This window comes from Sus scrofa, chromosome 16, assembly GCF_000003025.6.
Source record: "Sus scrofa isolate TJ Tabasco breed Duroc chromosome 16, Sscrofa11.1, whole genome shotgun sequence".
In the NCBI taxonomy this organism is placed as follows: Eukaryota; Metazoa; Chordata; class Mammalia; order Artiodactyla; family Suidae; genus Sus; species Sus scrofa.
This window is the reverse complement of record NC_010458.4, coordinates 6,471,764-6,615,942: the sequence shown is the minus strand read 5'-3', so window position 1 is coordinate 6,615,942 and position 144,179 is coordinate 6,471,764. Positions and strand designations below refer to the sequence as shown.

Below are 144,179 nucleotides of genomic sequence, written 5' to 3'. Positions count from 1 at the left end.
AACTTTGATATGCTGAGGGTATGGCCATAAAGAAAAATATATATATATACCATCTGGAGTTCAAAGGACCATATAATTAGCAAAAATAGCTAGGTCTACACTTGGCAAGAAATAGAATAGAAAAATCAAAGTATACAATCATAGAAAATATGGACTGGAGTTTCCACCCTGGCTCAGTGGGTTAAAAATCCAACTGCAGAAGCTTGGGTTTCTACAGAGGTTTGTGTTCCATCCCTTGCCCCGTGCAGAGGGTTAAAGGATCCATCACTGACACAGCTGCGGCACAGTTTGCAGCTGTGGCTCAGGTTCAGTCCCTGGCTCAGGAATTTCCATATGCCATAAGTGCAGCCATCAGATTTAAAAAGAAAGGAAGGAAAGAAAGAAGGAAGGAAGGGAAGAAAGGGAAGGACTGGTATAGGCCAAACAGCTGAATGATTTAAATGAGTTGTTGGGTTTTTTTTAATCAGTCAATTAAGCATTTCTTAATTCAGTCATTTTGGCAAGATTCAAACAAATTCTTTGACACTACAACAGACCAACAGATGGAAGAAACAAAATACCACCATTGTTCTCTTGGCAAGGAAGGTTACAAATCTCCTCATGTCCCAGGCATAAAGAAATGTTCTAACAAGATCCGCTTGTATAAAAGCAAATCGCTGGACACAGGCATCTGATTTCTTACTGTTTACTCAGAGCAACAAGCGAGAGGAAGACAGGGCTTTGGATTTATTTATAAAAGGTTCAGCCACAGGTAGGCTAAAGAGGAAAGAATACAATGTAATTTTATGGTGGATGGATTTGCAGGCAATGCAGTCTAAAAAAGAAAAGTTATGCTCACCCCAGTCTCGCAGTTTACTTTTTAAAGTTGTGTGGAAAAGAAATGACAACGCCTTCTGTTTTGGTAAACTTTTGTTCTAAAATATCAAATTAAAACTAACAATAGCCAATCATCTCTAAATTGCTTCCACTAAAAATACTACAAAATGACTTATAATGTTTTTTAAAAGACTTTATTCTGATAATGTCTTCCTTGGCCCCAAAAATAATGGTTTAAAATAACTTGATTTGCATTTTATTCCTTTACTGCCTTTCTGTACATACAGTTTGAAATACTTCCTTATGAGGAAGGCATCACAGGCTCATCTTTCATCATTTATGAACTCTGTCTACTTCCTTCACCTCAAACCAGCATGTGCCCTGTTTCCAGCAACATGGAAGGCTTTGCAGTCAAGAACATCCCTTGCTAGAAAACAGATTTAAAACATAACTAAATGAAGTTCCCATTGTGGCACAGTGAAAATGAATCCAACTAGTATCCATGAGGATTCGGGTTCAATCCCTGGCCTGACTCAGTGGGTTAAAAGATCTGATATTGCCCTGAACTGTGGTGTAAGTCGCAGAGGCAGCTCAGATAACACATTGCTGTCACTGTGGTGTAGGCTGGCAGCTACAGCTCTGATTCCGCCCCTAGCCTGGGAACTTCCATATGCTACAGGTGCAGCCCTAAGAAGCAAAAACAAACAAACAAATCTAAATGTATTTGAACATACATAACTGTGCTCCCAAGAAATAAAAGGAACTCGGATGCCAGAAACAAGGAAAAGATTGAAAATCCAGGGTGGAAAAATGTGAGCTGGTCCAGTGGAAGCTCTCAGTATGGCTTTAAGTGGTATTTAAGTTCCCAATGCAACACCCCTAATGACATCTGCATTTGTAGCTACAGCACCCAGGGTAATCTTCATAGAGGTGCAAGCATTTGGCTAATATATTACATCTTCAAGTGAGGATGAAGCCAGGACTAAGGATTTACTTGTGGAAACATTCAATATATTAGGAATTTTTAAACTACATTTGTATATAGCTTACATTGGCAAAGATTACTGTTTCAGAAAAGAAGAGCCTTTATAAAATATTGAATCAAGTCATATAACATTGCCAACATACTATCTTTTTTGTTTGTTTGTTTTTGCTTTTTAGGGCTGCAGGTGCAGCACATGGGAGTTCCCAAGCTGGGGGTCAAATCAAAGCTACAGCTCCATGCCTACATCACAGACACAGCAATGCCAGATCAAGCCACACCTGCAACCTACATTGCAGATTGAAGCAACGCTGGAACCTTAACCCACTTAGCAAGGCCAGGGACATAACCTACATTCTCATGGATACTAGTTGGGTTCTTAACTTGCTGAGCCACAATTGGAACTTCTACTATATCATTGTGTAAGCTACAAAATTACCAAGTGAGAGCTTTGGGTCCAATGAGTTTGCTTTGCCTACTAGAGCTGATTCTCTTTCTCTGAGAGCTTTAATGTCCTTCATTCACTTCTCAATTCCACCACATAATTGTCTCTCTTCCAGTTTATCAGAGAACCTCCCCTAGGAATTTCCATGCATTCACGTCCCTCTTCTTCTGCCCTCAGCCTAGACATCCTGACACTCAGTTCTGTCCAGATTCCTCTACTTGGACCAATGGGGGAAGAAAGGTTATCCCATTCATGAGTGAATTTGAAATTGAAGAGGCAGAAAGGAACTTGCACCTCACTAGTGCAGTTCAAGGTCAAGCCACCACCAAGACCCAGACCAAGGATGGTCACCTCATGCTCTACAACGCTGTGAGTCTATAAGTTTCTCTGCTTTGAGGTGAGTTATGTAAGTTCCTTTTCTGTTATCTAAGCTTGGATAGTGCCAGGCCCCAGAAAGGGAGCTATGGAAGAGAGTAAAAATTCCTTTCATATTTATTTGTGCAGAATCTTCACTTTTCAACCATATACCAGATGTAAAGAATTGTTTTGCTCTAGTACCATCTGTCATCTCAGAACTGGGATCAATTCACATGACATAGAAGAATTAAGGAGGTAAAATGACCTGGTTTTAAGTCTTGTCACTGCTGCTACTGATTGTGTTTAAACTTCTCAACCTATGGTTTGCTTATCTTTAAAGGAGAACACAGTCCAGTCCTAGCCACATAAGTTCATTGTAAGAATTAAATAAAACAAAGTCTGGTAAGTGTCTTAAAATGCCAAAGTACAACCATGTGGTTGGGGGAATTTACATGGAAATCAGAGATGGAATATCATGGTGGTAGAGAAACGAGAGAGAAAACTAAAAGGGGCCAAAGTGAAGGATTCCAGAAGTTTGATTCCAAAAGGAGTATTTATTTGGGATCCATGAAAGGTTCTACTGAAGTCACAAACATAGGCACCGTATTTAAGGACAATGATAGCCACATCCTTAGACACTGGTCCACTGACTCAGTGCTGCTCCCTAAATCCAGCACCTTTCCAGGTTCACATGTAGATGGACATCCCTCTTACACTGAAGCTTGCAGGCCAGGCTCTGTGGGCAAGCACATATCTCTCAGCACCCCCGTGCTCTCTCTATTCAACACAGAGGAAAAAAGGAGAGTCAAGCCTTTCAAGTGGGTGGGCCCTATGCCAAGACCTTTAAGGTCCCACTGCAATATATAACCTGCAAGGAGTTCTCATTGTGGATCAGTGGTAACAAACAAAACTAGTATCCATGAGGACTCAGGTTCGATCTCTGGCCTCATTCAGTGGGTTAAGGATCCAGCGTTGCCCCGTAGGTCACAGATGCGGCTCAGATTGAACTTTGCTGTGGCTGTGGTGCAGGCCAGCAGTTACAGCTCTGACTGGACCCTATCCTGGGAACTTTCATATGCCTCGGGTACAGCCCTAAAAAAAAAAAAAAAAAAAAAAAAAAAAAAAAAAAAAAATTATATATATATACATATACATATATGCCTGAAAGATTCGAATAGTAGAATATTGCCTCATACAGGATTCACCTTAACAAATACTTCCCATATTGAAAAAATATGAGTGATTGGAATTACCTTCATGGCTCAGTGGACACAAATCTGACTAGTATCCATGAGGATGTAGGTTCGATCCCAGCCTCGCTCAGTGGGTTAAGGATCCAGCGTTGCCATGAGCTGTGGTGTAGGTTGCAGACAAAGCTTGGATCCCGCATTGCTGTGGCTCTGGTATAGGCCAGCTGCAAGAGCTCCGATTAGACCCATAGCCTGGGAACCTCCATATGCCACTGGTGCAGCCCTAAAAAGACAAAAAAGAAAAAAGAAAAAATATGAATGATTGATTTGGCTTTTGGAGTATAATCTTTATTATTGTACAGGACAGGAGTAGAAAATTGCTAGAGAATAGAATTCTCTTTGAATTTTTGGCATACAAATTTAATTTTTAAACTCTATTTTTCATATACATCCACTTTTTTGTTGTTGTTATAGCCTCACCTGAAACTCCTGGAAAAATAGGTGAAGATCTCCTTATAAGCTATTAGGTTGGAAGGATATAGCTGCCCCAAATTATTAAATGTTTACCCCAAGGGAAATTACCATTTCAGGTAGCATGCAGTGGGTTTCCGATAAACACATTCTTGCTCTCTTGACTAAAAAATATAATCGGCTTCAAAAATCACATTTGAAGAGATCAGAGAATTGTGGAAACAAACATAATTAGGCAAACAAAAAATCCAATAGAACAGAGAACTTTACCAAGGTGAGCTGTCTTTCCCAGGCTGCTTTCTTCCCTGAAACATATGCCAATTCTGACCACAGTCCAAAAATCAGATCTGGGCCATACAGAAGGACTGTAGGATGGCAAAGAGAGACCAGCAAAGATTTTGGCATTCACATTAGGGACCACAATGATTTGGAAACTAAAATACCCATAAATGCTTGGTCAGTCTTGCCCATAGCACCTCTGCTAAATTCTAGGGCTGAGCATAAGGTTAGAAAAAGCTTCTGTAAGGTAGATCCACATCTCTGGTATTCCCATAATAAATAGAAGAAGCCCCACTTGAGAAAAGGGGCCTGGCTCAGAACCATGACTGGTCTCCTCAAGACCTCCATCAAATTTGGAAGTGAGTGTGTCAAGACAATAAAGGATAGACCTCATCATCCAGAGTCTCTCAGAGCTCACAATCTCCAGAACAGGAGAGGGAGTTCCCATTGTAGCTCAGCGGGTTAGTATCCATGAGGATGTGGGTTCGATCCCTGCTCCGTTCAGTGGGTTAAGGATCTGGTGATGCTGTGAGTTGCAGAGATCGCAGAAGAGGCTTGACTCTGGCATTTTGCTGTGGCTCTGGCATAGGCCAGCAGGTGCAGCTCCAATGAACTTCCATATGCCACAGGTACAGCAAAAAGAAAAGAGAAAAAACAAGTGCAGGAGAGCCAGGCCTAAGGGGAAAAGGCAGAACCGGAGGTGAAAGGGAAGGAGTCTTACAACAACTCCCGTCCCTAACCCAGCTCAGTCCCTGCAGATTGAGGTGATCAGATCTTGACCTTCCCTAAGAAGTAGCACCGTACAGAGCTTCGACACTCATTTTGTATATAGGATCTGTAATACAATCCTTTTACTAACATGAACAGAGGCAGGAAAATGTGACCAGTAACCAAATGGAACAGACAACATGAGCAAATGCAAACGAAAAAAATGGATCTTGTAACTAGCATCCAAAAACTTTGATACAATAATTACTATATTAAGGAAATTGGAAGAAAATATGGACAAAAGTGATGAAAACGTACAATTTCATCAAAGAATTGGAATCCATTTTTAAAAATGATTCTAAGATTAAGTTCACTACCTGAAATTAAGACCACATTGGATGAGTTAAGCACAACAGAAGGCTTATTAAAGACCCCAAAGGCAGTTCAGTCTAAAGTATTTGACTAAAGCTCAGAGAGAAGAAAAGAATATACATATGAGTTATATGCAGATCATAGAGCAAAACTCTACATCCTTATTATTAGAGTTAACTGAAGAAAAATTTTAAAGAGAATAGGACCGGACAGGAGTTCCTTTTATGGCTCAGTGGATTAAAAACCCGACATAGCGTCCGTGAGGAGGCAGGTTTGATCTCTGGCCTCGCTCGGTGGGTAAGGATCCAGAGTCGCCTCAAGCTGCAGTGGCGGTCACAGATGCAGCTCAGATTCGGTGTTGCTGTGGCTGTGGCGTAGGCTTCCACTGCATGTCTGATTCAGCTTCTAGCTTGGGAACTTCCTTATACTGCAGGTGCAGCAGAAGGAAAGAAGTGAGAGAGAAAGGAAGGAAGATGAAGTAAACATGATCAAGAAATTTCCAAAGTTCTTGGAGTTCCCCTGTGGTGCAACAGGATAAGCAGCATCTCTGGAGCCCTGGGACACAGTTTCGATCCCTGGCCCAGCACAGTGGGCTAAGGATCCAGCATTGCCGCAGCTGTGGCTTAAGTTGAAACTGTGGCTCAGATCTGATCTTTGGTTCAGGAACTCCATGTGCCGTGGGACAGCCAAAAAATTAAAAAAAAAAAAAAGAAGAATTTTCCAAAGATTGAGATCCTTGTATTCCAGAATCTCGGCTAACCTCAGAATAAAATGTAAAGAAAAAAAAATGTAAAGAAAACCATAATTTGGCACATCACAATCAAACTACTAAACACAATAGATTCTCCCTGATTCCAATAGGTTGAATGGTCACTGTGCCACAGACCTTATTTTAAATGCAAATGGAATGTACTACAAATTATTTTTTAATCCTGCTCATTATATTTATTTATTTATTTATTTATTTATTTTTAGGGCCTTACCTGTGGCATATGGAAGTTCCCAGACGGGTAGAATCAGAGCTTCAGCTGCAGGCCTATACCACAGCCACAGCAACACCAGATCCAATCTGCACCTGCAAACCGTTCTGCAGCTTGCAGCAATGCAGGATCCTTAACCCACTGAGTGAGGCCAGGAACCAGTCTTGTATCCTTAAAGACACTATGTTGGGTTCTTAACCTGCTAAGCCACAGTGGGAACTCCTAATCATGTTAATTTTAAAAGGGAAATCCGGGAGTTCCTGTTGTGGCTCAGCAGGTTAAGAACCTGATTGCCATCCATGAGGACGCAAGTTCTATCCCTGACTTTGCTCAGTGGGTTAAGGATTCAGTGTTGCCCTGAGTTATGATGTAGGTCACAGATGCAGCTCGGATCTGGTGTTGCTGTGGCTGTGGTGTAGGTCAGCAGCTACAGCTCTGACTCGACCCCTAGCCTGGGAATTTCCACATGCCACAGGTGCTGCCCTTAAAAAAAAACAAGTAAATAAATAATAAGAAAGAAATTAACTTCTATAATGCCAAAATAAGAGCAAGTGAGAGATGCATAAACTGTTTTTACTAAGTTTGAAGATTTTATCTGCTTTTCTAAAATAATAGAAACCATTTATATAAAATTTCCCCATAATGGGGATAAATAAAACCATTTTCAAGAAGAATCTCCATGCCTGATTAACACAAGTATACTGGAGTACTGGGAAAGTAACTCCAAAGATGTGGAGTTAAGAATACAAAGTCTTGGAGTTCCTGCTGTGACAAAGAGTGTTATGAATCCAACTGCAGTGGCAGAGGTATGGCTTCAATCCCTGGTGCAGGGGGTTAAAGGATCCAGCATTTCTTGTAGATGTGGCGTAGCTCATAGCTGTGTCTCAGACTCAATCCTTGGCCCAGGAACTTCCATATGCCTCCACTGTGACCATTAAAAAAAGTCTTAACTCTGACTTCATTTATTCACTTTAGAAGCACAGGTTTATACTTTGGAAAGAGTGGTTAAAGGTTGTCACAATACTAGGATGACAGAGAATCAGGCACAAAGTGTGGGTGGAATCAGAGGTAAAGAATCAACATTCGCTGAGCCCTGAATAGGTGCCAGGCAATATCCTAAAGTCTTTACAGAGATTGTCATGGATGTGAAATGAGCTTTACATGGATGATAATGATCTATGTAAAATGTAGGTGAAAATGAATTTATTCACAGCCTAAACCTGCATTATGTAAATCATTTCTGGCAGTTCAGTATCAAATCCACTTCAACTCCTTTTTTTCTTCTATTTAGGGATAACCATTTATTCTAGCTGTCAACTCCTGGATTCTGTCTGCAATGTTGTAGATTCCAGTAGGATCAGCCTGGGTTCCCTCTGGGTCCTTTTTTCATGGAAAAACCAGTTGTCTTCTCCTTCCTTCTCCTCTCAGAAACTGTCAGCCCCTCTCCCGTCCTTCAATTACCCCAACCCCAACCCCTCCTCAACCACAAGCTTGACTATGAAATAAGATATAATCTCCCAAATTTTCTCTTCCCTTCTGGCACACAATCTATTTCCTCCTAAATTGTTTCTACTGATCACTTTGGGAAACAGGGATAATTAAAACCATAAATATGAAAGAATTTAAAAACTAATAATATCCTTGGAGCAGTGCTTTCTGGAGCACTCTTTTCTCTGCATCTGAAAGAATAACTAAGCTCAGTTGGGATTTTATGTCCCACTATAAGTCACTGAATTTCTTTCTGGGCCCTATCCCTTGATTAGAGTATATCCTGCTAAGGTCATGAAAACATCTGGTCTACCAGCTCCAAGTACTTCATTCACAACTTGAAGAACCCTCAGGAGAGGTCTCTGCTCTGACTCTACAAGTTATTTCCCCCATAACATTGGAATCTCCAAGGAAACTATCAGTCATCATCCAGTACCACTCATTCCCTTGCCCCCTTGGAGGAAAAAAAAAAAAAAAGATAAAATTTGGAAGAAAAAGACTCTCAAAATTTAAAAAATTGACACTTTATCCTAGCCCCTTTGGGTGGGCTTATCTATCATCTATTGTAAGTAAAACTACACAACAAAATATTGCCAACTATTAAAAAATTCCTAACATTTAAACCAAGTATGCTTATCCTCCCTTATCACTCAACTGAGTCATTATCTTTCCAAACTAAACACATAGGAGTTATCACTCCCCTTTTTAAAAAATTTTTTATTGAAGTATAGTTGATTTACAGTATTGTGCCAGTTTCTGCTGTATAGCATAGGGTCCAATCGTACATATACATAAATATTTTTTTTCATGCTATCTTCCATCATGGTCTATCCCAAGAGATTGACTATAGTTCCCTGTGCTGTATAGTAGGACCTCATTGCTTATCCATTCTAAGTATAATAGTTTGCATCTACTAACTCCAAACTCCCAGTCCATCCCACTCCTCCCCTCTCCTCCTTGACAACCACAAGTCTGTTCTCCATGTCCATGAGTCCGTGTCTGTTTTGTAGATAGATTCATTTGTGCCATGTTTTACTATAATTCAAAAAGATACTTGCATTCAACTTTTTTATTCTGTTCATTTAATCCAAAGCTATTACTTATTCCCCTTATATCCATAGAATCACCCCTTAATCAGCTCTCTTTCTCCTTTCTGCTGAATGCATTTGCTAGTTGTGTGTAGTCACTCTTGAAATAGCTTGGAAGAAACTGACTCCAGTTGGTGTTTAAAAGATTTACTTTCTATACGCTCTCTAATTTCATTTTAATGATTGTTCAGTCTATTGTTTTAGGGGAATACTTAGCTTTTTTCTTAAATAACTTTACTTCCTATAAGATAGCGTCTTATTAGCCTTTCTTGATTAGATCTTTATAAACACATTAAAAAATGGCAAGGGAGGATTATTTTACATGTACCTTCCACTATTCTAGCTTTGATTCTTGGCATTCAGCATCAAAAGCAAGCAAACCGAGCAGTGTAGCAGTTAGCTGCTTTCATCACTTCCTATCCTTTCCTCTCTACTATTGAATCCGCCTAAAAACACATCCCTCTGACTACTGGTAGATGTCAGTACTGAGAAAGGAAGTTTAAAGTTATGTAAGAAGTGAACCCAATGACCTCTACTTCCTTGCCTATTTGGTAAATAATTTGTGGTTTTCAGAAACTGGAAGCATATTTTAGAGTTCAAGCAAGCTTGGCTGTACATTGTCCCAAGGCTCATAAAAACGTGCACGATTTTTCAGACACCAAATCAAATAACTAAAGTAAAATGAAACTAACATAGCACTGATGCATGGATGCACATGGCATACCCCGCCTCATAACTGCCAATACAGTGGTCTGTCTTCTACGGTGTACCACAATTTCTATAATATTAAATAGTTCATTGAAAAGGTAGGTTATTCAAATTGACTTTTTTTAACTTTTAAAATATTTCTAACTTAGTTTTGACCGCTTTAATGAAAAAGACATGGGTTATGGGTTGTAACCTACAACTTGGGGCCTAGCAAGGTCATTATCCGTTACCTCTCATGTTCCAAATATGCTGAGGAAGTTCAGGAAGGGAAGTTAAGAGCTGGCAGTAAAGAAACTATGAGGATAGAGGTGGCATAGGCACACACTCTGGCATTAGAAAATGAAAAGAAAACCAAGCTTGGGGATCCTAGCAGACTACAAGTCATAGGGAGTAAGAGGAAATTGGCTCAAACAGATACTCAATATTCAGTTTTATTTCCATTGCTGGTGAAACAGTAAGTGATTGTCCCACAATCTTCCAACAGTTAGTGGAAGGAAGAGTCTCAGCTGGAATATAGAACCTGAGACTTAAATCCACTGATCATTGGACATGTGCCCAGTTTACAAAACCCTTACAGCTAGGATTCCCTGTACCCGCTCATGCCCTCCTACTGTTCTTCCTCAAGGCATCTACCAGAATGACCTTTCTTAAAATAAGCCAGGTGTTAGAGTGTATTGATTCCTCTGTTCTGATCATCCAATGGACCTCAATATCACCCAGAGAAGAGTGAAAGTCCTTACAGTAGCCTCGAGAGCCACCATCTCCTGGGGAGCCCCCACCTTCACCCAACCCCTCCCACCCAATCCCTGACATCTCTGATCTTGCCTTCTAAAGAAACTCTTTTTCATTCTGTTCCAACCACATGCGGCTCCTTCTGCCTCAGTGCCTTTGCACAGTTCATTCCTCCTACTATTCCTCCAAACACCACTGCGACTTGTTCTCCACCTCCTTTAAACTTCTTCCCAAGTATCTCCTTCCCAGTGAGACTTCTATGATCATCTTACTTAAACTGATAAACTCTGACTACTCAAGACCCCTTATCCCCCACCCCACCCTGCTTCTTCCAACACCTGCCTTATCACTGTTTTATAGTCTATGTAATGTGGTTTCTTTTTTTTGTCTCCCTTAGCAAAATATAAGCTCTACAAAGCCAAGAGGTTTTCTCTCTTTTGCTCACTGCTAACTTGCAACATCAAAAAGAATGCCTTGTAAACAGAAGGATTCAACAAGTATTTGTAGAACAAATAAATAAAACAGAAAGACCATTTTCATCATATTTCAATGTCATCGTTAAATAGCTTTCTAATCTTAGATAACTGATATCTGAGCTACCTAAATAGATTTATGACCTTATACAATAACTGATCTCAGACACTATTTTCTCATATGAAGATAATCATTCTTACCTGTAAGGATCATATAAAACCTGTATTACAAAAGCATAATAAAAAGTATCAAATGCTATGTAATTTTAAATCATGGCTAGGAAAGTTGTTGGTTTAATAGCAAATGCTCATAGATGAACAATACAGCTCATCCACAAGAAATAATATATATCTACATACATAGAAAGAAATAGATATATAAATACAGATAACATCTATCTATAGATACAAATATAGATCTAAAGATTAATTTATAAAAATAAAGATATAGAGAGAAAAGGAGGGGGGAGAGAAAGAAAAGGAGAAATAAAATATCCATCACCAAATCTGAGAATAGATTTGTGTAATAACCATTTTTCTCCAATAAAGATGTTAAACAGAAACTAAAGAAACAGAAACTGACAAAAACAAACACTAAGCACAGTATTATACCTGTTTTTCTCTCTTTTAATTTAATGACTAAAAATTATTATTGCATCCTCTTATGAAATAAATTATGTGGCAGAATGCAAGTTCCTCAGGGCCCAGGAATTTTAAAACATTCATCAGTATATCCTCTGGGTCTAATAGAAAATCATTTGCCCAAGTTTCGAATGAATCAGTAACCAGCAAAAGCAGTGAACAACTGTCATAGAAAAAACAGGGCCAAAAAAGAAAAGAAAAGAAAAACAGGGACAATTCAAATTAAAGGTTGGCCAGAGTCACAAATTGAATTGCTTATCTAGAAGCCAATCCCTTCCTTGATGTGTGACTCCAAGGATGAGTGGACATTTTTGAAAAGGTACATGGTGGTCCCTTTTCAGTTCAGCCCAAGCCGTTGAAGACTCAGCGTGTCTTAGACACAGGGAACTTTGAGTGGGTGGCAGAGGAGTTTGGAGCAGAGCAGTAATAGCCACCAGGGTGCTTCATAATTACAATTTGATCCGGAAGATACTTCTTCAGAATCATAAAAAGTTGGTATTTCATTGCTTAATTAATCATTTAAATCCTTAGGTGCATTTGACCTATTCAACCTAAACTTTCAATCACAAAAGAGAAAAAAGGAAGGGAAAGTTTAGTGAATGAGAGTCTTTTCATACAGCTGCCTTGAAAAATAAAAAAAAAAAAAGTGAGAATAAAACAAATTAAAGACTAATGAAAAGTAACCTACTAATATTGACATGTCTCCAAAAAAAGAAAATCAACTTTAAAAAGACTGAATGGGGTGTGGAGCGGAGAGACCAAGTGTTCCTTTATTATTTTCTTTTCATCTTTCCACTGCTCCAACTTTATTTTTATAATGTGTCCAAAGACTGATTCAACCTCTCTCCCACTTTAATAAAGGTTCGTTAGTGGATTAGGAGAAATTTGAAACTGAGCCCAGTGGAGTCAGCAGAGACAAATTCCAAAAGGCTACTCAGCGCATTTTTGAAAAGCACCAAGCTAGCAACCTGGAAAAGATCCACCAATAAAATCCGATTGTACTTGTGTGTGTGGAGCCCCACTGGACAGACAAACCATCTCCACTTCTAGATGGACAAGAGTGGCAACATTTCCCATTGAAATTGACAAGGCAAAATTGTTGGGTTCAATTTGAGCCCATCCGAACAAAATAAACAACAGCCCATCAGCATGGAAAATGAAAAGGGGAAAACTGACCAACCAGCATATATGATTGTGGTAAAAATAAGCAAATAAGTGCTGCCACCTGACCTGTGCTATTCTGGGGTTCTATTGTTCCCTTTGAAATCTGCAAAGTCCATCTCAATAGCAGCATGGCCCACATTCCACCTGACCAACAAAGAGATGGATCAGAGAGGGACTGGGGATGGGATTGTTGACGTTTTCCTTTTCCCGATATTTCCCCAGGCTGGGCCAAAAGTTTTTCAAAATTGATGAGATCCTATAATATATGGGTAGATAGCTATATCTCCCACAAATATTACCAAAAATGAGAATAGTAATAGCTAGTATTTAAACACATATTATATTTAAAAAAAAAAAAAAACTTATAGGAGTTCCCGCTGTGGTGCAGGGGGTTAATGATCAGGCTTGTCTCTGTGGAGGTGCCAGTTCGATTCCCCAGACTGCCACAGTGGGTTAAGGATCCGGCATTGCTGCAGTCACAGCTGCAGCTCAGATTTGATCCCTGGACAGGGAACTTCCACAAACTGAGGAGAAAAAAAAAAATTATAAATAGAGAAATATTTTGTAAAGAGATGAGGAATCTGAGAAACATAAAAGTTAAGCCATTTGTCCAGGATCAACCAGGTGGTAACTGGAGAAGTTTGGGTTTAAACTCAGGCTTTCTTTTCCCAGAGCCCACATTACTAACATCTATCACATGCTGGTGATGCTCCTGACAAAACTTAGTTGAGAAATATAGGCGTTTTGTAATCAATATAAAGCAGGGATTTCCCTGCATTTTTTTTTTCTTAAAATATAGCCACTATCCTGATAATTTTTCTCAAGCTCTGGATACAATTTTATCATCAGCTACAGATACCCAAAGGATCGCTTCACCTCACCTTGCATCTCCACTGCCATTTCTCCCAGGCAAAGCACCTATCCTGGATCTAGCCAACATTTTCCTTTAATTGTTCGATCTAAAATTATTTTGGTCTATAGGGCATGCCGGTAAGCCAAAAGTTCCCAAACTGTATTCATCTCTGATGTGGGAGGAAGAACAGGAAGGAGGGAGTCAGGGAAGGGGAAAAAGAGAAGCAGAAAGAGACAGAGGCACAGAGAGAATAAAGAGGAGGGAGTGAAAAAGTGGGGGTGGGGGAGAAAGAGGAAAGAGAAGGGAAACACTATAATATTTAACTTTACCAGAATTGATATATGATGTTGTGTTTACTTTTTTAATTTTCTATTTGAAAATAATGTCACAGTTACAAAAAACTGCAAGAAATATAAATCGTACAAAAATCACTTATTTAATCTTCACAGATTCTGCAGGTGTTAAAAGTTTATCCCACTTGCTATAGATGATAATCAAAGATGATAGATAGATAGATAGAGCAATGAATGAATGCTTGTGTCTCCCCAAAATCTATATATTATTTCCAATGTGATAGTATTTGGATGTGAGATCTTTGGGAAGTAATTGGCTTATGAGGTCATGAGAGTGGAGTCTTCATGAATGGGATTAGTGCCCTAGTAAGAAAAGGCCAGGAAACTAGCTGGCTCTCTTCCTGCCATGTAAAGACACAGTAAGAATAAGGGAGTCTGCAATCCAGGGAGAGAGATCTCACCAAGAACCCAACCATGCTGGCACCCTCATCTCAAATTCAGCTCCCAGAACTGAGAAATAAATCTTTGTTATTTAAGCTACCTAGTCTATGGTAATTTGTTGTAGCAACCTATGGAACTAGATAGATAGATAGACAGATAGATAGATAGATAGATAGATAGATAGATAGATAGATAGATAGATAGATAGATAGATTTTTTTCTGAACATGGTTCTTTACTTCAATATACTTTCAGATCCTAAGTAAATGTATACTCCTTTACATAACCACTGTACATTTACCAACTTTATACAGTTACAATGACACAATAATCTACTAGCAGTATTCTAATTTGGTCAGTTGACTCCATAATGTCCTTTACAGCATTTTCTCCCCCAGTGCAGAATTGTTGACGCTTTGTTGTAAGAGCTCTTTTTTTTTTTTAGGGCCACACCCGTGGCATATGGAGGTTCCCAGGCTAGGGGAAGAATAGGACCTGCAGCTGCTGGTCTACACCATAGCCACAGCAACGCAGGATCCTACCTGCATCTGTGACCTACACTACAGCTCACAGCAACACCGGATCCTTAACCCTCTGAGTGAGGCCGATCGAACCCACGTCCTCATGGATACTAGCCGGGCTCCTTTCCTCGGAGCCACAATAGGAACTCCTGTAAGAGCTCTTTTTGTTATCATTGTTATTATTGTTTATCAATTACATTCCTTGGTGAAATACTTTTCAATCCCTTGAATAAAAGTCAACCCATCCGGGAATTCCCATCGTGGCACAGGGGAAACGAATCCAACTAGGAATCATGAGGTTTCGGGCCATCCCTGGCCTCACTCAGTGGGTTAGGGACCTGGCATTGCCATGAACTGTGGTGTAGGTCACAGACATGGCTCACATCAGGCATTGCTGTGGCTGTGGTGTAGGCCAACAGCTGTAGCTCCAATTAGACTCCTTGCCTGGGAACCTCCATATGCCACAGGAAAGTCAACCCATCCTTTATCAGGACTCAGACTCACAAGAATGGTTCACACTTTACCTTATCGCTTCCATATCTATCCCCTTGTTTTCCTTCTATTCACTCCTTTTTTTTCATAGGAAGCAAACAGATGGTAATACCAACTTTAGACCCAGATGAGCTGGGCTGCTGCCTGGGTGTCTCCAGGCTTCAGGGCCCCACACTCTCCTGTACCTGCCGTGAAAAGTTGTAAGACTCCCTACCCCCACCGCTCTGGTGCCAGAGCCTGGCTAGAGCTGGTAGTGTTGTCTGGGTTGGCTCCTTAAGCCTTGGCAAATTTGGCAGGGTTCTTTTTAACTCTCCATCTTGTGCATGCGGTGGACTCGTGCCCCCACTTGCCTCAAAACTTGTGCCTGGGAGGTCATCCTGGGGTGCTGGAGTGGGGCTGCAGTTCCAGGAAACAGACTGGTTGAGCACTGCTCACAAAGTGCTGACAGGCACAGAATTGCATTCATGGGGTGGTATGAGATGGGGCTACCAGAATGATGCTGACATTCGGATTTTGAGTGATTCCCACTCATTTGAATACAGGGTGAGTTCGGGACTCTATGTTCCCAAGAGCCTACAGCCCATCCTTGAGTTTGAACTGCACATCTGGTCTCCTGCATCCTCAATCACCTGTCATGTTTCCACCCTTCATGGTTTTCAGCATCCAAAATGGCAGGCATCTTACCCTGTGCACTTCTCTGCTTCTGGCACTCAGTGCGGTCACTTCAACTCTCCACAGGTTCTGCACCACATGTAATGCAATCCACAGGGGTGTCCCCACCCATCTTCCCCAAGGGCCTTTGAGACTTGTTGTACAATATCAATGGGCTCTTCTCATCCATGCCCTCTGTTGCCTCCAATCAATGTGGTGACTTTGTGCTCTCCCAGGTTTAAGCTGAGCCAGATGAGAGTCAGGGGTTACTTACGTGAATTAGATGACTCTTCTTGCTCTACAGGTCCCTCCCCTATCTGCCCCACTGGTAATGATGGGCACAAACCAAGGGTGCCATCAAAATGAAAAGAGATCACATTTTAGGAATGCTGTGATTATAGCCTAAAGCATTTACGAGGAGACACAGTTGGAAAGTGTATTGTTCTATAGAAAGGCCATAATATTCCAAATGATAAGTTTAAAACAACCATAAAATAATCACTGTTCACATTTTCCTGTATACTCTGTGCATTTGTGGTCATCTTCAAAGAAGCACAGGAACAACCTTTGAAAGAGCCATCGGAAGCCAGTATTCACGGGGAGCAGGATGGATGGGGCAGCATCATAAATAATGGTGTAACCAACATGAAACAAATGGCATCAGGGCACTTAGAGTCAAGAAGACCTATAAAGTTCTGATGCAGACAGGTTCCAAGAGCTATAGGACTTGAGTAATAACTGCATTGTTTCCTCTTTCTTATAGAGGGAGATGTGAAGTTAAATAGAAACAGCATATTTGACAATTTTAAAAAAATGAAGAAATGATTCCTGGGTCTAAACCGAGATGATATCTGGACACTATGGAGAATCAAACGCCCTGACTGAACAGTAGACAAACACCTCAATACCTGTTTTCTACACACCATCCTAATGGTATATCGCTATGCATCATATGTTCATGAATTTTGCAAATTATTTTAAAATGAAGATGATTATATAAACAAGGGACCAACACACACACAAATATTCCCCAGGGATCTCACACATCCTAGGAGTGGCCTTGAAATAAGAAGTAGGGTGTGAATACCCGCCATGTCTCAGTTCTAAAAAGTGCATCACAAAGGATGAGAGCATCACAAAAATGACTGGGTTTTTTCTGACATCTTGATTGATTCTCATTTCTTTTTAAGAATCATGGGAAGTAGAAAAATTACAATTGGAGAAATGGTCTTGGGCGTTCCCATCATGGTGCAGCTGAAATGAATCCAACTAGAAGCCATGAGATTTGGGGTTCAATCCCTGGCCTTGTTCAGTGAGTTAAGGATTTGGCATTGCCATGAGCTGTGGTGGAGGTTGCAGATGCGGCTCTGATCCCGCATTGCTGCATCTGTGGTGTAGGCCAGCAGCTACAGCTCTTATTCAACCCCTAGCCTGGGAACTTCCATATGCCATGGGTGCAGCCCTAAAAATTAAAAAAAAAAAAAAAGAGAGAGAGAGAGAAATGATCTTAAGTTGTATAACCAGCACAAATGCTGGTTGAAGCCTGAGGAGAGACTCTGACTTCAGCCCTAAAGGGTGGGAACTGGAGACTGGCACTTGCCATCTGCCTCTACAAGGATTGAACCATCAGCCACTGTAGCTGCTGACCCTTAACACCGCATGAAGGAGCTCCAGGTGGAAATCAGGAGTAAGAGACTCCACGCTTAGGGAAAACTGGCAGAACAAGTCTTCACATAGTTAGGTATTTTTAGGAGATTTTATGAGCCCAATTCTTGTGTCTCCTCATATCTAGAAAAGCACTAAAATCCTTCCTGGTGACATCTGTCCCTTTTGACTAGCAGTAGCCTTCACGTGACTAGCAGCAGCCTTCACGTGACTAGCAGCAGCCTTCACGAGACTAGCAGCAGCTTTCTGTAAAAAAAAATGGATGCATGATTGCATGTACCTCCCCCTTCACCAAAATCGCATACATACTGATCTTCCCCACTGCCTCCTTAGAGCAGTGTTCTAGTATTATCTGAAATGTTGCCTCCTGGTCTATGGTCCTCATTTTGCCCCAAGTAAAACTTAACTCACAACTCTTAGGTTATGCATATTTTTAAGTTGATAAGGGTGAGGTCACCAAGGCCACATAAACACTATTTGACCAAGGAAAGAATTAGGACAATATGACTTTGCTGCTGTACACCTTAAAGAAATGGCATATGAAACACAGGTTGCCAGTTCAACAAGAGAATAAAGTTTATGGTAACATTACTGCATGCTAAGGAGAGGGACAATTCATTGTAACTAACAAGAAGTTTCCATGACAATGGTGGTTCGAGTCACCATTTAAACAAAACTTGGGAGGGAAGTTGAGCTGTTTTCAAGAACAATTGAGCCCTGTCCTTTGGCAGCTGTCCCTTATATTTCCCCTCCTTTTGTTCCTCCATATATAACATATTCCTTGTCCACTGGGTCCACAGCTCTGTATTGTGAGAGCTCAGGCAAACATAGCATGTTCTCTTCCTCACTCACAGCAACACCTGTACACTTCCAAGTGCTAACATATATTCTTCTATCACAAGCTTCATTGCTTTGAAGCATAGCCATTCCCTCCTTGGCTTTGCTCTGATTATCTCCATGGGTTTTGTTGCCTAAACTCAGCCTCTGTCCACTGGTGCTGAATAGAAACATGGAGGCAGAGTTTTGGGTGTAGGAGAAAAGACAGCTTTTTTTGCTTTGCGAGGCAAATGAGGCCACAGCAGGCTAATACCTTAAAAACTGTGCCCTCCACTAGGAAGAATTGCTTGGAGTTTTATAGTGAAAAGGAGAAAAACAGGCTTTCATAGAGGAATCAGAATGGGAGCAAACATCTTCCCCAAATATTTCTTTGGGGAAATCTTAGTCATTAAAGCCATTATCAGATCTCGGCATGATCATGATGGCAGTCTTCTGGGTTATGGCCTAGAATTACAGCACTTGTGAAAAGGGCATATTGATCAGAGATTGCAACAAACTAGGAAAGCTCCTGACAAACATCATGTGCTAATATTCTTTAACCCACAGGCAATCCACCCCAATTGCTCAGGGTGCCTAATCTTTAACTTACAGGAGATTGTGTTTAGGGTGCAATTAAGCCAGAGAGACAGAAAAGGAATGACCCTAAGCTGTTCAATTTTTAAAGTATTCCTTTCTAAAAGAAGCATAAGAAATATAGGAGTTCCCGTCGTGGCGCAGTGGTTAACGAATCCGACTAGGAACCATGAGGTTGCGGGTTCGATCCCTGCCCTTGCTCAGTGGGTTAACGATCCGGCGTTGCCGTGAGCTGTGGTGTAGGTTGCAGACGCGGCTCGGATCCCGCGTTGCTGTGGCTCTGGCGTAGGCCGGTGGCTACAGCTCCGATTCAACCCCTAGCCTGGGAACCTCCATATGCCGAGGGAGCGGCCCAAGAAATAGCAACAATAACAACAACAACAACAACAAAAAAGACAAAAGACAAAAAAAAAAAAAAAAAAAGAAATATAACTTTTCTCTTAGGTGTATAAGATGCCTATGTTATTATGCGTATCCTTTGATAGGGAGCTAGGATCCTGCCTGAAGGCTGTACTGTTGTTGCTTGACTGTTCCTCCCTTGTATTTGCATCCCCTTCCTTTCCTGATCAACAACTGTCTGAGCCTGCCTCTAGAAACTCAGGGAAGGCTATGGAGGCTGAATGAGGCCCATTTCCTAAAAATAAAAAATGGGGGACACAGGAAGGCTTTTGTGATTAGGAACCCCAAAGGGCCCTGCTCAGTTTCAGTATCTCTACTCATTGTCCCACGGAGCAGTGAGAAATGTATAACTCTATAGCAACTGACATATAATCCACTCCTACTTCCTTTCTTTGGAATCCCTTGCTTAAGTTGGGGATAACATTTGCTCTATCCACATTCTGTCAGGAAAAATTGCAAAACTAAATAAGTTCTATTTGCAATAGAACTCTAATATCAGCCATTACTGGAAACCACAAGTCATTCAAGCAAAAGACATGTGCAGTGGCTCTAACACTTAGAGAAGCCAAGTTATGCCTTCTTCCCTTTATTTAGTAACGGATGCTCTTCTAAGGGGTTAGTAACTAATCTTTATTTCTGTCACTACATTGGCAGTGGAAACTTGACAGGGGCTGCAGCTTCTTTTGGAAAACTTCAGACAAGACAAGGAGTAGGGAAAAAGTTAAAGAAAATAAAGAGTACGGTACAAGGAGACTCTGAGCAAGACAGAGTGTTGGAACTTCAAGGCCGCGTCAAGGAGACAGAACTCAAAGCCTCTGGCCAAGGTGGGGGAGGGGGCATCTGCAGCAAATGTATCTTAAGGCTTCTTCTTTCTCCCTGGATTATAAAAACAGATATGACCACGTGTTCATCATCAGCTCTCCCTAATTAACCTCCCACTGCACTAGCAGCATTTCCGTTCTCAATAAACTCTTCTTTCTTTTCACTCTTCTATGCAGGCAAATTCTTTTTTCCAACCCACTTGCACAGACTAGGACCGAGAGGAAAAAGGAAATAAAAGAAAGAGGTGCATCTGATAGGCGGGATTGGGTACCACCAGCAATCACCCATCAATCAAATAGAGGCCCTTGGGCCATAATTACCCACTAACACTTAGTGTATGGAACAGGAGAGCAATAGCAGAGGCTGCGTCTTGAAAATGAATTGGCTAAGGAGGATCACCTACATTGCCTAACACGAACGTAAGATTTCAAGGCTAGCAGTTGCCAATGAGTACTTTTTCATTGTTGCGTTTAATCATCCCTCTTTAAATAAAAGTGAAGGCTGTGATGCAATGAAAATAAAGCCTGGGTTCACCTAGCAAGATACCCTTTGTTCCAACCATTCTATTAACATAACAAAAATTGTGCCAAATCCCACAATACAAATGCCAAACAGAAGACGTTTTTTCATTCAGGCTTTACAAGGATTTCAAGGATGATTCCCTTGCTTTAATTATTTTTCTGAAGTTTATAAATAGTAACTCCCAGTTAGTGAGTGTTTATAGTACTTTAAGTTATTTAAATATAATAATTGACAGAAAACTTGTAACAAAACACTGCTCTCTTTGGAGATGAGGAAGTTGAGGTCAGAAAGACTAAGTGTCACAGTAAGAGAACTTGGAACTTTATGGCAGTTTATTCAGAAATGTTTTGAACTCTCAGCTATTCCAAAGCATTAAGTAAATTAGCATCAGTTACAGAAAAAAAAAATCATTTGTTGATTTGATTCTACTTACTGCATCTAAAATTAATGCCATCCATCTACAAAATAAATATGCTTTTTCACTGTCCTGATTTTCAGAGTGCTATATTGCCCTGGATCTGGCAAAAGCTGAGTATTTGTTCAGGAAGCAAACAGCTGATGGAATCTATTGGCACACTCTTGTGTAGTTCAGTAACTGTTAAGAATCCGCAAGACCCTCAAACCTGGAGAGCATATGAAAGAACATTGTTCCTGCCCTATCCTCTAAAATAAATCAGAGTATCCCAAAGCAAAATCAGCAGAACTTTCCATTGCCTGTGACATGTGGCATGTTGTATGCTGTTACGTATGTTCATCTGGACATGTGCTTCGTTTTTTATTTCATTCCCCCAAAATGAAAGCCAGCAGAAAATTTCCTTAAACCAATTGCCCTACTATTTTACTACTGGGGCTGGTAAGGGGTGGCTGCTGTTGTTATTTAATTCTGAGGACTAACACACAAAATAGAAACCCAATCCTACAAAACTGTACTTCTGGGACATCATCTTTCAGTCTCACAACTTTTAACTACCTATACAATTCACACTTTTATAGTGTAATTATGGGCTAATGTCACATTTGCTCACAATCTTCATATGGGCAGTAAGATTGGCATAAATCAATTATAGCAGCCTAAACAATTACAGACACACAAGTATCTACTTATCCACATGCCTTCATAAAAAATTTTCCCTTTTTTCCATTTGTCTCCAGGGGCTAAGAGCCTGAGTCCAAAAAAATAAAGCGGTGGGGGGGGGAAGAGTATATAAATTTAACAAGATTTTCTCAAAAAAGATTCTCTTAACGGTATATTAAAAAGCAGAGAAATATTGGAGTTCCCATCATGATGCAGTGGTTAACAAATCCAACTAGGAACCACAAGGTTGCGGGTTAGCTCCCTGGCCTTGCTCAGTGGGTTAAGGATCCGGCGTTGCCGTGAGCTGTGGTGTAGGTTGCAGACACGGCTCGGATCCTGCGTTGCTGTGGCTCTGGCGTAGGCCGGTGGCTACAGCTCCGATTAGACCCCTAGCCTGGGAACCTCCATATGCCATGGGAGCGGCCCTAGAAAAGGCAAAAAGACCAAAAAAAAAAAAAAAAAAAAAAAGCAGAGAAATATTTTAATATCAATAAGTAACTTTTGGTGGGCTTTTTTAGTTTGCAAAGCAAACTCATGTGTAATTTTTACAACACTCCAAACAATGGGCATTCCCTGGTGACCCAGTGGTTAAGGATTTAGAGTTGCCGCTGCTGTGACGCAGATTGGATCCCTGGCCCAAGAATTTCCACATAGCATAGGTACAAACAAAATGGCTATTATTGATAAGACTACAAATAAAAAGTCCTAGAGAGGGTGTGGAGAAAAGGGAACCCTCCCACACTTCTGGAGGGAACGTAAATTGGTACAACCACTGTGGAAAACAGTATGGAGCGTCCTCAGAAAACTAAATGTAGAACTACCATACGACCCGGCAATCCCATTCCTGGGCATATATCCAGACAAAACTTTCATTCTAAAAGATACATGCATACCTATATTCACTGTAGCACTAGTTATAATAGCCAAGACATGGAAATAACCTAAATGTCCATCAACAGATGAATGGATTGAGAAGATGTGGGACATATATACAATGGAGTACTGCTCAGCCATTAAAAAGAACAAAACAATGCCATTTGCAGCAACACGGATGGAACTAGAGACTGTCATACTAAGTGAAGGAAGTCAGAAAGAGAAAGACAAATACCATATGATATCACTTATATCTGGAATCTAATATATGGCACAAATGAACCTATCCGCAGAAAAGAAACAAACTCATGGACATGGAGAACAGATCTGTGGTTGTGGGGGGAAGAGGGGGGAGTGGGATGGACTGGGAGTTTGGAGTTAATAGATGCAAACTATTACATGTAGAATGGATAAGCAATGAGGTCCTGCTGTATAGCACAGGGAACTATATTCAAACACTTGTGATGGAACATGATGAAAGATAATATGAGAAAAAGAATGTGTGTATATATGTATGACTGGTCACTTTGCTGTACAGCAGAAATTGATAAAACAATATAAATCAACTATAATTTTAAATTTTTAAATAAAATAAAATAAAAAAGACTGTAACACTCCAAATGTATGGCATGAATACTGGTCACGTGCCCAGGAAATGCAGTTAAAATTCAAACCCAGACTTTCTGAGGCTAAAATATTCAGCCAAAGTCCACTTTAATATAAATCAGTCCATATTCACACACATTTTATTCAACAGAAATCAAGAAAATATTCCAAGGATAGACTGTGTTTCCCTGAGTTATTTTCTATAAAATCAAGCCTAGTACAGCTTACTACCACATAAAAGACAAAGAAGCAAAACCAAACTCGAAATGAAAACCAACAGAGTTATTTTTATTGCCCTACTGTCTAAAAGGAAAGAGAAAGAAAAAACTCAAAGATCAAATAACAAAGAATTTTCTAAATCTGTCACTTGGTGACCTATTGCCAAATTCTTGGGTTTTTACCCCTAGGAAGTTTAAAGTCTGCATCCTACTATCAATGGGTTCATACTTCATTCATTCATTCTCTCTTTCTTCTCCTCCTCTTCCTCCTCCCTCCCCTCCCCCCTCCTCCTCCTTCTCTTCCCTCTCCTCCTCCCCCTTCTCCTCCATCTTCTCCTCCACCTTCCCTCTCTAAACCACTTCTGGAGCAGGAGACATAAGTGACAGCCTTACTGGTTAATGCATGCATAATTCAGAGAAGTAAGGAAAACTGTGTTCCAATCTCTGACATTTTCTGTTTTCCTCCCATTTTTATTAATTTTCCAGGGATGACATTGTCTAATGAAGACAGGTGTACTGCAGAGCCAGACAAAGCAAAAAAGACACAATGTTTGCCTGGGAAGATTCATCCCTGCACACAGAAACCCACCCTTGAGCTTCTTCCTTCTCTGTGTCTCCATTTCAGACCACCTATAAAACATTTGTGGGCAGGTGGATGATTCTTTTCAAATCCATATTTAACCTTCTGAAGTCACATTAGCTGACAGGACTTTGGCATTTGTTGCCTCAAAAATAGATCAACGTACCCTATATTTTGAAGGGCATCAAATTCTCCCTGTCAGGAACAGAGAGGCTGTGGGCTAAGGAGAGCCAGCAGCAAGCATATCAGCCCTCTCTGAGCTGCTCCCCACCCCACCGGATAGAATAGAACTTTTCTGAAGCTTGTGTGGCTTTACGCTTCTGGCAGAGGCTCAGGTGGTACACTTACACTGGATACTCAGAAATACATCAACCTGGGCCAACAAATCACAGCCAAAGCCCAAACTAATCATAGCCTATGGGTGGCTGAAGAAAACAACACAATTCCCCCCTTGATGAAATCTCAGGGAGGTTCTGAAATGTTTGCAGGTAGAAACATTTCAGCCATGGCATCTTCCTTTTAGCATCTAGGGGAACTCAACACAGTCAGGCAAGACGACAGAAAATTCTCTCTTTCCATATTTATATTTATATATTTCTGTAACAACTGAGTCTTAAAATAATAAGTCAAGGATGAGATTAAGATGGCGGAGTAGAAGGGCTAGAGCTCAGCTTCTCTCATAAAAGCAACAAAATTACAACCAACTGCTGAACAACCTTCAACCAGATAGACTGCAAACTATCAAAAAAATATCCTACTCCAGAAGACAAAGAGGAGGCCATATCAAGATGGCAGAGGGGCAAATTACTCAATATAAGCAAACCCATACCTGCCAGGTGGGCGGCCCACAGACCTGAAAGTAACTATATCACAAAGACTCACCTACAGGAGTGAGAGTTTTGAGCCCCGTGGCAGGTCCCTACTCCTGGGGATCTGGCATTGGGAGGAGGAGCCCCCGAAGCATTTGGAATAAAATAAGAAGTCGGGAGTTCCTGTCGTGGCGCAGTGGAAACGAAACCGACGACGAACCATGAGGTTGCAGGTTTGATCCCTGGCCTCGCTGAGTTGGTTAAGGATCCGTCATTGGTGTGAACTGTGGTGTAGTTCGAAGAGGCAGTTCCAGTCTGGCATTGCTGTGGCTCTGGCGTAGGCGGGCAGTGACAGCTCCCATTAGACCCCTAGCCTGGGAACATCCATATGCCACAGGTGTGGCCCTAAAAAGACAAAAAGACAAAAAAAAATTAAAATAAAATAAAATAGTCAATACCCTTCTTATCAGAGAAATAAAAGGTGCTTAAAAATTACCTCTAACAATATTCTTTCTAATAATTGTTATACTTTAAATACCCTATACAAATGAAAAGTATCTTGCCTATGTTTAAATTGGGTCACGGCAATTCAGAGCTGAGTTGCTTTCAAGAACTGCCAGGATTGACTTCCAGTTCATTTTAAACAATTATCTCCTTTTATATTTATATAAATATAAATCATATTTATAATTATCTTATAGTGCAAAATAGTATGTTTTGTTAGGGTCTTTGGATCTGTTTCTAGGCTACACATCACAAAGGCCATTCGCAACCATAAGTAAAATGATAACCTTTTATCATTGTGAGTAAAATGCATAAACGCACATTGTTATCAGCTGAACTGTTTCCTAAAACACAGTTGTAACCCCTGGCATCTCAGAATGTGACTGTTCAAGGAGAGACAGCATTTAAAGAAGTGATTGAGGTAAAAGGAGGACATATGAGTGGGCCTTAATGTAATCTGATCGGTGTCCTCTTTCAAGAAGGCAATTAAGACACAGACACACACATGGAGGATTGACCCTGCAAAAACAGAGAGAAAAATGACCAACCACAAGCCAAGGAAAGAGGCCTCAGAAAAAACAACCCTGCCAACACCTCCATCTGGGGCTTCCAGCCTCTGGAACTGTGAGAAAATCCATTTCTGTTGTTTAAACAACTCAGTTTATGGTATTTGTTATGGCAGCCCTAGCAAACTGACAGATACACACTGCATCTTTGACCCAATCCGTTAGAAAAGCTGAAAATTCTGAGTTTATTCTGAAAATTTCTGCAACAGAGTGAGGTGGAAAGTTCCACCAAATTAACATTGTAAGTAAAAACTGGCCAAATTTCATCTGTCAGAAATGCTCTTGGGTTTTTGGACCATCTAGCTGTTCTCCAAGACAGGGCTGACCCCTGATGCCCTTGTTGCTAGTGAAACCTATCTTTCTCTCTAATTTTGCAGATAAAGTGTCTAAAGAACTTGCAAAGACTCATATATTCCTCTTTACAGCCTCCCTACCAGCTCCAGGTCATATATTCAAATAAGATCCATGGAACAAACTGATTGGGGTAACCCAGAATCCCCCAAGATAAATACGCAAATCAAATTCTAATAATTTCCAGAGTAGATGTTAATTAAAATGGTCAAAAGGGTGAAAAAAATGCTCCTGGGTCTAACTTAGGACTTTACTGCTCCCCACTTCCATTTCCATCACACTAGCCAAAGCCATTCTCCCTCACCTGGATTATAGACACTTTATGGATCCGATATTGCTCCCTAAAGTCTATTCAAAACACATGACCCTCTGAAAACATGTAACATCATGTTATTCCTCTGTCCAATGGCTTACAGTGGCTCCCCAGTTCCCTCAAAGTAAAAGCTCAAGCCCCTGTAAATGGCTACCATGCCCTACCTGAGTTGATTCCAATTAGAGCCCCCCTCCCCCCGTTGTGAATGGTGGAGGGCCTCCATCACACCTTTGCTCTAGCTCCTCCCCTTTTCTGCAAGCCTGTCCTCCACATATCTGCGTAGCTAAATCCCTCACTTACAACTCTTTGCTCAAATGACCCAGATTTAGTAACACTTTCTGAGACCACCCTATTTAAAATTGTAACTACTTCCCTCTTCCCTCCCTCGTTATCTTACTCTACAGTTTCTTTTTTCTACACATTTTGTCTTTTTCTGGGATAGCATATAAATTACTAATATATTATTTACAGTTTATCCTATGCTTTTATTTGCTTCACCCCTATGTCTCAAATCACCTAGAAACATGCCTGACCCAGAGTAGAGGGTCAAATAATTGCTAAATAAATGTTGAATGAAAGATTAGTTGGCTATGGAAGCTAGAACTTTCTCTTGAAGCGCTATGACTTTTCAAGCATTCCCCAACTTAGAAATGGTTACCAATACAATCATTTGCAAATGTTAGGAATTTCCTTTTTTTTACTTGCAGTTCTTAATATTGATTCACTTCTCCAAGAAAATCCCCAAAGGAAGGAAAGAAATGTCCGTCCTTCTCTTCTACTCCAACCAAAAGTCATACTTTTGAGGAATATAAAATGAAAACTAGCCCCTACCTATATCCAGAGAAAACTCTAATTCAAAAAGATGTGTGTACCCCAAGTTTCATAGCAGCACGTTTACAATAGCCAAGACATGGAAGCCACCTAAATGACCATCGACGATGAATGGAAATGTGGTATATATAGACAAATATATATATATATAACTGAATCACTTTGTTATACACTTGAAATTAACACAATATTATAAATTATACTTCAACAGAAAATTGTTTTAAAAATTAGACAGAATGTGGGGGGGGGGGAGTAAGCCCTAAAGCATTTGAACTTGAGTTTCTTTTTTTTTTTTTTTTGGCCTTCCCGAGGCATGTAGAAGTTCCTGGGCCAGGGACCAAACTCAAGCCACAGCAGTGACAAAGCCAAATGTTTAACTGCTAGGCCACCAGGGAACTCCAGCATGAAAACTTGAAAATTTCCAATTGTGCATGAATGCTATCGTATGTGTATGTGTTGTTGGAATGGTCTCATAAATTGTGGCAAGTCAGGGGAAGTAAGTGAAATATCCAAAATTCAGCTGGTTATCATTTAAATATTAATCCAAGTCATAAGGTTTTAATACTATGAAAGGATGCAGAATTGATTCAAGATTTTTTAAAAAGTATCACTTAATGGAAAATATGTTTTTAGATATCCTGAGATTCTATCAAATACGGTGGTGTAAAGAAACCTAGGGAATGTGTATTCACAGATCTTATGGCCCAAAGAAATGTAAACATCCATCCATTGATCAACCTGGATGGAATCTGAAGATTCTGTGAATAAGGGAACATGTATATAACTTGGAGCCAGAGATATGGGCTCCAGGACTGAAGGGACCTACTGCTTGAAGTTTATTTTTTTTCAAGTTATTTTTTTGTAGTTGATTTACAATGTTGTGTTCCTTTTTGTTATGCAGCCAAGTGATTCAGTTATGCACATATACACTCTTTGTCACATTCTTTTCCATTATGGTTTATCACAGGATATTGACTATAGCGCCCTGTGCTATACAGTAGAATCTTGTCGTTTATCCATCTTATATATACTAGTTGCCTCTGCTAATCCCAAATTCCTAAATCATCCTTCCCCCACCTCTTCTTATCTCTCCCCCACTCCCTCTCCCTTGGCAACCACAAGTCTGTTGTCTTTGTCTGTGAATTTGGTTGGGTTTTTTTTTGGGAGGTGGTTGTTGTTGTTGTTGTTGTTGTTGTTTTGGCCACACCTATGGCATGTGAAAGTTCCTGGGCCAAGGATAGAACCCGAGCCACAGCAGTGACCACACTAAATCCCTAACCTCTAACCCACCAGGGAACGCCCATGAATCTGTTTTTGTCTGTTTGAAGTTTTAAAGTCCGTGACATAACAAATATAAGATAGGGTTCCTCTGAGCCACTTGTAAGATGGGACATATTGCAGATATGAAATTGAAAAGATGAATTTTGGTAATATGGATTTGAACATATCAATATTATTATAGAAACATGAACAAAAGGAATAAAATAGTCATCTTCAGATTGACCGTGCATCAGAATCACCTGCAGGGCTTGCTAAAATACCGGTTTCTGCCGTCCCCACCCCATCCAATCCCTAGCCTCCCATTCAGTGGGTCCTGGGTGCAACCAGAGAATCTGCATTTCTAACAAGCACCTGGGTAATGATGATGCCACTGGTCCACAGGCCACACTTCCAGAACTATAGCAATAAGCAGTTCTGCATTCAATCAATTTGTAAAACAGAAATAATACATTGTTTCGAAGTATGAAGGAAAAGGTACCTTGCTGTTGGTACCTATTTCTAAGGGCAGGTATCTTCATTTACTGAAGATATCCTTCCAGAGAGGATGTTAACACTTTATGATTTTTTTTTATTATTTTTTAGAGTGGCACCTGCGGCATATGAAAGTTCCCAGGCTAGGGGTTGAATCAGAGCTGCAGCTGTCCGTCTATGCCACAGCCACAAGGCAGCACCCTCCCCCTCGCCTGTTGCTGAGGTGGCCTCAGCCTGGAGCGGCCACTGAACAGAGCACACGTTAGAAGGAAACAATGGTAAAAAGGTTCTTAGCCAACAGCAGACAATCAGCTTCTATTAACATTCCCGTTTTGAGACCAACCATTCAGGTCCTCGCTGGTGGGTGTGCATGATGCAGGCCCAGGCAGAGCCACGCTGGGGGTGATCAGAGGCAGAAGAAGCTGGCTTAGAGTCCCAGCATCCCCAGCTGCTTTGTGTGCGGTCCCTCGGGCCCTCAGTCCTATGTGGCTGCAGCTGGCCTTCCATCTGTTTGATCGCAGAGCAATTTGCAGACAAGGTAATAGGGTAACATGAAGGCCAAATCTAAATTGTTCTTTGGCTTTTTTCTTTCTTCCTTTTTTTTTTTTTTTCACCAGCTACTTGGCCAAGAGATTAAAAGTGGAAAATATTAGACCTCCCTTTTCAATCCTCAAAGCAATGAATACACTGAAAGGGTGTTTTATGGGAACTACAAATGCTATCAGATAATTACACACATTTAACTTGAACTGCATTTACTACACACCCCAAGTAGTTTTTCTTCCTATGCTTGTCCTTCAGGTGTCCTGAGTTTCTTTTAATAAAGTTTAATGTTCGGAATTCAAGAAAGAAGTAAAGATGAGATATTTCGGATTTGTATTATTTTTCTCTAAATAACTTTTTAATTAAAAAATTTAATAATCTGTTTGGTAGCTAATGTTTTGAGGAAGTTAAAGAAAAGAATATGTTAAGAACCTACTGTATAGCACAGGATAATCTACTCATACCATGTACTAACCTATATTGCAGAAGAATCTGAAAAGGAACGTGTGTATGTATAACTGATTTGCTGTACACCTGAAGCAAACACAGCTTTCTGAGGCAACCATGCTCCAATACAATTTATTTTTTATTATTTTATTTATTTATTTATTTATATTTTTTATTATTTTATTTTTTTTAATTATTTTATTTATTTATTTACTTACTTACTTATTTATTTATTTTTGCTTTTTAGGGCCAGGACATATAGAAGTTCCCAGGCTAGGGGTCAAATCAGAGCTCCAGCTGCCAACCTACGACACAGCTCACGGCAATGTCGAATTCTTAACCCACTGAGTGAGGCCTGGGTCCTCATGGTTACCAGTCAGATTCGTTTCTGCTGAGCCACGACAGGAACTCCCAATGTATTTAATTTTTTTAAGAAAAGAATATGTTTACCATAATCCTGAAAAAATTAGGAAGCACATTATAGTTTATTTCTCTTACATGTGGTCTATCTTCTTGGTAAAGTTCAAGTAACATATTTCTTCGATGAACTTGCCTGGTAACCAAACTTCAAATTAAGCAGAGAATAATGTACTTCCACGTCTATAAAAGATGCTCTATTAAGTCTTCAAGATAAGCAAGGATTTCCAAAGGAAATATTTTTGAGAATAATTTTCCTTTGAAAGAACCAGTAAGAACAACTAACCAGACTGAGAGAAGCTGCAACTTCAATTATGCTGTCTTCTCATCACATTTTGTGTGTCTGTTTTTTCTTTGGACAATAAAGCCTTCTGGCAACCACAGAGGACAACACACTGCAGCAGAGAGCCATCTAGCCGACGGCCCAGGACACTGAGGGCGAGACAGGGTTCAGAGCCACACAGTGGGTCTGTGTCATAACCAGAGCTTCTAAATCCTAACTAGGTGTGCCTCCCTAAATTTGAAAGTACGTACCCATTTCCAAAGAAAGATAACTCATAAATATATGCATCTGTGGAACCTATGTATCGCCTACCTGTCAGCTCTTTTCTCAGTGACAGAAAAGAGGACTGACCTGGGGACAAGGTAGGACTTCCACTGGAGTCTGTCCGTGGTGGCTCAGGCAGAAAGGCCAGTATTTTCTGAGTTCCAGCCGACAGGTTAGTAAGCCTGCTCATGTTGCTGTGACTTCCACTGACTCGCCCTGGGGCCATGACCGTGATCTCTCCGCCTCTGCCACCTCTGCTCTTCCAACTGAGACTCTTCCAGCTACAAACCCAAGGAGATGTCTGGAGTTCTGATGTCCCCATGTGAGCGGTGGGACACCGGCACATCTCCTAGCATTTCCACCTGGGGGGTGCTGCCCTACGGAGCCCTCAGAGCAGCCTTGAGGGAAAGAAGAGGCCCCAGAAATCCACCTGGAATCCCAAGTGGGAAGTGGGAAGGGAACTCTGCTTGGAACTGGGCAGAGAACCTCTGTCCTGTGCCACTACACTGGCTTCTCACATTGCTCTCAGGTGAGAAGCTTGGGGCTGGCTAGGGATTTTGTGAATCTCAACTGATTCCTTCTCACCCATATTAGCTAATATTCTTTTTTTTTTTTTTTTTTTTTTTTTTTTTTTGTCTTTTTAGGGCTGCACCTACAGCACATGGAGGTTCCCAGGCTAAGGGTCGAATTGGAGCCACAGCCACAGCAACACCAGATCCAAGCCACCTCTGCGACCTACACTACAGCTCACTGGCAATGCCAGATGCTTTAACCCACTGAGTGAGGCTGGGGATCGAACTTGGGTCCTCACGGATACAAGTCAGAAAGACCTCTGCTGAGCCACAACAGGAACTCCTAGCCAATATTCTAACATGGAGCCATGATCCTTGGCTTGATCACATCAAGGGGGATCCAACTGTCCTTCCTGGCACTGCCCAAGAAGGAAGGCCAGTCTCTGGCACCTCTTATTTGACAGACCTAACAGCGTCATCAGGCCCTCAGTCAAAGACAGCACCTGGAGATGAGAGTCAGAAACAGACAGGCCATCCTCTTCTTCCCTCCTTGGGTCTTTTTACTTAGAAAATTCTTTTTTATTTTATTTTTTTTAAGTGTGTAAGTCCATTATCTCCAAGAAGCAGACATGAAGATGAAGTTCAATGTTGGAGAGATTTTGGTGAGGATGGAGGGAAAATTTCAGTGAAGGACAGAGGGGAGGAGAGGGAGCAGGGATATTTTGGAGACAGTCTTCAGCCTGAGCTGCAGTTCTGAGAGCTGAGAAGGCAGAAAAGAAGCCTCAGCCTGCAGCAGACTCAGAGTCTCTGGTCCAGGCTGACAGTGAGCCACGGATCAGAGCTTACCCACCAAAGGACCCCTGCCTTCTGCAGCAAGAACTTGGTGTTGGTACTGCTCACCAGCTTCCCACCTCACAGCAGATTTTCTTGAAGGGATTGCTGGACACTGTACCTCATGACATCACCTCACATGTGCATCTGTTACCTTGCTGTTTAGGTAGCTCTGGAATAAAGCTTTCCCACATGACAGCTTTATGCTTTTTTAAGCTTTTTTTTTTTTTTTTCCCCTGCCTCTCAAGAGGAAATAGCATGAACAGTGTATGGTATAGCCATACTGGTAATACGTTCTAAATTTTTGGCTGAGAAAATGATTCTTGTTATGAAATGAGAAGATCACATTTCATCCACACAATGATTGTATTTTAGGGATAAGAAGGGGCTTTAGAAACAGTTGAGTCAGTTTATACATGAGATCCAATTTAATTTAAACTGACTTTCTCCCTTACCTCTCAGCCCTCATGTATTCCAAGGCAGGATTCCTGATTCTTTTTTCCAGAACTTTCGCCCAGAAACTAGGCATCCAGGTGAAATGGTTTGACAGTCCAAACAGATTGCCCAGAGGAATTCCAGGACTACGCTTATTTTGGCACAATTCTAGCAGAGACTCATGTATGGTTTTGACATCCAGTGAATTATTCTGGGCCTCACCTAAATTCCAAGAAGTGATCCTATTGCATAGAACTTCCCCAAATCATGCATTTTTATTGAAGTAAACTGAACTTGCCCTTGTCCCATGTTACAAACCTTCATGACACTGTCCCTTCTCAGCCCCTTCTTTCCATTAAAATCCACCCTCATACTATTCAGTCTCTATTGCTCTGAGTACAGCTCATTTTAGCTTCAGTGCCGCATTTTGCAATTGACTAGATTGTGTACATGTTGAGTTCTTTGGCCTTCTAAACTCAGCTGTAGAATTTTTTTCAAAGCTCAGCAACCTGATTCAAAGCCTAGAAAGCTTTGAATAGAGGCTCATTTCCAAGCCACACTAACACCAGATAGGTTCAATATTCTGTAATGAACACTGGAGAGCCCATTTTTTTTTCTGTTTTTGGCACAGGATAACTGGAACAATCAGATCGTATATTTAGTTGGCATTGCATCCGAACAGATTTGCTTTCTTAACCTAGAAAAGAAATAGGAATATCACACTAACTGTCTTGAAAGCTAGAGTATGTGTTCATTTCCTATACTAAATAAGTTTCTTGATGTTTATGTAGAGACTTGGACATCTATCCACAGGATGTTAAGTTTCAGGACAAGGACAAGTCATCATAAAAATCTCTTACCCAGGACTCATTTGTTTACTCATCTGTTTTCATCTAATATATTGGCTTCAGTTTGAACTTGGCTCTTCTTTCATCTTATTCTCACTTTTTCCTTACGATGTTTAGGTAGTTTACAAAACACTGAGTACTTTCTAGATATGAGGTGCTGTATTCGAGATGTGTAGACAGTGGTAAACTGAGATACTTTGACTTAGAAACAGCAAAATTCCATGAAAGGAAGAGCTTGCTTTGTTTATTACTGTGCTCTCTGCACCAATGAGAAGAACTACATAGTCAAAGGCTCATTGTAACTTTGCCCTGGGAGTTCCCGTTGTGGCTCAGTGGTTAACGAATCCAACTAGGAACCATGAGGTTGCAGGTTCGATCCCTGGCCTTGCTCAGTGGGTTAACGATCCGGCATTGCCATGAGCTGTGGTGTAGGTCGCAGACGCGGCTTGGATCCCACATTGCTGTGGCTCTGGTGTAGGCCGGCGGCTACGGCTCTGATTCGACCCCTAGCCTGGGAACCTCCATATGCCACGGGAACGGCCCTAGAAATGGCAAGAAGACAAAAAAAAAAAAAAAAAAAAAAAAAAAAAAACTTTGCCCTGGAGTGATTGTGGGTTGGGGGCAGTCTAGTCAGATTCCTAGATTACGAGCGATAACACACTTATTGAGAGATTTTATATATATTTATATATATATATTACATATATATTAATTTTTTTTTCTTATTTGGCCACCCCAGGGCATATAGAGTTCCTGGCCCAGGGATTGGATCCCACCCACAGTTGCCACCTGTGCAGCAGCCACGGCAATGCCAGATTCTCAACTCGATGTGCCGGGCAGGAGATCAAACCTGCATCCTCGAGCTCCAGAGGCACCCTCCAGATTGAAATGCTGGATCCACCATTGTGCTACAGTGGGAAATCTGAGGGATTATATATTGATAGATGCTGTTCTCATGTCTTTATATATTTATATGTATAGACAGATGGACAATACATCGAGAGCTAAGTGTATCTATATAGATATATGCATAATCTATGTAGATCTGTAGATATCTATCTATCTATATATATATATATATATATATATATATATACATCTATATAGTTGCTTCTCATTATTTGTAGTCCTTATATTTTATAAAGTCACCACAAACACTAAATTAGCAAATAATGAACCATTGCTTTTAGGGAAAATACAGACTAAGGTGCCTGCAAGCCTCTATTTTCATTATCCGATCAATATATAAAGTTGTTTCTATTTAAAGACACCTTAGGAAATACATGTTGGTGATTCATTAATATTAACCTCACAGCCTATAACACTCTAACTAAAGGAAGCTTATCTACACACCCGTTTTCTCCCTAAGGCACACTGCCACCTCCTCGCACTTGGGAACCCCAGACTGGAAGGACTTCAGCACTGTGCTCTGGGCCATTTTAAAAAGTGAAATCACCAACAAGCACACAAATGTGAACAACGTGGCATTAAGTATATTGAAAAATGCCACTTCTTTACATTATGAAAGCTGAAACAAGAAGACAAGCATAGTCTCATTCAAGTTCACTGGGAGCAGGTCATCAGGGGATGCAAGCATGTCACCACCTTGTGTGTCCGCTAATGACCCCAGAGTGCCCCAAGTGTTGGTTTGGGCCTTGCAAGTAAAGCTTAACAAGTAGGAAATTTTGCAAACAAAGAAGCCACAAACAAAGAAGCCACAAATAATGTATACACATACATACACATATATATAGATAGTACATGTGTATGTGTGTGTGTATGTATATATATGCAGACAGATTGCCGTTGTGAGCATGTCAATCTATAGCAGATGACAATCCTGTCTTTATTTTTAAAATGAAGAAAACTGAGAGAAAACTTAAGTTGCTAGCTGAAGATTAAAACACTGATAAATTATTATAGCTGCACTTATGGCATATGGAAGTCCCCAGGCCAGGGACTGAATCCCAGCCGTAACAGCACACAATGCTGGATCCTTTAACCCAATGCCCCAGGCTGGGGATCGAACCTGTACCTCTGCAGAGACACGAGCAGCTACAGTCGGATTCTTAACCCACTGTGTCATGGCAGGAACTCCCAGAGCCTGTCTTCTTGAAACTCGGTAGGTGTTAGTTATTAGCTTTTGCTTTGCTTTTCCTCTATTTTTAATACATTTTATTGAGATGTAGCATAAAGCAGAAAAATGCGCATATCATAAGCATACAGCTTGATGAATTTTTTAAAATAAGGAAACCCATGTAACCAGCACAGTGTTCCAGAAACAGATCAGATACCCTTGAAGCACCTTAGAACCTCTTCCACTCACCAACCCTCCACCCCACCCCAAGAGCAACCACTGTCATAATTTCTTGGTATTAGCTACTTTTTAAAATGTGTTAAACATGATTCACACCATCTACATCTTGGTTTTCTATACCGCTTTCCAATAAAAAGAACCAGACCTCCTTGGAAAAGTGTCCAATTCTAGGACTAACACAAGAAACATCCAAGATGAGCCTGCAGCATCTTGAAGTGCTCAAAAGTAAAAAAGGGGGAATTCCCTTCACGTCTCAGTGGTTAGCGAACCCAACTAGGATCCATGAGAATGCAGGTTCAATCCCTGGCCTCGATCAGTGGGTTGAGGATCTGTCCTTGCCTTGAGCTGTGGTACAAGCTGGCGACAAGGCTGGGATCCCATGTTGCTGTGGCTATGGCATAGGCCGGCAGCTGCTGCTCTGATTCAGACCCCTAGCCTGGGAACTTCCAGGTGTCATGGGTGTGGCCCTAAAATCAGAAAAGAAGAGGAAAATAGTAAAAAAGATTAAAAAAAAAAAAGTTCACAATGATGGAGCATATCAAAAGGCCACAGGGCCAACTGAGCAAGGTCCCAGTGGCCAAAGCTTGAACTATTTGAACAAGAAAATAATAAAATCTATTGGGTTGTAAGCCAAAGTACAAAATAAATACCCATGAAATCCTACAGATATAAATAAATGATGGAATAAATAAACCAATGAAGGAGAATGGACAAATCTCTCTGATGGAAGAATTCCAAACAGTATATATAGGTCATCAGCCCTCAAGAAGGAGGAAAATTGCTCTCCACTCCTTAAGTGTGAGCTCTGCATAGTTACTTCCTTCCAAAGAGTACAGTTCTCTGAGGTTGCCCCAGCCCCAAAGGCAAGCTGATCTTTAATGGTCTGCTCTTTAATGACTTCGCCAAGTAACCGGTACACTGGAAATACATCACACTAAGATCAAAGACACGTTAAATAATTGTCTTAATTCCAGCACATACTGTTGGGCAAATCATAAACTTTGAATCCTCAGATTTTTCTTTGCAAAAGAGAGAAGAAAATTTCCATTTGTCCTCATTAATTTGCCAAATTATGGTTACATGTAGAGGTTCCCTACATGTTCAGTCATGGGTGTTCAAATCCCAAAACCACACTTACGAGCTGTAGGAAACTAAGCCAGCAACTTGACCTCCTTCAGCCTCAGTATTCTCATCTCCAAAATAGAGATAATAGGAGTTCCCATCATGGCTTAGTGGAAAGAAATCTGACTAGCATCCATGAGGACACAGTTCAATCCCTGGCCTCGCTCAGTGGATTGAGGCTCTGGCGTTGCTATGAGCTGTGGTGTAGGTTGCAGGCATGGCTCTGATCCTGAGTTGCTGTGGCTGTGGTGTGGGCCAGCGGCTACAGCTCTGATTTGATCCCTAGCCTGGGAACCTCTACATGCTGTGGGTGAGGCCCTGGAAAAAAAAAAGAAAAGAAAAGAAAGGCAAAATAGGGATAATAACAGTGTCTACATCTTGAGTTTTATGAGGACTAAATGACAAAATATGTAAAAATTGTGTTGCCATGAGCTGTGGTGTAGGCTAAAGATGTGGCTCGGATCCTGCATTGCTGTGGCTGTGGTATAGGCTGCAGCTGTAGCTGTGATTCAGCTCCTAGCTTGGGAACCTCCATAGGCTTCGGGTCCTGCCCTATAAAGCAAAAAAAAAAAAAAAAAAAAAAAAAAAAAAAAAAAGAGTAGGGAAAGTCTGCATAATGAATAACATGCTATTACAATTCATATATTTATATCGCAAATTATAACTAGGTAGAAAGCAAGGCAAAAAAAAAAACACTGGGTTTCCAATCCCAACACTTGGGTTTAAATATCCGCTGTTACTTCCTAATCAAACATGAGATTGGGAATGAGTCAGGAAAATGACAATGAATCAATTAGTATTAGCTGCCAACAGGAGCTGCCAACAATTAAGTATTAGCTGCCAACAATTAATTATCTCACCTATGATGAAACCTGAAGTATGTGGGTCCAAATTTGACAAGATAACAAAGTGATACCATCAGAGAAGTAAGATTTTTTCCCTATCCTTTTTATCTTTTTTCTGTCTTCTATCATCTCAGATGTGCTGTATTTTTAGGCGTTTTGTCTCATGGTCTCAATCAAGATGGCGGCCATTGGTCCGAACACCACTTTCTCGCACAACCACTTTTGGAGGAGGAAGATAGAGTAGGAGAAGAACCAGAGTCTCCTTTTATGCTTGACCCTTTCATAGAAGAGGAAAATCTTTCCCAGAAGGCCCAAAGTGGGATTCTATGTATATCTCATTGACCAGAACTCACAGTACTGTCACATGGGTCCCTTAACAGCTAGGGTGATCATTTTTCAATCCTTGATAATTCTCAAAGAATAAATGATTCAATTGCTTGATATTCAAGTAACAGTGCCCACCAAGGATATATCCTGTCATTAATGTAGCCTCGTGTTAATTTATGTTTATACATGTACACATAGTCACATATGTCTTGATAATAAAATAACTGAGATCCAGAGTTCCCATTACAGCACAGCAGGTTAAGAACCATCACTGTCTCTCTGAGGATTTGAGTTTGATCCCTGGCCTTGATCAGTGGGTTAAGGATCTGGCATTGTTTCAACTCTGGCATAGGTTGCAGACGAGGCTAGGATCTGGCCTTTCTGTGGCTGTGGCATAGGCCTGCAGCTGTAGCTCCAATTTGACCCCTAGCCTGAGAACTTCCATAGGCCACAGGTGGGGTCTTAAAAAGCAAATTTACTGGAACATGAGCACATGAGTTCCGTGGATCTTTCCATGGGACAGTTTCCAAATTGTTCCCTTTTTACCTCCAATATGTAACAACACAATAGCGCTCAGTAAATACTGGTAAAATGAGCAAATGTCTGTGAAATCATGAATACAAAAAAGGCAGGTCCCTTGAAAGCAAATTGATGTAAATCAACTTTAAGTGCTAAGATTCAAGATATATTAACATGTAAAGGAACCCTGCAAATGTCTCAGGAGTGCAGGAAAAGTACAAAAAAAATGTGTAGTAATAAGGATCTGTTTCTCCAGGGAACAGAGACAGCTCATTATGTGACATTAACCAACCATTTACAGAGCAAGGACTAACCTGAGACTTAGAATCATTTAGGTGAAAAACTGATAGACTCTCTTCCCTCAAACTTGGACAAACCTCGACCCTCTCAAGAGAAGACAACTTGGCCTCCCACCCACTTCCATGTAAACAGAACCTCAGGGCAAAAGACTTCCTGCCACTTTCTCACTCTTCCCACAAAAAAGAGCTCCCTGACCTGCAAGTAAAAACAGCGGTATTGAAGCTTCCATTATCTAGAGCTGGCAATCTCTTCTGTTCAACTCCCTAAATTTTGTTGAGAATTTGGATATCTACCCACCAGTTATTCTTCTCTACCTCTCTCCCTAAAAACCCTGCATATGCCAACCGTGTCTTAAGACAGATGATTGATCTTACACTCTGGTACTTAATATCCTTGACCTCCTCAATTGTAAAGACTTTTCCAACTCTAAGCCCAACTTAGCCACCCCATTTCACAGCAACTGTAGGGCTTTACATTTTCTCTGAAATCTTTACTTGAACTTCTTCTTGAACTTCTATTACCACAGACTCCTATTCTTCATGTCACCCCATGTTTAAACTTCTTCACTATTCACCCTAGATTTTAAATTTTAGTTTAGGAGGAGTTCCCATCGTGGCGCAGTGGTTAACAAATCCGACTAGGAACCATGAGGTTGAGGGTTCGATCCCTGCCCTTGCTCAGCGGGTTAACGATCCGGCGTTGCCATGAGCTGTGGTGTAGGTTGCAGACGTGGCTCGGATCCCGCATTGCTGTGGCTCTGGCGTAGGCTGGTAGCTACAGCTCTGATTAGACCCCTAGCCTGGGAACCTCCACATGTCGTGGGAGCGGCCCAAGAAATGGCAAAAAGACAAAAAAAAAAAAAAAAAAAAAAAATTTAGTTTAGGAGTTCCTGTCATGGCTCAGCAGTAGCAAACACAACTAGTATCCATGAGGATGCAGGGTTTGATCCCTGGCCTCATTCAGTGGGTAAGGATCAAGCATTGCCATGAGCTGTGGTGTAGGTCACAAATGTGGCTTGGATCCCAGGTTGTTGTGGTGTAGACTGGCAGCTGCAGCTCTGATTTGACCCCTAGCCTGGGAACTTCCGTCTGCTGCAGGTGGGGCCCTGAAAAGACCCCCCCCCCCAAAAAAATCTAATTTAAACACTCATCTTGGTTCATAGAGCCCTCTGCAATCCATTCACTGCCCACTTGTCTCACCTCCTTTCTTACCACGCCCAACTAGGATTTCTCTACAGATATCCTGAAAGACAGGTTTTTCCAATGTGGCTTCAGCCTTCTTCTTTGCTTTGCTTTTTTTTTTTTTTTAAGGCCACTTGTGTGAACTACACCACAATTTCTGGCAATGCTGGATCCTTAACCCACTGAGTGAGGCCAAGGATCAAACCCGCATCCTCACAGACAGTATGTCTGGTTCTTAACCCACTGAGTCACAACAGGAACTCCGCTTCAGGCTTCTTAAGTGGTGTGTCTTTTGCTCTGCTTTCCCTCCTTTAGTTGACTCCTGCTCCGTTCCTCAAAACTGGTCTTAGGGTATCCATTCCTGCTGAAATTCTTTCCATGCCCAACCTGTCCAGTCTAGTCTATTTGCTCTTCTCCTGGTTTCTGGAACATTCTTTGTATAAGTCCAGTATCCACTGCCTAAGGCAGGGAGATCAGTTTGTAGCTGTGACACCTCAGACTACGTTCGGAGGATGGTAACTAGCTCAAGCCTTGAGGGTGTTTCCGTAACACAGTAACTGACCCTGAGGAAACTGGAAATTATCAGTAGTTCCAAGTTAAAATTTCTCCTGTTATAGTTTCATAGTGGTCTGCTAATACTTTCAGGTGTTATCATTCACCCCTAGCTAATGACTGCATTTTATTCTTTTATCAAAGATAAAACACTGTGTTGTTGGCACGCAAGGGTGACAATGATAGTTAAGAGTTGAATGGAGGATGATCAAATGAGGCTAGGCTTTCAAACTGAAAGAAAGAAGGGAAAAATAGAAACAATGTATTTCCACGGACTTTAAAAAAAATCAGTGAAGAAAATCATTTGTTTCTGAAGGGGTGTCTATAAATGTGGAGAGGTTCACTGTTTGGTTAAAATTTCAGTTGTCAGAGTTCCCCTTGTGGCACAGCGCAAAAGAATCGGACTAGGAACCATGAGGTTGCAGGATCAATCCCTGGCCTCTCTCAGTGGGTCTGGCATTGCCGTGAGCTGCTGTGTAGGCTGCAGACTAGGCTCAGATCCTGGCATTGCTGTGGCTGTGGTATAGGCCTGCAGCTGTAGCTCTGATTCGACCCCTAGCCTGGGAACCTCCATATGCCTCAGCTGCGGCCCGAAAAAGCAAAAATAAATAAATAAAAAATTTTAGTTGTCAATTGAATTATTTGAGCTTTGAGCTTGGTTCCACTTTTTTTTTTTTTTTTTTTTTTGTCTTTTTGTCTTTTGTCTTTTTAGGTCTACACGCATGCCATATGGAAGTTCCCAGGCTAGAGGTCAAATCGGAGCCACAGCTGCCAGCCTACACCACAGCCACAGCAACATGGAATCCAAGCCTCATCTGCAACCTACACCACAGCCCATGGCAAGGCTGGATCCTTAACCCACTGAGCAAGGCCAGGGATCAAACCCATCTCCTCACAGATACTATTCAGGTTCGTTAACCACGGAGCCACAACAGGAACTTCCGAGCTTAGTTCCATTTTCATACAGGAAGCAAACCAGCAAAGTAGATCTTTAGAATTACAATAATAACAATAACAGAATTTATTTTGATCTCATGCAATCCACTGATTCCTATATTGTTATAAAAGAGAGATACACGAATATGGATAATTTCTATCATGTAAGTGTTTATATTTTAAAATAAATTAGAACTAGTGCACACAACACTTAGAGTCTCCTCTGTATACCACATCTTTAAAATCATCACCAGAGCCCCGGTGGTTAAAAGATTAGAGTTGAAACTCAATCTGTGCCATTAATCGTGGCATCGTAGCCTCTCTGGGTCTCAGTTTTCTCAATGGCAAAATGAGAAGAGATTAGGTGAGTGATTTTTCAAACATTTTATTAATGGACAGAACTCCCTTCTTTTTCCCACAGGAAATCTTACTGAAAATCCTCCTATAGAAAATCTAAAACCTAACAGCTCTGGTAAAGGCAACATGAAGATCTGGTCTTTTCCTCCTGCCTCCAAGCACACCCCAGAGCTCTGGGACAGAGTGTTGGAAAGCTAGGAGCATAAGTGACTTTTTGGGTCTTTTGCAACAATTTCAGCAGGTCCTTGGGTGACCCTGTGAGTAATGATGTAACCAGGGCTGGTCTACTGACTCAAGCGCTCACCTCAGCTCACGTAGAATATGACACATTTTTTCCTGTGTCTAACTGAGACCAAGGATGGGAGATTTGCCCTGAAGTGACCTTGGAAGAATCTGACCCCACTGCCCTGATTAGGATGGTGACATCGTGAATGGCATTTCTGGCTGCCTACCTACCTTCTCTTCACTTTCTCAATTCCTCTTAAGTTGCCCCCTGCTGGCTCTGTCTCCTGAGCCCACTTGGCCTCGTCCTCCTCCACTTTAAGGCTCTCAACTCTGTGGCAGGCGCTCAGATTCAAGAAGACTGAATTATTGTCACTGGGAACCTCAATGACAATGGAAAGGAGCTTTACAATAAATGACCTTATGGCCCTTTTATGACCCCATATCTCTCAGTCTCCTACTAGTCTTTCTCAATTAAAATGATCCAGGGCTTTGCTTTTCTCTCACCCACATTCAGAGATGCAGTGCAGATAATATTTAATTTTCTTCACCCTTAATCTCTATGACAAAATGAGAAAGTGCTTTCAAAACAAAATCTGGCCCATTTTAAGTCTTGGTGGGGGTGGGGAAAGCGGAGAAAATCTCACCTTGTTGCTTCTATAACTTTTTCTTTTGTCTTTTTTAGGGCCACACTCATGGCGTACGGAAATTCTCAAGCTAGGAGTCCAGTCGGAGTTGCAGCTGCCAGCCACAGCCACAGCCACAGCAACACCAGATCCAAGTCATGTCTGCAACCCAAACCACAGTTCACGGCAACGCTGAATCCTCAACCCATGAGTGAGGTCCGTGATCGAACCCACATCCTCATGGATACTAGTCGGGTTCGTTAACCACTGAGCCATGAAGGAAACTCCTGCTTCTGTAACTTGTTTCAAAATTTGCCAAGGAATCACCACAGAACTATTGCATTTTTAAAAAATGGGAGGGGGTATGATGGACTGAGTTTTGGGAGTTAGTAGATGCAAATAATTACATTTAGAATGGATGAGCAATGAAGTCGTGTCATATAGCACAGGGAACTATGTCCTGTCTCTTGGGACTATGATGGAAGATAGGATGAGAAAGAAAATATATATGTGTGTGTGAGACCGGGTCACCTTGCCATATTGCAGAAATTGGCACAACATTTATAAATCAACTATAATTTAAAAAAATTTTTAAATGAACCCTTCACTTAAAAAAAAAAAAAAAAAAATCCACTTGGAGTTCCCATGATGGCACAGCTGAAACGAATCCGACGAGGAACCATGAGATTGCAGGTTTGATCCCTGACCTCACTCAAGGCGTTGCCGTGAGCTTGGTGTAGGTCACTCACGCAGCTTGGATCCTGCGTTGCTGTGGCTGTGCTGTAGGCCGGCAGCTGTAGCGCTGATTCAACTCCTAACCTGGCAATCTCCATATGCCCCACGTGAAGCCCTAACAAAGAAAAAAAAAAAAAAATCTACTCACCCGCAGATTTTTCAGCACCCACAGCCCAGTGGGCAGCTGGTGCTATACAGATCACCTATTTTTTTTTTTTTTTTTTTTTTTTTTTTTTTTTTTTTTTTTTTTTTTTTTTTTTTTTAATTTTATTTTCCCACTGTACAGCAAGGGGGTCAGGTTATCCTTAGATGTATACATTACAATTACAGTTTTTCCCCCACCATTTCTTCTGTTGCAACATGAGTATCTAGACATAGTTCTCAATGCTATTCAGCGGGATCTCCTTGTAAATCTATTCTACGTTGTGACTGATAAGCCCAAGCTCCCAATCCCTCCCACTCCCTCCCCCTCCCATCAGGCAACCACAAGTCTCTTCTCCCAAGTCCATGATTGATTTTCTTTTCTGAGGAGATGTTCATTTGTGCTGGATATTAGATTCCAGTTATAAGTGATGTCATATGGTATTTGTCTTTGTCTTTCTGGCTCATTTCACTCAGTATGAGATTCTCTAGTTCCATCCATGTTGCTGCAAATGGCATGATGTCATCCTTTTTTATGGCTGAGTAGTATTCCATCGTGTATATATACCACATCTTCCGAATCCAATCCTCTGTCGATGGACATTTGGATTGTTTCCATGTCCTGGCTATTGTGAATAGTGCTGCAATGAACATGCGGGTGCATGTGTCTCTTTTAAGTAGAGCTTTGTCCGGATAGATGCCCAAGAGTGGGATTGCAGGGTCATATGGAAGTTCTATGTATAGATTTCTAAGGTATCTCCAAACTGTTCTCCATAGTGGCTGTACCAGTTTACATTCCCACCAGCAGTGCAGGAGGGTTCCCTTTTCTCCACAGCCCCTCCAGCACTTGTTATTTGTGGATTTATGAATGATGGCCATTCTGACTGGTGTGAGGTGGTATCTCATGGTAGTTTTGATTTGCATTTCTCTTATAATCAGCGATGTTGAGCATTTTTTCATGTGTTTGTTGGCCATCTGTATATCTTCCTTGGAGAAATGTCTATTCAGGTCTTTTGCCCATTTTTCCATTGATTGATTGGTTTTTTTGCTGTTGAGTTGTATAAGTTGCTTGTATATTCTAGAGATTAAGCCCTTGTCAGTTGCATCATTTGAAACTATTTTCTCCCATTCTGTAAGTTGTCTTTTTGTTTTCTTTTGGGTTTCCTTTGCTGTGCAAAAGCTTTTCAGTTTGATGAGGTCCCATGGGTTTATTTTTGCTCTAGTTTCTATTGCTTTGGGAGACTGACCTGAGAAAATATTCATGATGTTGATGTCAGAGAGTGTTTTGCCTATGTTTTCTTCTAGGAGTTTGATGGTGTCCTGTCGTATATTTAAGTCTTTCAGCCATTTGGAGTTTATTTTTGTGCATGGTGTGAGGGTGTGTTCTAGTTTCATTGCTTTGCATGCAGCTGTCCAGGTTTCCCAGCAATGCTTGCTGAATAGACTTTCCTTTTCCCATTTGATGTTCTTGCCTCCCTTGTCAAAGATTAATTGACCATAGGTGTCAGGGTTAATTTCCAGATTCTCTATTCTGTTCCATTGGTCTGTCTGTCTGTTTTGATACCAGTACCACACTGTTTTGATGACTGTGGCTTTGTAGTATTTCTTGAAGTCTGGGAGAGTTATGCCTCCTGCTTGGTTTTTGTTTCTCAGGATTGCTTTGGCGATTCTGGGTCTTTTGTTGTTCCATATAAATGTTTGGATTGTTTGTTCTAGTTCTGTGAAAAATGTCATGGGTAATTTGATAGGGATTGCATTGAATCTGTAGATTGCTTTGGGTAGGATGGCCATTTTCACAATATTGATTTTTCCAATCCAGGAACATGGAATATCTTTCCATTTTTTTACATCTTCTTTGATTTCTTTGATTAAGGTTTTATAGTTCTCGGCATATAGGTCCTTTACCTCTTTGGTTAGGTGTATTCCGAGGTATTTGATTTTGTGAGGTACAATTTTAAAAGGTATCGTATTTTTGTATTCCTTTTCTAATGCTTCATTGCTGGTATACAGAAATGCAACTGACTTCTGAATGTTAATCTTATATCCTGCCACTTTGCTGAATTTATTAATCAGTTCAAGGAGTTTTGGGGTTGAGTCCTTAGGGTTTTCTAGGTATAGAATCATGTCATCTGCATACAGTGACAGTTTGATCTCTTCTCTTCCTATATGGATGCCTTTGATTTCTTTTGTTTGTCTAATTGCTGTGGCTAAGACTTCCAAAACTATGTTGAAGAGCAGTGGTGAGAGTGGGCATCCCTGTCTTGTTCCAGATTTGAGTGAGAAGGCTTTCAGTTTTTCCCCATTGAGGATTATATTTGCTGTGGGTTTATCATAAATGGCTTTGATTATATTCAGGAATGTTCCCTCTATACCCACTTTGGCGAGGGTCTTGATCATGAATGGATGTTGAACTTTGTCAAATGCTTTTTCTGCATCTATTGAGATGATCATATGATTTTTGACTTTTTTCTTGTTAATGTGGTGTATGATGTTGATTGATTTGCGTATGTTGAACCATCCTTGTGAACCTGGGATGAACCCAACCTGGTCATGGTGTATAATTTTTTTGATATGTTGTTGGATTCGGTTGGCTAAGATTTTGTTGAGAAGTTTTGCATCTATATTCATCAATGATATTGGGCGATAGTTTTCTTTTTTGGTGGTATCTCTGCCTGGTTTTGGAATGAGGGTGATGGTGGCCTCATAGAATGTCTTTGGGAGTATTCCTTCTTCTTCAACCTTTTGAAAGAGTTTAAGGAGGATGGGCACCAATTCCTCTTTATATGTTTGATAGAATTCACCTGTGAAGCCATCTGGTCCTGGGCTTTTATTTGTAGGGAGTGATTTTATGACCTCTTCAATTTCATTTCTAGTGATTGGTCTGTTCAGTTGGTCTGTTTCTGCTTGATTCAGTTTTGGCAGGCTGTAAGATTCTAGAAAATTGTCCATTTCTTCCAGATTGTCAAACTTATTGCCATATAGTTGTTCATAGTATTCTCTTATGGTTTTTTGAATTTCTGCTGTATCCGTTGTGATTTCTCCTTTTTCATTTATAATTTTGGTGATTTGGGTTCTTTCTCTCCTCTTTTTAGTGAGTCTGGCCAGGGGTTTATCAATTTTGTTCACCTTTTCAAAGAACCAGCTCTTGGTTTTATTAATTTTCTCTATTGTTTTTTGAGTCTCTATTTTATTGATTTCTTCTTTGATCTTTACAATTTCCTTCCTTCTGCTGACTTTAGGACTTCTTTGTTCTTCTTTTTCTAATTCATTTAGGTGGAGGGTTAAGTTGTCAATTTGGGATCTTTCTTCTTTTTTGAGAAAGGCCTGGATTGCTATAAATTTCCCTCTGAGCACTGCTTTCGCAGCATCCCATAGATTTTGAGAGGTTGTGTCTTCATTATCATTTGTTTCAAGATAGTTTTTAATTTCCTTCTTGATTTCCTCATTGACCCATTGGTTTTTTAGTAGCATGTTGTTTAGTCTCCATGGAGTAGGTTTTTTCTCTTTCCTTTTCCCATGGTTGATTTCTAATTTCATGGCATTGTGGTCAGAGAAGATACTTGAGATAATTTCTATGCTCCTAAATTTATTGAGATTCGCTTTATGTCCCAATATGTGGTCGATTCTTGAGAATGTTCCATGAGCATTTGAGAAGAATGTGTATTCTGATTTTTTTGGATGTAGTGTCCTGAAGATATCAATTAAGTCTAACTTTTCTATTGTTTCCTTTAGGATCTCTGTTGCTTTATTGGTTTTCTGTCTAGAGGATCTGTCCATTGATGTGAGGGGGGTATTTAGGTCTCCTACTATGATTGTATTCTCATCAATATCTCCCTTTATGTCTGTTAATATTTGTTGTATGTATCTGGGTGCTCCTATGTTTGGGGCATATATGTTGATGATAGTAACATCCTCTCCTTGGATGGATCCCTTAATCATTAAATAGTGTCCTTCTTTGTCTTTCTTTATGTCTTTTGTTTTAAAGTCTATTTTGTCTGATATGAGCGTTGCAACTCCTGCTTTTCTGTCATGTCTATTGGCATGAAATACTTTTCCCCAGCCTTTCACTTTCAATCTATATGTATCTTTTGTCCTAAGGTGAGTTTCTTGTAGGCAGCATATTGAAGGTTTTTGCCGTTTTATCCACTCAGCCATTCTGTGTCTTTTGATTGGGGCATTCAGTCCATTGACATTTAAGGTGATAATTGATAGATGATTATTTATTGCCATTTGATCCTCGTGTTCCAGTTGATTCTATGGTTCTCCATTCTTCTTTTTTTTTTTTTTTTTTTTTTGGTTGGATGGTCTCCTGTTATTATCTGCTTGAGTGTATTTTTTTTTTTCATTTTTTGCAAATGCAATATTTGGTTTTGGCTTGTGGTTGCCCTGTTTTTTAAGTATGCTAACCCCTTCCCATAATTGTGTGTTTTAGCCTGATGGTCCTGTAAGTTCAAACACTTCATTATTATATTAAACTTAAGAAGAGAGACATACATACAAACAAAAAGGATTATTTACCTCCTAACATCCCTTGCCCACATTTTATGGTTTTGATGACTCTTTTATTTTTTTCTTTTTAATTTTATTTTGTTTGAAGCATGTTCATGATTAAATCTGTATGCTGGCTTATTTGAGTGACTGCTCTCTGATTGTATCTTCCTCAGTCCTAGTTCTTCCTCTTCTTCTTCTTCTTCTTTTTTTTTTTTTCTTTTCTTTTTTCTTCCCTTTCCTTCCTTTCTTTTTGGTTTAGAGAAGCCCTTTCAATATTTCCTTTAACCTGGGTTTTGTGTTGCTGTATTCTTTAAGTTTTTGTTTGTTGGGAAAAATTTTTATTTCCCCTTCTATTTTAAATGACATTCTTGCTGGATAAAGTATTCTAGGTTGCATATTTTTTCCTTTGAGCACTTTAAATATCTCTTGCCATTCCCTCCTGGCCTGTAGTGTTTCTGTAGAGAAATCAGCTGATATTCTTATGGGGGTTCCCTTGTAGGTAACATTCTGTTTTTCTCTTGCTGCCTTTAGGATCCTCTCTTTATCACTAACTTTTGCCATTTTTATTATGATGTGTCTTGGTGTGGGTCTGTTTGGGTTCAGTTTGTTTGGGGCCCTCTGTGCTTCTTGTATCTTGAATCCAGTATCCTTTAGATTTGGGAAGTTTCCAGCGATAATTTCTTCAAATATATTTTCCATTCCTTTATCTTTTTCTACTCCTTCTGGAATTCCTATTATGCGTAGATTGGCCCGTTTTATATTATCCCATAGGTCTCTTATATTGCTTTCCAGTTTTTTGATTCGGTTTTCTGTCTGTTGACCAGATTGAGTGATTTCCATTATTCTATCTTCCATATCACTGATTCGTTCTTCTGCATTATTCATTCTGGTTTTTACTGCCCCTAGTTCAGTTTGCATCTCTGCAAATGAATGTTCTAGTTTTTCTTGGCTCCTCCTTATATTTTCTAGCTCCTTTCTGAGGGTATCTGCATTGCTGTTCATATCTTCTCTTAATTCCTTCAGTATTTTCACTATTTCTCTTTTGAACTCCAGGTCTGTCAGACTGCAGAGATCAGTTTCATTGTTGACTGTTTTAGGTGAGTTCTCCTGTTGGTTTGACTGGGGGTGGTTTCTCAGCTTCTTCATCTTGCTTGTTGTCTTCTTTCTCCTGAGGGAGTTGTACTCTCCGTTATCGGGTAGTGTTTGCCTTGTCACTGCCCTGGAATATTTCCTGAGGGCTGTCGTTGTTGGTCAATCTTTTTTTGAGGCAGTGTGGCTTTTCTGGAGTGTTGATGGGACTAACAGTGTTTCTTTGAAGCAAAGGAGGACTTCCTGAGGGCAGACAGGACTGGGAGGTCCACCCCACGATGGTAGCAGATTTCACTTGGTTCTCAGCACCCCCTGGGGTCTTGGGCGGGTAGCAGGGCCCTTGGAGACTCAAGAGGTTCCTCCCCAGGGCAGCCCGACTCAGAAAGACCGTCTGAGATCTTTTCCCGATTCCGCCAGGCTTGTTGTAGCTTTTCTGGGCTGCAGGGGGTCCTGCCTGGAGCTGGCAGTCCTATGCAGCTGGTCCACTAGGTCTCAGCACCCCTTGGGGTCTTGGGCGGGTAGCAGGGCCTTTGGAGACTCAAGAGGCTCCTCCCCAGAACAGCCCGACTCAGAAAGACCGTCTGAGATCTTTTCCCAAGTCGGCCAGGCTTGTTGCAGCTTTTCTGGGCTGCAGGGGGTCCTGCCTGGAGCTGGCAGTCCTATGCAGCTGGTCCACTAGGTCTCAGCACCCCCTGGGGTCTTGGGCGGGTAGCAGGGCCCTTGGAGGCTCAAGAGGCTCCTCCCCAGGACAGCCCGACTCAGAAAGACCGTCTGAGATCTTTTCCCAAGTCGGCCAGTCTTGTTGCAGCTTTTCTGGGCTGCAGGGGGTCCTGCCTGGAGCTGGCAGTCCTATGCAGCTGGTCCACTAGGTCTCAGCACCCCTTGGGGTCTTGGGCGGGTAGCAGGGCCCTTGGAGGCTCAAGAGGCTCCTCCCCAGGGCAGCCCGACTCAGAAAGACCGTCTGAGATCTTTTCCCAAGTCGGCCAGGCTTGTTGCAGCTTTTCTGGGCTGCAGGGGGTCCTGCCTGGAGCTGGCAGTCCTATGCAGCTGGTCCACTAGGTCTCAGCACCCCCTGGGGTCTTGGGCGGGTAGCAGGGCCCTTGGAGGCTCAAGAGGCTCCTCCCCAGGACAGCCCGACTCAGAAAGACCGTCTGAGATCTTTTCCCAAGTCGGCCAGGCTTGTTGCAGCTTTTCTGGGCTGCAGGGGGTCCTGCCTGGAGCTGGCAGTCCTATGCAGCTGGTCCACTAGGTCTCAGCACCCCCTGGGGTCTTGGGCGGGTAGCAGGGCCCTTGGAGACTCAAGAGGCTCCTCCCCAGGACAGCCCGACTCAGAAAGACCGTCTGAGATCTTTTCCCGATTCGGCCAGGCTTGTTGCAGCTTTTCTGGGCTGCAGGGGGTCCTGCCTGGAGCTGGCAGTCCTATGCAGCTGGTCCACTAGGTCTCAGCACCCCTTGGGGTCTTGGGCGGGTAGCAGGGCCCTTGGAGACTCAAGAGGCTCCTCCCCAGGACAGCCCGACTCAGAAAGACCGTCTGAGATCTTTTCCCAATTCGGCCAGGCTTGTTGCAGCTTTTCTGGGCTGCAGGGGGTCCTGCCTGGAGCTGGCAGTCCTATGCAGCTGGTCCACTAGGTCTTAGCACCCCCTGGGGTCTTGGGCGTGTAGCAAGGCCCTTGGAGACTCAAGAGGCTCCTCCCCGGGGGAGCCCGTCTCAGAAAAACCGTCGGAGAATTAGGTCGATCTATTCACGGCCTGGCTAGGCTTGTTCTAGCTTTTCTGGGCTGCAGGCCTTTTCTAGGGGGCTGGTGGTGTTTGGTGCTGCTCTGTGGAAGTGTAGCCCCTCCAAAGGGCAAGCAGGCCTGTGCAGGGAGAGCCCCTGCGGTGGTAGGCTTCAGGCAATTGTTGAGGCCAGCCCTCCTGGATGGCAGGCAGCCCCAGGTTCAGCGAGAGCATAGGGGGTGGCGGGGGTGGGGGAGGGAATGCACTGGGAAGCACAGCTTTCTGCTAGCTAGCGGGCCTGTAAGCTTGCTGTGGCGTGGGGGGTATTCTATGGGGACCCACCCCTTCTTCTCTCCCCTCCCCAGCACGGGCGCAGACCAGGCTCTTCTCCCAGGTTCCCTCTGCGGCGGCTTTCCACTTCCCCGCCCCTAGAGTATTGCTCCCTTCCTCTGCGACAGCTTTGTTTTCTAGTCTCCCAGGCAGTCTCTGCCCCGTCAAATGGTTTAGAGACCTCCCAAGCAGTTTCCGCTCTTCCCCGCCCCCCTAGCCCGGGGACTAATCTCTGGAGCCGAGGTCTCGGTGCCCAGCCCCCCCCACCAGGCGTCCCCCGGCCCTTTCTTGGGGACTAACCTTCGGAGGCGAGGTCTCGGTGCCCAGCCCCAACCCAGGCGTCCCCCGGCCCCCTCTCGGGGACCAACCTTCAGAGCTGAGGTCTCGGTGCCCAGCCCCCACCCAGGCGTCCCCCTGCCCTTTCCCGGGGACTAACCTCTGGAGCCGAGGATTCGGTGCCCAGCCCCCACCCAGGCGTCTCAATTTTTGGTGACTGTGCCCGTAGTTCAGATGGTCCGTTGGGATCTTGATCTTTTTTCCGTACTCCGACTTACTGCTACACTCTTCTCTGCATCTGGAGATTCCTCCGGTTCGTTTGATCTTTCCCCCGGTAGGAGACTTTCCAGGGTGCGGGATCCCTTTCTCCTCCGCAGTTCCCTTTCAGGAGCGCCCGTCCCGCTCGGATTCACCTTCTCTCACTCTCCTCTTTTCTCCCGTTCTGCCCAATAATGTCACGAACTTCTTGCCGTTATTGGAGTTTAGGTTCCTCTGCCAGCGATTGGTTGTTGTTCTGTGCGAGTCATTTCTTCTGTAGATGTGCTTTTTTTGTTGTGTTTGTGGGAGAGGGCGAGCGTGTCCCCCTACTCCTCCGCCATCTTGTCCTCTCCCCCCTATTTTTCTTCCACTCTGGGATTCACTTGTAAAACCCTCAAGCGCACAGATAAATAACTGTTGGGGAGCAAACACAGAGCTCCCTCCAAGCTCCAGGAATTCCTTTATCTGTCCACTGTCTAAATGTTTACCTGTCTCTTCAGTGGCTTGCACATCCCACACATGTGCCTTACAAGCCTATATTTTAAAAGTGAGAAGACAAAGAAAGCATTCCCGAGGTCTCCTGGGTGATCACAACCCAGCCCCACTGCAATGGCCTTGATTCCCTCCAACCGCCCCTTCCTGCTGCTTCATAACAATCTGCTGGGGCTCAGCAATCGCTCCTCCCAAGAAAGCCAGAGACGAGGGGGACGTTGAACCCCAGATCCTGTACTTCCTACTCTAACGAGGCTTGTCGGGGCCCATTTCGTCAATAAACAACAGGTAGGGAGGCAGTGGTTCTGCTTGCTGGGATGATGAAATAACAGACTCTTACGCACCAACTTCCCCTTGCTAAAGCACTAGCTCACCGCAGGATTCATGCAGTACCCCGTGGGAATGGAGAAAAGGATGGCTTATCAATAATACATGAGCCCAGAAAGCCCTAGAAATGTGTGCTTAAAGCCAGCTTGAAATGGGGGAGGGGAAAGCAGGCTAAGTCACGTAAGTGGTGAGGGTATCAGATAAAAGACCTTTCTCGGAACACACAGGTTCTGCTAAGAATTTCATTACGCAAACTGACCTTTCTCCAACTAGTACATCTACCTTCTGGGTAGATTTCATACTTAGAAATCCTCAAACAGGAAGAGTAGCAAATATAGCCCTTTCTGTAAAAAGGCAAGGGAAGGGAAATTAAAAAATGAAACAGGAGAACATTGATCAAGTGAATGTGTGTGTGTGTTATGTCATCTTTATTTTTACTCCTTTTATTCTTCAACATTTATTTCTCACAAATTGCCTCCACTGCCTTGGTAATAATTTCAAGGCAATGATTTTTTTTTCCCTTGAAATTTAATTGCCAATCTTTTTATCTCAATAGTAAGGGACAACATAGTTTCCACATCAAATCTTCAACATTTCAAAGAATAAATGGCTCTATAGAATACTTTCACAGAGGACTAAATTTACCCCTTTCAACTTTCACTTTTAGACTAAATAGCTGACTTATTTAAGCTTACTTTATTTAAACAAAGGAAACTTTATTTCCTTCTTTAGTAAAATATACAAACATAAATCAAACGTTTCCTGGAGTTCCCTAGTGGCTCAGAAGGTTAAGGATCTGGCATTGTCACTGCTGAGGCCCTGGTACTGCTGTGGCTCGGTTTGAGCCCTGACCCAGGAAATTCCATGTGATGTGGGTGTGGCCAAAAAAATCAAACATTTCATGACGGCTGGAGATCATAATTATGAGCTAATATTTTATGCTGTAATGTAATCAGGCCCTGAGGGGTCAGACGTGTAGGTTGGAAGTTCTACAGAGCAAATTGTTCAGGTTTTCCTCTACCCAGAACTGGGTAGCTCTCCTCCACTCTCATTCACTGACAGCCTGGATAAATTACCATCTCCGTTTTGAGAAGCCAGGCTATGCTTCTCTTCTTTGGCTTTATTTTGCATTGCTTTGTTTTACTCTGCATCTGCCTTTGACTTTAAGCTTCTTTCCCTGCCCTTCTCTTCCTTCAGCTCTCAAGCCGGCTGGCTCCAGCAGAAGGACATGATGCTGGCCTCTGCTCTGATAGGCGACAATTCACCATATTGAGGTACAGGTATCCCCGAAAGTTTGCCTGTATCACTCCACTTTTAGGGACAACCTACATTAGTACCCATTTTTACTGACGTAAAGAAATCCAAAGAGGATTTTTTATTTTACCCCCCAAAAGGCAAAAAGCATGTTCAGCATAGGTTTCATGGTGAGCCTTTATAGAGGCAGCTTGGATCCTGAGCAGAGAGAGTGGCCTCACCAGGCTCCTTCCCCCAGAACCACACTCAGTATCTCAGCATCCAGCTGCCATAGCTTTGAACTGTGTCTGTGAGCATCTGTGCTTCTTCTCCATTTATTTTGTGCATCTGTTAACAAGATGTGGCCTAAAGTAATTGTTTCTTCACTTTACCCAACTTCAGCTCACGAAAGGCTCCATGGGAACCTCTGCTTTCAGACTGTGGGGGAAACCTGTATTTCGGTCCCCACATGCTTTTTTTTTTTATACTTGCTTTTTTTTTTTTTATTACTCAAATGAATTTATCACATCTGTAGTTGTATAATGACCATAACAGTCTGATTTCACAGGATTTCCATCCCACAGCCCAAGCACATCCCCCCACCCCCCAAACTGTCTCCTCCGGAGACCATAAGTTTTTCAATGTCTGTGAGTCAGCATCTGTTCTGCAAAGAAGTTCCGTCTGTCCTTTTTTCAGATTCCACATGTCAGTGAAAGCATTTGATGTTGGTGTCTCATTGTATGGCTGACTTCACTTAGCATGATAGTTTCTAGGTCCATCCATGTTGCTAAAGATGCCGGTATTTCATTCCTTTTAATGGCTGAGTAATATTCCATTGTGTATATGTACCATATCTTCTTGATCCATGCCTCTGTCAATGGACATTTAGGTTGTTTCCATGTTTTGGCTTTGAAAATAATGCTGCAATAAACATTGGAGTACATGTGTCGTTGCAAGTCGTGGTTTTCTCTGTATAGATGCCCAGGAGTGGGATTGCTGGGTCAAATGGTAGTTCTTTTTTGAGTTTTCTGAGGAATCTCCATACTGCTTTCCACAGTGGTTGCACCAATTTAAAATCCCACCAACAGTGTACTAGGGTTCCTTTCTCTCCACACCCTCTCGAGCACTTATTATTTGTAGACTTTTTGATGATGGTCATTCTGGCTGGTGTAAGGTGGTACCTCAGAGTGGTTTTGATTTGCATTTCTGGTCCTCACATACTTTTTAAAAAAACTTTTATTTATCTCAGCTCATTTTGTTGTTAGACATGCTTTCTTTTCCTCCCTCAGCATCTTCCAGTTTAAAGTTTGGTTCCATTCTGAGAATCCATTCTGAGACTGCCCCCCAGCCACCCTCCAGATCATCCAGACTCCACGGTAATTTCCAGACAGGAGATAGGGAATTGACAGTTGCAGAAATCAGAGCTGGTCGCCCTTTCAGCAAAAATACCCTATCTACGGAAATTCCCATCGTGGCTCAGTAGTTAACAAATCTAATTAGCATCCATGAAGATGCAGGTTTGATCCCTAACCTCGCTCAGTGAGTTAAGGATCTGGGGTTGCCCTGTGCTGTGGTGTAGGTCACAGATGCAACTCGGATCCTGTGTTGCTGTGGCTGTGGTGTAGGCCAGCAGCTACAGCTCCGATTAGACCCCTAGCCTGGAAACTTCCATATGCCACAGGTGCGGCCCTAAAAAGAAAAAAAGAAAAAGAAAAAGAAAAAAAAAAAACCCTAACTACAAAAAAAGATGGAATAGGTACATAAAGAGATGAAGCAGAATTTTTGCTCTAAAACTGAAAAGTCTATTATAAAAGTGAATTCAGCACAATATATGCTACTCAAACCTGAAAGTTGCATCCAGTCTCCTAACTGGCAACCCTCGATTAAACAGACATGTTCACAGAGCCCATGTTTCAATTCTCTTTCATCGACTGTGCTTACCCTCTGAAGTTGGGGAGTACCATGTTGCCCATGCTTTTAAAGGAGGCACATCTGAGGACTGTGGCAGCCAGTTTCACTTTCCATGACCCTCAAGCTACCAAAATTGTACTTGACAACAGTTTGCTGAAAATAGACAAAAATGCCAAGTTGTCATTTGCCTACTCAAATGTCCAAGCTACCTTCCTAGGGAAATGTTAGTTTCAATTACATTTGATTGAACTTTACAGTAGGGGAGGGGGAGGTGCAGCTGTGAGTTTTTTTCATTCATTTCCATATTTCATTTCCTTTAAATGCTAAGTAAACATAATGACACTTAGGCAAGCCTAAGAAATAAGCTGCGCTCTTTTGGAGAAGTACTAATATATGATGATATCTTTCAAGGAGTTAATTCTCAAATTCCTTTAATGAATATAATCACCCACCACCTTTTTCCTTCACTCCCCAGTCCATCACTTAAGCAGTTAATTCTTTCATGGAAAGTGAAAGTATTCTGGTCCTTAAATGAGTTAGGAAGTAGTTTTTATGGCCCACTATGTGTCAGGCACAGCTGTATGAAGTCATTCACACCCTTACCCTGCCAAAGCCATAGGTGGTCTGCAGATCCATGGTTAATCCAGTGCTGGCTGAGTGGAAGAATGGCATGGCTTAACCCCAATGGGAAATGCACAAGCCTTTTCAATTCAAATGCTAGATGAACAGCCACATTTCATTCCACCCTGGAAGGTAACGCAGCTTTATCAGGAAAATTCACAGCTCACCTCACCCACGGCCACATCAGGCAAAGCTGAATACCTCAACTATCATTTCACCACCAGGAAGGGGGTCAGAATCTGATATGAAAAACAGTGTGGTTTTGCCATCACCATAGCAATGGTAAATAGCAAGCTGTCAGGCTTTGAAGGAGATTTGGGGAGGCAGAGATCTTATAGATGCCAGAGATAGCACACATTTCAATCTGATCCACACCATCAAGCAGTCCTCAATGAATACTTAGTAGAAGCATCTCATTGTAAAAGTCTTATAGTAAATGAGAAGTTGCAGGTTTCTTCTGGAGTCTATGATGAAAGAAAAGATTTACAACCAACCAAGTTTTGAGCCGCAGAAGCTGGAATGCTCAGTTCAACTTCAATCATATATTGTATTAACTTGCTAAAGGTGCTACAACAAAGTACAGCAAGCTGGATGGTTAAACGATAGGCATTTATTGTCTCATAATTCTGGAGGCTGTAAGTCCAAGATCAAGAGGTTGACAGTGTTGGTTCCTTCTGGGCTCTGTGAGAAAGAATCTACGTGTTATATACCTCTCCTAACTTTCAGCACTTTCAGGAAATCTTTGGAGGTGTTGGCTCATAGAAGCATTGCTCTGATCTCTTCCTTAATCTTGATATGATATTCTCCTTATGCGTGCATCTTTGTGATTAAATTGCCCCTTTTTGTTGTTGTTGTTGTCTTTTTGCCTTTTCTAGGGCTCCCCCCAGAGTACATGGAGGTTCCTAGGCTAGGGGTCCAATTGGAGCAGTAGCCGACAGCCTATGCCAGAGCCACATCAATGCCAGATCCGAGCCCGCATCTGCGACCTACACCACAGCTCACAGCCACGCCAGATCCCTAACCCACTGAGCAAGGCCAGGGATTGAACCCGCAACCTCATGATTCCTAGTCAGATTCATTAACCACTGGGCCACAACAGGAACTCCTAAATTTCCCCTTTTTATAAACACAGCAGGGAAATAGATTAGAGCCTATCCTGAGGACTTCATCTGACTGGTCACATATGTAAAGACTCTATTTACAAATAAGGTCACGTTCCACTGAGGATTAGGATTTTAACAGATGAACTTTGGAGGGACACAGTCCAACCCATAACATCTGCTCTAGGGGTGGATGCTAGGTCTGAGAGAAGAGGCAGGGATGCAAATCAGGATTAAAACCTATTTGTCAGCAGGCCATTGAGTGTGTGTGTGAAGACACAGTTGAAACTGAGACATACAAACGTGTAACCATGTGGAGTTTGTTCCTACCCTAACTTTGGTGTAAAATCAGTGTTTTTTGTATTCCATAGTTAGAATTCAGCTTCACTTCATCTGAATATATTCAAAAGAATGTGCAAATCTCCCTCTGCTTACTTCCACCATAATCCCACCTAGGTCAATACAGTTGGAGATTTTAGACAAAAGATTTGAAAGTGTCAATATAGCATCAGACACACACTCTTTACTCAGAACAGAGACAATAAGAAAGAGTTTGCACTAACACCTTTGTATACGGAACTTCCTTACCTCACACACACAAAATACAAGTGTACTAAGGGTAAAGTCCTTATAGTAAAAACGTGATCAAAAGGTGATTTTGAATTCCAAATAATATCTGTAGTTACACACCCTCCTCCAGGATGTAGACCAGAATCCTTCCACTCTGTTGGATGTGAGCTGGATTTAGTGACTCACTTCCCGAGAAAGGAGAAAATAGTAACTCTACAGTGTGGAAACCTGGAAAGTATGATCTTAACCATGTAATTATATTAACATCACCAGTGATAAGTCATGTGAACATCGTGTGACCTCCGATACTTTTTGATGAGAAGGGCATTTCCTCTGTGGTTTTCTGCCTCTACACCCATAATCTAGTTTAATCATGAGGAAAACATCAAGCAAACCCAAACTGAGGAACATTCTATAGACTAATCTGACCAATACTTTCAAAACTATCAAGAAAACAAAAGCACGAAAATACTTCACAGACATAGAAAACAAACTTGTGATTACCAGAGGGGATGGATGGGGTGGGGAATGGAGATATAGTAGGAGTTTGAGATGAACATATATACACTACTATATCTAAAATAGTTACCTACTGTATAACACAGAGAACTACACTCAACATCTTATAATAACCTATAATGAAAAAAAATCTGAAAGCAATATATATGTATGTATAACTGAAAAAAAAAAAAGAGAGAGAGAAAATACTGAGCAACTAACACAGAATGGAGGAAAGCAAAGAGACAGGGAATGAATGCAATGGCATTCTCTGGGTGAGATCCTGGCACAGAAGAAGGATATTAAGGAAAGACTGGTGAAACCTAAATATAGTTTGGAGTTTAGTTAATAAGAACATAGCAACATTGATTACTTAGTTTTGACAAATGGACCACAGTAATGTAAGATAATGATATAAGAGGGAATCCAAAGCTGGGAAGGGATGTATGGGACTCTCTATGCTCTCTTTGTAACTTTTCTGCAAACCTAAAATTATTGCAAAGTAAAAGGTTTTTATGAATATATGTATATATGCATAGTTATAGCCATCATGAGGCAGAACATCAAGACTCATTTCCTACAATACTTGTGAAGCCTAAATATAAAACCACATTTAGAATCCTGTATATAATACAGATTCTGAAGTATAATAGTTCAGATTTGAACAAAGAAGTCACAACATGCTGCTACTTGTTTACTTTTTACAGACTGAAATGTTTTCCTGTGTTCCAGAATGTTAAAGGGTCATGGACCATGTCATGTGGGATTATTCATGATACAAAACATGACACAGAACTCCCTGCTCATAAAACTAAGGCTCTTATTCTTGTGATAATTCCAAAGATATACTCTCTTGCATGTCAACATTACTCATCCTGAACCAAAAACAAACATCCTAGTGGGTTTCGAAGTACAGTTTTCTGCCCCAGATCCAGAGAGAAACTCAGTTGAATGGCTTATCATTAAAGCTAGCTCTCAGAGTAAGGAACCATCTTTGAGGTTACATGTGTTTTTCCTTGAATCTTTGGCACTCAATTTTCTCATAGTTATTCAAAATTTAAAGCTCTGGTTGTTTAGATTCAGTGGAACATTTTGTTTACACATATATGAAGAATACTAAATAAAAAGAATTTATTTCAAGGTTCATGGAATTTTAAAAAGAAATAAAACAGACGTCCTCTGTAAAGAGGATGCATCGTAAACCAACAGAGCATCGTACTCAGAACAGAGGGAAAAACAGTTTTGATGTAGAAGAAATAAAAAGGAAAAAATGCTTCTCTGGAGAATCAACCTTATTGCCTGCACCACACAATCAACTTTGAAAAACTTTTTGACTAGTTTCCAGGGGCACTTCAGCCTTTCCTAATGCCATAGTCCAGTGGTCTATTTGAGTGAGAACTTGAAGTTGGTTCTTTTAGCCCAGGCATCATCTACACCTATAACAAAGTAGAAAGAATATTCTCTTTGACTCTCATCAACATCAGATACTTTATATACCTGAATAAGGCACGTCTGACCCAGACCACAAACAAGGCAAGTTATGATTTTAGATGTCCCATCTCCTTCCCAATAAGTATCGCTCATACCCTTCAAGTTCCCCAGGGTATCATCCACGTTCTTCCCAAATATCACATGGTCAGCAAACGTCTGAAAGAAAGGTCCTGCTCCATAGCCCCTCACTCACAAGATATCTCCAAGGATACATTTGCACAAGCTTCTAAATATTTATTCATGAGTTCCCATCATGGTGCAGCAGAAACGAATGCGACTAGGAAAAATGAATGAGGTGGCGGGTTCGGTCCCTGGCCTCACTCAGTGGGTTAAGGATCTGGCATTGCTTGTGAGCTGTGGTGTAGTCACAGATGCAGCTCAGATCTGGAGTTACTGTGGCTGTGGCTTAGGCCAGCAGCTACAGCTCCAATCCAACCCCTAATTTGGGAACTTCCATATGCCACGGATGTGGTCCTAAAAAAAAAAGACCTGGGCCTCTGAGACCTATTCTCTGTTATGGACACTTGCCCCACTTGGCCTAGTACAAAGCAGCTCCCTGACCAAGGCAGGCCGGGGTTAAAGTAGTTCTCTAGGATATTTCTTCTATGAATTAAATCCAGTCCCTTATTGATAGTATAAATGCTGCAGTTTGGAGAGGCTGAGTTTCCTCTTGGAGGAAGAAAAAAAGTTGACCAGCAAATGAATACAATGAGCTTGACCTGACCTTGGAAAAAACAGTGAGAAAAAGGCCCAGGTCATTTAAGTCCCTGGCTTCAGCCATCAAGATGTGCTTTCCTTTCTTACTGTTAACTTGAAAAATCGCTTACATATAATAAAACCTCCTTTTATTTCTAAGCTAGTCAACAACACTTGAAAACAAATAGGTCTTTTTACATCAGATATCATAAAAAGAGCTTTACAAATTTTCACTCACGAATTTCCTTTGTAGAATTTTCTCCAAACAGTCAAAACTCTGGAGTTCCCGTCATGGCTCAGTGGTTAATGAATCCGACTAGGAACCATGAGGCTTTGGGTTAGATCCCTGGCCTTGCTCAGTGGGTTAAGGATCTGGCGTTTCCGTGAGCTGTGGTGTAAGCTGCAGACAAGGCTCGGATCCCGAGTTGCTGTGGCTGTGGCTGTGGCTGTGTCGTAGGCCGGCGGCAACAGCTCCGATTCAACCCCTGGCCCAGGAACCTCCATATGCCACGGGTTCGGCCCTAGAAAAGACAAAAAAAAAAAAAACTCTGGAAGAATCTATCTGCATTAAAAAAAAATGCATTGCAATATTTGTCTCCTTCATAATAACAAAACAGAAAATAGAGTCCATATAGCCAGTTATATGGGGATTGTTAAATAAGTGATATGTTTTCATAACCAATACCTTTAAAAGTGCCATGAGTCATTGAGTATGGTGTGTATTTACCTTTTTTCCAGATTTTTTTGTTATTATAAACATAAGTAATATTTTTAACATTACTTTTTTAAAAGTCAGAGTAAATTATAAATACTAGATGATTACAACTGTTCTAAAAAATATGCACTGGGAAAAAGTCTAGAAGGAAATAAACCAAAATTACTGTGTGAATAATACATGCTAAAGCTTCTGGCATCATTTTACATTTTTATAGCAAGCACTCGTTGGAAAAAAATGTTAGAAAATTAATAGTTATCCATTGCATAATTGAAGAATATGGCCTTTTTTTCCTTCAAACCTCACAAGCACAGGAAGTTTAGAGGATATTTTGGTCATACAGTAGCATAAAAATTATATTCCAAGTTATTGAATTCTTAATCACCATGTAAAGAAGCAAACCATAGGCAGTTCACTGCCCTTTCATACTCAGTTAACCTGTTTGTGCTTTGCAGAACCAAAATGCAAACTGAGATAAACACTGGACAAGGTCCACGTTATTCACGCCATTACTGTTTCTTCATCACGCAGTAACCACCTAGGCTGATCAGATTTTCGCTGTCCCATAATCATTCCATTGGAGTAATTACAGGTTCTCCAGTTTCATTTTCAATCAGCTTTTCAATGGAAGCAGAAATTCAACAACTTGAGCCAACTTTTTTTTGCCATGTTTTTCCACAACTGAATAAAATCTCTTCTGTCCGACAATGATTAATAACTTCCAAATTACTACAAAGAAACTTTTAAGAATTAATGAATATTAGTGCAACATACTCATCATTGTATTAAAAAAAAAAAAGATTGACGAAAAGTAATCCCCGCCCAGCAATTAATACCTGTGACTCATTCCCACAGAACAGACTAACAAAGGAAAATACTAGACAACTTTTTAGAAGACTCAAATTACTGCTCTAGAATTATTAAGGTAGTTATTACAAGTTAATTGAATATTAGTTGATTATACAAAGGAATATTTTCTGAGTCTTTTCAGAGAGCAAGGATTAAATTCAGCAAGCAGACAGCTATTCAGGTAGCAATCTTTTTTCTTTTTTTTACTTCCACCTCCAAGCTATCCTACCTAAGACCTGGTTATTCATGTCAGTTAATACATATATATTTAATGTTTATTGTATGCCATGTACTTGGTGGAGATCCAGAACAGACTTTCCTACCCAGATGACACTGACTCTCCATCATCCTTATACCCCTATTTGTATTCACCATCTCACACAAACTAATACTCACACATTTGCTTTTTGGTGGAGCCTGTAGTACCTGCTCTGGGTCCATGCTCCTGAGAAGATCATAAGCATGTTTACAAACTTAGCACCTGAGAAATACCTCTCAGTTGTTTGGGGAGCTAAAATTGGAGTTCCCATTGTGACACAATGGAAAGGAATCCTACTAGTATCCACAAAGATTTGGGTTTGATCCCTGGCTTCGCTCAGTGGGTCGGAGATCCAGTATTGCCTTGAGTTGTGGTGTAGGCCAGCAGCTATAGCTCCAATTTGACCCCTAGCCCAGGAACTTCCAGGTGCCTCATGTGTGGCCCTAAAAAAGCAAAAATAAGTAAGTAAATAAATAAATAAATACAAGGCTAAAATTTAAAAACCATGACAGCCTTCAGCTACACAATGCCAAGTTCACCCAGAGTCAGGGTGCCCATAGGAAGCTAAGGAGAAAGTGACTAGCACGTGGACAGCTTCCAAGAGTACATCTCTTTTCTCCCATTCTTCTGTCAGGTTGACATTATGTTAAGTCATCAAGAAATTCCTACATCTTCTTGAGTAATTATAATCTTTTTCTCTCCCAAGGAAAAGGTTTGGTCCTAATCAGTTCCTCATCTATGTCAACCAGGTTGGGGTAAGGTTGGAAGACTCAAATCGAGAGCAAATTAAGGAGAAGTTTACATATAACTAATAGTCAAAATATTTATAGAAAAATGCTTACTACCATTCCGAACTTTGTATTTATCAAATACGATGAAAAATGTTTAACTCAGAAAACAAACATATTTTCAGGTTCCATAAGCTGTGCTGTCTATGTTTCTGCCTATGAAGACGATGGAAATGTGGAGACATCACTGCCTCTGCAAGTAAAGAATGAACTTCAGAATGACAGCAATGGAGCCCAGGCATGGAGACATGGTCCTAATCACATTTCCACTACTGCTCCACCCAGCAAGCAAGTGACAGCAAGACAGAATTCAAACACACAGATGGCCCACAGGTACATGAAAAGATGCTCAACATCGGTAATCATTAGAGAAATGCAAATCAAAACCACACTGGCCAAAATGGTCATTATCAAAAAGTCTAAAACAATAAATTCTGGAAAGGATGTGGAGAAAGGGAACCATTCTACACAGTTGGGAATATAAATTGGTGCAGCCACTATAGAGAACAATTTGGAGATTTTTTTAAACAACTGAAAGTAGAGTTTCTGTATGATCCAGCAATCCTCCTCCTGGGCATATACCCAGAGAAAAACCATAATTTGAAAATACGCATTCACCTCAATGTTCATCGCAGCACTATTTACAATAACCAAGACATGGAAGCAACTTAAATGTCCTTTGACAGATGAATGGATAAAGATATGGTACCTATATACAATAGACCATTTGTCTTAAAAAAAGAAAAAAATAATGCCATTGCAGCAACATGGATGGACCTAGAGATTATCATGCTAAGTGAAGTAAGTCAGAGAAATACAAATATCATATGATATCACTTACATGTGGAAGTTAATAAAACAATGACACAAATAAACAGAAACAAACTTCGAAAACAAGCTTATAGTTACCAAATGGGAAATTTGGGCAGAAGGGATAAATTGGGAGTTTGGGACTGACATATATACATTACTATATATAGAATAGGTAATCAACAAGGACCTACTCATAGCACATGGAACTCTACTCAATATTCTATATGGAAAAGTAACTGAAAATTGAATTGAATTGAATTACTTTGCTGTACACCTGAAACTAACACAACACTGTAAATCAACTGTACTCCAAAATAAAATAAAAATTATATTAAAAAAAGAATGAAATATGACATTTGCAACAACATGGATAGACCTAGAGATTATCATACTAAGTAAATTTGAGAAAGGCAAATACCACCAGATATCACTTGTATATGTGGAATCTAAAAAAAGATACAAATGACCTTATTTACAGAACAGAAACAGACTCAATTTAAAAAAAAATAGTCTCAAATTATAAAAAATTAATCAGCTCATTTGTGTGATTTTTTCCACCACCTTTCTGCTGCCAGACATAGAAAATAAACTTATGGTTACTAAAGGGGGAAGGGATAAATTAGGAGTTTGGGAGTAACATATACACACTGCTGTATATAAATAGACAAACAATAAGGACCTAGTTATAGCACAGGGAACTATATTAATATCTTGTAATAACCTATAGTGAAAAAGAATAGATATATATGTGTATGTATATATGTATATGTATGCATATGTATTTATATGTGTGTATATGTGTATATATAAACTGAATCACTTTGCTGTACACGTGAAACTAGCACAATATTGTCAATCAACTATACTTTAATTAAAAAGAAAGGATTTGTACTTTTATAACCTAATCTTGAAAGTGACAACACATCAATTTACCATAGTCTACTCATTAGAAGTGAATCACTAAATACAATAAACACTATAAGTGAGGAGGTTGCACAAGTTCATGAATATCAAGAGATGGACACCATCAGAGGCCAATTCGGAAGCTGCTGCAAAGAATAAAGAAACATGCTAGGCTCATATGAGACCATCTGTCCTGCAAGAAGAGGAATACTTCCTCCACCATAACTGGGTAGGAGAAGAAGATGTAGGTGCAGGTGGGAGTAAATTATTATACTTTGTGGTGACAAGTTGCCAGATTAGGTCTGATAGCATTTTTTTTAATCTCCATAAAGAATGATGGAGATTAAAAAATCACCTGTTGAAGAAGATGTGGTGCCTTAGGGGCAAGAGGAAGGTATGAAAAACAACTTCAGCAAACAGGAAAAAACATCTACTAACGAAACACAGTAGAACTATCAGATGATGCCAAATGGAAGTTTAAAATAACTCGAACTAAAAAAATAGTCAGCTCAATTGTGTGATTTTCTTCACCACCTTTCTGCTGCCAGGGTACTAGCTCAGAGAAAGTGGCAAGAAATGTATGCCAGCTCTGGGGTAGAAAAAACTTTTCATCAGCATATGAGTGCAGCCAAAAAATAACAGTGTGAATTATACTCATTTATATTTCTCTTCCTCTGATTCTTCAAACGCACCCTGCCCAGCAGGTATTTTTCTACTGAACAGGCCAACAAATTAAATAGCCTGGTGTGTGGGCTTTTGATACAGCTCTCTTGGACCTGTAGTCCATGCTAATTCCCTGGTTTTATTCCTCCCTGCACCCTGTATAGCTGCTCAGTGGGCAAAACTCTCCAGGACATCAAAGGAGATCTGTAACATGGAAAAGACCCAGGGGCTCTGTCTGCACACTGCAGATAAATATTGATGATAATGACCTTCAAAATACCGTTAGATCTTCCATCCTAAAATTGACTGTTTAAATTTAGCTAATATTTCTAATTGAAAACATATACCACTTACAAAAAGCATACTCTTGTATAGTTTTAAGATGCCAAGAAGTTTGTTGGTTAGTTGATTGGTTGGTTGTTTGGTTGGTTGGTTGGGTTTAAACACATAGAAGAAACAAACCACATAAATGTAGCAAAAACAGCACCACTCTTCCCAAATGTGCATTTGGATTTGTCATCTTGAGCTGCCATAAAAGTAATAATGATAAGTAATAATAAAATACTACAAATAGGAGTTCCCATTGTGGCGCAGCAGAAACGAATCCAACTAGGAACCATGAGGTTGCGGGTTCGGTCCCTGCCCTTGCTCAGTGGGTTAAAGATCCGGCGTTGCTGTGAGCTGTGGTGTAGGTTGCAGATGCAGCTCAGATCTGGCATTACTGTGTGCTCTGGCGTAGGCCAACAGCTACAGCTCCAATTAGACCCCCGGCCTGGAAACCTCCATGCGCAGCGGGTGCAGCCCTAAAGAGACAAAAAGACAATAAATAAATGAATAAATAAATAAATAAAATACTACAAATGGGTGACTTCAAATCAAACATTTATTTCTCATTTATTCTAGAGAACCTATCTACAGAACAGAGGTCCAAGATCAGGGTGCCAGTCTGGTCAGGCTCTGATAAGAGTCATCTTCCTGATTTTCAGATCGCTGCCTTCAGAGGCTCTCTGGTAGCTCTTATAAGGACACTGATTTTATTGGATCAGAGCCTCACCCTTATGACCTCATTTAATCTTAATTACTTCTTTACTTCAAATACACCGGGGGTTAAGGCTTCAAAACATGCATCTGAGGGACACACAATGTTCAGTCCATAACAACACTCCTGCTGAGATGAGAAATTCATCCCAGTTTGTCTAGGACTTTCCTGGATATAGCAATGAGAATCCCAGGAATCTCCTCAGTCCCAGGGAAACTAGAATGGTCAGTTACTTTCATTAACCTGCAAATCCCCTCAAGAGTGGTCCAGGAGCAAGGCTGCATCTGTGAGAATTCCAATGGCTGATCTTGTTATAACATCTGATTCTCAGCCCAACCTGAGCCATAGCTCTTGCCCAATAACCCTGGACACTTAAGCAAAGCTGAAGGACTTCCTTGAGAGAAATGACCTCTCAGCTTATCACTGTATTTGTTTCAGAGGTAATCAAATCCATCAAAAAATATTTATTGCATGCTTATCATTTATATGGTACCAGACAGGGCTAAGAAAACTAGTGTAAAAAAAAATGGTCTTGGAGTTCCTGTCGTGGTGCAGTGGAAACAAATCCGACTAGGAACCATGAGGTTGTGGGTTCCATCCCTGGCCTCACTCAGTGGGTTAACGATCCGGCGTGGCTATGAGCTGTGGTGTGGTTCTCAGATGCAGCTAGGATCTGGCATTGCTGTGGCTCTGGCGTAGGCTGGCAGCTACAGCTCCAATTAGACCCCTAGCCTGGGAACGTCCATATGCCGCAGGTGCGGCCCTAAAAAGAAAAAAGATGAAAAAAAAAAAAAAAAAGGTTCTCGTCCTCTAAAATATGGCCCAGATGAACCTATCTACAGAACAGAGACAGACTCTGGAGTTCCTGTTGTGTCTCAGCAGTAATGAACCCAACTAGTGTATCCAGGAGGACTCGGGTTCGATCCCTGGCCTCATTCAGTGGATTAAGGATCTGGTATCACCATGAGCTGTGGTGTCGGCTGGCAGCTACAGCTCCAATTCTACCCCTAAGCTGGGAATTTCCATATACCATGGGTGTAGCCTTAAAAAAAAAACAACAGAGACAGACTCACAGACATGAAGAAGAGGTTGCCAAGGGGGAGGTGGGGAGGGAGTGGGATGGACTGGGAGTTTGGTGTTAGTAGATGCAAACTGTTCCATTTAGAATGAGTAAACAATGAGGTTCTGCTGTGTAGCAGAGAGAATTCCATCCAATCACTTGTGATAGAACATGGTAGAAGATAATATGAGAAAAAGAATATATTTATGTATGACCGGGTCACTTTGCTATACAGCAGAAATTGAAGGAACGTTGTAAATCAAAAAAATTGTTTAAGGTTTCTGACTTCAAGAAACTGAGTTGTGAATACAAAAGTATCTGTGGGATAAAAAAGGTCAAACAATAATAAAACTAATGTGATGGAAACAAGCATTTAAAAAAAAAAAATCCTGAAACAGAATATGATTAATTTTGAACACGTTCGTGGGAAATTAGTAAATTTCAGAATCAGGAAGTTTGAGGTTGTTTTGGTTTTGTTTTCTACTAAACAAAGATAGAATTTTTTTCTTTTCTTTTCTTTTTTTTTTTTTAAGGGCCACACCAGTGTCACATGGAGGTTCCCAAGCTAGGGGGTGAATCAGAGCTATAACTTGCCAGCCACAGCCACAGCCACAGCAACATCAGATTTGAGTCTTGTCTGCAACCCACGCCATAGCTCACAGCAACGGCCGAATTTTTAACCCACTAAGTGAGCTCAGAGATAGAACCCACGTCCTCAAGGATCTTAGTCGGGTTCATTAACCACTGAACCACGATGGGAACTCCAACAAAGGTAGAATTTTTAATGACCTGCTACCATCAGTTGACCAAAGCAGAGGCAAGAAATGGATGTCACTACAAATAATTTTCAAGCATGAAAATTGTAGTTACAAGTTTTCAAGCAAGACACAAGTTCCAACATCATTGCTGCTGCATATTATCTGTTGGGAAATTGTCAAAACATCCTTCTCCTCAGCTGAAAAATCAGGATAATCTAACTCTTAGAGCTGTGAGAGAATTCCATGAAATGAGGTTCATGATTACTTAGCACAAAACTTAGCATATGCCAAGTACTCAATAAATAGTTGCTATTATGATTTGTGTAATTATTAATATCATGCTGACATATATTATTTCTTCTCTCTGCATTTCACAATTGTTTTAAGCTGAAAAGCCCAATGCAATTTAAATCTTATATTAAGCCACAAAGGCTGCTTCATTGTCCCTGTAGCTTTAAAATGAGAAGAGAAATTTTGCACATTTATGTCTGAATAAACACTCTTCCTGTCGGAATTGCCAAATTAAGTGTAATGCAAAAATTAGTGTGGCCAGCAATGCATTTAAAATTAATTTATGTTTATGAACTTGTCTTACCTCTCTCACTATCACATTAGTTATCTATTGCTGCAGAACAAATGACTCCCAAAATGTACCAACTTAAAACAACACACATTTATTATCTCATAGCTTCTGTGGGCCAGGGTCTAGACATGGCTTTACTGCATCCATTCACTCCAGAGTTTCTCAAGGGCTGAAATCAAGGTGTGATCTAAGCTATGGCTCAGATCTTCCAAGCTGATGTGATTGCTTCCAGGATTTGATTCCCCCGCAGGGAGTTGAACTTAGGATCACAGTTCCTCATTGCAGCTGGCTCTAGTCCAACCTCAGTCCCTTGTCATGTTGGCCTCTCTATCATGGCAGCTTGCTTCATCACTGTGTTCAAGCCAAGAAGGCAATGAAGGGAGACTACTAGCAACATGGAAGTCACCCTCCTTTGTAACCTAATCCTGGAAGAGACATCCACTGATTTTGGCCATAGTCTGTTGACTGGAAGCAAGTCCCTGAGTTCGGGCATGCTGGAGGGGAGAGAATAACACAAAGCCATGAACCAGAAACAATGATCATTGTGGGCCCTCTGAGAAACCAGCCTACACCTACTTCATAGAGGTTCTCTGCCATTACTGTGAGACAAGGCGGGGCCTGGGACCCTTTGCTGCAAGGGCTGCAATGCTGGCACCAGACAAACATCTCTTCCAGCAACAAAATACAAAGAAACTATAAGGGACTGGAGTTCCCACTGTGGCTCGGCCAGTTAAGAACTTGACTAGTATCCATGAGGATGCAGGTTTGATTCCTGGCCTCATTCAGTGGCTTAAGGATCCAGAGTTGCCACAAGCTTCAGCCTGTGTTGTAGAGGCAGCTTGGATCATGCATTGCTGTGGCTGTGGCATAGGCCTGCAGCTGCAGCTCTGATTCAACTCTAGTCTGGGAAATTCCATATGCCACAGGTGCAGCCCTAAAAAAGAAACTATAAGGGACTAAAAATAACTGTGGACATGTGCAGTTGGGCAAATTATGGGCAAGAAGATTTAAAAAGTCTAGACATCCAACTGCCACTTCTGAAGCGCCAAGAACAAAAGTGCAGTGTCAGAAGTAAAGCAGCGTATTACACATGTGCCCTGCACACACCACCACTACCACCACCACCAAAGGGGTGGGCAGACCTCCTAAGCCACCCCTCTGGTCCAACCCTTGGACCTGCCCTTTCCCTCGCCCCATATAAGGGACAAGTTCACACACCCCCACCCAGCATCACGCCAGCAAGCAAGGGAATCTGTTGTTTGTTGTCACTCCCCACTGCTTTAACAGGGATCCCAATAAAGACTTGCCTGAATTTTTCTCCCTGTCCTCTTATCGATTTTCATTGATTAAGAAGGGCAAAAGGTGTTCCCTTTATGGTTCAGTGGGTTACTAACCCAACTAGTATCCATGAAGATGCAGGTTCAGTCCCTGGCCTCGATAAATTGGTTAAGGGACTGATCCGGCATTGCTGTGAGCTGTGGTGTAGGTTACAGATGTGTCTTGGGTCCGGTGTTGCTGTGGCTGTGGTGTAGGCCAGCAGCTGCTGCTGTTCTAATACGTCCCCTAGCCTGGGAACTTCCATATGCCGCAGGTACAACCCTAAAAAGCAAAAAAAAAAAAAAAAAAAAAAAAAAAAAAGAAGGCCAAGCTATCCCAGGACCCAGGAAGGTACCAAGTAGACTGTAATAAAGCTGAACAAAGAGTAGTGAACAGCAAATTGATGCAACAGAAGTTCCCTGGTGGCCTAACAGTTTAGAATCTGGCATTGCCACTGCTGTGACTCAAATTCGATCCCTGGCCTGGGAACTTTGGGCATGGCCAAAAAAAAGGATGCAACAAAAGGCAGGGAAACAACAGAGATGGAGACACAAGCCTTCCTCCTGAGCCAACTGAGAACCACATCACTTTGGTGCATCCCATAGCACACCATTTTCTGTCACATTATATGGAATTTTCACATTATATGGAATTTTCAGTATTTCTTCAACATTTTGTTATGTACCTTCTAGTATAATTTGAGTGAAATTAAGTTTGCCTGAACTGAACCTTAATAACATGAGGAGTACCACCGTCAGTGTTAGAAGCACCCACGATCAGGAGAACACCTTCTAGAAACTGCGGGAAATTTACCCCAAGTCACAGAAAGCAAATCAAATTAGGCTGTATGTTTTGGGCCAAGTGACTTAACCACTGAACCTCAGGTTCCTTCCAGAAATGTAAATGCTATTCCAGATAATCTCTCAAGCTCCTTCTAACTCCAAGACGGTCTAAGATTTTACAACCATTAGTCAAAATATTGCTGTGTGCTAAGGATTCTTTCCCAAAATCCAAGAGCCATCCACCAAAGAAGGTATAACCCTGGGAGTGAGAACTGAGGGTCATTTGAAACTCAAGGTTTTCAAAAGCCTCATCTGCAAAAACAGAGCTGGATTCCACCTCCCATTTTGCTACCCAGGAAGCTTGAAAATTATCAAGACTTTCAGATGTTGAAAGAGCATCTGGCAACAACTGAGTCATACCAAACACAGAAAGGCCCTAGTGGGGGAGGAAGTAGGGAAAAAAGGCTTCCAAGTGGAAACTGGCCCTGAGCTCATAGGGCAACCCAGGAGGACATGCAGGCCGGCGTTAGCCATAGTGGATGCAGAGTGGGTCCTCACTGACAGAGCAAATAAGAAAGCATATTTCTGTAGGCTGGATAGGAGATCTGTTGTCTTTTGGGTATATATTTACAAGTAACCAAATATGTAAGAGGAGCAAAGGCCCATTGACCTACGTCCATGTCATTGGACATTGAACTCAGAAATGCCGTGCAAATCTATAAGAAAAAGAAAGAATTGTCTTTAGTAAGTGGCCTAGTGAAGCTGGAATTAGAAAACAAGGAGTAAGATTAAGAGGAAATTTAATGGGCTGTGACCTCTTGAACAGGGACAGTGGCATCAACGGGGATTCTTGGCACTTGAAATTTCTTGACTAAAACTTGCTTTCCCTACACAGGGTTTAGATGGGCAATACCCTGACTGCTCCTTGTGGAAAGATGGTGTAATAACACAGCGAATGAAAAAATGTTTCACTGGGTTAGAGGGTCCAAAGAGTTGTTCCGTCTCTTTTAAGAATACTTTGTATAGTATTATTATAATCTCATACCAGCTGATCTCAAAGTATGACTCTCACTGGGAAATCTTTTTTCCCAAATTCCAGATAATCAGAAAACCATGGTTCCCAAGGACTGATAGTAGTACTAGTTACTCAGCACCTATAGAGCGCTGAACTTTGGGGCAAACTCCATTCTTTAATGAGCCACAATCAAAAAGTAACAATTGGAGTTCCCATCGCGGTGCAGTGGAAAGGAATCCAACTAGAAACCATGAGTTGGCGGGTTCGATCCCTGGCCTCATTCAGTGGATTAAGGATCCAGCATTACCGTGAGCTGTGGTGTAGGTCACAGACATGGCTCGGATCTGATGTTGCTGTGGCTGTGGTATAGGCCAGCAGCTGTAGCTATGATTGGACCCCTAGCCTGGGAACCTCCATATGCCATGGGTGCAGACCTAAAAAAAAAAAAAAAAAAAGTAGCAATCAAAGCATAAGACTTGTAATATGCCCCTATTACCAGCCCTTAAAAAATCTCAATAAGTTGTTTCATTTGACAAAGAAAAGAGATCAAGAACATGCTCTTCAGGGACACAAGGTATAGAAAGTCAAAATGTCATGATTTGTGTAGTCCCTTGACAAAAGGATCCCTTACTTGAGCCTTTTATTCCTATAATGAGACAAGTACAGAAAGAGTAGACATTTTCCTACCCAATCTTTTTTTTTTTTTTTTTTTTTTTTTGTCTTTTTTGGGCCACACTGGTGGCTTATGGAAGTTCCCAAGCTTGGGGTCAAATCAGAACTGTAGCTGGATACCACAACTACAGCCACAGCCACACAGATCCAAGCCATGTCTGTGACCTACACCAGAGCTCACAACAACACCAGATCCTTAACCCACTGAGCAAGTCCGGGGATCAAACTCGAATCCTCACGAATACTAGTCAGATTCGTTTCCATTGAGCCACAATGGGAACTTCTTTCCTACCCAATTTATTTATACCTATACAATTGCTTTTCTTATATGCATATGAGGAATAAGAGCTAGTGTAAAGTGGATATTGTAATAACATTTCCATAGTCTGTCTTTTTTTCCTACAAAGTTACATAAAAATATGTCTTGTCCTTTCATTGGGACCATTTGCAACCCCGGGGGCAATTACACAGAGTGTATTAGAGTCACTGCACAAATCTCCTAATGGCAGCCTGGCCCTGAGCCAAACTTTAAGTCAAGCCTCAGGGAATTCAAATTTAAAAGTCAGCTGCATTAGAGGTAGTGATTCAGTTTGGGGAAGAGGCTGCCTTTTGTGATTTATTACAGCCAGCGCTTTCAGTACATTTAAAAGATGATCTGGTTTACTTGCATCTTCAAGGAAGCAGTACTGCTAGAAATGAGAACCATCTGAAAAGGGAGTTACCAGAAAGGAGAGACTTGATTAGAGCCTGAATTATGTGGAAAGCACATCATTTTTCTTAGAAATAGATCTTCAAATGCCCCAGAATCTGCAAAGATGAGCTACATGTTCAACCCACAATATCTAACTGGTGACAGATGGGTCTGTTACTGCCAAGTATTTTTCAATAACAAAAAAGACATTAGTAAAAAAATAATAATAATAAATAATAAATAAATAAAGACATTAGTTCCCTACGTGAAAAGTAAGCATGTAGTATCAAAAATAAATATATAATTTAAAATATTAATCTTGCTAGTGCTTATAATCTAGGAGAAAGCTGGACTTACTCACCAAGAGAACTCCAAATCTTTTTCTTCTCTGTAAGCCAGGAGAATTTTCACTAAGACTTGTGACCTTAAGAACGCTCACTGGTTTTCCTCAATGTATGCCTTTTATGTCTTCTATCTCAGCTGGAGATAGATGAGTGAATCAGAAAATCTTTTCAAAATATTTATGTTCTTTAACACTCAAGATTTAGAGAAAAAAATAGGTGCTACAATTGTGTTAGAAGCAAAGTAGTTTAGAAAAAATATTATTTCTGGAAAACTGTATCTATACACAAATTTATTTTCCTTATGAATATATTTGGTAGAAAAAAAAAAAAAAACACCACCATGAACTTCAAGTCCATTTTCCACTCATGTCCTCAGTTTTATATTCTATTGCATTCCACAGTGGTTTTGCAACCAGCTATATCAAGGGTTTCTAAGAGGAATGTAAACAAGGACTTTGCAATGTCTTGGGCTAGAACACATGAGTATTAACTGGGAGCAAAAATCTCTACAGAGCTACCCCAAGATGGATGGTCCAGCTACATTCAAATCTCTGCTAAGTTCCTTCTGGCAAGCACATCGGGAAACGAAATCTACCCACCAGAAAGAACCAGGAAGAGATTCATCTACATTTAGGAGAATATCAACTCCATCTCTATAATAAACTAAATAGTAAAAATAAATGAATAATAGTATTGTTACCATCTTGTGTATACATGTAGTAAGAACATTTTGAGATATGAACCAAGGATCTGTGGCCTTGTAGCCTTCCCCCCAACTCAGGCTATGATGCTGCCTCAAGAAAGGAATTATTCAGAGTTCCCAGCATGGCACAGCAGAAACCAATCCAACTAGGAACCATGAGGTTGCAGGTCCAATCCCTGGCCTTGCCCAGTGGGTTAAGGATCCAGCTTTGCCGTGAGCTGTGGTGTAGGTCGCAGGTGCAGCTTGGATCCCGACATGCCGTGGCTGTGGTGTAGTACGGCAGCTACCACTCAGATTAGACCCCTAGCCTGGGAACCTCCATATGCCGCGGGTGCAGCCCTAAAAAGACAGACAGAAGGAAGGAAGGAAGGAAGGAAGGAAGGAAGGAAGGAAGAAGGAAGAAAGAAGGAAGGAAGGAAGGAAGGAAGGAAGGAAGGAAGGAAAGAAGGAAGGAAGGAAGGAAGGAAGGAAGGAAGGAAGGAAAGAAAGAAAGAAAGAAAGAAAGAAAGAAAGAGAGAGAGAGAGAGAGAAAGGAGGAAAGAAAGGAAGAAAAAAATTGAAAGGAAGCAAGAAATCAAAAGGACACAAAGTCAACTTCACTTATTTATTCATTCATTATTTCATTCAACAAATTTTTATTATGCCCTATTGATGTGCAAGACACTGTCCTAAGTGCTGAAAATAATCTCTACCTTCATAGACCTTTATTTTCTAGTGGGAAGAAGAAGTCAATGAACAAACAAAAATTGTGGGGTTTTCTGTCTTTTCTGGAGCCGCACCACAGCATATAGAGGTTCCCAGGCTAGGGGTCAAATCAGAGCTGTTGCTGCCAGCCTACACCACAGCCACAGCAACACCAGATCTGAGCCGCCTCTTGTGACCTACACCACAGCTCATGCCAATGCCAGGTTCACAACGCACTGAGCACAGCCAGGGATCGAGCCTGAAAACTCGTGGTTCCTAGACTGATTCGTTAACCACTGAGTCACGACTGGAACTCCAATGAACAAACAATTTTCTTAAGGGGCAACTGATGAAAATGCTGTGAACAATAAAACCAGTTAATGGGATAAAGGACAGAAGGACAAGGAGGCAGGCTCAACTCCTGAGTTTCAAAAGCCTCAGTCCAGGCATAAAAAAATTTAGAAGCAATACTCAGCCAAGTGTTACTTTTCCTGTTCCCAAGATGAGATGCAGCATTCTCAGGCAAGAAAAAGAAAGAGAGGAGTTCCTATTGTGGCTCACTGGATTAAGAATTCAACTAGTGTCCATGAGGATTCAGGTTCAATCCCTGGCCTTGCTCAGTGGGTTAAATATCCGGCATTGTTGTGAGCTGAGGCATAGGTCACAGACGCTGTTCAGACCCTGGGTTGCTGTGGCTGTGCTGTAGTCTGGTGGCTGCAACTCGAATTCAACCCCTAGGCTGGGAATTCCCATATGCCGCAGATGTGGCCCTAAAAAAAAAAAGAAAAAAGAAAAAGAAAGATTCAGAGTAGATATGGAGAGCTCAAAGCTGGTGGGTGCCTGGGACCCCACTGTCCTTTCCGTTCCCCAGAGGACACATCTCCTTCCTTGACCTTGGGACTTTGACCTGGACCTCCTTGACTTTGACTGCCTTTCAAGAAGGAGATCAAGGTCCCAAGAAGAAAGAGGAGTCCCTGTTGTAGCTCAGATTAAGAACTCAACTAGTGGGAGTTCCCGTCATGGTGCAGGGGAGACGAATCTAACTAGGAACCATGAGGTTGCTAGTTTGATCTCCGACCTTGCTCAGTGGCTTAAGGACCTGGCGTTGCTGGTGAGCTGTGGTGTAGGTCACAGGGACGGCTCAGATCTCATGTTGCTGTGGCTGTGGTGTAGGCCAGCAGCTGTAGCTCTGATTGGACCCCTAGCCAGAGAACCTCCATATACCTGGGGTGTGTGCCTAAAAAGCAAAAAAAAAGAACTCAACTAGTGTTCATGAGGATGTGGCGTGATCCCTGGCATTGACCTTCTTCCTGAAAGGTCAAGATAGGTTCTGGAAAAGCACAGGACCACAGATTTGACTGACTAATGTTAAGCACAGTGAGGGAGGGGAAGAATATGATGGTTACTCAGGCAGGAGGTAGGTGCGTTTGGCTGCTGGAGGAACAGGAGGGTTTTACTGCAGGCCAAGCTTCCCCACAGGGATTTGGATATAGAGCCAGGGTGACCTGAATAAACCAATGATCAAAAAGCAGGCAGGAACAAGTGCCCTCAGCAGAGAATGATGTGGATTGATGATGGAGACAGCCAGACCCCCTCAAAACCCCACTGGGCAAAGACATGCCCTAGAGCTCCTTGGAAATGAGGCTGGACCACGTATACGCTGTAGGAGGCAAGGAGGAGGGTTTCTAAATTAAGTTAAAGGTTTTGGCTGCCTGGTAGAATGAAGACTTGTAATCAGAATTAAATTCCATTATAGAAAAATAAATTAAGTTACATTTCCTGCACTCAGGAATCTGTAGCTTTTGATCTGTACCCATGTGGTCTTATGTCAAAAAAAAAAAAAAGATGATCAAATCTATTCCCAAGTCCAAGTGCAGGAAATACAGAAGAAGCAAGAAAGGAAAGGAGTTTTGGGCAGGACAATTCCAAAATGTTGCATCTCTTCACTCCCTATATCAAAACCTTTCCAAAGGCCGAAGCACACACATCAGTTCCCTTCCTCTAGGAAGCTGGGAGTTGGGGGCCAGCCCACATTTTGCAGCTGCAAACTGACTTGGTAGCCTTTTTCTAAAGTAAGTCAATTTCAACCTACAGCTCACCCGAAATGCCTCTGGTTCAAGGTAACAAGATTCATCCAGCTTTTCTAAGAATGGATTATCGTTACAATCAGAAAACATATGATCTGCCTTCTATACCTATTAAGCCCATGACATGCCTGTTATCCCACCAAGCATTACATCGAGTCAAGCAAAGGAGGCAGAAGGTAAACAAATATTACGTGTGTTACATTATGCAACCATTCATCTAAAGTGCGTATTAGATGTTTATGCTATCAACCAAAAATTAACACCAGATACAGTCCTTTTATTAAAAATAAAAACCTAAGAGTTCCCATCGTGGCTCAGTGGTAACAAACCCAGCTAATATCCATGAGGATGCAGGTTTGATCCCTGGCCTCACTCAGTGGGTTAAGGATCTGGTGTAGGTCGCAGCCGATGTTGCTATGGCTGTGGCATAGACCAGTAACTACAACTCCAATTCAACCCCTAGCCTGGGAACTTCCATATGCAGAGGGTGTGGGCCTAAAAAGCAAAAAAGCAAAAAGAAAAGAAAAAACTAAGAGAAACACTTTTAATCTGAGGACAGTTTGCTTTTTTTTTTTTTTTTTTTTTGAACCCCAGAGTGATGAGGAAAATATGCAGTTGTCTACTCCATGTTTAGTCCTAATATTCTGTTGTGAATCCTTGGCAGAGAGTGGTTCAGAAGAAAGGGGTCACACTAGAAAAGAATGAGGGCAGCAGAGTTGCAAGGGTCATGCTTAAGACACTAACAGGTAGGAGTGAATGTCTGGGGCACAGACATCAGTAGATCACACCACAGGAGAGGCTATGAGCCTTCAGCCCCATCGTGCCACATCCACACACGAGCCCATTCAGTAGCCCCCCAAATCCTCCCTGTTCTCAAATTTAAACAGATTGATGCAGAGCCCCAAAGCCCCTGGGATTCGCAACACCCCAGATAAGGCAGCTGATTGACTCACAATGAAGAATTATACACAGACACTCAAGACTTGTTGGTTTTCTCTACCTCACTGTAACCAAAAAGGGAGGTGAAAACAGTGAAGTCCTCCAAATCTGGAGAGACCTCAACTGCTATGAGAAGGGTTACACATCAACAGTTTGAGTAAAAGAATTGTAAGTCAGCAGGATTCTTTCCTACAAGCAAAATTGCATCAAAAATTAACTGTAAAAGAGTAAGTCTGATATTTTGTTCACCTTAAAATCATCAGAGTAAGGATTCAGCTTGATACAGCATTATTTCCTAATTGGGTGTGGGGGAAGTAGTCCCATCCAAACCTTAATATGTCACATGGGAAAGATTCACCTCCTAGCATCCTCACCCTCGAAGAATTGCTTTTACATTCAGCAAGAAAATGGAAGCAATTTGCCTTTACTAGCTAAACAATACTCCATCACTGCCACCATCACCACAAACCTAGCTGTATCCATGTTTATTTCACTTCCTTCCCATCAGAGGCAGAGAAATAGTACATCTCTTCCCGTTCGATGAACCTGCACCTTCCATCCCTTCACGCCTTCCTTCTCCACAGCCTTGTTCCATTAGGGCTCACTTCTCTCATCTGTGTCTTCCATCTCTCATCAGCATCTAAGAATTCAAGCTCCTCCATTCTGTGGAAAGAAAGAATTCATGAAAACAATTTTGAACATACCACTAAATTAAAACCAGAGAAATAGTTGGGGGGAAAAAAAATCACATCTATTATAAAATGCCTTCTAGCAGCAACCACACAAGTTGGGAGCAAGTGGGTAGACCTTCAAACTTTTGATCACATACCACATTTTAGGTTGACGTCTAAAAAAATGTTTAGTGTTAGTTAAATGGTTGCAAAGGATAAATTTTCCAGAATCACATTTAAATTGCGATATTTTAAAACTAAACTGTTGATTTTTTTTTTTTTTTTTTTTGTCTTTTTGCTATTTCTTGCGCCGCTCCCGTGGCATATGGAGGTTCCCAGGCTAGGGGTCGAATTGGAGCTGTAGCCACCAGCCTACGCCAGAGCCACAGCAACATGGGATCCGAGCCACGTCTGCAACCTACACCACAGCTCACGGCAACGCCGGATCCTTAACCCACTGAGCAAGGGCAGGGACCGAACCTGCAACCTCATGGTTCCTAGTCAGATTCGTTAACCACTGCGCCACGACGGGAACTCCTAAACTGTTGATTTAAAGATCAGAGCATCTGATCTTTACCATCATTCATTTTCAACATATGTGAATAAGCTCTTTTGTAAAAGTCAAAAATTGTACATTATTCCTTTTATCTCTGAAATCATATTTTATTTTATTTTCCCACACAATTTACCATAAGATGAAATACTTTTCCATCTGAATGTCTTTTATTGCTCACTGAACCATAAACAATCAAACATATGTAGATAATATTAAATTTATACAGTGTCTGTGTGTTGTGCTCCTATGGCTCTAAGTTAAATTTTAAGGGATGGATGTTTCAGGAATCAATAAAATTATTATTTGTCCACAATCAATCAAACAATGTAACGAGTTTTGATAATTAATAAGCAATGAAAAGTAAAATTTGGAGGAAATATATTTCTTCATAAAATGGGCTGGCAAGGTTTGGTGCCCGAATTAAAAGAAACTTCTCTGACACCAACATAGTATTTTGAGTTGTCATATTGCTTGGCCTTACTGAAGTTTTTCATTGTGACAAAGGCCACATAATAAGAATTATCATGTGCTAGGAACACGCTGTTCTTTTTTCCTTTGTTTTCCTTTTTTCCAGCTTTACTGAGATAAAATTGACACATTACATTACCTAAGTTTAGGACGCACAATGAGTTGGGAGTTCCTGTCATGACACAGGGGTTAATGAATCCAACTAGGAACCATGAGGTTGCAGGTTCGATCCCTGCCCATGCTCAGTGGGTTAAGGATCCGGCATTGCCGTGAGCTGTCGTGTAGGTTGCAGATGCAGCTCAGATTCCACGTTGCTGTGGCTCTGGCGTAGGTCGGCAGCTACAGCTCCGTTTAGACCCCTAGCCTGGGAAAATCCATATGCCGTGGGAGCAGCCCTAGAAAAGGCAAAAAGACAAAAAATAAAAATTAAAAAAAAAAGATGCACAATGCGTTTATTTTATACATTTATATATTGCAAAATGATCACCACAATCCACATTATTCTTTTTTTTTTTTTTTTGCCACACCCCATTGCATGTGAAAGTTCCCTGGTCAGGGATCAAACCTGAGCTGGTGTGTTGCAGTAGCAACACCAGATCCGTGCCGTTGTGCCACAGCAGTAACTCCCATGTTATTCTTTATAAAGCAACAAGAACAAGATGTGAAAGGAGAGGTGGGAAAGAGAAGGGCTGAACACCTTCACCAACATGTGCTGAGACAGTTCATTTTACAAGAAAGGGAATATTGGGAAGTTAAAGGTCTAGAATCTGAATCCTTTAAAAACTCTCCCCCCAACCCTTGGAAAGTCAGCTGTTACTGCGTGAGGTTGGCACACCCCAGCTTGAATATCACTAGGTGAGATTATGGCTTCATTTCACAACCCATCCTCCTTCTCCTATTTTCATGATGCTTCCTTTGCTAGGCTCTGTGGAAAGGGGAAATAATTAACAGCAAAAACACGAACATTTTCCCCCATTAGTGGAACTGGAATAAGTGATACTGGTCAGGCTCTATAATATTTGGGATGACATTTTCCCAGTATTCATTCCACAATTTGAGCCCTTCAGAAGGAGTGATATTTATTTGTTTGTTTTTTTTTTTATTTTGTCTTGTTTTGTTTTGGGGTTTTTTTGGGGGGGGGGGCACAGCCACAGCATATGGAAGTTTCCAGACTAGGGGTTGAATTGGAGCCACAGCTACCAGCCTACACCACAGCCACAGAAATGCAGGATCCAAGCCGCGTCTGCAACCTATACCACAGTTTATGGCAAGCTGGATCCTTAACCCACTAGCAAGGCCAGGGATAGAACCCACATCCTCATGGATACAATTTGGGTTCATTACCACTGAGCCACAAGGGAACTCCCAGAGAGGTGATATTTAAAAGTTCACATCTTATGGTCTTTTTTTTTTTTTTTTTTTTTTCTTTTTGTCTTTTTTGCTATTTCTTGGGCCGCTCCTGCGGCATATGGAGGTTCCCAGGCTAGGGGTTGAATCGGAGCTGTATCCACCAGCCTACGCCAGAGCCACAGCAACGCAGGATCCGAGCCACGTCTGCAACCTACACCACAGCTCACGGCAACGCCAGATTGTTAACCCACTGAGCGAGGGCAGGGACCGAACCCGCAACCTCATGGTTCCCAGTCAGATTCGTTAACCACTGCGCCACGATGGGAACTCCTAAAAGTTCACATCTTTAGTTCATTCAGGGCATGCCCCCTCTAGTGTTGCTGGAATCACACCTGCACGCGGCTACTAAGGCTCTGAGGTCTCTGCTGCATGTAGAGGATCATTCTTTGGGGCAGGAAAAGCAGGCCAATGGAAACATCATTTGAGGTCACTGTCACATTGTTTATGACAAGGGACAAATGCAGATATACGACTGCACAGTCACAATACAGTGAGCAAAGAACACATGTAGAAGGCAAGAATTTTAAAGATTACAGTGAAAGAGCTCAAATGGTCTTCTTCTTCTCCTAGGATCTAGAATAGGAGCCAAGAACACATGATGAGCCATTGCTTCAATTTAAAAAACCGATGTGTACGATTATAATCTGGAGCAAGTTGTCCCTGTTGAAATTGGCAGGTAGGTAAATCATGCTGTTTTGTGTTTCACATGGGTACTCTGAGCAACTGAAAATCAGGGCTCTGAGTTCTTTCCCAAACATCTATTCGGGAACCACTTGGGAAACTTCTTAAAATTCGGAATCCTAGGCAGAACCAGGACTATATTTTTTTTTTCCAGAATATATATATACATTATTTTTCAAAGTCTTTTCCGTTATAGTTATTACAAAATATTAAATATAGTTCCCTGTGCTAATAGAGCAGGTCCTTGTTGTTTATCTATTTTATGCATAGTAGTGTATATCTGCTAATCCCAAACTCCTAATTGATCAGCTATAAACATAAATAAAATATAATATATATAAATAATATATACTTATATAACTGAATCCCTTTGCTGTACACCTGAAACTAATGCAACATTGTAAAGCAACTTCAATTTCTTTAAAAAAAAATTTAAAAATCAATTCGGGGGAGGGGAGGGAGAGGGCTGGATTGGGAACTTGGGGTTCATAGATGCAGACTATTGCCTTTGGAATGGATAAGCAATGAGATCCTGCTGTGAGGCACTGGGAACTATATCTTGTCACTTATGATGGGGCATGATGATGTGAGAAAAAAGAATCCATACATATATGTGTAACTGGATCACCATACTGTACAGTAGAAAATTGGCAAAACACTGTAAACCAGCTATAAGGAACAAAAATAAAAATCATTGTATAAATAAATAAATACTTGCAGAGAAAAAACATAAAAAATAAATAGTATTTTTTTGGTAAAAAAAAAAAAAAAAAACAATTCAGGAAATTCCCTTGTGGTACAGCAGGCTAAGTATCAGGCATTGTCACTGCTGCACTGGTGTGGGTTTGATCTCTGGCCCAGCAATTTCCATATGCCATAGGCACAGCCAAAAAAATCTATTCAGGCTTTGAGAACCAATGATTTAGAAAGTCAAGCTTACACAAAAAATGTGACCTTGCAAGATTTCTAATTCTGGAGCCCTAAACTTTCTTATTGTGCTGCTGTACTTACTTTTATATTCTATGCATGCTCATTGTCCTACTAGTATTTTAATATCAAAAAAGGAGAAAAATATAAAGGATGAGATTTTTTAACATGTATATCCTCATATTTTCTTCCCACCCCCAAATTGATCGTTTGACTTCCCCACACCCTACCCTGGGCATACATTCCACTTTGGAGATCATGTGCTTCTGGACGAGGACAGAAAACGACATGGAAAAGGAATGAAGCCCCCAGAGACGTCTATGTTATGTGGAAAAGGTGGCCAATGGAGGGGGGAGTTTTTAAATGGAAGTTATTGTTTATACCTTCTCTTAGTTTCTCCAGGCTTCAATTTATTTCAATTATTTTCACAGCTTTCTCAGGTGTCTGAATAGCCTTTCGACTCAATATGAAAAAAAAGATTACTCAAAATTGACTGAAAGCATGAAAGAGCTACCCTTTTAGGAACTGATGGAAAAGCAGACTTTCATGGATTACTTAAAGAAAAATATTGGGTTGCGATCCTGATCCTTAGAGATCAGGCTAACACTTTTGAGATATTAAATGATATGATATTTTTTCCCCTCCAATGTTTTTCCCTTTTCTTTCCAAAACGCTCAGCACCTTCCTCCACCCCCCACACCATTTCAAATGATGTTCTGTTGGCGTGAGCTCAGAGGCTTAGAGCCTTTGGTTTCCCGAATCCTAATTTCCAAATTGAAGCAAACATCCTTCAGAATTGAAGCTAAGGGCAGGGTCAAGTGCCAGAAGGAAATCTCTGCCAGAAAAATGCTTGAACAAGGCTTTCTCTGGAAAGACTGGAAAACAATTCCTCCAGGCTAGGGACGTGAGGGGACATAGAGGAAAAAAGAGACTGGGGATTCCTAGTGAAAGGGCCAGACACAAGGAAGCCAGGTGAGCAGGAGGAAAGGATGCAGCGAAGAGCTTTGCCTGAGCGACCAGAAGTTTTAGGGGCGCTGAGTGATCCACACTCTGCAGATTCTACAGCCATGACTCATTAAACAGTGCCACTGCTGGGCTGCCACCCTCAACCTGTGATGACCTCGCTCCACCAGCAGCCAGTTCATCTCTGATGGCCACCCAGCAGGAGGAATACCCCTTCCTCCTAGGAAACTTTACTCACAGTGTCTATAAAACTAAAAAAAAAAGGAAACCACCCCTAAGATCTGCATATTGATAAGAAAACTGCTGAATGGAAGCTGCTATAAGACCTCTGGATCTGAGACAGAGTTTGTAACAATGCAGGCTTTTGCACACACATGTGCCCCATACACACTTCTTTCCTTCTCTTTCACGGTGGGTGTGAAATTCCTAGTCAATTTGCAGTTATTGAGTATATCAACTAGTACTTCCAACTGTTCCTCTTTTTCCCAGTGTATCCTCACTGCCACTCAAAGAAAGGCTGGGAAAGAATGAAATCTTGTGATCAAGTGATCTAAGCAATCTTTGGAAACTATAAAATTGAAACCATGTCATCTATGTCATCATTCAAGACACCAGGACATTTTGGTGATACATGAGCAAGAAATGTGGAGTTACCCGCTGTGAGGATTACTATGTCACCTTGGAGAATGTTTCTGAATGAGATTAACATTTAAGTGGACATACTTTGAGGAAAGCCCATTACCCTCCCTAGCGTGAATGGGCCTCATCCAATCCCTTGAAGGTCAAACGGAACAAAAGAGTGGCCTCCCTGGGCAAGAGCAAATTCTCCAACAAGTTGCCTTCTGACTGGCCCTGCACCATTGGCTTTCCTGGGTCATGAGCCTGCCAGCCCACAGCAGAGATTCTGGACTTCCCAGCCTCCAGAGTGCATAAGCCAATTCCTTATATGAAATCTCTTTGGATAGGTAGATAACATATTATGTATATGTTATTATATTTTATTATATGTTGTTATATATTATATATATTGTTATATGTTATGTGATAGCAATATTACATGACATCATATAATTATATCTATAAATGATATGTAATATATATAATGTGGAACCAATTGAATATTTTTATATTATATATTATAACAGTGTGTTATTCTATTGATTCTGTTTTTCTGGAGAACCCTCACTGATACACCTATATTTTTTTTTCATTCCCCACATCTAAGCTTATGAATTCTACCTACAATACCGGGTATAATAAAAAATATATATATTTGGTCCTTATCACCATTCCTAGTACAGATTTCCCCACCAAAAATTAGAATTTCCTGAGCCATAATGTCTTTTTTGTTACTCAAAACAAATCCCTTCAGCCATACCTGGGTTTATGCTAATGAAGTGACTCTTGGCAGGAACACTTCAAGGACATGGACTGGTCACCAGAGGAACCATGCATGTGATCAGAGGGCTGGAAATTTCTCACCACTCCCACTCAGGGGAAAAAAAGAAGGCTGGAGATTGAGTTTAATCACCAATGGCCAATGATTTGATCAACCTCGCCTATGCAATACAACTTGGATTAAAACTTTGAAACAGTGAAGCTCAGGAAGCTTCTGGGTTGATGAATGCATCCTCATGCCAGGAGGATGATGCATCCTGACTGCAAGAGGATAGAGAGTCCTGCACTCAGAACCCTTCCAGACCTCGCCCTGCACCGCTCTCCATCTGGCTGCTCACTGTATCCTTTATAATAACTGTAATCCTGAGTAAAGCTCTTTCCTGAATTGTGGGTCATTCTAGAAAATTATCAAACCTGAGAGGGGCATCATGGGAACCTTCGAATTTGTCTTCAGCCAGGCAGAAATGTAAGTAGTCTGGAGATCCCAAGTGCTGGTATCTAACACAGATATAACCATGTGGAATGAAGCCCTGTGCCAACCCTGGGTAGTTAGTGTCAGAACCGTATTAAATTGTTGGCCCCCCAGTTGGTATTGATTAGTTGGCTATTATTAGGAAATAAACCACACTAGTTCGTATCACAATTCTAGGATTAGTTTCCATCTCCACTGCTGCCGTCCTAGTCCAACCTTCTTCATCCCTGTCCTGGACTTGCCTATGTCATAGGCTCCTCTCTAGGCTTTTTGCTTCCTCTGTTGGGCCTATAATACAGTTATCACTCAATCAGCACAGCAGGGTTTAAAAACATAAATCACATGTCATTTCTTGCTTAAAATTGTCCACTGGCTTCCTATCACACTTAGCATAAAAACCTGTCACCTTATTCTAACTTTCAAGGCTCTTGACTATCTGGCTCCTGTCTACTTATTGAGCCTTATCACATAGCACACTCCCTTGCTCATTAAGTCCTTTCCATGTGGTCTTCTTTCTGGTTTTCCATTTATTAAATCCACCAATCTTTTACTTGCCTTGGGGCTTTTATACTTATTCCTTCCTTGGCCCAACATGTTTAACCCTCTTCTCAACAGGCCCATCAAGGAATTATTCAGAATTCATCTCAGAGACACCTTCCCAGACCACACAAACAGGGCTGGAGATTCACCATCACAATAGCCTATTCTAATTCTCTGCATCCTTATCAGCACCTGACATATTTTGTGTTCGTTTATCTGTTTGTTTTCTAACTACAACCACAAGAAATGCTGGATTCATGAGAAATGGGACCTTGTCTGCCTTATGCATCACCCCATCCCCAGTGTCCAACAGGATCTGACCCACTTGGCCGACAGATGAATATTTGAAGACAGAGTGGCTGGAAAAAACCTTCACACAGAAGGTAAAAGACCAAAGGGGAAACGTGGGGAGAGAAGGATAAATTAGGGGTTTGGGGTTGACATATCCACACAACTATGTATAAAATAGATAGATAACAAGGACCTACTGCATAGCACAGGCTAATCTACTCAATATAGTGTAATAATCTACATATGGGGAACAAATCTGAAAAAGAATGGATATATGTATATGTATAACTGATTGACTTTCCTGCACATCTGAAATTAAATTTCTGAGTCAACTATGCTCCAATAAAATTAATTAATAATAATTTTTAAAAGACCAGGGGCTTCCCAATGGCTGAATTACTTTACCAGACAACAGCAGAGGCCACGATTATTCTCAGCTAATTCTGTGCTATAGTGTCTGACTGGCGATAGGAACTTGTGTTGGGAGCGAAACTATTTCAAGGATTTGCCCTGTGAAAGGAGCTGTTTATTAGAGCATCAGCAAATATAAACAACTTCTTATAAAACCAAACAGGAGGGCCAGCATCAAACAAGTTTCTGGCAAGTTTCCTTGCTCTGGGCAGGGCTTTCACTGCAGTTCCCATGAAAACCATTCATTCTGCAAAGCAGTCAGCCTCCTGTCTCCTTGGGCACTAATTGCTCTGCTTGGTTAGGCAATTTAGGAAAACGCACCACTCTTCACACAGCTAAGGAAAGAGGAGAGGGGCAAATCTGGCTTTTTAAAAGTACAATGTGTTCTGATAGAAGAAAACACAGACAACCATTCCAGGAGAGAATGTTTCTAAATGGAAATGAATGCCTCATCTGAGACCAGGAAGGGGCTTCAGCCCTGAAGCCTCCGTGTTCTCCAGGAAATCTAGAATCCCACAGCTCCTGTGGGAAATGGAGAATTTTGGCATTTCTTGAATTCAGTATTGAATATCGTAAAGGCTTTGCCCTAAACAGACAGACTCTGTCTGCCATCCACTGGGTCTGCTTTCTGTTCGAAGGCAAAGATACAACCTTGTGCATATTGAAATTCAAAATTGTGGTTTCCATATAAATATGGCCAGCTGCTAATGCCAACAATTAACACTGCATATTTCACCTCTGCTGTAAATTAATATATCTCAAGTGGGACATTGCAAATGTCTAAAGGGAAACCCATGTGCACTGGGTAGTTAAATCCCTTAAAATGGCTCTAGCCTTTTATCCAGAAATTCCACTACCAGAAATTCATCCTGAAGGAAACAGTAAGGAATGCAGACAAGGATTTATTCTCAAGAATGTTCAAAATCCTAAACATTATAACAACTGAAATGTCTATCAATAGGGCAATTGTAAAGAAAAAAAATTACTGAGTGTGCCTATGACGAAATGTTATATAGTCATTAAAAATTATATTTATGGGGAACTTTTAAAAACACACTTGCGCTTTAAAGAATTCCACCGTGCTTCAAAAAGGTTCACAGAAACACTGGTTAATCCCAAAGAATGTCTGGATTTCCTCCTATCCTTTCCTTTTTTTCTTTCTTTCTTTTTTTTTTTTTTGAAATCAGAGATGTTGACATGCCATGGTGTTAACACGGGAGAAGTGGGTTGGAGATGAGTGTACCACTCATGAAAATCTATCTCCCCACATGAAAACAAGCTCTCTGTCCTTGAAAGAGAGGAAGTATGGCAGTCAGGGCGCTGAATGTTTCTTCCTGCCATCTGCTGATTCTACACTTTCAAATTATTTCTTAAGCAGCTGCTAGGCAGCTGTTTCAGCCTCCTGAGATAGGTAGAGAAGAAAGGAATGAAAAAAGAGTAAGACTCTACAGAGACTTCCGCACCATCCAGACTCTAGGGAGAGCTGTACTATTTAGCATGATGGAGGTGATCATATTACTTTTCTCTGGTAGACTCACCTGGTTGGTAAACGCTCGAGCCAGTCCAGTTGGTAGCTGGCTGTCTAGGGTCTATGGGTCGGTCATCTGTTCAGACTGATTTAAATCATCTGCCTAAGAAGGGGAGGTCGGGGGGGTGGTAAGAGTATCACTTAAGAGCCACGTGGACAAAGAATCAGGAGAAGCCAGGAAGAGAAAGGATTTTTGAGACAGAACAAAACTATCTCATCAGTCTCCCAAAAGTCACCAGAAAAACCTGCTGCTCAAGCAAAGCTAAATTTACTAAACTTCCTGCGATAAAGGAGAACAATCTTTGACAGAGCTTAGTAATGTCTCAAAATGGGGAAACTGGGGAAACATATTATGGAGTTTGGAGCCCTGGGTGATTTTAAGGTGAGCCTTGCAAGGTGGAAAACTGGTTGAGATTGATCAGGATTTATAAGATAATGGTTGTGGGTTGATGGGCAGGTGAGGTGAATATTTTAAAGAGAGCCCTGGAAAGCAAGCTACCTAGTGGTTCATAGTCTCGTCCATGAGCAAGTATTTCCTGGAGCAAATAGCTAAGATTTCTGTTCCTGGGCTTTGTTTTTATTGGTTTGGTTTCATTGGATTGTTGTTGGTATTACATACAGACAGGAAGGCATAATTGACCCCAATTAACACGCAGATGAGGTAAATATGTTGAGTCCCAGTATTGTTTAACACAGAGATAGGAAATGATATTGGTTTCAGTCCTTATAGGAATTTAATGCAATTACTGGCAGTGTAATTGATAGCCTCCCCTGCCATTTCCCTGAAAATTTTTGGTAAAATCTACAGTGCTCACTAAGACTTTTTGAAGTGCTTTCACAGGTGGCTATAAGGAAATGTGGTACCCTGTTTCCAGGTACATGTAGGTATCAGAGATTGTCCTGAAACTCTTGTTTTCACATAGAGTGTCTTCTATCACCATATATCTAGTGCCCAACCCAATATTCAGTATACATAGTAAATGGGTAGTAGAGAGGAAACATACAAGGATGTGCTAAGCAGATTATGAGAAATAGAAGAAATAAGAATGTAAAGGAAATACTGTTTGCTGGATTTCAAAGCAGTGAGAGAAGAGGGCAAGAACTTAAGATCATCATTGATACAGGGAGAGATGAAGATGAAGAAGAAAGACTGTAAGATAAGAGTAAGCAAGGTTTGTCCTCATAGTCACAGGACCCTTCTAAGGCTAGTGAAGAGGTTGTGCTGGAGAAATAAGAATGCCTGGACAATGAAGATAGACCTAAGGGCTCTGGAAAGCAGACAGGTGGATATAAATATAAACTGAGAGTTTGGGAATAGCAATGGCAAGATGAGAGGAGGAACTTTTTTTAACAAAACAAATCTAGCTAAAGTTCAGCTTGGAATAGAGCAGCAGAAGCCAGTCAGAAGGAACAAGGTAAATAAGCCTTGGATGAGGGCATCCAAAAAGTTAATGGAAAAGACAGTATAGATATAAGATACGAACCAAGGCCAACAAGCTACAGAGGTTGAAACAGACCAAATATGAGTTATCTGACATAAAAGAAGAGTAAAATCAAACTCCAAGTTTGGAGGAAATATGATGGCTTTAAAGATCAAGAGTAAGAGACACACTAGGGTGGGAGGGAAGGATACGTACAATTTTAGGGCAGTTTGGGTTCCTTCAAACACAGAGATATCTAAGTTATATCCCTGGAAGGCAGTTAGAAATATGAGGGTAACACTTTGGTGAAATGACAGAAGATGAGACATTAGAGCAACCACCGCATATCCAGTGGTTCCCACAAATAAGAGATGGTGCTACAAGGACTAAGCAAGATCTCTGCCAGCTTTACTATGGCAGGAGGAGTGGGGGGGACACAGTTCTCCCCCAGGAGAAAAACTGGTCATTCACAAATTTGCAAAGTATGAAGGGAACCCTCAATCCCTACACAGGTGGGTCTCCCATTGACCCCAGGAAGAGCACTGCAGCTCACCTCCAAACTCACTCCCATTCTTTCTACTCTTCAGATGTGCTTGAGACAACCAGCATGTCCCAGCATGTGCTCCAGACCCAGCCTCTGGGACCCATGTCCCTACCTCCATCCTGGAGGACAGCTCCTCTGAGTTGGGCTCTCCTTCATCCACTCATAGAAGTACTCAATAGAAGTCTTCCAGAGAGCTCCCCTTGTGGCTCAGCAGGTTAAAAACCCAACTAGTATCCATGAGGATGAAGGTTGGTCCTGGCCTCACTCAGTGGGTTGAGGATCCAATGTTGCTGTGAGCTGTGGCATAAGTCACACACGAGGCTCAGATCCTTCATTGCTTTGGCTGTGGTGTAGGCCTGCAGCTGCAGCTCCAATTCAACACCTAGCCTTCCATATGCCAAGGGTATGGCCCTAAAAACAAAAAACAAAAAATGAAGTCTTCCAGACTCTTCAGCACAAGGTAGCTACAACGCAAGCAAAAGACTTTCTCTGCTATTTTGAAGGATTCTCACCATAATCCCAAGTTTTATTACAATTTAAAAATACCCTCTTCTTCACGAAGGATGAGGAAGAAAGCCAGGAAAGAATACAAAAAGCTGGAACAAGGATAATTTACTTTTCCACTGATGAAAAAACTATCCCAGGGAGACGGGATTAAGATGGTGGAATAGAAGGACTGGAGCTCAACTTCTCTCCTAAAAACAACAAAATTCACAACTAAAGGCTGAGCAATCTCCACCCAAATGGACCGGAAACCCATACCCTACTCCAGAAGGAAAAGAGGAGGCCACATCCACAGGTAGGAGAGGTGATTTTGTGATATAAACAACCCATACCTCCTGGGTGGGAAGCTCCACAAACTGAAAACTAACTGGCTCACAGAGACTCACCTACAGGAGTGAGAGTTCTGAGCCCCACATCAAACCCTCACATGCTGGGATCTGTCACTGGGAGAAAGAGCCCGTGGAGCATCTGGCATTGAAGGCCAGTGGGGCTTGTGCACAGGAGCTCCACAGGACTGGGGAAAATGGAGACCCCATTCTTAAAAGGTGCACACAGACTTTCACATGCACTGGGTCCCAGGGCAGAGCGAGGTCTCCACAGGAACCTAGGTCAAACCTGACAGCAGTTCTTGGAGGACATCATGGGAAAACAGGGGTGAATGTGGCTTGTTGTGAGGGAAGGACATTGAAGGCAAAGCTCTCAGGAATATTCAGCAGTTGCCTTTCTCTGGAGGTGGCCATTTTGGGGAAATATGGCCCCACTTTTCAGTCAGTGCTGAGAAGCCCCAGGGCAAACAATGACCCAGGTGGGATCACAGCCCCACCCCTCAGTAAACAGGCTACCTAAAGAGCCTCAGGCACACAGCAGCCCCTAATCCCATCCAGAGACTAAGCCCCACCCACCAGAGGAATTAGAATCAGCTCCACCTACCAGGGGGCAGGCATCAGCCCCTCCCATCAGAAAGCCTACAGAAAGCCCCCATACTGACTTCAGCCACAAGGGGGGTAGACACCAGAAGTAAGAGAGGCTACAGCTCTATTATCTATAAAAAGATCACCACACCAAAAACCTATAAAAATGAAAAGACAGAGAACTATAACTCAGATGAGGGAGAAAGGAAAAACCCCAGAAAATCAGCTAAGCAAGGAGGAGATTCTCAGCCTCCAGGAAAAAGACTTTAGACTGTCGATGCTGAAGATGATGCAAGACATTGGAAATAAACTGGAGGCAAAGATGGATAACGTACAGGAAACACTAACCAAAGAGATACGAGGTATAAAACTTAAACAAGAAGAGATGCAAAATACAATAACTGAAATAAAAAACTCACTAGAAGCAGCTAACAGCAGAATACAGGAGGCAGAAGAATGAATAAATGAGGTGGAGGACAGATTAGAAGAAATTACGGATGCAGAACAGAAAAGAGAAAAATGATTGAAAACAAATGAAGAGAGTCTCAGAGAACTCTCGGACAATGTTAAATGCACCAACATCCGTATTATAGGGGTGCCAGAAGGAGAAGAGAGAGAGAAGGGGACAGAAAAAATATTCCAAGAGATAATAGCCGAAAATTTCCCTAACATGGGAAAGGAACCACTCACTCAAATCCAGGAGGCACAACGAGTACCATATAAAATAAACCCAAGGAGGAACACACTGAGACACATAACAATCAAACTGACCAAAATTAAAGACAAAGAGAAAATCTTGAAAGCAGCTAGGGAAAAGAAACAAGTAACATACAAGGGAACCCCAATAAGGTTATCGGCAGATTTTTCAGCAGAAACTCTGCAGGCCAGAAGGGAGTGGCATGATATACTTAATGTGATGAAAGGAAAAAACCTCCAGCCAAGATTACTCTACCTAGCAAGGCTCTCATTCAGATTTGAAGGAGAAATCAAAACCTTCTCAGATAAGCAAAAGCTGAGAGAATTCAGCAACACTAAACCAGCCTTACAACAAATACTAAAGGAACTTCTCTAGGCACAAAAGAAAAGATCAGCAACAGGAAACAAAAATGCCACAAATGACAAGGCTCACCAGTAAAGGTATATATACAGTAAAGATACAAAATCATCCATGCACAATTATACCATCAAAATCAGAAATCATGAGAAGAGGTGGGTACAAATGCAGGACACTGGAGATGAACTTGCAATTAAGAGACTAACAACTTAAAACAATCTCATATACATATAGACTCTTACATCAAAACTTTAGAATAACTGCAAACCCAAAATCTACAATTGATACACAAACAAGGAATCTCTGGAGAAGAAATATATCTCATAGTAAATAAGTGCATAATCCACCAGGAAGGGGGTCATTTGACATCATTCTTGGAATGCTGAAGTCTCCTTAGATCTGATTCTGATTTCCTCTCCATCAAAGAATTTATGATAGTTATAATTACATAATGCCACTGTACAATTAAATAATACAGTTCTACAATTGTATTATTAATAACCATTTCTCTCCATGGTACAATGTAAAATCTATAATGTCTTGTTTATCACATCACCTAGAATGGTGTAATGCCTTTATTGAAGAATCAATGAGATGGAACAAATTGTGAGGACATATTTATATAGTTACACTGTTTTTTAACCAACTTATGCATTTTATATTTTACTTATTTTCAGAGGGTGTATTATTTTTGTTATGCTTACCAGTTACGTTATTCTTTTTACTACGCTATATAAAATATTTAATGGTATATAAGGCTTTCTTCTTTATAAATTTTAGTTGCATAATATAACAATTTAATATTTGCTAATTTTTAAAGAAAAATTGAAATGTAATAGATAAAACTAAGTAGTAAAGATGAAAGTTATAAAATTGGGATAAAGTATAGAATAAATTTCCTATTTGTCTCAGCATATTTTCCATTCCACTTCTCCAGTGGGAGTCACTTAATCTGTTTCTTAAGATCTATGTTATAATAATCTGTGTGAATGTAATTGTGTGTAAATGTATGTATTTTATTCTGTTAAAAAAAAAGAAAAAAGAAATAAAGTCTTTCAAGGCAAAAAAAAAACCTATCCCATAAAAATGACTTTATTTCAGTGTTTCTTGGTGGAGGGGGTAGCATCTCTTAAATTCATTCTGTAGAGAATAAAGCACAGGAAGAAGAGAGAAATAAACAGAGAAGAGGAAGAAAAACTGGTCAAGGGAAGGAAGAGTCAGGAATGAAATCACTAGAGAGGTAAATTCTGCAGAGCCCTGGAAAATAATGGCAGATAAAAAGTCCTCAGACTTGACCATGAGAGAGATGGTGACCTTCAAAGAGAAGTGTCAGGGGGGAAGGGGTTGATATGCCAGCCTCAATTCAAATCACCCAAGATTCATCCCCTCTAAGCCTGTTCGTTCTTGACCTAGCTTGCCTGACTTCATATAAATAATAGCGTGTCAGCCTCCCCAAATCTCTTGGTTAACTCAAGAAAGCAGAAGAACACTTTATATGAGCAATAACACTGTGGGTTTCATGGCACTCATGATAATTTGTAAAACCACATGTTTTAACACATGCACAGCAAATTTAATTTCAAGAAACACTTGTTTTCAGCTTACTGCCCTCTGCCACATAGTGGCTCTTGGCTGAGTTTCCTAAGACTGCATATTGTGGCACCTTCTCAAATCAACCTGTGAGAAGTTTCCTTAATTAGTCCATACGCTGAGCATCTGTGCTATTCTCTTAGTATTTTCTGTCAGAAAGCTAAGCCACATCCCTCAGCTGGTATTTGTTTTTAAACCAAGTTCAAGTTCTGACATACTTTTTTTTTAAGGTACTGAAATTTCATGCAGGGATCCTTACCAGATACTTTGAATTTTACCCATCTGACATAACAAATGCTCTCAACCCCCTGTTCACAAACGAGTGCTTCCATTCAAAGAGAGATCCTATAAATTTGCAGCTGGATGCGATTCTAGGCACTGCTATTGTATTAGTCTTTTTTTTAATGAGATGGTCAACTCTAAGGCATATTTGATAACTAATACTTTCATGGTTAAAGCCCATAACCAAATTTATAAATTAATTTTATAAGATGATACTATCTAGTTTAATTCAACTTGCAAAAGTCATTAGCCATTGTTAGTAAAATAGCTGTTTATACAAATCAGCCCACAGCATCATGGCCGAAATGACTTCTTAAGCCCCTTTCACTAAGCCATGTCATTTAGACACTGACTTTTAACAGATACATTCCAAGTTCAATAAAGCAAAAGGACGAGTCAAACAAAAGCAATATTAGTGTGAGTATAATTCAGAGTTCTCCAGAGGAACGGAACCAGTAGGAAATATATATGTGTGTGTGTGTGTGTGTGTGTGTGTGTATACACATATATGTATGTATAAATATGTGTGTGTGTGTAAATATACATATACATACCTATACATTTTTTGGAGATTTATTTCAAATAATTGGTTTACATTGTTGTGGAGATTATCTAAAACGTGTAGGGCTGGTGGCAGTCTGGAAACTCAGGTAAGATTTCTATGCTTGGAGTTCCCGTCGTGGCTCAGTGGTTAATGAATCCGACTAGGAACCATGAGGTTGGGGGTTCGATCCCTGGCCTTGCGTGGGTTAAAGATCCGGTGTTGCTGTGAGCTGTGGTGTAGGTCGCAGATGCGGCTCAGATCCTGCGTTGCTGTGGCTCTGGTGTAGGCCGGTGGCTACAGCTCCGATTGGACCCCTAGTCTGGGAACCTCCATATGCCGCAGGAGCGGCCTAAGAAAATGACAAAAAAAAAAAAAAAAAAAAAAGATTTCTATGCTGCAGTTTTGAAGCATAATTTCTTCTTCATCCAAGAAACCTCAGCTTTTGCTATTAAGGGCTTCAACTAATTGGACAAGACCTATTGATATTACCAAGGGTAAATATCTTTATTTAAAGCCAATTAATAGTCCCTTTTTTTTTTTCCTTTTTTTTTTTTTTTTTTAGTTGCATCTATGGCACATAGAATCTCCCAGGCCGGGGATCAAACCTGTGCCATAGCAATGACCCAAGCCACAGCAATGACAATGCCAGATCCTTAACCCACTAGGCCACCAGGGAACTCTTGCACATTTTTTAAAATTGTGGTATAGTTGATTTACAATATTATATGTTTCAGGGATACAATATAGTGATTCACAATATCTAAAGATTATACTCCATTTATAGTTATTATAAAATATAGGCTATATTCCCCATGCTATGCAATATATTTCTTATAACTTACTTATTTTATACATAGTAGTTTATCCCTCTTAATCCTCTTTTCGTTAAATTTTTTTAAATTTTAGTTTATTTTTTCTTTTATTTTTATTTAAAATAAAATTTTAATTTATTTTTTTCCCTCAATTTTAAACTTTTTAAAATGTTTAACATTCTTATTGAAATACAGTTGATTTACAATGTTGTGATAATTTCCACTGCACAGCAATGGGACTCAGTTATACATATACATATATCCATTCTCTTTCAGATGCTTTTCCCATATAGATTATGACAGTCTATCTGGTAGAGTTCCCTGTGCTACAGGTCCCTATTGGCTAGTCATTCCATATACCTCAGTCAAACCCCCAGCCCTTCTCTCCTACCCCCTACTTGTGCCCTTTGGTAACCAGAGTTTTATTTTCAGTCTACAAGTCTGTTTCTGTTCTGCAAAAAAGTTCATTTGTATCTTTTTTTCAGATTCCACATATAAGTGACATCATAAATTGGCTAAAACATTGTGTTTTTATCAAATAAGCAAACAAAGTCATTGATTGTAGATATTAACCACATCTACAAAATGCTTTCACAGCAATCCCTAGATTACTGTTGGGTTATGTATTTGAGTGCTATAGCCTAGGCAAGTTGACACATAAAACTAGCTCTCACAGCATGGTCATCCTTGTGGGTCCATAATACCTTTATAGTTCCAGTATCAGCAAAGACTTATCAGATTGGGGAGAACATAACCAAAGCATGAAAGGCGTGGGCTCCTGCTTGGCAAGAGAAGATCAGCAAATGATAGAAATATTATCACAGAAAGGTGCATAAACCACATAAGCTATAATCACATAAGCTGTGGAGAGACATCTTATAAGGCCAAAACCCAACACTAATTAACACATTGACTTTAGTCCTTTGTATGCTTTTATTATCAAAACCAATCACCATTTGATTTAAGCAAACCATACCACGTTAAAGGAAGGCATTTAACTGTCTGAGCTGAAAAAAGTCTCACATTATACAGGTTTTAATTTTAGCCAGGCTATGTAATACTTCTCTGTTGTCAAAGTATATGGTTTTTTTTTAACTTGATGGTGTTGTATAAAAATAATTATGAAATAAATTCTGATTCATCAATTTATAGATTATGCCTCCTTAACAGTTTTACCATACAAAAGTGCTATAATTAAGGAAATGAGAAAAAAATTAAAGGATAAGGAAGTTGCTAGAATAATTAGCAGCTAGCTTTTATTCTAGCTGCCATGTTTCTTTTATATCCTAGTTTCACTTCTTTTTTTCATTCCCTCGCATTTAAAAAAAAGAAAAGAAAAGAATGAAAGAAATTACCCTTTGGAAACTAGAACTATCAATATCAAATCTCTATCTTGAGCTTTATGATGATTAATCTTATGTGTCAACTTGGCTAGGCTACAGTGCTGAAGTGTTCGGTCAAACACCAGTGGAAACGTTCTTGTGAAGTATTTGAGGATGTGATGAACATTTACATCAATAGACTGTGAATAAAGTAGATTACTCTCCCTAATGTGATTGGGCCACATGCAATCAGCCGAAGCTTTCCCATAGAAGAGGAAGTTCTCCACAAGACTCTAACAGAGAAGCTCTGCCTGCTTTTGGACTGCTGCCCTGTGGAGTGTAGCCTGAACAGCGAAATATCAGCTACCCAGATTTCCAGCCTACTGGTCTGTCCTTTCAGTTTTGGATTTGCCAGCCCCAGGAATTGCATGAGCTGATTCCAGTCAATCAGTTAATAGATAAATAGATGCTACATAGATAAATAAATATGGGGGGGGTATGTGTGTTTGGAAAGAGATATATACACATACTGTTGTACTGTTTCCCTGAATTCATACAAAATTCTTCCTAAAATTTTTCATAAATATTTTACACAAGAAGTACAACTCATTGTAACAAAAAAAGTCTTAGTTTATATGTCTGATTTTTTGGTTTTGTTTTTTTCTTTTTAGGGCCGCCGCTGAGGCATATGGCGTTTTCCAGGCTAGGGGTCAAATCGGAGCTACAGCTGCCAGCCTACACCACAACCACAGCACCGCAGGATCCAAGCCTCGTCTGCAACCTACACCACAGCTCACAACAATGCCAGATCCTTAACTCACTGAGCGAGGCCAGGGATCCAACCCACAATCTCATGGTTCCTAGTCTGATTCATTTCTGCTGCACCACAACGGGAACTCCTATATGCCTGCTTTTTACCAGAAATTAAATAATTTATTTCAGTGGTATGAGGTGCCTTAAGTTTTAACCTGAAAGGTTTGAGATGTATTTCTTTTTCTTTATTTTGACCTTGACCTTTCAAGGACTCACATACCTGTTCATTCATAAACAGCAGTTGGCAAGACTGGATACATGCTTCCTCCTTCCAAATACTGCCTTATTATTGCCTGAGGTTTCTAGGTAATGGATACTGGCCAGTCTAAATAAATGACAGATGTTCAGCATGGAACCTGCATGCCTGTGCCTAGAGAGGATAAGAATTTGCTGTGGTGGAATTAGGAAACCAAACCAATATGGTAACCTGGGGTTGTCCACTGGGACAGCTGGAGATTATTCTATTATCACCCTTTCTTAGTGCCTACTTCTGTGGAGCCATTCAGTCAATTTTCATTTGCCTAATTAATCTGAGAATAGCCATGGTTAAGGAACAGAGGAAAAGTATAACAGACGTGATGTGAATATTAATCTCTTATGAGACCGCTTTATTGATAAGTTTTGCTGAAATGGGTAAGCTTTGCCTTGTTGCCAAGGCAACCTGTGCACAGGAATAATGGAACTGTACCTCATTCTGGCAAATGGTCCTTGCAATTTAATAAACAGAAAAATAAATATAGCTCCAGACTCCCATCAGAGGAAAGAAAGAAAAGAAAAATACAAAAGGGAGAAAGATGGTGTTTGGGGAGGTGGATATTGGGTTTCGAGACTGGGATTAAATGTTCTCTTCCCAGAAGCAAGCCAATTCTATCAGGAATACAAAAAGCTTATATCACAGCCTTTGAAAACAAACTTTTGGTTACCAAAGGGGAAAGGTGGTGAGGGGTATGGATTGGGAGTTTGGGATTGGTATACACATGGTGTGGAATGGATGGTCAGTGGAGACCTGCCGTATAGCCTAGGGAACTCTACCTGATATTCTGGAGTAATTTATATGTGAAAAGAATCTGAAAAAGAATGGATATGTGTATATGTATAACCGAATCACTTTTTTGTAGAGCAGAAATTATCGCAATATCATAACATCATAAATCAACTATAATAAAACTTTAAAAAATAAAAATAAAATAAAATGCTAGCTATTCAAAAAGAAAAAGTATACATCTAAGTCAAATGCATTGTTCCCTGCCCCCCTTCTCTCTCCAATCTTATTTTTTTTTTTTTTTTTGTCTTTTTTTGTCTTTCGTTGTTGTTGTTGTTGCTATTTCTTGGGCCGCTCCCGCGGCATATGGAGGTTCCCAGGCTAGGGGTTGAATCGGAGCTGTAGCCACCGGCCTACGCCAGAGCCACAGCAACTCAGGATCCGAGCCGTGTCTGCAACCTACACCACAGCTCACGGCAACGCCAGATCGTTAACCCACTGAGCAAGGGCAGGGACCGAACCCGCAACCTCATGGTTCCTAGTCAGATTCGTTAACCACTGCGCCACGACGGGAACTCCCAAACTTATTTATTTTATTTATTTTTTTTAAGCAAGAAACAGACTTATTAAGATAGGATGCTTGTGAGAGATGCAAGCAAGCAGGCATGGAAGCTCTCACCCAATCTTATTTATTATCACCTTCCTGTGTTCTCTTCTGTCCGGCACTACTGTGCTCCTTGGTTTTCCTCTAATACGCCATGTTCAACTCTGCACTGGATGCTTTGTCTGCCTGGAAACCTCTCTCCCTAGAAATGCACCTGGCTCCCCCTCCCTCCTCTCCTACAGGTCCTCTTCTCAGAGAATCCTGCCCTGGCTGCTATGTAGAAAACAGCCTCTCCCCACCCCCACCTCTGTCCTTCTCATCATTTTATCCTACTTATTTTTTTATAGCATTTATCACCACTTAATAGCAAATATCCACCTATTTCTTCATTCTCAGCTTCCCCACTAGAACATAAGCTCTTTTAGAGCAGATTAGGAATATCCTGCCCACTGTTCTGTCATCAATATTGTGAAGCATTTTTTTGTTTCTTGTACCATAAATTCTTAGTTGTTAATAAATGAAGTTGTGCTTCTAATCTTTAAAAATCCAGTTAAGGAGCTAAAACTAAGACATAAAAACAAGTATATCATGTTAATATGGTAGAAAATAACAAGACAAAACCAAACCCAAAGGCAATTGCAGGGGGGTACAATTTGGGCTAGAAGTGGGGGAAAGCATTCTTGGGAACATGGGACTTCAGTCCCTACCAGAGAAGTCTTCCTAAAACAGCACTTGCGGGGAGTTCCCACTGTGGTGCAGCACAAACAAATCTGACTAGTATTCATGAGGTTTCAGGTTCCATCCCTGGCCTCACTCAGGGATCCAGCATTGCCAGGAGCTGTGGTGTAGGTCACAGATGCAGCTATGATGAGTTGCTATGGCTGTGGCATAGGCTGGCGGCTACAACTCCAATTTGACTCCTAGCCTGGGTGTCTCCATATGCCATGGGTATGGCCCTAAAAAGACAAAAATGAAATAAAATTTTTAAAAATGAATTAAAAAATAGTAATAACAATCAATCTCTTCCCCCCACCCCCAGAGGAAATTGTTCTGAGTGTAGCTGTAGATTCTTTGTGTCTGTGGGACAAGGTGAGGTCAGGAACCTCCTGCTTCGCCGTCTTGAATCAGAGACCTTAAGTCTCTGATCATGAACAAAAAATTTCTTTCTTCTTTTTTTTTTTTTTTTTTTTTGGCCTTGCCTGTTGCAAAAGGAAGTTCCTGAGGCAGGGATCAAATCTGTGCCATAGCAGTGACTAGAGCCACTGCAGTGACAACACTAGATCCCTAATCCTACTGCACCACAAGGAAACTCCAAAGGACTTATTCTCTGAATGTGTCAAATAAATAAATTTGGAGAAAAAGACAAGAAAGCTGTTACTAAAGAAAAAAGCTAAAAAGAAGAAAATGGAGCCAGGTATCCTCTGGGAATTTTGTTTGGTTGTTTTTTTTTGTTTTTGTTTTTGTTTTTTGCTATTTCTTGGGCCGCTCCCGCGGCATATGGAGGTTCCCAGGCTAGGGGTCGAATCGGAGCTGTAGCCACCAGCCTACACCAGAGCCACAGCAACGCGGGATCCAAGCCGCGTCTGCAACCTACACCACAGCTCATGGCAATGCCGGATCCTTAACCCACTGAGCAAGGGCAGGGACCGAACCCGCAACCTCATGGTTCCTAGTCGGATTCGTTAACCACTGCGCCACGACGGGAACTCCCTGGAAATTTTGGAATAAACTGTCAAAATGCCATATTTGACCCTCCAAAGTAAAATCAGCTACGTTAATAATCAGAAGACAGGTCTGGAAATTTGGCAATACGAACAATTCTATACCACTTTTAGAAGAAAGTGAGACAGAGAGTCTCATAACAGAAAGAAATTTCCAGCATCTCTTACATGATTCCAACATGATTGGAATCATGATTCAGTGAGGAGAAAAAGAAAGTCAATATCTTCCTATTACTAATAAAGCCCTAAATAAGCTACTAACTTGGAACTGGGGAAGTAGCCAAGTGAGGAACTGAGAAGTAAAGATTTTATTTTTAGATCCTAGAGAATATTAGGATTGGATTTTTAGATGAGGTGCTTGTGTTTTATTTCCTTGATTAGGGCCCTGCCATGCTGCTTTTTAAACATTGCTGCATGCCTGCGGCTTTCACTTGGCTATCTCACCCAAATTAGATGGTCCTTATTGTGATAAATTACATTATTCAAGGTTGTTAGTTGCTAACAACAGCAAATGGCTATTGAAGCAGGAAAGGAATTTAGTCAGAGTCTTCAGATGAGTCAGAGTTTTATAGGCTGGCTAAGTAACCAGGCACAAAACCTAAGTTACACTCTCCTATGGCCGATAGGCCACTGACACTATCCCAAAGCAAGGGCCTCAGCACACAGCTCAGGCCTTACAGATGGCCTCATGCTTTCCTCCTCTGCTCTCGCAGCTGCCAGCTTCCCAACCAAGCCAGGATGAAAACCACATGCAAGGCCTCTGCTTCCTTTGGGGTTCTGTTCTAAGTCCAAGTCCAGGGGTTCCCACTGTGGCTCAGTGGGTTAAGAACCTGACTAGTATCCATGAAGATGCAAGTTCAATCCCTGGCCTCCCTCAGGGGGTTAAGGGTCCATCATTGCCACAAGCTGTGGTGCAGGCTTCAGACATGGCTCTAATCTGGCATTGCCGTGGCTGTGGTCAGCAGCTGCAGTTCCCGGGCTAGGACTCAACCCCTAGCCCGGGAACTTCCATGTGCAGCAGGTGTGGCCCTAAAAAGAAATATACAATACAATACAATAAAATAAAATAAATCCAAGCCCAGCACAAGTGCATCTCATTTGTCGCATGCTCTTGTTTGGTGGCAAAGGATACTGCCAGGTGGAGCTATTTTGGATCCAAAAGGAAAAGAAGAAATCTGTAATGCTAATTTTGTCTTTATTTAAAATGTTGTCCATCACCCAATTTTGAAATTTTTTTTGAAATGTTACATGAAAATACTGTGTATCTTGATTACTGAGTTTGGGGGTTCTCCCTTAAATTTGTTCCATAAGGTGAAAGCCTCACTCACCTCACTTTGGTTCCAGCCCTGACAAGAAAAGCTGGGAGAGTGAGTTTCTCAATAAAGTTCACTTTCTGGACTGAAAGGTGCTATGACACAGAATGACGGCCCCCAAAGATATCCACATTCTAATCTCCAGAACCTGCAAATGTGTTACTTCACGTGGCAAAAGAAACTTTGCAGACGTGATTAAGAATCTCAAGATGGGAAAATCATATAGGATCATCCAGAAGATCCATATCTCATCACAGGACTCTTTCTGGGAGGAAGGCAGGAGAGTCAGAATAAGAGACGAAGAGACATGGTATGGAAGCCATGGACAGAGAGTTGGTGATCCCATGCTGCTGGCTTCAATAGCTAAGGTTGGAGCCTCAAGCCAAGGAATGTGGGCAGGCTCTAGAAGCTTTATAAAAGGTAGGAATTCTTGGAGTCCCTGTTGAGGCACAGCAGAAATTGGAGTTCCTATCATGGCTCAGTGGAAACGAATCCGATTAGGAATCATGAGGTTGCAGGTTCGATCCCTGGCCTTGCTCAGTGGGTTAAGGATCTGGAGTTGCTGTGAGCTGTGGTGTAGGTCGCAGACATGGCTCGGATCTGGCGTTGCTGTGGCTGTGGCTTAAGCTCGCAGCTATAGCTCCAATTCGACCCCTATCCTGGGAACCTCCATATGCCATGGGTGCGGCCCTAATGACAAAAAATAATAATAATAATAATAATAAATAAATAAATAAAATAAAATAAATGAATCCAACTAGTAACCATGAGTTTTCGTGTTTGATACCTGGCTTCATTCAGTGGGTTAAGGATCCGGTGTTGCGTGAACTGTGGTGTAGGTTGCAGACCCAGCTAGGATCTGGTGGTGTTGTGGCTGTGGCCTAGACAAGCAGCTCTAGCTCAGATTTGACCCCTAGCCTAGGAAACTCCACATGCCACTGGTGCAGCCCTGAAAAGCAAAAGAAAACAGAGCAAAACAAAACAAAAAAGGCAGGGATTCTAGAGACTCCAGAAGGAACGCAGCTCTGTTAGCACCTTAAGTTTAACATGGAAACACTGATCTTGAACTTTTGATCTCCAAAACTGTAATACAATAAATTTCTGGGTTTTTTTTTAAACCACTGGATTTATGGTAATTTTTAAATTACAGCAACAGAAAACTAATACAGGTGACAAATTCTCCAGACATTATAAGAGGCTTCCAATGCATGGGGCAATCAGAGAGCGTGACAACTGCCCAATATCTGAAGATCTTACATTTTCATCTTTTTACTCAAACTCCAACACAGACATGACTGTTATTGTTCTTACGACAGGGTGTAGACAAACAGTATTTGTCAAGTGAAATGATGAATTCTCCACTTGGCTTCTAACCATCAATTCACTGAGTGTCTTGGGTCATGTTATGCACATGTGTTCAACTTTCTAGGTTGATTTTCTTTTTTTTTTTTTTTTCTTTTTTTTTTTTGCTATTTCTTGGGCGGCTTCCACGGCATATGGAGGTTCCCAGCTAGGGGTCTAATCGGAGCTGTAGCCACCAGCCTACGCCAGAGCCACAGCAACTCGGGATCCGAGCCCCGTCTGCAACCTACACCACAGCTCACGGCAACGCCGGATCGTCTAGGTTGATTTTCAATTATTAGAGTTCAGGATTCTTATCTCTACTGCTTTCCAAACATTCAAGACCAAGACACAGAGCACAAGCCTTAGTTTCTTCTCAAGAACAACAGTAACAAAATGGGTAGAGTAGTTTTTCTCCTGTTGTTTTTTTTTTTTTAAGAAAATAATGACTCAGAGTTCCCTGTTGGCCCAGTGGGTTAAGTTAAGGATCCAGTGTTGTCACTAATGTGACTTGGGTCCCTGCTGCTCATGGATTAAATCCCTGGCCTGGGAACTTGCACATATTGTAAGAGGGACAAAAAAAGAGAGAAAAGAATGACTCTCTGTCCTTTTTAAAAATGGTTTTAATCTACTATAATGTAAGTCTCCTTACTGGAATAATAACAACAACAAAACCTAATTTAACTACTTGTCTATTGCTTTATCTTCCCTGGAAAACTAAAGCATCATAACATTATAAAACATAATTTTCCTGTTTCTTAGAAAAAATTATGTGCTCTCTACCCAGGATAAATAGAGCATACTGGGAGTTCCCATTGTGGCTCAGTGGTAACGAACCCTACTAGTAACTGTGAGGCTGCAGGTTCAATCCCTGGCCTCATTCGGTGGGTCGAGGATCCAGCATTGCCATGAGCTGTGGTATAGGTGGCAGACACGGCTTGGATCCAGGGTTACTGTGGCTGTGGCCAACAGCTGCACCTCCGATTCAACCCCTAGCCTGGGAATTTCTACATGCTGCAGGTGCGGTCCTAAAAAGAAAAAAAAAAAAATGGAATACACAGTACTTTAAGCAACTAACTGTAGGCTACATTTGTGCCTTTAATAGATAAAGATGGTCTCGAATGTAAATTCTGAAAGTTCATCTGTTGCCCAGTGATTTGGAATTCATTTATACCTAGCAACAATTCCATTGTTAAATGCAACATTTATGGCAATCTCATTGGAACAACATAGAGAAATTTTATCTTTGTAGAACTTGGCGCATGAATTCCATCTCCATGAGGGATCTGGTTTGTCCAGACCATCATTTGAAGAGCACATAGCATGACGTACCTTGAAGAAGGAAACAGTTTTGTGTGGTAACGTGCGGTGGATGAAGTAAAACCAGGCTCAGGGCTGCCTGAGGGACAGTTTCTCTGAAGGCAGAGATGAGAGTGACTCGGAAAAAGGGCAAATATCTTCTGGGGACAAAATGTTCGATCTTTCATGTCGTGCACTGATGCCTTTGGTGTGGGTGGGCTACTGGGGGATAGAGAGGGAAGGAGGTGGGCAGGTGTTATGTGTGGTTGCCTGGCAACCACGGGCAAAAACAGGTTGCATGGGGAAACCCCAAGGTTACACTTTTACAATCACATTCAGGAAGAACAAATGAGAGCCTCAGTTCTTGACTCCAAGTCCCACCTGACATCTTCTCACCCTTGAGCCCTGAGCTCTCAGACGTTCAGTGAGTTGGTTCTCAAATTATTCCTTCATGTCTGTAGTCTCGAGTCAAGACTCTCATTTGAGGGGAGTTCCTGTCATGGTTCAGCAGGTTAAGAACCCAACTATTATCCATGAGAATGCAGGTTGGATCCCTGGCCTTGCTCAATGGGTTAGGTTAAGGATCCAGTGTTGCCGTAAACTATGGTGTAGATCGCAGGTGCAGTTCAGATCTGGTGTTGCTGTGGCTGTGACGTAGGTTGGCAGCTATAGCTCCAATTTGAGGGAAAGAGGTGGAGGTGAGTAGGGGTAGAATAAACCTAAACCAGAGTAATTCTACCAGATAAGACAGTTGGATATATGCACACACACACACACACACACACACACACGCACGCACTCACGCACGCACTCACGCACGCACGCACACAGTACAAACGCAGAGCGTTTTTTCATTACATAGTTCTGAATGTTTTGTCCTGGAGGGCAACTCCATAAAACACAACTCCAGAGAATAGTATGCTACTATTTACAACAGCAAAGACATGGAAGCAACCTAAATTTGTGTCAACAGAGAACTGAAGAAAGATGTGGTTCAGGACTTCCCTGGTGGCTCAGCAGGTTAAGGACTCAATGCTGTCTCTATGAGAATGCAGGTTTGATCCCTGGCCTTGCTCAGTGGGTTAAGGATCTGGAATAAGTCACATATGCGGCTCAGATCTGATGTTCCTGTGGCTGTGGCATAGGCCACAGCTGTAGCTCCAATTTGACCCCTGGCCCAGGGAAGTTCCATATGACACAGATATGGCCATAAAAGGAAAAAAAAAATGTGGTTCATATATATATAATGTAATATTACTTAGCAATAAAAAAGGAATGAAATAATGCCTTTGCAGCAACACAGATGGAGCTAGAGATTACCACACTAAGTGAAGTAAGGTAGAGAGAGAAAGACAATATTATATGAGATCACTAATATGTGGAATCTAATAAAAATGATACAGAAGAATGTATTCACAAAACAGAAACAGATTCAAAGATTTTGAAACCAAACTTATGATACCTACCAAAGGGGAAACGTTGGGAGGAGGGAAAAATTGGAAGGTTGGGATTGGCATATACACACTACTGTATATATAATCAATAGGTAAAAAGGCCCTACTGCATAGCACAGGGAAATCTGTTCAATACTCTGTGATGGCCTATGTGGGGAAAGAATCTGAAAAGTTATATATAACTGATTCACTTTGCTGTGCACCTGAAATTAACACAATATTAATCAACTGTACTCCAACACAATTTCTTTTTTTAAAAGAGAGAGAGAGGATTTCCTATATTGGCACAGCAGAAACAAACCCAACTAGAATCGATGAGAATGTGGGTTCAATCTCTGGCCTTGTTCAGTGGGTTAAGGATCTAGCGTTGCCTCTAGCTGTCGTGTAGGTTGAAGACAAGGCTCAAATAACCGTGTTGCTATGGCTGTGGTATAGGCCAGTAGCTGCAACACCCTTTCAGCCTGTAGTCTGGGAACTTCCACATGCTGTGTGTGTGTGTGTGGCCCTAAAAAACAAACAGAAAAGAGAGAAAGAGAGAATAGAATGACTGTGATGCTTAACTCAGAGTAATCCCTCAATAAATATTTGCTGAATAAATGAATTAACAGAGTATTTAATTGATGGAAATGTGATGATGAACTCTTGATAGGAAGTCAGCTGAATCAGAATACTGCTTTATTAAGCCTGTTTTTACTGACTACCTTCTTACAAACAACCTATAAGGGGAAAAAAAGTGCTTTCATAGAAATAGCCTCACAAGGGCTCAGATTTCTTTGAAACACCTACAATCAAAGGAGTGTGAGTCTAACAAGAGAATCACAGATTTCCAAAAATAAACATCCCTTTGAAAACAGGCAACCTGCCATGCTTTGTAACAGGAGCTCTAAAACCCCAATACTGAGCCCTTTCTAGGAAACCTCGGTGATGTGAGTTTTATTCAACAGTCTCTAATTGGCTGTGTTCTTAAAGGACCTTAAAAAAATATAGGCCTTATCTGATTTGAATTGTAGCCGAAGGTTGTCATTTGAAGGAGATAACGGGCTAGTGAAAAATAACACATTGGGAAAGGAAAATTGAACTATGCTCTGATCCTCAACATGAGATTTGAGGGGAGACTGTTAACTCATGTGTGCGAATTAAGTTTTGAGAGAACTTAGATCACTGGAATGCTAATATCCAGACATGTTGTTAAAATAAATAGTCAAAGACATAAATATTCTGAGAAGGTCTAATGTAGGACTCTCTGTTATTATTTTGCAGACATAATTCCCAATCAAAATCATGAATTGCTTTGTGGTGTGAAGTAGAATGAGAATTCACTGTTATAATCAGCTCTAAGCAAAACTCTGTACTAGGCAGAGTTGGAAATTCATGTCCCTAACCTAATTCCCTAATTCACACACACACACACACACACACACACACTTCATTCAATTTTGAAAAACTCAGGAAAGCATTTGATATAATTTAGTAATATTATTTTGGTTTGGTTTGGTTTAGTTTGGTTTGGTTTGGTTTCGTTTGGGGTGTTTTTGGGTGGGCCAATCCATGGCATGTGGAAATTCCCCAGCCAGGATTAAACCTGCACCACAGCAACGATCCAAGCCAGATCCTTAACCTACTGTGCCACAAAGGAACTCCCAAACATTTTTTTGTGTGTCTCTTTTTGCCTTTTCTATGGCTGCTCCCTCAGCATATGGAAGTTCCCAGGCTAGGGGTCCAATCAGAGCTGTAGCCGCCAGCCTGCGCCAGAGCCATAGCAACTCCAGATCCAAGCCGTGTCTGCTACCTACACCACAGCTCACGGCAATGCTGGATCCTTAACCCACTGATCAAGGCCAGGGATCGAACGCACAACCTCATGGTTCCCAGTTGGATTCGCTAACCACTGAGCCACGACGGGAACTTCCCAAACATTTTTAAAATAAATTTAAATCAGTGTCAAAGTTCCCATCATGGCTCAGTGGTAATGAACCCGACTAGTATCCATGAGGATGGGGGTTCCATCCCTGGACTCGCTCAGTGGGTTAAGGACTGCGCATTGCTGTGAGCTGTGGTGTAAGCTGGCAGCTGTAGCTCCAATTTGACCCGAGCCTGGGAACTTCCATATGCCACGGGTGTGGCCCTAAAAAAAAGAGAAAGAAAAAAAAATAAATCAGTGTCCTAACTCTTTCAGAAATATTTATATCTGTCTCTCTCTCTCTTTTTTTTTTAACTATAGAATAAATTATTTTGTCTCACTGAAAAAGGCATTTTGATATTGACATGGAGGTGAGAATGTTATTTTGCAGTTAGAATCCTCCTTCTTTCCTGAAATCTTATCATTTGAGTAGCCATTTCGTGGTCCATTTTGGATACAGAACTCTATCCGTCCAGAGGAGACCTCTGCCCTCATCATCCAGCTGGATGGAACCATTCAGAGACACACAGACTCGAGAACGTCTGCCTTTAGTCTGGAAACACAAACACACCCACATCCTCATCCACCTTCTTTTGACAAACGGCTCAGATAATGCTGCTGAGTTCAGTATCAATTTCTTAATTATTCATTCTAACTGTGCCTCAGTGAAAACAAAGACACTTTTATCCCCCTTGCTTTCTCACATTTTCTTTCAAAATAGAGATCCTGTCAGAAACTATTATGACTTGTTAGAAATCTAGTCTTTTCAGCAAGGTAGGTGCTACTCAGAACACAGCCCCAGAAGAGCTTTTTAGGCAAGAAAGTGGCCTCTTAGAAAAGCAACCTAGAGGCAGTTCCCATCGTGGTGTAGCAGAAACAAATCCAACTAGGAACCATGAGGTTATGGGTTCGATCCCTGGCCTCGCTCAGTGGGTTAAGGATCCAGCGTTGCTGGTGAGCTGTGGTGTAGGTTGGACAGATGCGGCTCGGATCTGATGTTGCTGTGGCTGTGGTGTAGGCAAGCGGCCACAGCTCTGATTGGACCCCTAGCCTGGGAACCTCCATATGCTGCAGGTGCAGCCCTAAAAAGCAAGAAAAAAGAAAAAGAAACAACCTATGAGTCAATTATGGAGCAGCAGAGATGAATCCAACTGGTATCCCTAGCCTAGGAACTTTCCATATAAAGCAAAAATAAAAAATAAAAAAAGAACAACCTAGGAGTTCTGTCATGGCTCAGCAGTTAACGAACCAGACTAGCATCCATGAGGACACAGATTTGACCCCTGGCCTCTCTCAGTGGGTTAAGGATCCTGCATTGCCATGAGCTGTGGTATAGGTGGCAGACGAGGCTCGGATCTGGCATTGCTGTGGCTGTGGTATAGGCTGGCAGCTGTAGCTGTGATTTGACCCCTAGACTGGGAACTTCCATATGCTGTGGATGTGCCCCCCCCGCCAAAAAAAAAGGAACCTAGAGAGAACCAGGTAGACCCAACTAAATAAAAAGAAAGAGGAAAAGAACAAGATTCGGGAATGTTCTGGAAATGATACACAGCCTCACACAATTTACAGGCTCACCACCATACACTGTACTCCCTTAATATACAGAACTGCTTGCAGGTACATCTTCCACTGGAGTTGTTTCAAGCCTACAAATGAACTTAATTCTCCTGCCGCTGCCTCTCAATCACCACCATATTTTTAGCAGGGGATCTGCTTTACTCTTTTTTTTTTTTTTTTTTTTTTTTTTTCACTTTTTAGGGCCATACCTGCAGCATATGGAAGTTCCCAGGCCAGGGGTCAAATCAAAGCTGCAGCTGGAGCCACAGCCACAGTCACAGCCATAGCCACAGCCATGGAAACCCACTGAACCAGGCTAGGGATGGAACCCACATCCTCATAGAGATGTCAGGTCCTTAACCTGCTGAGCCACAATGGGAACTCCAGAATCTGTTTTATGGGGTTTTTTTTTTTTTTTTTGCAATTCCCACACCTACACCAGTGTCTGCCATGGTGTCAACACCTGACGAGGACTGGACAAAAGAAAGGATGGATGCTGACTGGTCCAAGAATCAAGCTGACCCAATCAGATCCCTTTCCTTAAAATATAAAATTTGAAATGTGCACAGTCATGACTTTCTACCTAGAACAGCTTTAATATGTAGAGCAAGAGCTGCCAGAGTTTGGTGACCACTGTGAGAAAGAAGCCAATCTGAGTGAGCAAGACCAAAACAAGGAGAGCAATGGAAATGGAAAAGGGGGGGGGAAGATTCCCGTGGGGTTTGTCCTGCATCCTGCTGTGTCCACACCTGTGCCCCTCCTGTAGCCTTTCAGGAAATTCCCCTTTTTGCCTAAGCTTTTGTTGAGTTCATTTTCTAGAGTTCACCCTAAAAAGGTTCCAAAGACCCTAGTGTGTGTTCTGTTTTCTCAACTATACTACAAAGGTCTTGGTTATAAGCGCTCACCTCCTATGTTTCAGAATCCTCTGTGGCATGTGGTACACAGATGCCTTCCAGCAAATGTGCTTGGTTCTCTCAGTGCCATGTTGGAGCAAAGCAGATAGATGTAGGAAGCATCTAGATAGGCTTGAAGCTGGGAGATTATTGAACAACCAAACTGGGGTAAAGACCATTGTAGTGCCCTGCCTCCATGGAGGTCTCCAAGGATCCTGCCCCCTGGCATATGTATCTTGTACAGTCCCTTCCTACTTTGTACAAGGATGATCTATGTGACAAAGAGTATGTCAGAGTGATGGGTTATCACATCTGATACTTGATCATAAAAGGTAATTTTCTTCTTAAGCACTCTCTGGCTTGCTGGCCAACTTTCTGGAGTATCAATGATCCTAGAGAAAGCCAGAAGAGACTTCTCTCCTTCTCCTCAGGAGAGACTTCACCTCCCAGCCCAGGAGGGAGCTGGGACATGGATCTTTGGCCCCAGTCAAGTTCTGAGACGATGGCAGCCCTGGCCAAGATGGTGGCTGCAACCTTGCAAGCAGCCCTGGGCTAGAACCCCTGAGCTGAGCCTCTCCCAGACTTCTGACCCTCAGAATCTGGGTGATCTAAATGATTTTTGCTTAAAGAGCAGCATTTAGGGGTAGCCGATGACGAATATATCTTCCATGATCTCATAAATAAGTTAAGGCTCCAGAGAGATCCAAGACGATGATGCCAAACCCAGGGATTTCTTGGCCTCAGTTGTCTGGGTTGACAATGGGGACCAGAGAGGAAACAACACACAAAACTACCACAAAACAATGAGGAAATGATGGGAGCCAGAGATTTTGGAGATGAGTGCATACGGAAAAATCTCAATCCCATTTTTGCTATGAGCCAAAGAAGGTTGTGGGGACCAAGATCAAAACCAAACTAAAACACAGACAAATGAGGTCTCAGTGACTGAGACTGGCAAGTATCTAAAACCCCCGAAGGGCATGAGCAACCAGAATATACGAGAAGGCTTCCTCTTAGGATTGGAATGGTTTTCCCTGGACCCCATTAGACTTGGAGGGGTGGGGGGGTGTGTGGTGTGTGTGGGGGGGTGTCTGCCAGAAGCTAAAACAGAAAGTTACAACTCATGATCAGTGGGTCATTTACAGCTAGAGCAGGGGCGAGATAGCATCACGGCTTTTCTTTAGAAAAAAATAGAATATTTTCAGGAATATTTTTATACATATCTAGTATTGACACCCTCCAAACCCCACCAATTCCTCAGCTCCTCAGGAGAGACTTCACTCCCATGCTTCATGCCCATGCATCCCCTTGTGTTCCCCTGCCCTGGCTTTCCTGTCTTCTTTTTCTTGACTTCTTCAAGTTCTACTGATTTTCTTAGACTCGGTTTAAACTTCTTGTCGTCATGAAACATTGACCAGCTTTCTAGCCATAGCAGTCTTTCCATTCTCGGAAATCTCTAGCACTTAGAATGTAAGCCACAGAATTTGATGTTCTGTTATACCTTGTTTTATTGACTTTTCCCCAAAATGTCTTGCCTCCTCTAAACACTGTAAGATATAGTTCTTTGGTAGCATCAAGCATCACTGGTTTCCAAATCCAACCACAAGTCAAAATGATCTTTGATGCCTCTTAATTTATTTTTTTTGCTTTTCATCACATTTTATTTATTTATTTTTAATAAAGAAAATAAATGTCCATGCCACGTGGAACTTCCCAGGCCAGGGACTGAACCTGAGCCATAGCAGTGACAACGCCAGATCCTTAACTCACTGAGTCACCAGGGAACTTCTTCGATGCCTTTTCAAAGCCTTCTTTAAAAGATGCAGTTTCAGAAGTTCCCACTATGGCACTATGGATTGGTGGCACCTTGGGAGCACAGGAATATTTTTATACATATCTAGTATTTGACACCCTCCAAACCCACGAGGGTGTCAAATACTAGATACATATAAAGGACAGGGAGGACACAGGTTCAATCCCTGGCTCCGCACAGTGTGCTAAGGATCCGGCATTGCCACATCTGCAGCTTAGGTCAAGACTTCTGCTCATCTGATCCCTGGCCTGGAAACTCCATATGCCAAGGGGCATCCGGAAATGGGGAAAAAAAAAAAAAAGATGCAATTGTCCCAGCTGTGGCACAGTTCACAGTTATGGGGCAAGTTTGATCCCTGGCCCAAGACCTTCCACATGCCTTGGGCATGGCCAAAAAAAAAAAAAAAAAAAAATGCCAACTTCAAGTCACAGCATCAGATTTAGTCCCTTCACCTTGGGGAGTGAAGTTCAAGGGAATATGATGTTAACAAGCTCCCCAGATGATTGTTATGCTGCTAATCCTGTACAGCTCCCCAGAATCATGTTGGGAACATCATTAAATGCTCAAGAAGTATTGTTCTATTGAACTGAACTGACTCTTTTAATATGTCCCATTGATTCTGCTTAGAAGTGATGGTCGATGCCATAGAAACAGGAACTCAGAAGGCAAAGACAGGGAGTTTCCGTAGTGGCTCAGGGGAAATTAATCTGACTAGTATCCATGAAGATGCAGGTTCAATCCCTGGCCTCGCTCAGTGGGTTAAGAATCTGGCATTTCTGTGAGCTGTGATGTAGGTCACAGACTTGGCTTGGATCTGGCATTCCTACGGCCGTGGTGTAGGCCAGCAGCTATAGCTTTGACTCAACCTCTGGCCTGGGAACCTCCAATCCCGCTGTGCGGGTATGGCCCTAAAAAAAAAAAAGATGAAAAATTAAAAATTTAAACATTTTTTTAAAAAAGAAGGCAAAGCTATAACTCGACTAGGCTTCAAACTGATCCCAACAAAATCAATTTAATCTTTCCTTGCATAGTCAGAATTAAAATCTTTACACATCTGAGGTAGAGAGTGATGGATAGATACATGATAAAGCAAGCACAGTAAAATGTTAATGGTATAATCTAGATGGTAGGTATATAGATATTGAATTAAAATTCTTTCAAATTTACTGTACACATAAAACTTTTTATAACAAAATGTTGAAAAAAATGAAAAAAAAATCCCTACATATTCAGAGCATCTGACCCATCCCAATCTGGTCTCATTGGATTATATTCCTCCTTCCTGCTTTCCTTTAACCTGAACACTTTCCTCTTTCCTTTTTATGACCACACGTATAGATGAAGTTCCCCTGGCCAGGGATCGAATCCAAGCCTCAGCTGTGACCTATACCAGATCCCTTAACCCACTGCGCCAGGCCAGGGATGGATGCCCCTGCAGCAACCTGGGCTGCTGCAGTTGGATTCTTAACCCATTGCACCACAGTGGGAGCTCCTTCTAAACACTCTTGATTATGGTCGCTGGGGAAAAAAAAAAAAAAAAAAAAAAACTTTAAAAGAACCATTTGTCATGAAGAAAATATCTCTCCAATCTGAGCTTTGCTGGATAGTTTATGAAGGAAATATTTTAATCTTGCAAAACATCGACTTGGACACCTAGCTACAAATGCTGCTTTAGATGCTTTGTTATAACAGTCAATCTACATAAAATAACTCCACACTAAAGGTAAAAATTATTTTCAGGAGTTCCTGTCATGGCTCAGAGGAAACAACTCGGAGTAGTACCCATGAGGACTCAGGTTCCAGCCCTGGTCTCATTCAGTGGGTTAAGGATCCGGCGTCGCCATGAGCTGTGGTGTAGGTCACACACGTGGCTCAGATCCCTCATTGTGGTGGCTGTGGTGTAGGGTGGCCACTACAGCTTTGACCCCTAGCTTGGGAACCTCCATATGACATGGGTACAGCCCTAAAAACAGATCCAAAAAAATTCAATAAATAAATAAAATAAAATAAATATTTGAACTTAACATAAGTACTTATCTATTGATCCGAGACAGAATACGTTCTATTGCCAGGTCAGTAAGTAGATCCCTTAGGCCTAAGACAGACCATGCCAAGAATAAAATAGCTATCAAAACAGGTAAATACTGTATGATATCAGATAAATACTATTATTACTATATGATATCTGATTAGCTTGGAGTGCCACTTAAAAAGCTGAGAGAAGGAGTGAAGGGGTTCCACATGACAAGTTTTAACATGTCCATGGCTGTCTGTGACCTTGATTATATTTATGTAACTCCTATCAAAAAACCACAGCGAAGAATTAAATATGTGCTCCCAACTAAAATGTTAGCAGACATGTTTTCACAGCCTCTCTTATAAGAGGGTTCTAACAAAAATGTACAACAGGTTCCCTCCCTGAAATGACTCTACACATTTTTTTCTCACTAAATATCCACCAGCAGACTGCTTTCCTGCCTACAAACTCAGTTACACACTATACCTCAAACACATCTTGCACTTTCTTGCCTCAGTGCTTTGGGTCTTTTTGTTCTACCTAATCCTCTAACACTCTCTCCATGTTCTCCCCAGCTTCACCTCCACCGACACTTGCTGTACCTTCCCCATGACTGCTCCACCGTGAGGCCTTCCAGCCCACTTCACTCCAGAATCACTTCTCCAGGCCTGGATTTCTCTGATGCACCTGCTCTGCCCAGACCCATTTGGAAACTCAGGAGAATTTCTTTCTCTTATATTTTCTAAGTCATCACTTATTTACGATTCATCTTGTCAATCATTTGGAATCCTTTTAGAGAAAGCTCTGTCAGATGTCTTTGCAAGCGCAACGCTGTCTGACAACTGTTAACCTGTTGCTTCACTATTTGTTTATTTATGGAAGAAGAAGTGGGAACGAGAGATGTAAAGTAAAAGGCAACGTCTATGAAGGGTTTCCTATCTGCCAGGTCCTTACTCTTCATGCTTCTGTTTGCATTTTATATCATTGAATCTTCTAAGTGTCTTAGGAGGTAGATTCTCTTATTATCCTCATTTTAGGAAAGGAAGCATGTTCTCTAAGGAAATTTTACTTCTCTGCACTACTGCCCCATCCCACTCACACCAGGGTTGAATTTAGCCTTGCCCAGGGCTTCTGATGAAATCTGTCCGACCTGAAAATCTGGTTCAACTGAAAGTGGTCTTATCAGCTTTGTGTCTAAGCCATGGGGCAAAGGCAAACAGCTTGGCCCTACCCATTCCCATTTCAAGATTTGTGGTAAGGGACAATTAAAATAACAGTGTTAACAATAGGTAGGGAAAAGTATTCAACTTCTAAGGGAATAAAATATTAGAATATATATAATATTTTGCATAAGCAAAATACTTTGACTTACTAAAACCAATTTCCAGGTTAACCTCATCTTTAAAAAAAAAAAAGGCAAATATTTATTTGATTGGCAAGTGCCTGTATATTCCCCCACAATAACTGATTTAAATAATCAGAAAGCAATCCAAAGAAATCACAAGTTTTGTTCTTTTTGTTCCAGCCCACAGCCTAAAAATGCACCCAAGGACCTTAAACTAGTCTAAAAAAGCATAGTAGTGATCATTAACCATTTCCCTCTCAAAAGCAGAGCTATCCTAGGCTCTAGAAAGCAATACGAGACAGTAAAACTCAATCGTAGCCATATATATATGGCTTGAAAAGAGCCTCTAAGAACAAAACTGCTTTAAATTAACTGATCCCCCTAGCCCTCCTTTAGGGAATATCTAGGACATTCATAACTTATAAGGAAATTAATTATGAAACAATGCATCCAGGAGTTTCCCTATATTCACATAAAAAATTAATATTAATAGTGGTTACATTCCCTGCTACAGCACCTGCCCCTGACTGTCCCAGTTAATTAAAGCTTATACAGTGACCTTAGCTTTGGGCAATCCTTTGAATCATATACCCTACTGATGTCCTCTGTACCCAGAGACATTGTGCTGACAGTTTTATTTCCCTGGTGAACTGAAGTGACTGAACATAAGAATGCAAAACAACCAGTCCTCGCCCTGTCATTTTCCCACACAGTTTATCCTTTGATGAAGATGTAACTACCCTCTCTCTGGCTGCCTAGAAAGACATTAAGACCCAGTAAGAGGGCAGTGTGTAACAGGAACACTTATTGAAGTGAGAAGTCAAAGAGGGGTTTGAGAAATAGTTTTAGAGCCAAAATTAAATTGCTGCTTCAATTATACGTGATGTTATTGTAGGGTCATAAGCGGTTAAATGATTGCAAAGCTACATGAGAAAGAAATGAAGGAAGGGAGGGAGGAAGGACGAGAGGAGAGAAGGAAGGAAAGAGGGAAGAGAGGGAAGGAGGAAAGGAGAGAGAGAGGGAAGAAAGGAGAGAGAGGGGAAGGAGGGCCGCAAAGTGAGTATGGCTGATGACCCAAATTCTCAGACTTTGTTCTCATATAGCTGCAGTCAGCACATTCAGCACAGAGGCCTCCAAAGCCAAGTCTGTCTCCAAATTTTAAGAAGAAAGAAAAGATCATATCTGCAATAAAATCTAAGAATAAAAAATGGGTAGAAGGAGAAGGATGGATCAACCATATACCTAAAGGGAACCAAATCAGAGATGCCTTGGAAATACGACGCCTATGAAGTTATTATAATTTCAAGTTTTACTTGAGAAGGCAACATAATGACCAAGGTCAACTGAGCCATGACGGTATCCGCTATACGGTGCCCAAGCGTTGTGAACTGACTTAAGTCAGTTTGCCTGCTCAGCTGTTACCAGGTTCCCTTGGTCAAACTTGGGTCATACTTGCAGTAATCTTTAGAGCCATTTTACAAGCATTCAGATTCCCTCCTTCGGGACCCAAGGTAGAATTGTGCTTCCTAGCACTCACATGGTGGGATGAGTCCTGGCACCACCCCCAGCCAATGAATTTTGAGGAGTGTTTTAATCACCAGCTGATACCCATCAGGGCTCTTTCATGCATAAATGCTTCATCAGCCGCCGTTGCAAAGTAAGCTCAGCTGTGATACAGAGCAAAGCCTCCAACCCACCCCTGATGGGCATACGAGCAAGAGATAGAACTTTGTGGTTTTAAACCACAGCAAAACTGAGCTCAGAGGTTCTCAAAGAGTAGTCTCCAACCAGCAGAAGCAGCATCGCCTGAGATCCTGTGAGCAATGCAAATTCCCAACTCCCCACCGAAGAGCTACTGACTCAGAAACTCAGAGGTTGGGGCCCAGCCACCTGTGTTTTAACCAGCTTTCCCAATGATGGCTATGCTAATAAAGATGGAAAACCAAGAACCTACTAACCCATCCTTCTGCCACAGGGCCACATGCCCTGTCCCCAAGATCAATACCAGGTGATAGATACAAAGAAATCAAGTCTTAGTCCAATTTCTGAGAAATGTAGGAATGTTTACCAGCGAGCAGGTGCCAAACAGTCATGAGATCTATTCTCATAGCTCAGGAATGTGCCCTCCCTGCCCTCAGGCCTTCCAAAAAGCACCTTACATGGAAGTTTCACTCTCAGGCCAGTGAAAGGTTATTTTGCAGGCAGGACCATCCAGGTCTGGGTGCAAAGCAGAGTGACACAGGACTAAGATGGCTCTAGACTTGAGCTCTATGCTGTACGGCAGCCCACTGAGCTTCTGAGGTCCTATGCATTGTTCACTAAAAGCACTAGGACCCGTAAAGGCACTAGGACTCAGCCAACATCTCACTTACCTTAAAAACCACTCCTTGCACCAGTGAAACATTATTTCCAACATACCAGTTGCTAATTGGTACATCTCTCAGCACAGATTTCCAGGGATTTGGATAGTAAGTAAAGGAAGAATTGGTTCCTCGTTATGACACTTCAAATGTTAACTCTTCACCCTAGAATGCAGGTTCTGACTAAGGTATTTCAACTGCCTTCTAGGGTGTAGATTAAGGATAAACTTAACCTAGGTGCATCACACTATTTGTAGACTAAGAAACATAATAACAGCAACTTGTGGATTCCTTGGGACCTAGGGAGAGAAGAACCAAGAAGTTTGAGTGCCAGGTTATCAAACTCAAGAACTATTCAAATAACCCCTTCTTTTTTTTTTTTTTTTTTTTTTCTGTTTGCCATTTCTTGGGCTGCTCCTGCAGCATATGGAGGTTCCCAGGCCAGGAGTTGAATCAGAGCTGTAGCCGCTGGCCTATGGCACAGCCACAGCAACGAGGGGTCCGAGCCAAGTCTGCGACCTACACCACAGCTCACGGCAATGCCAGATCCTTAACCCACTGAGCAAGGCCAGGGATCGAACCCGCAACCTCATGGTTCCTTGTCGGATTCGTTAACCACTGAGCCACGATGGGAACTCCCAAATAACCCCTTCTAACACCAGCCTACACCACAGCTCACAGCAACGCCAGATCCTTAACCCACTAAGTAAGGCCAGGGATTGAACCCACAACCTAATGGTTCCTAGTCGGATTCGTTAACCACTGAGCCATGACAGGAACTCCTATTTGTGTGTTTTTAAGCCACTAAGTTTGTGGTAATTTGTTACAGTGGCAATAAGAAACAAGCATAGTTAGTGCGATTTTTTTTTACAGTCTGATAACCTCTGGGAGAACTAAAAAATTGGATTTCTGAAAGAGAAAAACTGGGTCCTGGACCTGTAATGAGCCCCTGTGATGTTCATTCTCTCCTTCAACTTTCCTCACAGCCTGAAAAAATAGAATGTAGAGATTCATTCTAGAATTCTATTCTTTACTTTGAGCAGTTAGCTGGTCAGATGTAATGAGAGAATACATCACTTCCGTAGAGTTTATGGATCTCATATCTTCAATTACCTAAGAAAAGAAGCCCAGAATTTTAAAAACTAGCCAAATCAGATAACATATTCCATTTACTAAATTTCCTCTATCTCACCCCTGGAGGGTACCTCGCCTAATCGCTCTTATGTAAGATTTAACAAGCTTAGTAATCTAATTGTCTGAAGTTAAGTTCTGAAGCCACAGACTTGAAGGAATGGGGAGTGTATGGCTAAAAGGGATCAAGTATTTGCAGAGAGAAGGGAGAGATAACAACCTAATAACACAAGACTTTAAAACTCTTCTTTAGAAAAATAGACCCCAGGGGTTCCCGTCATGACACAGCAGAAACGAATCTGACTAGGAACCATGAGGTTTCAGGTTTGATCCCTGGCCTCGCTCAGTGGGTCAAAGATCCAGTGTTGCCATGAGCTGTGGTGTAGGTCAAAGACGAGGCTTGGATTCCTTTTTTTATATTACCTTCCGTGATATTCTCCCTCAAGAGATTGGATCTAGTTCCCTGTGCTATAGAGTAGGATCTCATTGCTTATCCACTCCATTTCGGTTTTTATAAATTGCTCAGTAAAGTAGGGTAGTATGATCTGTAGATGTAAATATAATTAATAACATATTTTAATGCTTAACAGGGTAAGATCTCTTAATAATTCACTTACTAGGTAGCCTCTCATTTCCCAGCTATGCCAAATAAAGTGTTAAAATATTTTAATTTCATGCTAATTAGTACTACTGAGACATCAGAAGTTCTCTTACTCCCTTTTTTGGACTCTCAAGAGGTATAAAGATTGAGGAAATCCTAACACCAAAGGCAAGGCAAGCACCTCCTCAATCTATCATCTTCCCCACAATATTGCCAACAGCCCCACAGGAGATGATTTGAAAGGGCAAGACTTTACTCATCCTAGAATTTGGAGAATCTACCTGGCAAGCTCTGTAACAGAGGTCTGATCCTGCCCATGGAAGAGGGGAGAAAGGTGTATCAAAATGCCAAAGACAAAAAAAAAGCACTACAAGCGTTAGGGAGTTCCTATTGTGGCTCAGAGAGTTCAGAATCTGACTAGTTATCCATGAGTATGGGGGTTCAATCCCTGGCCTCGCTCAGTGGGTTAAAGGATCTGGAGTTGCCTTGAGCTGTGGTGTTGGTCGTGGATGCAGCTCAGATCTGGCTTTGTTGTGACTGTGGCGCAGTTCAGTGGCTATGGCTCCTATTCGTCTCCTAGCTTTGGAATTTCCATATACTATGGGTATGGCCCTAAAAAAGACAAAAAAAAAAAAAAAAAAAGGTGTAACAAAAAGCGCTTCCATCATCAGTTCACATTTTCTGCAACTCTTGAGACTTGGAGCCCAAGATCAAGTCATCAAGACAGGATGCAGATGTTGGCTGTCATGCAAAGTCAAGTTTTTAAAACTCACTTGAAAAACTCCAGCCCTAAGCATAACTTCCTCTTCCAAATGAAAGTTAAGCCAATGTATATGACCCAACAGGTTTGCAGATGACCTAAGCCCTTCAAAGCAAGAAAATAAAGTCATATTTTTGGCATTTAACAGCTCTCCACCACCCCCAGCCCTCAGTGTCCTGAGGCGAGGATTGAGCCTGTGATTGGGTAACCATCACTTTGCATATCACAGAAAATGGTGTGTTAGGTAAGTGTTGAACATTCCCCCAGGACTCTGTTGGAGGAAGGAAGTGGGTAGCTAAAGGGCACAGCAATAAATCTGAGTGAAAAGACCCGTCGGACAACCTGTGGATGGCCCCACAGCTGGAAAGCACACCATCTACTTTCTCATCTCCAGGCTCCAGATATTATCTCACTGGGCAGCAACAGTAAACCTGATACTGGGGTGGGGGGAATGCTGTTTCTCGAGCTTCAAACACAGAGGAGAATTTGAGCGAAAAATCTGATGTCAACTTTGGCTGCAGATATATGGGGATTTTATGACATCCTTTCGACTCAGACTTACAGATGCCTCACCGGCACATCATGTTATTCCCCAAGGTGATGCTGGAGAGTCCCTTCGCATCAACTCATCTGATGTCACATGAGATCCTTTTGGCTTCTTGCACGCAACCCAAAGTTCTGGTGGCTGAAAATCCACCAGTGAATAAGTTCCATGTGGTCATGACCCTCAAATAGCAGAGGAATTGAACAAGAAAAGAGGAAATGGCAATAAAATAAAAGTGTGACAAGAGTCTGACAAGAGTAATGTGGGGTCCCAAGGAGCTTATAAAAAGGAGCTGCATCAGGCACAAGCTGAGAAGGTTAAGTGGAAGTTACCATCTGAAGATGGAAGCCCCAGGGTGCAGGAGATCTGACAGGAAAATAAAATTTCAGGAGCAAAGAGTCAGTGATGAGAATGTGAGCTAGGCACTGGCATAATAGAAAGCAGTTAGGGTCGGTTCCCCCCCATGTGCCATTTTGGAGCATTTTGAGTTGGTCCAAAGAGTAAGGAGGAGTCTGAAGGGTTTGAAGTGTGCCCGCAGCAGCAGCAGCAGCAGCAGCAGGGCTGCCTTCTAAAAGATACCTCTGGCTGCAGCCGAATGGGCTGTGGGAAGCTTGAGACAAGAAGACTTCTTAGAAGGCTGTAGAGAACTTCCTTGGTGGCTCAGTGGGTTAAGGAGTCGGCATTTTTACTGTAGCAGCTTGGGCCACTGCTGTGGCTCAGGTTCAATCCCTGGCCCAGGAACCTCCGCACACTGTGGGTGAGACCAAAATGAAAGGAAAAGAGAAAATAAATAGAAGGCTCTGGACGATCCTCACAGCATCAGAGTGATGGGGAAACACATCCTGGGTGGAAGGCCGACTTCTCCCGATTTAGGCTCAGGGATGAAGGGTCTGGTGTACATCTTTCAGGGGTGTCAATCTGTGGCATCCTTGCAGGTGGAATCCAGTGATAAATAAATTTCCTTGGAGTTCCCATTGTGGCACAGCAGAATCGAATGAAAGGAATCATGAGGTTTCGGGTTTGATCCCTGGCCTCGATCAGTGGGTTAAGGATCTGGCATTGCGATGAGCTGTGGTATGGATTGCAGACGCGGGTCAGATCCTGTGCTGCTGTGGTGGAGGCCAACAGCTGTAGCTCCTATTCAACCCCTAGCCTGGGAACCTCCATATGCCACGGGTTTGGCCCTAAAAAGCAAAAAAAAAAAAAAAAAAAAAAAAAAGCAAAATAAAAATAAATAAATAAATTTTCTTGCCCTGCACAGTAATTATTTTTAATGAACTATTTTCCTAAGGTCAACCAAAGTTACACCTTTATGTTACCAGCATGATGACTGTGGGCACTTGAGTTTGTGAACCTCGGAGACAAACATGAAATCTTTCTTCCATTTGATCTGTGAAATCATCATCATTCTTTTTGACATTTGAACCACCATTACGTGAGTGAGCCCATCATGTACCAGGCAGGCATTTGGGGTTCAAAGAAGTATAAAATATTATTCCCATCCTCACAAAGGGTTCGCTTTTTTGGAATAAGGAATAAAAAGATAATCAGCCAAATATTTGAATAAACATTTCCCCAATGAAGGCATACACTGAAAAGAGGCTCAACATCGTTAGTTATGAGAGAAAAGCAAATGAAAACCACAATGAGATATCACTTCTCACCCACTAGAACAGAAACAATATTAAAAAAAAAAAAATTATAACAAGTGTTGATGAGGAGGATGTAGAAAAACTGGAACCCTCAGACATTCCTAGCAAGATGTAACATAGTGCAGCCCATTCGGAAAAAAAGTTTGTTTCTTAAAAAGTTAAACATGAAGTTACCGTGTAACCCAGAAATTCCCTCTTAGGAAAATGTCCAAGAGAAATAAAAACATATGTCTACATGAGTGTTCATAACAGCAGTTCCATGTCATAGTAGCCAAAACAGAGGAAAGAATCCAAATGATCATTAGAGGTAAATGGAGAAGCAAAACGGAAGGTATTCGTATGGGATATCCGTGCGTATGGCCCTGCAACATAAACGAATGAAATATTACTGCAAACTACAACACGGATGGACCTCAAAGACACATGCTATGTGAAAGAAGCCGGTCATAAAAGACCACATATCATATGATTCCATTGATATGCAAAGTCTAGTAAAAGCAGATCTGCAGAGATAGAAAGATCATTAGTTGCCCGGGGCTGGATGTAGGAACAGGGAGTGCCTGCAAGGATCTTTTTGAGATAATAGAAATGCATTAAAATTGGATTGTGTTGTTGGTCTCATGACTCTGCCAATTGATTAAAAATTATTTAATTGTATGCCTGAAACAAGTGATAATTACAGAATGTAAGTTATACCTCCATAAAGCTGTTTTTAAAAAAAGATAATCCCCTATTGTGAAACATGGTAAATGCCAAATCAATGGTTTAAAAAAAAATGGTCTCCAAACTTTTAATGTATTATCACATACCCCCTCATTGAAAGTGTTTATCCTCCATATGTATGCATTTATTTACAAACAATGAAATGAAATAATGTTTTAGTTTATTACACATAATGCTTTTTATGGAGCATAAAATATACCCCAAAAGTAAAACTAAAAGGAGATTTAAAACACATAAACAGGTAATTTAAAACACATAAACAGGTAATAGTTTAATATAAAATTATTGACTTGATCACAGGTTTTTAAGAATAAAGGAATCTAGGGGTTAGAATTAGTGAACAAAGTGAATTTCAGAGTAATAAACGTGTAAATGTGGGAAGATGCCAGAATTGACTGGGGATTCTTTTTTGTTTGTTTTGTTTTGTCTTTTTAGGGTCACACCCTAGGCATATGGAGGTTCCCAGACTAGGGGTTGCTACACCACAGCCCCAGCAACACCAGATCCGAACCGCATCTGCAACCTGCATCACAGCTCACAGCAATGCCAGATCCTTAACCCACTGAGCCAGGGCAGGGATCGAACCCACATCCTCATGGATACTAGTCAGGTTTGTTAACCACTGAGCCACGATGGGAATTCCTGACTGGGGGTTCTTTCATGGACAAGACCACCCACGCATAAAATCAGAATATTCATCAATTGAAAATCATGTCCAGGAGTTTTCATCATGGCACAGCAGAAACGAATCTGACTAGGAACCATGAGGGTGTAGGTTCAATCCTTGGCCTCGCTCAATGGGTTAAGGATCTGGCATTGCCATGAGCTGTGGTATAGGTCACAGACTGGGCTCAGATCTGATGTTGCTGTGGCTGTGGGGTAGGCCAGCAGCTGTAGCTCCGATTGGACTCCTCCAATCGGAACCTCCATATGCCATGGGTGCGGCCCTAAAAAGCAAAAAAAAAGAAAATCATGTCCAAAGTGATGGTGTGTTTGTATGATGAACAATAGAACATCCATAAAAATAAACCCAGCTATTCCAAGGCTGGCAAGTATTCAGGAACATAAGACAGCAAGCATAGTTAAGAACAAATGTCAAAGGGTAGAGTTTCGGAGTTCCCGTCGTGGCGCAGTGGTTAACGAATCCGACTAGGAACCATGAGGTTGCGGGTTCGGTCCCTGGCCTTGCTCAGTGGGTTAACGATCCGGCGTTGCCGTGAGCTGTGGTGTAGGTTGCAGACGCGGCTCGGATCCTGCGTTGCTGTGGCTCTGGTGTAGGCCGGTGGCTACAGCTCCGATTCGACCCCTAGCCTGGGAACCTCCATATGCCGCGGGAGCGGCCCAAGAAATAGCAACAATAACAACAACAACAACAAAAAAAAAAAAAAAAAAAAAAGACAAAAAGGGTAGAGTTTGAAAGAAAAGAACAGAGAAAGGAAGACAGAGGGAGGATGGATATGGAGTGGAAGCTCCCATGCAACGTGAACATTTGCTTCCTGGTGGGATGGATACTGTCACTTCACTCTGTCTGAACCACCTATTGCAACCTAAGAGTTAATAAGTATCAGAAAGAATGAGTTAATAAGTATCAGAAAGAATGAGCCAAGTGTATGTGGAGTGATAACAGCTATTAAATCTTTAAATAAGTTTGCTATTGGAGTTTCCTTTGTGGCTCAACAGGGTAAGAACCCAACTAGTATCCATCAGGCTGTGGGTTTGATCCTCAGTCTCCCTCAGCGGGTTAAGGATTCAATGTTGCCACAAGCTCTCACGTGGGCCTCAGCTGCAGTTCCGATTCAACCCCTGGCCTGGGAACTTCCATGTGCCACAGCTGCAGCCTTAAAATAAATAAACAAATAATTAAATAAAAAGTTTGCCACATCTATTGGTGTTTATCCTTGACCTTTTCCCTTGAGGTCTCAGGTTACATAAATAGTAATTTTTGTTGGCTTTGATGTTTATAACATGATACTCACAGCGAGTTACAAACAATGAAATAGTGTAACCAAAACAGAAGGCTCTTATTAGTGAGTCGTCAGAAAGAGATAAAGTTAAACAATTTAGGGCCAGATCCTGAAGGGTCTTAAAACAATTATAGAGTTTGGACTTTTTCTATGTAGCCATCAGGGGATACCATTAAGAGTTTCTGAACACAGGGCAATCTGAATTGTGTGGCTTGGGAGGAATCAACAGGGTGCCACACACAGTGTAGACAGGTGTGGAGAGAGATGAGAGGCGATATTCTAACTGGTTAGAATTCTTTTTTTTTTTTTTTTTTTTTTTTGTCTTTTTGCTATTTCTTGGGCTGCTCCCGCGGCATATGGAGATTCCCAGGCTAGGGGTCCAATTGGATCTGTAGCCACCAGCCTACGCCAGAGCCACAGCAACGCGGGATCCGAGCCACGTCTGCAGCCTACACCCCAGCTCACAGCAACGCCGGATCCTTAACCCACTGAGCAAGGCCAGGGATCGAACCTGCAACCTCATGGTTCCTAGTCGGATTCATTAACCACTGCGCCACGATGGGAACTCCTGGTTAGAATTCTAACAGTAAAAAGCACAGTGCTGGCTGGCAGTGAGTGTCTAGACCAAGATGGTGGCACTGAGAACAGGAGGAAGGGAATGACACGTGAAGAATTTCTAGGTGACTCACGTGATGTAGGAGCACCAAAAACTCTCCAGCCCCAGGCCAGAGGGCAAGTTCAAATGAAGTGCACAAAGATACTCTACAATCTCATGCTCCACGGGGTTTCTCTGGGTTGGATGTGGTGCCCAGGGCACTTTGGAGCAGGCCCAAGAGCAGGAGGTGCTCTGTCTTATTTAGTTCAAAAAGCATCTGCCTAACCAGCCCTCCTTCATTGTTCCTCAGGAGACGCTTAAAGGGGCAGAGGAAAGTATTAAAGGACATGTCAAAACTACTACATAAAATCATCTTACTTTAGAAAGGGGCACTTCATCTCCACCTATATTTGAGGAATTTTGTAAAGAGAATACAGTGGGAATTTAAAGATCCATAAAATCCCTATCTAGTGATTTGAACTCGACTGTGTTGTGGTTGACAACTATCTCCAGCCATCCTGGGAGAAACAAGGGTGTTATTTTCAGGAACCTGATATCTACATGTTCTGTATGCACATGGAGGCTATAATCAAGTGACCAAAATAGACATAAAAATTCCTACATCTTGAAAAAAAAAAAAGCTAATTGTCCATCTACGTATTTCCATTGTCACCACGGCATCACTCTGGAAGAAACGTACTTGGAATTCTGTCCCAATATTCCATTTTCTTACTTGCATACATAAAAACTCAATGGTTTGGATTTTGTTAGTGAAACAAACTGAAAAAAAAGAAAACATAAAAAGAATAATGTGGAGTTCCCATCATGTTGCAGTGGAAACAAATCTGACTAGGAATGATGAGGCTGCAGGTTCGATCTCTGGCCTCACTCAGTGGGTTAAGGATCCGGCGTTGCTGTGGGCTGTGGTGTAGGTCGCCGATGAGGCTCAGACCTGGTGTTGCTGAGGCTGTGGCAAAGGCTGGCAGCTACAGCTCCAATAAGACCCCTAGCCTGGGAACCTCCATAAACCGCAGGTGCGGCCCCAAAAAAACAAAGACAAAAAAAAAAAAAAAAAAAAAAAAAAAAAAACGGATAATGTTTTCCATATTACCTGGTAATAAAATTCCAATTTTAAAATAAAACTATCAGAGTTCCTGTTGTGGCACTGCGTAAACAAATCCAGCTAGTAACTATGAGGTTGCAGGTTCCATCCCTGAACTCACTCATTGGGTTAAGGATCTGGCGTTGCTTTGAGCTGTGGCATAGGTTGCAGATGTGGGTCGGATCCCAGTTTGCTGTGGCTGTGGCTGTGGCCAGCAGCTGTAGCTGATTCAACCCATAGCCTGGAACCTCCATATGCCCCAAGTGTGGCCCTTAAAAAAAAAATGAAAAAATAAAGGCAAAATAAAATAAAATAATCTACTGGATTTATTTGTCCACCTCCCAATATCTTTATACTTTCAGATCAGTTCATGGTGACTGTCACTCAGTCAAATTGTAGAGCTTGACTTACTTCATTTCTGTAGTTATAGTTGCTAGACATTTCATTTGCTATGGAACCTAGTCTAAAGATACCCACTACAAAATGACTTCCAGAGTTCCTGTCATGGCACAATGGAAACAAATCCAACTAGGAACCATAAAGTTGCAGGTTCGATCCCTGGCCTCACTCAGTGGGTTAAGGATCCAGCTTTGCCATGAGCTGTGGTGTAGTTCGCAGCCATGGCTCAGGTAGGCTGAGAGCTATAGTTTGGAGAGATGACTTTCATCTCTCACTTCCCTTATGGAGTCACCTCTTGGTGGCTCAAAAGAAACATTTACCTGCACAGAAGTTCAAGATCAGAAACCACAGCTTTGGGTTATTAATCAAGTCCTTATTTAGTTTCCCTGGATTGAAATGGCCAAAGCATCCCTTTGTGGACAATGTATAACCTCCTTTGCTTTAAAAAAAAAAAAAATTGAGCGTTTGGTACATGGTCAGATGAAGTCAGCACTTGTTGAATGTTTTTCATTACAATAAAAAAGAAAAATTTGGCACATGAGTCCATATACCATCATTCTTCTAGACTATTTCAAAACAGGAAAGTACGTAAACTCAAGCCTTGAAATGGTCTTTACCTACAGGGAAGTCAGTCATCATTTTTCTTAAATATTCTCATCTCTGACCTTAATGAAAGATTTACAGGACAGCTCCTTCTGTAAGTCTGAGCACCATATGATAGAAGCCCCCAAAAGGGGAGGCTGGAATCTTGAAAAGGAATCCAATTCCAAATTGGCTGTATTCTAGGGGTTTTGTGCTAAACTCTGGGTATACAATGAATCCAGGGCCATCCAAACTCAAATATAACAGGAAAACTTTACCTAAAGGTGAGAACCCAAAAGGAAATAAGAAATGCATCACACACCAAAGGAGACCAAAGCCAAAATGAAACAAAACCAAAACAACACACCCCTCTCAACGTTGATGCTGGATAAATGAAAAAGAAATCTCGTTTAGATTTTATAATGGTAAGTCTGGCCCATTTAGTCTTATATATTTATTAATTTTTTTCTCTTTTTATGGCCACAACTGTAGCATATAGAAGGTCCTGGGCCAGGAGTCTAGTCAGAACTGCAGCTGCCTGCCATGACGACACTGGATCTGAACCACATCTTCGACCTACACCACAGCTGTGGCAAAGCCGGATTCTTAACCCACTGAGTGAGGCCAGGGATCAGACCCACATCCTCACAGAAACAACGTCATGTCCTTAACCTGCTAAGCCACAGCTGGAGCTCCTGGCCCATTTAGTCTAATGAGGGTTTTCAGTCTACATGTAAACTGTCTGTGTGATCTGAGATATCTCAACAAAATTGGACTAAGGTAGTCTCAGTTCTGTAGCAAATAGAGTCAGGATATATCCTCTCTGAAAGGTCTCAAGTTCAGACCAAATCTCAGAGAATTGCCACTAATAAACTCTCAAAAGAAATAAGCAGCTCTCATTCAAACTTCAGGGAAAACACAAGGAACAGGTACCTTAATGAAAATCAGCAAAAAGAGCAGTTATCTGCAACAGACACAAGAAAAAAATTTTTTTGTCTTTTTGAAGCCGTACCCACTGCATATGGAGGTTCCCAGGCTAGGGGTGGAATAGGAGCTGTAGCCACTGGCCTATGCCACAGCCACAGCAACGCCAGATCGGAGCCGCATCTGCTAACTACACTACAGCTCCTGGCAACGCCAGATCCTTAACCCACTGACTGAGGCCAGGGATTGAGCTTGCGTCCTCATGGATGCTAGTCAGATTAATTTCTGCTGAGGCTTGACAGGAACTCCAGAAATTTTAGATATTGGAATCATTAGGCAATAAAGATAACTATATTTAATAGTTTTTAAAGGATATTTCCTAAAAGAAGCTTTACTATATAAGCAGGAAAGAGGCACATATTAAAAAAAAAAAAACTTCTCAAAGTGAAAACTGTAGTAATTGAAGTAAAAATTCAACAAACATGAATATTTGATAAAATTAAGGAATTATTGTTAATGACTGTAAGTGTAATAATGATATGCTTAGCAATGTCCTTATTTTGAAGCAATTCATGTAAAGTATTTATGAATCAAGGCTGATAGTATCTACTGCTTATTTTGAAAAGGCTCTAAAAAGAGAGACAAGGAGTTCCCGTTGTGGCACAGTGGAAAATAACCCAACTAGGAACCGTTAGTGGCCAGTTCAATCCCTGGCCTCGATCAGTGGGTTAAGGATGTGGCATTGCAGTGAGCTGTGGTGTAGGTCACAGACACCTCTTAGATCTGACATTGCTGTGGCTATGGCATAAGGCAGCAGCTGTAGCTCTGATTGGACTCCTTTCCTGGGAACCTCCATATGACACGGGTACGGCCCTGAAAAATAAAATTAAAATAAAACAAAATAAAATAATAAAATAAAAAGAGAGACATATGGGACAAAAGAGCAATGAGTGGGTGGATGGATGTGTGGGTGGATGCATGGAATGGGAAAGGGTAGATAAAGAGATTAAGAGATAGAGGTACAAGGGATGGATAAATTGATGGGTGAATAACTGATATAGGGACATGTTAATAATTTGTTCTAATCTAGCTGGGTGGATACATAGGTGTTCCATGAACTATTCATTCTACTCCTCTGCATCTTAAAATCTTCATAACAAAAGTTTCAGGAAAAAGTAATCTCTTTCTCAGTCCTGGAGTGTTTTCTCCTTCCAAAATTCCCCATGCTTTCCCTTTTCCTCTTCATTGATGTTGCCCTATTCTTTTCTTCCCAGACAGCAGGAAGAAAAACGTAGGTTCCTACTTTCTCAGTGGGCACTTTCGCAAAGTTGTTCTTTAAGGGGAAATAGAACTAAGTTATCTAAGACAAAACTTTTACTAATAATTATTGAAATGAAGATCCTTTTATATTTGTTGCCATTGGAAATGCCCATGATACTCCACCATTTTTTTTTTTTAGGGCCACACCCACAGCCTATGGAAGTTCCCAGACCAGGGGCTGAATAGGAGCTGTAGCTGCCGGCCTACACCACAGCCACAGCAACACCAGATCCCAGCCACATCTTTGACCTACACTACAGCTAATGGCAACACCGGATCCTTAACCCACTGAGCAAGGCCAGGGATCGAACCCACATCCTCATGGATACTAGTCGGGTTTGTTAACCGCTAAGCCATGATGAGAATTCCTCATTATTTTATTTTTTATTGAGGTGATGTACAATGTTATATAAGTTCCAAGTGTACAACATAGTGATTCACAAATTTTAAAGGTTATACTCCTTGATTCTTTAGTGCTAAGTACAGAATTCAGCCCATCTTTCCCGCTGTGTAAGAGGGCACATGTACACATACACACACAATGTCCCCCCATCACATCAAATCCCAGCCCAGCTGACCATTAGAATGGAACAGAGGGAGGTGATGAAGCAGATTACACAGCATATTAAAATTAGATCCTTGGGATTGAGAATTCCTTGACACCTCCCTGTGGAAAGAAAAGTAAAATTGTATCCTTCTCAGACATCACATAATTAAATTAAAACTAAAATGAAACCATCCTCCTTATGTTTGAAGTAGTTCCCTTAAGTAGTACATGTACCATAGGCTACTTTTGTGCACATTATTAAGTGACTGAAAAGATTCATTTTGGAGAGACGGAGGGAGTGGGATGGACTTGGAGTCTGGGGTTAGAAGATGCAAACTTTTGCATTTCTAGTGGATAAGCAATGAGATCTTGCTGTATAGCACAGGGAACCATATCTAACCACTTGTAATGGAACATGATGGAGGATAATATGAAAAAAAGAATATTCAAATGTATAACAGTGTCACTTTGCTGTACAGAAGAAATTGACAGAACATTGTAAACCAACTATAATAAAAAAAAAAAAAAGAAAAAGAAAAGAAAGGGGGTTTCCATCATGGCTCGGTGGTTAACGAACCTGACTAGTATCTATGAGGACGCGGTTCGATCCCTGGCCTCGTTCACTGGGTTAAGGATGCAGTGTTGCCGTGAGCTGTGGTGTAGGTCACAGCCACAGCTCAGATCCCACGTTGTTGTGGCTGTGGCATAGGCCAGGGGCTACAGCTCTGATTCGACCCCTAGCCTGGGAACATCTATATGTCATGGGTGTGATCCTAAAAAGACAGAAAAAATAAAAATAAATAAAAATTTTAAAAGAAAGGAAGAAAAGATTCTTTTTTTTTTTTTTTTTCCGTCTTTTTTGTTGTTGTTGTTGTTGTTGTTGCTATTTCTTGGGCCGCTCCCGCGGCATATGGAGGTTCCCAGGCTAGGGGTCGAATTGGAGCTGTAGCCACTGGCCTACGCCAGAGCCACAGCAACGCGGGATCCGAGCCGCGTCTGCAACCTACACCACAGCTCACGGCAACGTCGGATCGTTAACCCACTGAGCAAGGGCAGGGACTGAACCCGCAACCTCATGGTTCCTAGTCGGATTCGTTAACCTTTGCGCCACGACGGGAACTCCCGAAAAGATTCATTTTAACAGAAATCACAGTTTCTGTGCTTTTAGGCCAGCATTTAGCAAATAAGTAGACTGCCTCCAAAAGCTGCTGCTGATGGCTGCTGGGCAGAGGAGAAAAACAGAATCATCCTGTTTTGCCACAGGCAATACAATGGCATTCCTATTCCTTATTTCAGTTTACATCTTGCCTCTGCGTCTTCAGCTAGTGAGATATTAGGAGAGGACCCTTTTCAGGAAGTGAGAGTCTCAACTTGAAAGACATGCAGTCTCACCTAGAATAACAACTGCCTCGTTCCTAAATCACAAGTATTCATTTCCACAATTTGCAGTCATTTACCATGGGCACGCCAAAGCGTTCTAGACAGGACCAGCCATAGCTGGCTGGACTTCTGCCCCAAAGCCTTTTCTGTTCAAGCCAGATCTATAATCAAATGCTAAGAAAATGTATGCCCTAAGCCCTGAAAACAAAATTGTGAATGCAAACAATATGAAAGTCATGTTCTCCCGGAGCAGATACGTGTAAATCTCATTTGCCTATGAAAATCAAGGTTACATGCCCTCTGCACATGGTGCTAAAACAAAGGTTAACAATGTCTGTGACCCTGACCAGCAGATGGGAGACTGTCAGTGACCCTGAAGGGTAAAGAGCAGTGAAGGTGGAAGTAGAGGGTCTGGGAACTAAGGGTTTAGGGCAGGGGAGAAGCAAACATTTTCTGCAAAGGGTCAAATCACATATTTGTAGGCCCTATGGGCCATTTGCTCTCTGTTGCAAGGACCTAATTCTGCCCCTTGCAGTGTGAAAACAGCCAGACACAATCTGTAAATGAGTGGGCGAGGCCATGTTCCAATAAAACTATTTATGAACATTGAAACCTGAGTTTTAAACAATTTTTTATACGTCACAAAATAGTGTTCACTTTTTTAAAACAATTAAAAATGTAAATATCATTTCTTTTGTTTTGTTTTGGTTTTGTCTTTTTAGGGCCACACCAAAGGCATACGGAAGTTCCCAGGCTAGAGGTCAAATTGGAGCTGTACCCCCGGCCTACGCCACAGCCACAGCAACACGCGATGCAAGACATGTCTGCAACCTACACCACAGCTCATAGCAATGCGGGATCCTTAACCCACTGAGCAAGGCAGGGATCTATCCTGCATCCTCATGGATACTAGTCAGATTCGTTTCCACTGAGCTACGACAGGAACTCCATAAAAACCATTTCTCGTGCAATGGCACTTGCTTCTCACAGCCTGAACAGACCAAGACAGTATGTCTGTGTCCCACCTTTGAGAACCACACCTAGCACTTTTATAAGCACTCAAATTTTCTTGAATGAGTGAATGTATAAGTGACATAAGTGACAAGTGAATGAGTGAATGTATAAGTGATATTTGGGTTTAAAATAAGAAAATATGTGAAGACAGTCTGACACTTTCAAGGGCTATGCTACAACTTTTCACTTGCTCATAGTGCATCACGGAGAAATTAAGAAACTGAGACTGCATCATTCCATAAATTTTCTCATCTTGCAGCTGCAAATTTGGTCTCAAGCATCATGATTTAGGATTTTAAAAAGCCTGGGCAGGGAGTTCCCATTATAGCTCAGCAGAAATGAATCTGACTAGTATCCATGAGGATGCAGGTTCGATCCCTGGTCTCGCTCAGTGGGTTAAGGATCCGGCGTTGGCCATGAGCTGTGGTCTGTGTTGCAGAGGCAGCTTAGATCTGGCATTGCTGTGGCTGTTGTGTAGGCTGGCGGCTATAGCTTTGAGTGGACCTCTAGCCTGGGAACTTCCATATGCTGTGGGTGCGGCCCCAAAAAGACCAAAAAAATAAGTCCTGGACAACCCCTTCTTCCAACTACTTCCTGTTATAGAAGTTAAAGGATTTTGTTGGGAGTTCCGAGGATGGCCCAATGGGTTAATGATCTGGTCTGCATCTGTGGCATAAATTGCAGCTGCAGCTCAGATTCAATACCTGGCTTGGGAAAAGAAATTCCATACGTGATGAGTACAGCTAAAAAAGCGGGGGGTGGGGGGGGATTTTTGTCATTGTTCTCAACTTCAATCCACCCCAGAACCCTAATTTCAATGATCTCACTAATGAACTCCGCTGTCTTGATTCTATACGGCTGCTTCAATGGAATAGCATAGCCTGGTGGATTAAACAAAAGAAAAAAAAAATTTTTTTTTTTTTTGGTCTTTTGAGGGCCACACCCACTGCATATGGGGCATATGGAAGTTCCCAGGCTTAGAGTTGAATCAGAGCTGCAGCTGCCAGCCTATGCCACAGCCACTGCAGTGCCAGATCTGAGCCATATCTGTGACCTACACCACAGCCCGGGGCAATGCCAGATACTTAACCCAGTAAGCAAGGCCAAGGATCAAACCCCATCCTCATGGATCCTAGTCAGGTTTGTTACCATTGAGTCATAACAAGAACTCCCTAAACAACAGAAATTTATTTCTGTTTTGGAGGCTGGAAATTCAAGATAAGGATACCAGCATGGGCTCTGGGGAGGACACTCCTCCTGGCTTGCAGACAGCTTGCCTTCTTGCTGTGTCTTCCTGTGGCACATAGAGAGAAAGTTGGAGTGGGTAGGGCTCTGGTACTTCCTGTTATAAGGGCTTTAATTCCATCCTGAGGTCCCCACAGACACAACCTCATCTAACCCTAATTATCCCCTAAAGTCCTCATCTCCAAATGTAGTCACATTGAGGGTTAGGTCTTCACTCGTATCCGTGAGGATTTGGGTTCAATCCCTGGCCTCACCCAGTGGGTTAAGGATCTTGCATTGCTGTGAGCTGGGGTATACGTTGTAGACACAGCTTGGATCCCCCATTGCTGTGGCTGTGGTGTAGGCCAGTAGCTGCAGCTCCGGGTGGACTCCTAACCTGGGAACTTGCATATGCCAAGGGTGAGGCCCTAAAAAGCAAGCAAGCTAGTAAGCAAGCAAGAAAGAAAATAGCAACCCTTTCATACATTCTCAACCACCAGATAAGATTTAACCTGTTATCATCCATCCCCATCCCCATTTTATACCTAAGAAAATTGAGGAGTTCCCGTCGTGGCACAGTGGTTAAGGAATCTGACTAGGAACCATGAGGTTGCGGGTTCGATCCCTGGCCTTGCTCAGTGGGTTAAGAATCCAGCGTTGCCCTGAGCTGTGGTGTAGGTTGCAGAGGCGGCTCGGATCCTGAGTTGCTGTGGCTCTGGTGTAGGCTGGTGGCTACAGCTCCGATTGGATCCCTAGCCTGGGAACCTCCATATGCCACGGGAGTGGCCCAAGTAATGGCAAAAAAGACCAAAAAAAAAAAAAAAAAAAAAAAAAGAAAGAAAAAAAAAGAAAAGAAAGAAAGAAAATCGAGGTGCAAAGAGAAGGATCAAGCCAAGATTCAAGCCCAGACTTCAGAGCCCCCACTGCTTCGTGTTTTATTAAAGTTTTTCATTTGGTCATTTGCCGCAGTTGGTTTAGTAGTGATTACATTAGAAAGGTGGTTTAACCAGTGCAACTCCAAATGTGGCTTGAAGGCTAGTGCCCACTCTAAACTGATCATTAACTGTCCACTTCGAGGTCATTTCGGAAAAGCTGGTGCTTGCATTTTGTGTATATTTTTTTGGGGGGGGGTCTTATTTTTCTAGTAGTTCATTTAATCGTCCTTTATAGAAGTAACACCTCAAGATGGCTTTGAATGAAAAAAAGAAAAACAAAGAGAAACAAAATATTTATTCACAGATAATTTTGGAAACTCTAGTTTGAACAACTAAAAGTACATGTTTTTTTTTAATTCCAGTATGTTCTAGAATCTAATTTTATTAAAAGAGAAGATCTGTCCTATGCAATTTTTGCACCGATGAGCCAACTTATTCCAATTAAATGACACTGATAACTTTAAACTGGAAGCTCAATTCAAAGCCTTTTGAAATTAAAAATTACTGAACATCTTTCCCAATGTTTTTCCCCCAACTCTTCATGTCCCCTTGGTTAGAAATCTTTTCACCTAACTGTGTGAATGATTATCGAGAGTAATGTTTTCTTTTTAAAATTTTTTCATTTAAGTGTATTTGATTTACAGTGTTCTATCAATATCTGCTGTTCAGCAAAGTGACCGAGTCACATGCATATATATATATGTATTCTTTTTCTCATATTATCCTTCATTGTGTTCTATCACAAGTCATTGGATATAGTTCCCTGTGCTATAGAGAACGACCTCATTGCTTATCCATCAATCTTTTCAGTTTCATGAAAAATAACAGTTTGACCTTTTTCTGCCATGGGCACCATATGTTTTCTCATTATTGAAAGTTAAAACTACTAATCAGAACAAATCAATAGTACATGGTCTCCCAGTTTCCTTTGCAGCAGGGCTTCTCAGAATATCTGAAAAACTTGTTAAAACACAGACTGCTTGGCCCACCCCCAGAGATTCTGATTCAGTAGGTCTTGGCTGGCCTATGAATCTGCATTTCTAACAAGCTCCCGAGTGGTGTTGACTCTGTGGATATAGCAACCATATCTTATAGAAGCACCAAAAATACCAGGTCACCTTGTAAATTCAGCTGAAGTAGTAATTCATTCAATTATTTTTGTATGGCAAATATTTAAAAATACAATTTAACAGCTTAAAAATATTTTTAAACAGATTCAGATTAAAATCCAGGATATCTGAGAACACTTTGTTTTTGTTTTTGTTTTTACTTTTTAGGGCCACACCTATGGCATATGGAGTTTCCCAAGCTAGGGGTCAAATCAGAGCTGCAGCTGGTGGCCTATGCAACAGCTACAGCAACGCCAGATCCAAGCTGAATCTGTGACCTGTGCCACAGCAGCTTGCAGAAATACTGGATCCTTAACCCACTGAGTGAGGCCAGGCATCCAACCCACATCCTCAACCTCATCCTCGGTCTAGTCACATTCTCAAATCACTGAGCCACAGGGGCAACCCCATAAGATATCTGAGAACCCTCGGCTCTTAAAGACAACGCTTGCACATAATAGACTCGACATACTTTCCGACACATAGCATTTTACACACTGGAGGTGTTTCATAAATGTTTGCAGAAAAGGAAGGAAGTCAGGAGTGACAGAGTGTGAGGCCTCACCTAATTCAATAAAACAATTGGGAATAATGGAACTCGTTATTTCGGATGCAGGCTCTAGTCTAATAGAATCATAAGCACAAAACTAAGCTGGATTTTGCCAAATATTTTACTCCTTTTTATTTGATCCCTCTCCCAATTCAAAAATATTGCCAAGGAATGTCCTCATTGTTTAAAATATCACAAAACTCTAGAGAACTGTGATCTTGAACTTTCTCTTTCATCTTCCCTGCTCTCCATGTATCGTCCCTGGAGCATACCCAAAACACTCTGTCCTAATGTGTGTATTTTGGTCTCCAGTTCAATCTCTAATAGCAGACAGCCTCTCTGTCAATCCCCCAATAGAGGTAGTGAAGCATTCTGGGTTAGTCCAATTCACCAGTCTGTTGTTAGGGTGTATTCAATCTAGCAAGCCAATGTGTTTATCAACCTCATGACTCGGTAATATGCAAAATATTCCCAGTTAAATGCTTTATCTTAGGCTATCTCAGCTTCATCATTAATTCAAGACCTCTATTACAATTCTTCAGCTACATCATGCATGTCTGTGAAACTTAAATAAACATGTAAGTTCATGCTAACACAGGGCCAGCTTAATAGACTGCCACGTATCAGCCATCCGCCTCATACTGCCATCGTTCTTCCTGACATCTATGAATTACAACTCAACCAAGATTTCCAGAAATGAATTCAAGAGGTGACTTTTCCATATTTTACTGCCTATACAGTTTATAGAAAAGAAATTGAGGCTTAGAGGATTTAACTAATTTATACAATGGAATACTGACAAGTATTATAACCCAGTTCTCATTCTCAATCTGTTTATTTGATCAAAGAACCGTATGAAATATATTCAGCCAGAGTCCGCGTAGGTGGGAGATGGGAGAGAGAAGGAAGTAAATTCTACTTCTGGGGAGAGGGGGAATATATGTGTGTGTGTGTGTGTGTGTGTGTGTGTGTGTGTGTGTGTGTGTGTGTGTACATACACACACAAATCATATGAAACACATTATAAGAAAAAGTTAAATACGGTGAAAAATTATTATGCATATTTTAAGGAATACATGCAAAAGGAAAAAAAAATGACATTCTATATGAGACTAAGGCAGAAATGTTCCCAAAAGAGAAAAAGATCTAGGAGCAAGAAATTTGTCATAAATTGGTCATATTTATACAATAACCTTTAGACTGTTTAAAAAATTCAACCTCATTTTTGTTTTCACTGCAAAACAGTATGTATCCCAGAGTAGGTATTCGATAAATGTTTGTTGAATTGAATTTAAATTACTTGAGTTTGGCAAGATTATTTCTTTTTCATCGTGCTCCGAGGGAAAACAATCATTAAATAGATTTTTATCCTACCTTTTATAAATGATTCTACCGTGCTGGCCCAGTAGAGGATTTTCCTTTGCAGGATTATTATGTTTTGCTTCTTGTCTGCTGTAGCTCCTGTCTCTGATCTTGCACGAAAACCACAAGTAAGAGAGACTCTCTTTTGCCAAGTGCCTACTGTCAAATTTCAAAGATTTCAGCAAACCTGTTAAGTGTTTTGAAGCCAACTCCGTTCTTCAAGGAGCCAGCTAAAACCCAGTTTGTGCTTGTGTGATTACTGCTGCCCTTGTTCCATTTCAAACCCCCCAGGAAGCGAACAGAATTTTTGCTTGGACTTCCATTCCATGTTTGTATTTATTTAGAGTTTCCAATTGCCTTGCACATTATTATAAACAAGAAAATCTTTGGGGGACTTTAGAACTCCAGGTGGAAAAATCATTGCAATCAGATCTTTCTCCAGTGAGTAGGTTTAAAGTCCACTGGAGTTCCTATTGTAGTTCCCACTATGGTGCAGTGCATTAAGAATCCAACTGCAGCAGTTTGGGTCTCTTTAGAGATGTGGGTTCAATCCCCCACCCCACAACCCCACCTGGGTGCAATGGGTCAAAGGACCCAGCATGGCCACAGTTGCCTGGCACAGGAACATCCATGTACCTAGGAGTGCAGCCATTTTTTTGCTTTTTAGGGCCTCACCTGCAGCCTATGGAGGTTTCCAGGCTAGCAGTCTAATCAGAGCTGCAGCAGCCAGCCTATTGCACAGCTTCAGCAACATCAGATCAGAGCAACATCTGCAAACTACACCACAGCTCTCGGCAACGCTGGATCCTTAACCCACTATGCAAGGCCAGGGATGGATCCTGCAACCACACTGTTCCTAGTCAGATTTGTCTCTGCTGTGCCACAATGGGAACTCCCTCTATGAGCCTTTAAGAATTTGTATTAATACAGTGTCAAGTTTCCTTGAAAACTTCAGATCGATAAGTCAAACTTCATGAATTTATCACTTTTCCAAATAAGGAGTGTTATCTCAAAAGGCTTAGAATACATCTTATAACTCATTCTCACCCCCATTTCACAAAATTATACTAAGCAACAAAATCTCACATTTGAAGGAGACTTTCTTCGGCTTTCTTCATCTTTAAACTTATCCCATGATGAGGGGGTGCGGATTAGCTGACCTGATAACTTTCCCATCTCTGGTGATTTGGTGATTTTTCCATTTATTTGAATGCATAAAACTCTTTTCCTTTGCCACACTCATGTGCATAACTAAGTTTAGAATGGATCAGAGAGGCCATCTGGTTCCAAATGGACTGATGACAAAACTGAGGCCCAGAAAGATTCAAATCCTTTCATGGGAGGACAGAATGAGCCAGAATTAGAAATGAAATCGGGAGTTCCCATGGAGTTCCTGTTGTGGCTCAGTGGTTAACGAATCCGACTAGGAACCATGAGGTTGCGGGTTCAATCCCTGACCTTGCTCAGTGGGTTAAGGATCTGGCATTGCCAAAAGCTGCAGTGTAGGTCTCACTCACAGCTCAGATCTGGTGCTGCTGTGGCTGTGGTGTAGGCCTGCAGTTGCAGCTCTGATTTGACTCCCAGCCCAGGAACTTCCATATGCCACAGGTACGGCCCTAAAAGGAAAAAAAAAAAAAAAAAGTTAAAGGAATGCAATGCTAAAGAACACACAACCAATACAAACTTCGTGGAGAATTCTTCCAACCTGAGAGCAGCAGTGAGTGGGGAACCAGATCCTGGTGGAGAATCAAGCTTTTCACAGCCTTCCCTCCGACCACTCATCCACCTCGCACCCTCTGTAGCAGTTGGAAAAATCGGCTGGTGTTTTTCTCAGCATTCAAGTCATTCATCTCCCATATGGTAAGATATTCACTTGTCTCCAGCTTTGCCAGTGGATTTGCTCTGGGCTTTGCCCTGAAGTTACACAACCCTTGTTGTGAAAAGCAAATGGAGAGAGATCGTTGTGTTTCTGACTGTGTAACTTGGCATGAAGTGAATCTCCAATTTATTTATTTAACAGGCAACTGCTGACATCACTGCCTGAAGCAATATCAAGCTGGTCTGATCCCAGCTTGTTTGCCACCCAAAGTCAACACCATGTAAAGGAATTGGGACAATAAAAATTCCATTTTTATCTAGAGCCAAATAGCTGCTTGAATTAGCACTTGATCATTTGAAGGGCTAGGATGTTGGAGATGAACTCGAGTTTAGGAGAATTTAAGATATATGCCTAGTCTTTCTATGACTGGCTTTGACCTCTGAGACCATAATTCTGACACAGCTCACCTTCCCCATTATATGAAGGTTATTTTAGCTGACCCTATGTACCTCACCAAAGGTTGCAAGACTTATCCTACATTTTTGTTTACCTAATCTGGTCAATTCAGTCAAAATGGTTACAAGTTGTGCACGTCACCACTTAAGACCAAATTTCAATTTTTTTTTTTTCTGGTCTTTTTAGGGCTGTGCCCGCAGCATATGGAGGTTACCAGGCTAGGGGTCCAATTAGAGTTGTAGCCACTGGCCTACATCACAGCCACAGCAATGCCAGATCCAAGCCACATCTGCACCCTACACCACAGCTCATGGCAACACCAGATCCTTAGCCCCCTGAGCAAGGCCAGGGATCGAACCTTCATTCTCATGGATAGCTAGTCAGATTCATTTCCACTGAGCTGCAAAGGGAAGTCCCATATTTCAATTTTTAACATCAATTTTGCCTTCTTTTTTTTCTTTTTTTTGTTTTTTTTTTCTTCTTAGGGCCACACCTATGACATATGGAGGTTCCCAGGCTAGGGGTCAAATCAGAACTGTAGCCACTGGCCTACACCACAACCACAGCAACTCCAGATCCGAGCCACGTCTGCAACCTACACCACAACTCACACTAACCCACTGAGAGAGGCCAGGGATCGAACCCGCAACCTCATTCCTAGTCGGATTCGTTTCTGCTGCACCACAATGGGAACTCCAATTATGCCTTCTTTTTTAAAAATTTCAGCTAAAGTTTCCTTCATGCATTACAATATCAGTAACGTTGATAAACGAAAATCGTGACAATTGGACTAACTCTGCTATTTGTAATTCCTAGCCAATGCCAATGGAATATCCTCACAGAAGCGGCAATTTGAAGAAAGACATGTCTTTCTTAAGCAAATAAAACAGATCTTTTCACAAGATCTTGTTCATATGTATGCACTTAGAGCTCCTCTACTCACAGAAATGGATGTAAGCTCTGTTTTTAGTCACTGTACAGCTGTCTACCTTCTCCTGTTATCACATTACAGACAGAAGGAAGCTTTCACAAAATTCTCCCCAAATGTTAAAAGAAAAACATTGCAACAAGAGGCCTTCAATATCTCAGGGCTGAGTGACCCAACCAAGTTATCATCACAGTTTAGGCCAAACTCCAAACAAAACAAATATTATTATAAGCAAAATTTCTCTGCAAGAAAAATATTTCACAGCCTTGAAACCTTGTTGCCACTGATGCAGTGAACTTTACAACCCAAGCAAAGGTCTCTGACATATTGAGTCTGTGATGCTGCAATCTCCAAGAATGCCTCCAAGAGCAAGGATCTGTATGTCTGGTGCCTGTTGATTACTATAGTGATGCTGAATTATTTGGAAATGAGAAGGTGCCAATTCATGTTAGCTGCTGAAAAAATAGTCTCAATAAACTCCTCTTCCTTTGGAGTTCCCTTTGTGGCTCAGAGGATTTAGAACCCTGCACAGTGTCCGTGAGGATGAAGGTTCACTTCCGGGCCTCACTCAGTAGGTTAAGGATCCGGCATTGCCACAAGCTGTGGTGTAGGTTGAAGATGTGGCTCAGATCTGGTATTGCTCAGGTCTGGTGCAGGCCTACAGCTGCAGCTCCAATTGGACCCCTAGCCTGGGAACTTCCATGTGCCAGAGGTTTGGCTGTAAGAAGAAAATAATTAAATATATATATATATAAATTCTTCTTTCTAGAACTTGAAAACTCATGGTGCAGACAGTGGTCAGTATGGCTAAGACTACTAGAATTACTTTTATCTTTTATTTGCAAGCATTGAATAGCTTGTCCTGAGGGGAAAAAGACCAAT

At 41.4% G+C, this 144,179-nt stretch overlaps 1 long non-coding RNA gene across 1 annotated transcript; it reads right to left on the bottom strand.

Moving 5' to 3' along the window:
- LOC106506454 lies at positions 79,423-140,335 on the bottom strand. Its single transcript, XR_002339692.1, has 2 exons — positions 140,107-140,335; positions 79,423-79,627 (listed from the first exon to the last, which is right to left on the bottom strand). It is a non-coding gene; the product is annotated as an uncharacterized LOC106506454 (long non-coding RNA).